We start from the raw sequence: 144,179 nt of genomic DNA on the forward strand, positions 1-144,179 counted from the left end.
TGTCATGGCACATCTTTTACAGGGAGAACAAATGAACAGAATTTACATTAAAACCAGCCTTGATTCCTATCCTATCTACACGTGGTAATTAAACTTCTGAAAAAAAACAATTGACGGCGCCAAAACCAAGAGGATGAAACATCAGTATACATGCTTGAAAAGTCCACCCAAGAAGCATACCAGTAGGATAAAGAGTGAAATTCTAAAGTTTTTGAATGTCCATTGCCGAGACGAATTTCACTTTATTTATGATCATACTTATAATGTGTAAATAAACGCTATGAGTAATGAATATGCACCGATACAGAGGTGTTAGCCAAGTGGAAGGTCAATGATGAACATCAACATAACTGTGTTAGAACGAGTCTAACGGCCTCGAAACGGAAAATGAACGATTTCGCTGTATCGATCTGTCATTTAAGACAGTAATGTTACGTGACAGCCAATCCCTTACACATTTTACACATCCAAATTTTCCAATTTTTGCATCCATGTAAGCATCATTATGTAAACTGCTGCGAAATACCAGCAGCTTAACATCCAAGAGCATAAACGTACGAGAAAAGACTCATTTGTACTATCTTGACGCCTTCGACGATATAGAAATACACAAAAACCTTCACTTATGGTCTTGGACAGACAAGGGAGTGGAACACTTTGAAGGTCACTGAAGGGCCCAAGGAACGAAATATTTGGTCTGCAATATATTGTCTTTGCGTAAATCAAGCTTTGCCAACTTTCAAGTTAGTCACGTAAAGCAAATGTGAAATGCTGAATCACACAGGCATAAACTTATTAAAAAATGGACTCCTTCGTACTCCTCTAGTACTTCTTTCACAACATCATCATGTCACAAAAAGTAAGCGTTGGGTTTTCCAGTGAAGGGAAATCAATATCGTGACAAGTTTAAGGTGACCTAATGGCCTTCAGAGCCTCCGAAGGTCATGGTGTCCTTCCGCGAAACAATTAAGCATGATCACAAAAGGCTGGAAACTCTATGTGAGCATGGAAGAACCTAAACGTTAATTTCAACTGAACTTTTGGCGAACTTATTGTGTCAGATGCATGAATTAGAACCACTCAGTTGATGTGAACGCCATGGAAAGTCAACTTCAGAATCTTTTTTCATGTATACTCGAACTGTTTAAGTCGGATCTTTGATAGACAAAATGATATCATCGTTTGACTTGAACACACACAGGCTAGATAGCTCTATAGAATCACACTAGAAATATCAACAAAATTTATCAGTTACGCTGACGTGTGTACGGCGCTTATCTGACAAAACGTGCTTATCTGACAAAACTCTTTTTAGCAATACCCTGTCGATCAACAGCATAGTGTGAACCGTAAACTAACTGGCATGGCATGTGCATTGACTGCACATTATAAAAGCAAGTCGACATTGCAATATCAAACGGTCTACATCTTGTGAAAACAACGACATAGCATTGAAAGTTGTAATAGTCACCGGTAAAAACTCTTCACTGATGAAAGGATAATAGCTTCAAAACAAATGAAATTGCATATTTAGAGAAGGAAAACCAACGTCGCATCGGCATCGTGGCCTTGAGTGAGAATAACAATGGCGGATGTGCGGAGTGGGACTATTCTATTTAGGTAACGGGGGTACGGAGGGACACAGATTCATGGAGGTACGTATATACTGGCAAAACGTGCCATTTTCCTAACGATGCTGTCGCGGGAACTTCAACGTCTCATGTTGTAACACCTTTTTAATAGTTTTTCTGATTGCAAAAGTAATTTTACTAACTGTAATGATCTATTATACGCTCATCACCTTTCTGTATAGGGGGTATAGTATAGGGTAGGCATGTAAAGTAAAGTGAAGTAAGCCTTTATTGAAATCCTATCCCAATACTAGGGATCTTGATCATAAAGTGCAATACAGGTTTTGCAAAATCAACAACAAAAGAGTATATATAGATGAGGATGTAACATGTTCATCAATATTTTACTCTTTTTCATTTTTATTTTGGTCTGAGTTCAAACAATTTTCCCAAATCACATAATGATGATTTGACTGTTCTTGAAAAATGTTTATAAGGTCTAGTGTGTCTCTGAATGTGTTTTTACAAATGTTTAGTTTACTTAAAGATCATGTGATGTCTACTGTCTGTGTAGCCTTTGCATTGAAAGAAGAAATGTATAATCTCATGTATGTCATATATAATATATATATATATATATATATATATATATATATATATATATATGTGTTGTGTGTGTGTGTGTGTGTGTGTGTGTGTGTGTGTGTGTGTGTGTGTGTGTGTGTATGCATTTATGAATGTATCACATCAAAAACTTGAAGACTGAAGCATGTTTCTACCAGCATTTAGTATGTGTGGCTGATGAAAGTTGCGTGTGGCTAATAAAATTAGGACCAAATTAGCTACACTGAGTAAGTGTGGCTACTAACTTGAAAATCCTACCGCTAACCCTGTATTGGATATAATTATGTACTCTAATGGCAAAATTAGCGATCGAGGAAGGTGATGAAAAAACAAAAACAAAAGTACTCTGCTTGCCGTTGCCGCATTGTGATGTGGGTGGTTTTGATACTCCCGCCACCGTGAGAGCGCACGACCTCATGTGACCTCGTGCCCTCTCCTCTACCCCTTAAGACAGCCTCTATGTGTTGATCGATGTATCCACAGTGATTAATTGAGGTGCTCGGCGATTTTACGCAATCAATGAAATTTACTGTATTTTTAAACTATTTTATGGCTATTTTGTGATGTTTGTGATTTTAGACTTCTGTAATTAAAATTTCATTCGTGTGTTTTAACAGACGAAGTATTGTGTGAGGGATTACTTTCCTCAAATGAGTAAGGCTGCATGCAAGCAGTAATTATTTATTTTTGTCAGATAAGCATGTTTTGTCAGATAAGCGCCGTACAGACGTGCATGCCACTAAATTCAATGAATGAACGCTTTGTTCCCGCAGCAGAAATAAATTCATCCACAATTGATCTACGGTAGTGAAGAGCTCACAAAATATGAAGAATGGTGTTCTAGCGGTGCAATGGTCAAAATGGTAGCATGCAAGTGTAGATTTACTTGAGTGAGTTAATAAGAATGAAAGACATTGGGGCTGGTTCACCTTAGTCTGATAGTGGTTGTACAGCTGCCGTTCAATATTTCAAGCAGAAAATGCGTCACAGATTACCCACTCAATGCCAGATTGTTGGTTCATCGGTGGGTCATCAGTCTGAATATGGGGCAAAGACCTTTGGAAAGAGAAGTGTAGCGTCGTCAAATTATGTAAACTTTAATCAGATAGGTGCAATATGAGGTGTGAAATTAACAAGTAGTCCATTTAGACAAAATAGTAAATCAATTCCCTGTTAACTAAAAAGAGCACGTTGGTGTGATCTTTTTTGCTCTTTGAATTTGCATAAGATAGTGACAAGTCTATGAAACAGACAGTGTGTGCGAAATGTGACCTCATACGTAATCTGAGAAATCATGAATGAAAACGAAAATGAGGAAATATACTACAGTTTTAAAAAGTTAAGTTTACCAGGCTAAAGGGGCTCATATACAATATATAGAGGTATATATTCCTACCCCACCACACACAAACATGCACTTTCACACATTCACACACATTATGTTAAAAACATCAATAACTACAATCTTAATCGCAAACACACCACAGAGGGCGCTGAACTGCATTCAAAATATGGGACAGTACATGACTGGCACAGAAAAATATCAAACCGAAAGTTACGTGCCACGGCAATATAAAAAGAAGAATATGTCGATAATTTCTGAAGATCGTTATTTGAATATTGTCACTCTCGTCGGTTGTTGACATATATTCTAATCTAGTTGTATATATAAACGTTGGCTGCATGGTATGTAAACTTGGCAAGAATACAGCTTGCGTACGTTAAAACGATTACGGTAGCTTGAAACCCGATAAATCATTTCAACAGCTGACATGACCCCTCGTAAGGTCATCTACTTGTAAGGTCGTTTGTACGCCTCCTACATAACAACAGTACATCGATGCATTCCAGGGGTTTCATTAAGAGCCGGCAGCCGGCGAAATTGACTGGTTACTCTCACGATTTCGCCCGCTACTTTTTTGGAAAATTGGGACTCTTTCATCGCTAAAATAGTTCAAACAAGTATCACAAGCTGCGTAATCAAACTATTAAACCGGTTTTATGTGAAACGAAGTTCAGTAGACGAGCGACTACGATTGCCGTATAGCATGTCGGAATTGCAGGGGCCGATTCTATATGCTACTGCAATTGCTGACTCCTATGTGGTGACCTTTATATCCGCCAATGAAAACATGCGTACTACACATCTGTCGGCCCTAATAAGCTCAATTCAAAATGACCGATATAAAGCAAGGGAAGAAATGAGCGCAACGTCAAGTTTCGCTGTACGATCTTGGGTTTTTAAAGCGCACTAAGGAACAAGAGAAGGATAATTACGTGCATTTCAACTGTTTTTGGAGGCATTGGCCTAATCTATTTCACACGAAAAAACTTAAAGAACTAAAAATTTATTAGTTCGAATTTTAGTAGGCCGACGTGCCTTGCACTGCCCAATGCATGGAGCACTGCCATAGGCGTCAATGTGTACGTCTATATAACCAATCGGAGGTATTATACGCACTGCTTTTCGGTCTATTCATGTCAACAGAGGGGAATCCTCCATCCCCCTGGCTCGATAAAACACTGAATAATATCGTCTACAATACCAAATTTATATAATTAATAATAATGAATTATTATAGTTTATCTCCTAAAAGCATAGAGGATCTGAACAAACCGATTTTCATATTGTACATTAAGGTTCTTACTTTGCTGAGCAATATTGTCAAATTATTTCTAGATTTTACTTTTCTTTGTTTAAAATATAGTCAAAATTACCACATTTTATCATTTTAATATGAATTGTCATATGTAATCTACGAAGAAAATTCCTTATATGATATATGAACACAAATTGTCCTTGAACACGGCTGACAATACTCCTGAAAATACTAGAATTTCAAGTGACTTTGAGCTGTAAAAAGTAAATTTTTTGGCCTAATTTTCCAGGGTTACTGGCCTTCGGCCATGAGGGGGACCCCCTTCCGGAACCTCCCCCCGCTCCGATGCCCACCTCGCGGTCGTGGCAGCTGCAAGCCGCTTACTTTATTAATTTGGCCCCCTACTTCATAACTTAGTGAAACCCCTGTTTGTTAGTGGAATAAGAACCCGCATTTCATAGACTTGGCATGATTGAAATACCGGACAATAAACGGGCCACCCAATGAGAGGGGCATAATTATGACCATATCTACATACGTTAATCCCCTTAATGGTTGAAGTAGGTGAACATTGACTTTAAAATATGGTAACCATGAGAATATATTATGGATATCTTTAAATAGCATATTTAAACGTGACTTCTCCATCTAAACCGATCATCACCAGCACACGGCCGTATTCCATCGCTCTAAATTTTGGTATGTTATTGATACAAAAAGCAGATCTGCTGTGTGCGGCTACTACCTTTTTGCGATTTCTGTTCACATGTGGAGTACACGCCCTACTTGTAATTCCATGCTAGTAGCCTATTTCAAAGGAAACATTGTATCGCACAACATAATTCTTTTAATTGAATTCTATATAGGATGATTAACAATATGGATTGGGGTTTATTGAATTGACAAAACATTCTATCGGCACTCTTGTCTGCCACATTTTCAGCTACTAATTGGAAGTTACCTCACTATAAGAATCTCCAGCGTTTGCCATCTCTGGCAAGGCCTATATTGTATATGTCAGCACAAACCAGGACACCGCTTCAAATTTATTTAAGCTTTAAGCTGTACTTTTCGATGATTTTTTAACTACTTTTGTTTTAATATCAAGTACAACTTCATGTTCTGTTCCTATAAGAAAAGTTGAAATACACAGTATTCAGCTTTCATTCTGCACATGCGTAAACTGCATCGTTATTGTTGACAAGTTAATTGTCGTCCGGACCATAAGCAAAATGTAAATATTCATTATGTATGATGCATGAATCATGCACAAATTCAATTATTTTGAATTATACCTCTGTGCATGACCTTTTACTTTAAAACAAGTGATGCCATTTTTATTTACCATTGTGTCAGTACAAATCAATCATATTAAAAAAATTCAACAATAAATCAGTAACTTCTTTGCATGTTGAATTTTCGTTGATAGCAATACAAACTTCATTTATGCTAAATGGCGACTTCCGGATAACCAATTATATTGATACTTTGGGGTCAATATCGTGTTTCATTCCATAACCTTTGCAAAAACGCATGTTTCGTAAAACTATCGGAATTTTGTATTAATCCACAGTTACTGCTTAAATCAACATGTATAAAGTACCGACTGAGTCCTGGTCTATAATATGTAATGTATAAGCACAGTCTCTTGTGGATATAGGTTAACGGCGAAGGTCCCTTTAACAGCCATTTTCATTACAGGGTCCTCGCCGTGTACAAATCCACAAACGACTGTGTGTCTGTAGGAGCATGGGACATGGCAACCTCAGAACAATTAGCTTTGAAGAACGAAGTACGGTTTGCAGAGCAATGTACCATCTAAGACCACATTATTCTGTTATTTATCGCATTTTTTTCTGAATTATCAACAGGAACACCACTTTCCGCTGAGAGGATGTCGTCACTAGGCTGCTTTTTTTAAACACAAGATCTTGGTACACTAAGGCGGCTCATATCTGACCCTACTCGCCAGCACAGAGGTACCGGGTAGAAAACGATACTGGGCCGTTGACATTCAAGCAGCATAACAATAACGGGTTATATTTAGGCTTGCAAAGATTTAAAATAGAATAGATATGTGAAAGGTAATATCCGTATTGTATCTCATGACGTTTTGCTACGAGAAAAGGCTCCAACAACACAACAAAACATCCCGTGTAGATTTGAGCGCATGTGTTGGGATACTAGTATTGTTATCCAAAAATGTCCAGTTTGAATCTATCTAGAATGAAGAAGAGTGTCAACACTGTAGCCGTCAAATTGTGCGGTAGCGCCACACATACTGGGGGCCGAATGTAAAAAAGTAAAAAAAATATAATTTACACATTCACGCATAGTTTAGAGTTAGAACAGATGGAAAACATATACACAAATATACATATATGAGGGCCCTGAGGAAGATAAGCATCTTTACTGAAGCTTACCAGGCTACCCTCGTTAAACAAGGTTTAATAAAGGTTTAATATATATATATATATATATATATATATATATATATATATATATATATATATATATAATATATATATATATATAATATAATATATATATATATACTGAGAATCTAGGAACTTGTAGTTTTCACTCTACAGGCTGTTTCATGCGCTAAGCAATCATCAGGAGTGAGGGTTTGGCGGGAATTGAACTGTTTATATTGTGTTGCAGGTGGGCATGCATATTCAAATAAGCGGTTGTGGCCAATGGCAAGTCAGTTATTAATGAGGAGGAATTTGCTGCGGTGTCTGCATTCTGAGAGGAATTCTGCTCGTTTGTTGAGGGTTGATTTGCTATCTGAATAAATAATATGGAGATTTTCTGTTATGCAAAGGTTGCAGCGTTTGGTTTATTTGAATAGGGGGGAGCTCTGTCGATAATTGACCATTTGATGTCGTAGTTTATGTTGTTGCCTTTGAGTTCCATATGAATTTTGAGAGCTCTGTGCTATTTCTGTGCTTGGGAGTTTTGAAAGTGTACTTGTGATACGTGTATCTTTGTTTGAAGGTTGAGTCCGTGAGTCCAATGTAGTGTTTCTGATCGTTGCTTGTGGTACAGTGGCTTTGTATATTACTGAAGAGGTGAGGCAGTTTCCTGAAAGTGGACAATCGTCTTTTTTTGTGGCAGTTGCACCACTTCTCTTGCTCCCTGTCTTTATGTAGTATTTGGTTGTTGTGGGGCTTTGATTATACTTCCCATGTTTCTGGAGCAACTGTAGCTTACTTTTACGTTGTTTTTGTTGAAGAGCTTGTGTAGACGGTGGCCTTCTGGAAAGTGGGTCTTAATCAAGTTCAGGAATGTTCTGCCGATGTTGGTTTTAACTGCCTTGTTGAACGGGGGATTGTACCAAATGATTCGTCTGCTTCGTTTTCTTTTGTTTTCGTTGCTTGGTGACGGGGGCTCGTACTTCATTTTGTATGTGTATCCACTTTGTTTCAGCGCCTTTTCGAAGTCGGGGGCTGCTTTCTTGAATGTTGTTTCACAATCTGAGAATTCTGCTGTTGACTGAGGTAGGTATTTGTTCCAGGATTGGCGGGGGTGGTTGGATCGCCTGTCGACGTAGAGAAGCTGGTTGTTTGGTTTGCTGTATGGTTGGTAAGAAGCATTTTCCTCAAAAAAACACAAGACACCGAAGAGAGGAGGGAAACATTCGGCTTCAAAACCAGTAAGTACCCACCCCAAAACGACGAGATGAAGGCTTTTGAAGATGTCCAGAAAATGGTATAAACTGTAGAATTCCGTGATGTCAAGTGCGAATTCCAAAAGCGACTCAAACAAGACCTGAAAATGATAAGAAATGTTGATAAACTTATCATCCCGGCCGACAAAACCACAAATTTCTACAAAACATCCAAGGAACATTACGATAAACTCCTACACGACAACATCACTAAATCATACAAAAAAGTGAACGATGATAGCATCTACGAAATCAACAAGGCGGCCAAATCCATCACCGAAAAGCTACACATTGAAGACAGGGTTGAAACAATAGCAAAGAAAGAAGCCTTCATCACCCTAAAAGACCACAAGGACAATTTCATAAACAAGCCAACCTGCAGACTCATCAATCCATCCAAAACAGAAATCGGCACCATAAGCAAGACAATTCTTGACCGCATAAACCAAGATGTACTCTCCAAAACCAATCTAAATCAATGGAAAAACACGTCAAATGTCATAAACTGGTTCAAAAGCATCCAACGGAAAGCAAGCAAAAGTTTCATCGCCTTTGACATTATAGAATTCTACCCGTCAATCACAAAGAAATCGCAAACAGAAGCTATCCATCACGCACGGAAATACACCGACATCTCCGACGAAGAAGAAGAAATCATAATGCACTCAAGAAAATCCGTACTGTTCAACAATGATTCCGTATGGACCAAGAGAAACTCAGAAGACATGTTTGACATAACCATGGGAAGTTTTGACGGAGCTGAGATATGTGAGCTCGTCGGATCGTACATCCTCTCCCACCTCAGCAAGAAACTCGGCAAAGAAAACACCGGCCTTTACCGAGACGACGGGCTCGCCATCACAAGCAGTAAATCAGCAAGGCAATGCGAAAAACTGAAAAAGGAACTCACCTCCATTTTCCACGCATTTGATCTCCGCATAACTATCCAAGCGAATATCAAGACCACTAACTTCCTTGACGTAACATTCAACCTGGAAAATGCTTCTTACCAACCATACAGCAAACCAAACAACCAGCTTCTCTACGTCGACAGGAGATCCAACCACCCCACCAATCCTGGAACAAATACCTACCTCAGTCAACAGCAGAATATCAAACATCTCAGATTGTGAAACAACATTCAAAAGCAGACCCCGACTTCGAAAAGGCGCTGAAACAAAGTGGATACCATACAAAATGAAGTACGAGCCCCCGTCACCAAGCAACGAAAACAAAAGAAACCGAAGCAGACGAATCATTTGGTACAATCCCCCGTTGAACCATAGACCCTCGAGAAAAACGGGACAGGCAACTGCGATAGAGAACAAAGGGTCTATGGGATTAGCAGCTTGCGATCTATCTTTGAATAATTAAGAGGTGTTAATGGGTCGGGGACTGCACAAGGTCCGGTTCATAGACACGTGCATGCGGGTATACGGTAATAATGTTTTCGGATTACAAGTTATTTCGGATTACCCGCAAGTCCATTTTTAGAAATAAAAGTGTTACAACTACTTTGAGAAGGATTCGTCAAAATGGTTTTAAAGTACTTTTTACATATTGGTAGCGAGATTCGACGCAACTAGAAGTCTGCAGGGAGTCAGTATGTTGCTGTAAAGTGACAAAGTTTCGAATAGAAATCCGAAACACATACCGCTGCAGTTCCAGACTTGACAGCAGTTGACATCACAGAGTTGTTTACATTCCGCAATCGTCCGTGTATCTTCGAATTTTCCCTCGTTTTTGCAGTTTTTTAACCATCGGAATATTTTCTGTGCGAGGAGTGCTCCATGATTCGGTAAAGTATGTATGTTAACTACTGAAATGTTGTTGTTTGAAAACTGTGAACGGCCAAATTTACGAGGACAGCGTTCAGCTTTGTGTAAATGCATGTCTACCTTACTGCTTCTGAATCCATCAACCGATGGATAGTCCCGATTTATCACGAAGTTTCTCCTGACAGCGAAAGTCAGTGTTACAAATGTATTTTCTAGTACTTTGCGGATGTAAACACGTGTAGCTTATCCGAACTTTGGTGTTTCTTTAGGCTAAAACAGTACCAAAATGTTAGAGGTCGTGTATTTGAGCTCCGATGGAGTAGTCATTTTTTGTGTTCCTGATTTTCGTCAAATGTTGCGTGACAGATGAAATAAAGGTCAGATTTTCGTTTCGCAGGACTGGGGAAGTGTAAACCTGTCTAACTTGTAAATGTTTCTTGTTATCGGTGATTTTTATGGTAGGGAATGTAAACTTATATTGTAGATATCTAGCAAGAGTTTTCTGTAGCGTCTATGGCTAAATGTACACAGTTTTTATCGTCTAGTTTTTTCCCGCGTTGGCTTCGGCTTGAATCCAAAATGTGATCTTCATCGTTACAAGAACATTCACCATGACTAGTATCAAAAAACCCTCAAAATTCTCTGTGTCATTACTCGGAACGTGCCATGCAAGAGCAAACTGTACATATTCAGAACGTCAGTTTGATCGTTAATGAGATTCAGTGTTAAGTACGAAGTATTGTTGTCAGGGACCGCTCTTGGCAAATAAACTTTAATGTATTCAAAGATAGATCGCACAAAGAAACCTCAGCAGTTGCCTGTCCCGTTTTTCTCGAGGTTTTTCTCGAGGGTCTATGGTTCAACAAGGCAGTTAAAACCAACATCGGCAGAACATCCTGAACTTGATTAAGACCCACTTTCCAGAAGGCCACCGTCTACACAAGCTCTTCAACAAAAACAACGTAAAAGTAAGCTACAGTTGCTCCAGGAACATGGGAAGTATAATCAAAGCCCACAACAACCAAATACTACATAAAGACAGGGAGCAAGAGAAGTGGTGCAACTGCCACAAAAAAGACGATTGTCCACTTTCAGGAAACTGCCTCACCTCTTCAGTAATATACAAAGCCACTGTCTCCACAAGCAATGATCAGAAACACTACATTGGACTCACGGACTCAACCTTCAAACAAAGATACACGTATCACAAGTACACTTTCAGAACTCCCAAGCACAGAAATAGCACAAAGCTCTCAAAATTCATATGGAAACTCAAAGGCAACAACATAAACTACGACATCAAATGGTCAATTATCGACAGAGCTCCCCCTATTCAAATAAAACCAAACGCTGCAACCTTTGCATAACAGAAAAACTCCATATTATTTATTCAGATAGCAAATCAACCCTCAACAAACGAGCAGAATTCCTCTCAAAATGCAGACACCGCATCAAATTCCTCCTCATTAATAACTGACTCGCCAATGGCCACAACCGCTTATTTGAATATGCATGCCCACCTGCAACACAATATAAACAGTTCAATTCCCGCCAAACCTTCACTCCTGATGATTGCTTAGCGCATGAAACACCCTGTAGAGTGAAAACTACAAGTTCCTAGATTCTCAGTATTACCGCCCTGCAGAAATGCATTGAGCACTATACTTTGCCTGCATTGACAAGCAACCATTTTCGTATATATATATATATCGAGCATTTGTCTTTACAGACATTTTCTATATTTTTGAAATAAGCATGAATGTGTAAATTAATTTTCTTACCTTCGGCCCCTCGTGCACACTGTCGCTTTAAATATGATGCATGGCGAAGGCCCCTGTTAGCATAGATAGGGGGCCCCTTCTCTTTACCTAAAATACAGAGACTTTCGCCGTGTATCAGACTACAATGAAGGGACTGTTGATAGCACAATTGGAGCGAAGAAGTCATCGATGAAAGAGTATTGACATTGCGTGCCAACAAAACCAGAAGCGTATACTTGTGCACATTGGCGTCTGTCTCAGATTATGTTACATAACGTTACGTTGTTCATTATCGGTATTTGTTTTGGGGCAGGATAGAAAGCGACTGTCTGTGCGGTACTTTGTTTAGTCACGGGAGCCAGGAGAGACAGGGGATGGATTTCGATACAATTCTAGCCTCTTTTGGAGACTTCGGACCGTATCAGAGGAAACTGTTCGTGTTTAATGCGGCTTTTTTTGGTGACAGTACCGTTCATAGTATTTGCGCAAGTCTTCATAAGCGACGATGTCGACTTCGTGTGCCTGGCTGGGATTCAAAATGGGTCGTCCACGAAGGCGACGTCCTTCAGAGCAACTCGGATCGCAGAAACGAAAGGCGGGTGTGGTATTCTTGAGAACTCAATCACCGGAAACTGGTCTACGATATACTCGAGTAATGACCACTTATTCGGACAAGCAGATAACAGCACCTCGTCCTATAGCACGGACATTGAAGGGCAAATATGCGCAAAATGGGGTTACGACTCATCGCAGCATCAATCCACCATAGTCACTGAGGTAATGTTTGTGATACACTACTACGCATTGCTTCGTTTCGGTCTGAACTATAGACTGAAATTTTAAAAATTGCGTTTACTGTAACATGTCTCTGTAGATTATATGGGTCTATGGAGACTTGTCCTGTTTTTTTACTCTCTGCTAAGAAGCAGAATTGGGCATATTCATTATTGTTAAAATGCGCAAAAATAGTTCTAAAGTGTACAATAGGCATTGTTGCGAAATGTTTGCAGTTGTTGGTAGTGGATCTTGCATTCATATTTTAGGATCATGCATGAATATGCGTGAAGATAAGGTATTTTACGGAGTGGGGGACCATTTGATCTCGGAGATAGCTGGGGGAAACGGATGTGACTGTGACAACTATTTTATCACCTGTCCTGGCAGTAATATTTTTTTTACGAAAGTTACCTTGAAATCATTTTTTGTCGAGTAGCGAGATTAAAAGCAATTTTTAACAAAGCCATAAAAATTCAAACATGTTGGCTGCAAAATAAAATGTCCTTATAGTGACAGTAGTTGTAACTATTGTTGATTTTTTTATTATTTAAATCCTCAGTGTATCAGGTAATATTTCTTATTCTCCTCTCCAGTTCGGACTAAGTGCTAAATAACAATGCATTGTATACATGTATAATGGCTAACATTCTTGGTATATCACCATGGAGAGTAAAGCAACAAACTGAAGTAAAACCGAACAAAATTCTGAAAAAATAGGAAAGGTTACAGGTTCCTTGCCCTTAACATTTTATTATGTAATTATGTTAAAATATGTATACCTTTGCACATGCACATCAGTGACTTTATTTCAAAGCTACACAACCTTCAGATCTGAATGCAGAGATACATTTAGTTAAGTCAATATCCCTGCTTGATGTGCAGCACATTGCTTTCAAAATATGCAGTAGGGGATGACTGGTCTTTACAATGCTGCAAGCCATTGCCTTCTCTTGTATTTTCCTTAAGTCCAACATTGCATACTATGGTAAAGCGACGCTAAATTTAGCAATACCAGGACAGGTGTTTAGTTTGTGGGTGCATCATGCGGGCCTTCCAAAAACTGACATTTCATAATTATTTGATATTTAACATACACAAATCATGGAGAATGTAACTTCTATCTATCTGCAATGTCCTATAATTTTGTCTTTATTTTAATTGGTGGTCATAAAATCTTCCCAGAAACTGTTTATGTAGTTCTTTTGAAAATCACTTCGCTTGTAGCAACAAATGTTTACATTAACATACTTAAACTTGTGACAAAATTAGCTCCGTTAAGCTTTTCAGAATATCAAAACGATATTTTGGAGTAAATGCTTTTCTGATTGCTTGAAGTTTGAACTTTGGTTTTCAGATACCAATCATTCCCAGAAAATTGGCGTTTTATAAAACGTTATAGAAAATTGTTAACGGACGTTTTTAAAGGGGCAAAGTCCTCCTTGTTTTACCTTATGTGGAGTGATACATAGGTAAACAACTTGCAAATAAACAGAATACTAGTATACATCCATGTAAACTTAGGTGTTTGCTTTTTCATGGCATACACTCTGTGCAGCAGAATAATTAGTATATTAGTTATAAACCAATCTATGAAAGCTTGGCCATAAATAGCCGCCGTAGGCGGCAGCTTGGAGACTACTGAAGACACAGTCTACTGTCTCAGGGTAACTGGAAACAGTTTTTTGTACAGCTTTGAAGAATTTTTCCATGCTTACGAGGCAGAAATTATTTCCTAATAAATGGCCAGCATTGATTTTCATTTCGGAAATCCTCCAGCCCTCTCCCACAATCAAATGATTCACCCCGCATGTCAGTGATCGATTCAAGGCTACGTGCTATGATTTCGACAACGAAACATGTCTACTTTCGAAAGATAAACAATGCAGCGGTGACACGTCAGTTAACGTGTTGCACTAGGGCTACTGTCATACCGATGTCTGTCTCTCTGTTTGTCTTTCTGTGTGAAATTAATATCTCAAAAAAGCTGTCGGGATTGACCAGAAAGACCATTCTCAAAAATGGCTGCACCGAAGTTGATTAAATTTATCAGTGACATTGACAATATCAAGACCAGAGCATACTGAAAGACGTCTTGAACTATATGTCACCTAGTTACCAACTGCAAAGTCATTGGCATCGCAATCTTAAGGTTTATTAGCTTGTCATTCATTCCAAAAGGACTGCTCTGCAGTCTATCTGATCTGCAGACAAAACCAGCGTCACCAGAGGGATTAATAAATACGCAAGTATACAGTACATACTCATTGATACTGTTTTCTTTGCAGTGGAACCTAGTATGTGAAAGAAAATGGTTGAGGGAACTCGCCCAGTCTGCAGTCTACGCTGGAATGACGGTCGGATCGGGCATCTTCGGAACAATTTCGGATAGGTGACTATGATCCACCATCGTTAGAAGCGTGGCCTTTCTAGGAAATTATCTGATATTTATCGATGACAACAAATCGGCCTCCTGAGCCTTGTATTTATAGTTTCGCAGCACTATGATTGTTGTACGTTGTCTATTTTTATTGATGACAGTTTCACGTGGTGACCCACAATCCATTATAACAATCGCACATGACTGCCTCTTTAAAAGTCGTTTTGGAGGCTGTCTGTTCAGTTATGATAGATTAATATGATCGCCTATGTTCATAGATGACAATTTTCTCGTCATGTATCGTAGTTGCGTATGCTATATACTACCCAGACTTTATTTATAGCAATTAAACAACTGTTCATTCATAGAAGCAGGTTAAATAAACAGTAACTCCTATTCATTTCTGATCGTCGTACATAGGAAACCCTATTCATCGGTGGTAGTTCCTATAATAGCTAATGTTCATTTGAATCAGTGGTAACACTGTACATGATATATATTGACGGTGGTTGCACGTGCTGATTTTTTGTTCATATACATTTATATCAGAAACGTTCCTTTCTTGAGAGATTTTATTCGCGTTTTCATTAAACCTCAGCATCTCTCAATTTTAGATAACACAAAATGTTCCCAAATGCTCTATGATTCATTCTACTTTCTAGGTATGGGAGATTGCGGTCGATTTCCTCGGCCTTGCTTATACAAAGTATCTTTTGCTTCCTGTCAGCGGCATCGCCACATCTCGCCATCTTCATTTTCTGTCAGTTCATCGTTGGGTGCACATACCCAGGTGTACTGGTGGCATCGTTTACATACGGTATGTTGAGTATAGAATCTGAACACAGCCCCGTATTTTTATTGCAAAGTAACAATATAGCGCTTTTTGTAGCAAATCTACGCCTGTATATTTGTGTGCTATGATATTCTGTTTACTATTTACATTTGTTGCAGTTTCCAAATAATTCCAGTATTCGGTACAAATGCGTCACCTTTTCATGCGTTTTTGTAATTTTTAGTAATATCTTCGACAAATTATGTCCGTGACCTAGCTATAATTGTTTCCAATTTATCAATCGACCAGCAAAACCGATGGGTGAAAGAACTTATCATGGAAAGGCAAAATGTTATAGTAGTAGTAGTAGTAGTAATTTATTATAGTGACTAGTGATAAACACCAAGCCACAACGGGCTTATTAGTCACTTTAAAATAAAGTTAAATACATGTGAGGAAAGCTGTTCCTAGAAAATCTAATACAAACAATTACATTTTCACAGTACAAATCAGGTAAGTCATTTGAAAACCAAGATCAACGGCTGAAAATTAACGCGTTATATATGTTAGCGATTGTCGTCTTTTGTAAGCTTTACAAATGAATTTGATTGTACGCCCACTGGCGTTATTAATTAAAAATCGAATTTCTGAACATCTGAGTAATCTTCAAAGTAATTCCTGCTTACGCCTCAGAATCTCAATTTTCTGTTCAAGCGTTTCCATAGCAAATTTAACAAGCCCAGGGGAGCTTGGGCGTCGGGAACGCAGACGGGCTACTTTTACAACTTGAACCTGTGGTAGATCACTCAACTTACTCAATATATCATCAACTACGTGCATTAAATTTTCATCCGTTCCTTCCGGAATATTCGATGCAATAATGCAGAGGTCATTATTATTCAGCGGGTTTACCTCGGCCGCACCTCCGTTGTTCCTCAGCTCTTGTTGTCTCGTTACCATTGCTTCCAGACCCGTCAATTTTGAGTCTATTCTTGCAATATCTAACACAAACTCCTCTCTCAACTTATCCATTTGAGTATTAACGATTTCATAATTTCATTTCGGAGTTTATCTACTTTTCCCTCCAGACCTTTCTGACCAGCTTCCAACTTACGTAATATTGTCATCATCTCATTGTTTCCAGCCTCCACGTTGTCGGTTTTACCTGACGTGTGTCGTGGACGTTTTCCTGTTTTCTCACCACTTATTGACGATGCCATAGTGTATACTTTGTCCACTAGGTGGTTGCAATATCCTTAACCTTCACGTGTCAGCTACGAAATGACGAAAGTTTGTCGGTAAAAATCGCAAAAATCACCGTTTTTCAGGAGTCGAAGTGCAGCGAGTGTTACTCGGGGGAACAGCGCCCTCAGGACAATATCAATATCATTTCAATTCATTAACTTTTCCTGAAGAATGATCGGAGGAGCGGATTTTATGGCTGAGCTTTAAAATGTTGAACGATTTGGGCCAACGCATGTTACCTAATGATAAAAAGTCATAATTATTGCATCTACAATTAAATTGGAGCTCAGTAAAGGTAATGTTCAAATTCAGATGATGTTCATTGGACGTAATATACTGTGCATAAACGAACTTACTTTAGGAACTTATTAACCACTTGATGAAGTGTTGCATAAGTTTAAAGTATATGGAAGAATTAGCATTAATAAATTTAACCATAGAATGTTAAAGATGAGATGCAATCCAAGCAAGCCATATATAAAGCATGGATTTAATATATTTTTTAGAAATTGTACTTTTTTGATTCATTTCACCCTCTCACAATTAACACACAGTTATCGAATGGACCGGACCTTCAAAGCGAGCTATCATCGGAAATATGCTGGCGTTGATGTTTCCAGCGGGTCACATGATCTTTGCTGTCCTTTCTTATTTCCTGCGGCACTGGAGGCTTCTACAAATTGTTGTGGGAATACCTCAGTTGGCGCTGCTATTCGTCTTCTTATTCAGGTGCGAGTGTCTCGAACGGTTACTTTTCAGAGGGGACCTTAGCCGTCTGCTGTCTTCATACCACAATCCAACTGTACTCTCGCTACCTTAAATAACTTTTGCCTTGCGAGGGGGGAGGGTTAAACTACATGATATTGAAATGATGTGTGTGTAAAATGTCGGTTTCTCACGACAGCAAGAGTCTTGGAGAGGGATAAAAACTTTATTTACACAAATGCAATCGCTACCACGGTAATAAGTTCTATTTGATCGTGAAAGTAGCTAAACTCATTCATCTTTCCATCTCTTTAGGCGTTTCTGGCATCAAATTCATGTATAACCTAAACTTTCAATTTGCTTCTGCAATCTTATATGTTTTACCATACCGGTAGAAATCGGCCATATTGACAATATGGTCGACTGCCTGAGATTTTCATGACTCACTTAGGTGGCAAAAGCGTACTTAAGGTAGCGAGTATTATATGGTATGGTTGTGCACAAATGGTGAAATCATTTGAACCTCGCCATCTGTATGAGCCCATGACCCCGGGTGACCTTGCTTCCGCCCAATGCCTTTAAAGTTAGAAGTAATGCGACTTTTCAACCATTAATGGATGCAAACTTATCTCTCAATTCAGTGAACACTTTTAATCGTACGATTTGCGATGAAGGTCAATGACTCAACAATTTCAAAAAGCATCAGAATGTAAAGCCTAAACTCAGGTGACGAATAAAAGTAAAAGTGCCCCCGTTCTACTCATAATGATGACGTCACAAGTTTTTGATCTGACGCAGTTTTAACAAGCGCTCTTAACAGGACACAACTCGTGCCAAGTACAAGTGACTATGTGAAATATAGATTGAAATTGCAATATTTTCGTATTTTTTTATATCGAAGACTTATTCCAGAATCGCCAAGATGGCTGCTTTCACTCGGGCACGTGAACGAGGCTGATATTATCATACGAGAAGCGGTGCGGACCAATCAAAAGACACTGCCAAGTTCCTATTTTACGTATACTAGATTATCATCACACGTAAGAAAATAAGAGCAAAATATTTGTGTGTTTTTTTTCTTTTTATATCTTTCACCATCGGATATGAAATAAGTGTGTTAACTTATTACAGGCTGAGAGGGCTAAGTGCAAGCGTATTTATCAAAAACTCGCGAGGTTATATTTGGGTGCTGTGTTCGAGATCCGTATCCCATGTGGTTAAGTTGCTGGTGGAATGTTTGTGTACAAGTATTTATTTTTCATAAATACCAGAATATCCGTCGCATGAGTGCTCTCCCTACCTAGCGTCCTCTTTTTGCCCTGCTTCGAGCGACCGATTTTCCAATCTGGTAACCTTGTGTGTTTTTTGACGATTTCCGAGATATGACATCGAGTATATAGACCCATCATCAATGGGCTGGACTTTTCATTTATCAGGTATCTCGCGCGCTTTTTATAAATTAAATCAACGAGAGAGAGAGAGAGAGAGAGAGAGAGAGAGAGAGAGAGAGAGAGAGAGAGAGAGAGAGAGAAACAAACAAACTAATAACACCAGTTTGTAAATGTACACTGTCCCTCCATCATGTGATCAAGGGATTCTTGTCTGCATATAATTGCATCTGCAGACTGAACTTTCTAATGAAATCGTAGAAGTGACATAAGTATGCATGCGTCATCCAAAAAGTCGTCGCGGTCAGACGTCACTTCTGAACAGCACTGAATACTTGTTGGGTTTTCATTTATCTATCAACTTAGGGTCCAAATAAGGTAAAGACGTACAAGCAGGAGACAAGTTCGAAGTCAACTACAAGGACAACGAAATCCTACAACTTCACAGATCTGTTCAAAACTCCGAAACTTCGACAAACCACACTAATCATTTGTGCAACTGGTGAGTTATTAATATTCACCTATTTCGTGACTATTTAAATTCATAACGGCATGCATATCAGCATATCAGCAATAATTATTCTCGAATATTGGCCATTTTTAAAGTCATTGAATGTCTGTACATCCAATCAGAAACTGTCCGGAGAGGCGGAACGAGGCTATGACACATTGAATATTTTTACAAATGTACATAATCCTAGGATGCCCCGCTCTTTCATAAAGCTATGGGGCCGGAAGGCCTTCTCGGAAAGTCCCATTTTTTAAAAATGAATATTGGGCCCTAGATGCGCCGAATGCCCCAAATACATAAATACAAGAGAGAAAGAACCAATACAAGAGAAACTACTGTTTAAAAGGCGTAGGATGGCTTCCATAAAATATTAAACGCAGGGGTCATCCAGTCTGCAACTGCGCGACTTTCTCCTTGAAAACTGTCTCTTCCTAGAAATTGACGATGAATGTCGAGCAACTGAGAAGCAAATTTAGAATTTGATGCCTGATACGTTAATAGTTCACTACTTTCTTAGCTTTCAAGTCACCTTACGACTTTTGCCAAAAAAATTTCTTTTATGCGTCCCTTCGTCTGCATGAAGCTGCTTCGGCCGCGGTCACCTGTTAAGGTATAGCCGCCACTTTAATTATGCAGAAAGATCATGTTGAGATATGTTGTGCGTGACAACATACCCGTCTTATGGGTCCATACGCACAGCCGTAGACAGGGCGATCACCTTCCCTTTAAAGGCACATCGATAGAAAATTTTGAATTGAATCTCAGACTGCCTACCTACACCTGTTCGGGAAATCCCCTTCAACCCGCGCTCTGCACACGGAACATCTATATGCCGCATAATTAGTACAATCATTATATTGCCATCTTCTTCCCTTGAACTTGAAAGCCAGGTCGTTGGTATGTTCCATTCACACAACTTACAGATTTATTTCTATCCGTTTATGTCGTAAGCCAACATATGTTAAGACATATTGCTCTGACGACTGGTGGCATTCGAACTTTTTGGGCCATTGCGTCGGTTCTTTTTCAGGCCACAGTTTTGCATATGCCTTTTTACAAAAGTGGGCCGGCTTTGTATATTTTTTCATGGATGTAGCATTCTTGTATGGACATGTATACTCTTTTATAATTATCATGATAACTATTTGTATGATCATCGATTGCATATTCTCCTAATTAAACAACATCTTAAACAATAGAAGAAAATATCGTATGTAACATTAATATTCATGAAAGCAAAATATTGCAACATATCCGATACGTATTTATATTTCATTCAGGTTTTCAGTTGTTTTGCCATATTTTGGATTATCGATGTTTTCGACGTCACTTGCCGGCAACAGATATGTCAATTTCTTCCTGTCTGGGTTTGCTGAAGTAATCGCCATATTCCTTTCGTCGTTCACAATAAACCGCTGGGGGCGCCCTAGGCCAATCGCAGTGTTCTGTCTCATCAGCGGTGTATTCTGTTTCCTCAGTCCTTTTCCAAAGAACGGTGAGTGCAGCTCCATTTGGCTTTGAATGTTGATCAATTTAGCATCACTATCAACCGGTGACAAAGAGTTAAATTTGTAAAGAATACAATTAACAAAAAATACAAATGACCACACCAGAAAAAGACATAATTGTCACATTACCGGAGCAAGTCTCCTTTTTTCGTAGACATTCGCTCAGTGCGAAATCTTGAAATATCCCTCACCGTGCGGAAAAGCGTTCAACTCACTATCGACGATTTATTTTTCAATTGACTAGATTTCGTATGATATGGCAATAAAACTTACGGGTCCAAAATTTATGGCACAAACTCAATTTCCTCCTTAAATTGGTCCTCCTTAAAGTGGCATGGGAAGTTGAGTGTTCTTTCGCTTCTACGTAGTTTCCAGTTTCGATCGTCAATTGAAGTGCTTCTCCCTGTAATCAACTCAGGTAAAAACGCTCGACAGTTTAACCTATGTAGGAATTTCTAGTGACAATTTGAAAATTCTAATGAATTTTGTATTTCACAGGTTTTCAATACCTTAGCATTGCCTTCGCACTTATAGCCAAAGTCGGGGCTGCGGCTGCCTTCTGGTCTGGTTTCGTATACGTGGCCGAACTCTACCCCACAGTGGTCGGGTAAGTGTCTTTGCTTATGTGCCGAAACACAACACACATGTGGGCATCGACGCTGCATGTCGCTTCTTTTCTCAAATAAAATAAGCCAGGTATATACGTTTCAAGGATTCATTGATACTTTCAAGTACGTATACCTGTACAGTCTGAGTAACTGTAAGTGTTGATTTCTACAGTTTATTGGTTCCTAATATGTCTCTGCAACACGGACATTACTGGGCATTTTCACGTAACGAGTTCAGCACCAAGCGTTTCGACATGCTATTAGCAGAACGACGAAGACATTGTTTTTTCACAAACCGGGGCTATTAAGATATTTGTCATACGTTACGGCTAACACAGCTTCAAACATAAGCTTACGTGATTCGAATATTTCTCGGCCAAGATTCAAAAGGAAGAACTAACAAAAATAAGTGTAATACGCAGATTTCATCTGCATCTGGCTCAGACCTGATAAAATGTCTATCTCTTATTACTTGTGTTTCAGGAATAGTGGTTTTAGCCTTTGTATACTGGCAAGCCGTATATCCACGATCATTATGCCCTTCATGCGATTGCTATCCGATGTATGGCAGCCTCTTCCGTACGTCATCATGGGATCCATGACGGCGTCATCGGGAACGTTGGTGTTATTGGTACCGGAAACGAAAAACCGTCCTGTACCAGCGACGATTGAAGAATTTGAAATGCTACACAAGTGAGTGTGTGTTAGCTTTAATATCGTTTGCTTTTGTCCGTAATTTTGTTCAGTCTTATGAGTTGACGTGTTTGTAGTTTCGTAATGGTGACACTGTTTTTTGCTTTGTACTGACGACAGTGTATCGGTCTATGGCATGGAGGGAAAACTCTGTACAGCACTGTGAAATCAATCACATTGTATAAACGGCATAACCATTGTTCTTGTCTGGAATGAATTTCCGAAATGTCACGGCGAGTAAATGTAGAAGCATGTTTGACACTCTTAGCAAAAATACTGATAAATTGTACATAGGCATGAAAACATAAGCCATAACGATATTGCCATACGTTTCGACCAGCTTTTCCAGTGGTGCAATTTTGTCGCACGTGTCGATTTAAATACATATATAGCATACGTTTTTTGTCATTTGTGTCAACAGTAAACGAAGAAGGCGAAGGGAAAGGGCGACAATGCCGTGGTATCCGGCAAGACAGACCACACGTTCTGTGAATCTGGCATGAACTCTGATGTATGAGACCTTGTCTCTGATTCTCGAATCAATAAGCTGACTTGCTAATGGTCCTTTCAGTTCAGAGGAGATCGGAAAAAATCTCCTGATTTTCGCAAAATGCAATGTTTGATGAAAGGGAAAAAACTGTTGACAAATTGCAATCTCCATCTCAATCTCCAACGTTTGGGACTCAATACTTCCATGTCTTTGAGCTTGTGCTGTATTTTCCTGCTGCCATTAAGATAACGTTATCGAAGGCGGCCTATATTGTCTAGGAACCGAGTTTTTATATACCTATCTGGACCAAGAAAGGTTGGACTAACGTTTTCTCCAGGGAGATAAATGAATATGTAGGAAACGTTATTGTAAGCGTTCATAGTGGAATACACTTGAAAATGTCGTATTTTCTAAGAAGTACGAATGTTTTCTTTTGTTTTTTTCTTGTCTTCCTTTTATGTCGAAAGGATGATTTGTGAAAATTATGTGAGCGAAAAAGGGGAAAAGGTTGGAAAGTATTAATGATCAGAAGTATGATTTACTATCAAGGCTGTTTTTAAAAAAAAACTGGAAAGATTTGCCTTATGCAGAGCCCCTCGAGACAAACAAAGCAATCTTGATTCAGATGATAGAAAAGCAAAATACAATTTTAAATTAAAGTTAAACAGTTTAAATGCACAGAGTCAGTATTGCGACTGACAATTCAGGAACTATATTTCGTTGACAGTGAATAGTAGGACTATGTGTAATGCATGTAAACGAGTTTGATGACCTTGGAAATGATATTTATTGAATCCTGTAGAAATTATCTTAAGTAAACAAGGTCAAGGAGACTACAATGTGTTGACGTATTTCGAACGTTGTCTATTCGATTCAACTCAATTCAGATACTTGATTGTCTGTCCATAAAACACAAATTTATCTTTCGGCTCATCAAATTTAAATTAATAATGTGGAACAGCGACATAAATGACACCAAAAAGACAAATAGTTCATACGCCGCAATCCTGTGATAGGATACGGTTACGTCAGAAAAGAGGGTAGGGTTATTTTGAAAGCGGGAAAGTTACAATTCAAACTTTGAAGACCTTTGAGTGTAAATATTTACTTATCAATAAAATCAGGTATGAAACTACAATTTAATGTATACCTTGTCTTATTCGGAAGAGTTCAAGATGCTTGCTTAACACAGCTCAAGATGATTGGTTTACATAGAGGCAAAACATTAAATTGAGTGAAACTTATTTGAATACTAACCGCAAAAAAAACACTTGTACGAAGAAAATGACATCAGTGAAATGGACAGATAAATATATATTTGCATAACGAGAATATCAGTTATGTACATCACATGATTGAAGTATGTGAAATTAATAATCTTACACCAAGTGATGTGTTGATTTTTAGAATTATTGATGGAATACTCTAATTACGATATCTAAATATATGAAATTGGTATATGGTAACATCTCAAGGAGAACACACTATATTTTGGGTTGGCTGAGTGATATGACTCGTAAAACAGAGCAAGATTTCGCTCAAACAGGTAACGAAAGCATTCACCTCCCGTTCGCAACCATGCAGGTATCTGAAAAACGTACAGAACATTTTTACCACAATACCCATACTTGCCATTGTTTTAAAGAATAACTACTGATTTCTTCGTCCACTTGACCATACATTAAATTAATGTGTATGTTGTACGCCAAGGGAGAAACAAATGAAAGGTAGCTCAGTTCGTCACATTATCATTCGTACTGCCCATGACGTCATGTAGATATCAGGATGGAGACGAAGGGACATTTGCCACACAGATGTCTCCTATCCACCAATTTAGGCTAGGGTTAGGGCGCCGTCATTATTTACGGCCTGGGTGTCGGAGGAATTTCATCGGAAACTCCGAAATTTCGAGTGACCCATCACCCGCCAACCATGGTGAATTTGAGTAACCCCTATCTAACACAGAAATTTTGACTGACCCCCACTTATAAAAGTTAAATATCAATATAATTGTAAAATTTACAAAAAATAAACAAAAGTAACGACCTTTCAAATCCTGGTGTAGTCCTATCCCGCTATATTATCATCGATTATCTCACGACAATTGAAAAAAGGTGAAACCAACAAAGTGACAACAAAAGTATAGATATAAAAGCTCACGTTATAACCAGTATCCAACCATATAGCATTGTTTAATTTTGATCGTTATCATGATAGGGTTTTCAGTAGTATATCTGACTGCGCAGAATTTGAACGTACAGGGGGAGAAAACGCGAGAGGCTGTGTCAGAGGGGTGTCCCTATCTTGCGTGGAAAATTTTCAGAAATTAATATGTGAAAGTATAGCCTGGTGAAATCTAAGAGGTTGTTTTTTATTTTTATTTTTTTATTTTTTTAAATAAGTAAAACTGTTACAATATCCCAAGGGGGAAGAGCATGAGAGGGAGTACCCCCTCTCGCGTCGAACATTTTGAAAAATTGATGTGTGTAATCATGGTGCATTCTGAGAGGTGTTTCAATTTATTTTGCACTCGGTAAAACTGTTTGAAAATGACATTGAACACTGATATATTTATTACATTTTTGCATGATCATGTTTGAGCCACAGTATTCAACAACCAAACAACGACAATACATTTTATAAAAAAACAACAGTTCTATTTGCCGGAGAAGACCAAAGAATATGCAGGAATGGAAAATCTGCAACCTTCTTGTGTCATTTGTAAAAACTTACATTTCTGTAAACGATGGTAGAGGGCCATCTGTCAGAGTCAGTATTTTTTAAACCATTCATTATTTGTTTGCAACCTCGCCAGTCGTGCAATGTCTCCAGCTGCCAGCTTCTAATGTAAAGCCTAAATACGGTATCAATGGTGAAATGTCGAAATGGTTATTGAACTGAAGTCAATTAAAATATATGTTTCCGTGATAATAGGCCTAAAGGATGAATTCACAACAGTTCAGTTTTGTCCTAGATCCCGTGAAAAATTTGAGAAATTGATCTGTACAATGGTGCATTCTGGTGCAATCTGAGACATATATTCAATTTGTTGTTTTACTAGTAAAAGTGTTAGAACATCCCAAGGGGGAGAGCACGAGAGGGGGTGTACCCTCCTCTCGCATCGAAAAATTTGAGAAATTGATGTGTGTAAAGGTGCAATCTGAGAGGTTTTTCAATTTGTTTCGCACCAAAAATTAAGTATCCCCACATTCTGCAGCCACATTTTGAGCAACCCCCCTGTAGCTTTCAATTTTTTGAATGAACCCGCATCCTATTCTTCCGAATTTTATTTCCCCCTTTGGAGATAACACTGAGATGGCGTATAGACGTAGGAAACCCTTTTTGGATGGCGCTGAATATTTTCTCCACGACTATAGATTCGAATTTATCTTTCATAACAAGAGCTCCGTTTATACATATAACACAAGCCAATATCGAACGCTCCGACCATATCGAGCAGCAGAAAATTTACAGACGTTCATTACCTTTACGAATTGCACCCGTTTATCCCGGAACGTTGATCTACCAAAAGACTGGATGTAACATCAATGTTGCAATGTGTTACATATCTCGTAAACCCCTCAACTCCATTAACTCCGTAAAACTCCGTGAAATCGGTAACTCCGTAAAAATTGATGAATTACCTAGGCCGTGACCAAATGTCCGCAGTGGAAAACGATTATATATTAAGGAGGCATCATGGGCCAGTGGCTAGGGCAGTGGACTCACGATCATATGGCCATGGTGTTGTGTCCTTTATTTCTCATTGCTCCTCCCCACCCAGGAGTGATGGTTACCTGGTAGGACAGTGATTGTAATGTGTGTGTTTAGCTCTGCTGCGCTTATTGGCTGCACATGTAGGGAGTTGAGTGGTATCATATTAGGTCCAGTGACCATGGGTAATAATAATTGTAAAGCGCCTTGAGCACATGTACTTGTGGATATGTGCGCTATATAAGAACCCAAAATTATTATTATATTATTACATGTGACTTATAATTGTCAATGTAAGCCATATCTGTGTTTTGAGATTTTAATTATTGAGCCCTTTCAGCGCTATAGTTGAACGGAACAATTATGATTTTTTAAAGTTTACAAGGAAGTGATTTCCAAAGATTACCAAAGTATCCTTGAATTGAAGTTCACAAGGTTTGGCTCTGCATAAGAGGGTATTTCATTCCTAATGTGAACATACTAAATGCTATTTTTATTCTGATCCGTGTTTGGAAAAGAAAAATTTCTCCTCATAGGTTTGTCAAGTGAAAACCTGATACTGGTCTATATTTTTACTTACCTGTGATTATAACCTTCAAACCAATAATATGCCAAGACTCGGAAGCAAAACCGGCTCCCTAAACTGAGCAAAAATAACCATTATGTCAAATTTTGGGTTAAGTTAGGGACCCCGAGGCCAGTAGATACGAGGAGGATATTAAAAGCTTATCCGTAAAATTTGGCCTAAAGTTAGGTGTACAAGTTTGGAACAAGATAGTTTGCCCAAGCTTCAACAAATGTATGCAAGGATAAGCTTCAGCGAATCTTCTGTGTACCAGTCTTAAATTAAGATCGGCACGGTCACCATTGGACTGAGCTTCGGCGCCAAGCTTCGTATAACCTTTGACTAAGCTTTGACCAAGGTACTGCACAATCGCGTGTGTAGTATATGGTGAAGAACGTATGTAGTCAATTCTGGCGATCGAGCGGCGAGAGAAACGATCAATTACCAAGGGTAAAGCTAATTTGCTGAATGATATTTATCTTGAATACTGCCTGAATCGAAAGAGACATAAAGTACTCATATTCTTAAAGTTCCATTAGCTGTATCTTCTGGCGATTTTTCCGTTAGTTTTGATTGAAATGATCACTGGCTCATGTTGAATAGCCTGTCAAATAACAGAGAATCGCATATTATTCGGAAACATTACGTGCCCTACAACTAAATAACATGTGATTTTACAACGAAAATTTCAATTTTTGTCCGGACAGAAATACAAACTCTGTTGACACGTGGATTGCAACGTAGGCATTCTTCTGCACCTGCGCGAGCCATTTACAGCAATTTCAAAATAAATATTCATTACTTATGCCCGGTACTTACGTCGTAGTCCATTGTCCGAGCACGTTGCGTAGCCTGATGTCTGGCAATCCACGACGCAATGTTGTTTTGATCCCACGATAAACGCAAACTTGTACATCTGGCGTGATCGCGGCGTCACCATATCTGCGTTCTCCCCAGCACGCTGAGCATGCCAGACGTCAACAAACGAGCTCGGAAGGGCAACACGTTTGAACAAAAATTAGCAGTTTTATGTGGCTATAACATCACTAATCATGTTTGTTTCTTCGTAAAACAACATTTTGCAACAAATATGAGCCTCCAACATGGAATTTTCCGAGGTAAAAAATGGTCAAAAGTTACAAATAATGGCCCTTTAACGTTCAATACGAGGTTGAAAAAATGTTGGACTTCTTTCCAGTTTCTAATTTGCTTCATGCAGTACTTACCTTTTGAAAAATCTGCATTACCTGTTATAGAATTTATTACAGATGTAATGATGTTATCTGTAATAATTTCTATATCAGGTAAGTGTAACATTATATTACCATGCCCTGGCTGTCGCATTTTGATTGGTCAAGCTGAACCACGTGACTGACCACAAATACACAGTATGGTCTGTTACATGCCCGTGAATATGAAAAATCAACTCAACATATCGTAACTTTACAGCTCAAACGTAAATCATAATCAAAATAACAAATGGAGCACTTGTGGGCCAAGTTGAGATACTTTGTTCTGAAAATATCTCCGGATTTGCCAATTTTGTACATCGCGTGTGACATTTTGTCGCGTATTGCTCAGTTCTGGGGTCCAGTTGTCGTTCGCTCCGGAAATTTCGCAAATTTTGACGGTTTTCTTCGGTTCCTTGATAATATAATAGAAATGACAGACTCCGCTCTGACCATTAACTATAGGTAAGCGGACGAGTAGGAGGCGGTTTACGGAATTTAACGGTACAGTTTGCCAGTAAAACTCCGAGGCCCGCAGGGCCGAGGAGTTTTATGGCAAACTGTACCGTTAAATTCCGTAAACCGCCGACTACGAGTTCGCTTACCGTGTTATACCACGAATTTGCCGAGTTTTTGAGCCTTGTTTGCACGCCGAAAGTTTTTATTTGTAACTTTAGTGCAGTGCACGTTGAAACTTTGGCAGGAAAACATTGACGCGTTTTGACACCTTGTTGAACGAAAGTATAAAAAAACAACCCATGATTGGATAAAACAAAGTTGACATGTGTTGCTATTGTAGTGCGATGACGTGGTTGAGCACCTGGTTTTATTTGAATTGTATGAATTTGCTTGATTGGTTGGTTGAATGAAGTGAAAAGGTGTTTGCAGATCGACGTTAGAGTCACGCTTTGCTCATTTGGGTCGAAAACTTTGAGCAGCATACATGCAATTGCCGAGTCGCTCTACGTAGTTTGATATGGCGGGTGAAGTACAAATGAAAGCTGTATCCGGTGCACTTCAACTACCAAAGCCAAAGATGGAAAAGAAAAGTCCCCTGTCACGCCAGTGCTAACGGCCACAATCGGAAGACCAAGCTACACATCCACGTCAGAGAAAGGCGCAACAGAAACAGCAAGTACAAAAAAAATGTGTCTAGATCCACAATGACTGTGGTACTGCGTGTTTGCTTGTAGCTAGATTTAACTTTACCAAAGGTGACTGAAATCTCCACATTCAGTGTTTGACAACTGACTTTGAAGTCTTAAATTTCAGCTTCGAATGATCGTGATAACAATAACCCTAACATAGAAGTGATATTTGCAATCAATACCGTTATTTCACGGTGACCTGTAATTGATTTTGAGATGTACAGTCGTGCAAAATTAATTCAGTCCGGTGATTCTTTTAAAGTGTCTTTACTCTGTACTTGATGGTGAAATAAATTCCCTTCTGGTTAATGTCTCGCATGTTTTTTTTACTCGTCGCCACGCGATTTTCTTTTGTTTAAAAAGTGTCCATCTTACAAGTTCTTTTGTTTAAAAGTGTCCGATTTCTAGTAAATCGGACAGTTTTTAACAAAAGAACTGTCCGATTTACTAGTAAATCGGACACTTTTAACAAAAGAACTTGTAAATCGGACACTTTTTAAACAAAAGAAAGCCAGGTGGTAATAATAAAATATTCGGTTATGGAAATTAGAAAGCATGGTTAGAACAATGGGCACGAGGCGGAGAGTGGTATAACGTTTATTTATGGCGCGGGTTCGAGGAAAGTCCAAATTAACGGGCTCGGCAAGCCTCGCCCGTTAATATTGGCTTTCCTCTCGCCCTTGCCCATAAATAAACGTTAATGTCAGCGCGTCGCCCGTTATTTCTATGATAAATTCTACATCAGAACACTAGTGGTGACTTTACACACAAAAAAACTATCAAACTTGATAAAATGCTTAATAAATTTAGCTCCTAAAGTGCATAGAAAAGCATCTGGAAAGCCACCAAATAGCTGTAAAAAACCATAAAATCTCAAAATTTTCTAAGGGGAGACCCCCTTTAACCTCCTTCGAGAGGGGACCACATCCTCCCTCTCCAGCTCTCCCCCCTGCCGACGACCTTAGGTCATCAGCCGCAGCGGCCTTGAGCTTATGCCGGTATTACGGTAAACGACTGCCCATGCAGGTGTGCAATATTTGCATTATGACACACTTATAGACGCTCCCACCAGTCTGACGAAATCTAAGCTTACAGGTCGACCTCCGTGTACTCGTTGATTGACCTATGATGGACTAGCTTCTATATAGTTCAAAAATATCATTCTTTTCAATTCACGTATCCGCAAAACCATGTCGCACTCAAATAAATAGTTTCAGCACTGTTCTTTATCAATTTGCTTTTTCTAACTTTATTTGGCTATAGTTTTACATTTAAGAAAATAGCATAGGCACTTATATATTCGTTACCACTGTGACGACAACACGTTTAAGGTGCCCCGTATATTATGTTTGATGTGAACTTGCGAAGAATATTATTGATGTCTCTTGCTTCGAATTACCTTAGTAACGTAACAAAAATACAATACTTTCTATCAAATTGAACTGAATGTTAGTATAAAAATATTGGACTTGGTGCAATTTATGTATTATACCATACAATATCAACGTTAACTATATAAAGTCCGAAAATACTTACACAGAAAGTTAAAGATATATTTCATATATTTCCATTTAACTCCCGTCCTAGATATTTACAAATACTAAAACAATACATGGAATGTCCTTGTTAGTGTGAGCAAAGGCTGCATATCACAGAACAGCATGACACACATAAGGTCTGGAATTGCTGCCATGACAAAACGTGGATAGCGTACATGGAAGAGAGTGATAATGTAGATGGAAAGAGAGACTTACGGCAGATAGAAGCTGCATTACGCAGGTGTTATTAGATAGGTAGAAATATGAGAGAGAGAGAGAGAGAGAGAGAGAGAGAGAGAGAGAGAGAGAGAGAGAGAGAGAGAGAGAGGATTATTTATTGCACCGAAACTTCTTATATGGCTTTTCTTTACTGACTACAACACATTCGTATTTTATTGAGTTAAATTTCAATTGTAAAATTGTTCACAGTGTAAATCGCCGTTTGTCTTCTCGTTGGCTACAGCGAACAGAAAACTTCATGACTGACTTGTCATTTGTTGAATTCAATCGTAGTAGCCGTAGTTACTGTATCGTTGGTTCGCCACCTGTGATAAACAGACAAGTAGAGAGAACAGATTTATTAAAATTTCACTTTCAGGATATTTTTCCATTTTGAAGCTGACATGTTCCATTTTCTTCATAGAATGAGAATTGCAAACATAGACTCTTTATTTGACTATCAGCAAAAAAAGCGTCTCACCTCTTGTCCGGTTGCAACATATGGAGTTGTAAAGTTTCCTTTCGTGACCTCATAGTCGATGGGTGGCATATGGCTAGGTCGAAGGTCAATCTGACGAATTGTTTCAGTGTATTTCTTCTGATGAAACAAAAAGCGTAAATATACACTTGTTAACTTTTGTTATATATTAGGGAACAATGTAAAAGATGTTCGTTATAATTTTGCCAATTAAACGGGCACTCTGATCGCTGTTTCTGACAAAAAGCGAAGTCTGTAAGTACTGAGATGAAGGGAAATACGGATGAAGAATAAAAAATGACAAGAGCACAATGCGGCTTATACACAGCAAGAAAACTACAGGCAGATTTCAGTACATGCCTGTAACAGGGTCTGACCAGTACCTGTAACAATCCTTAATAAATAACCTCTGTCACAGGATCTGTAAAAGTGGTCAGATATCAGGGGTGTATGAACAGGTCCGTATCAGGCCTGGTATTAAAGGAATATATACAGTGATGAAATTTCTACGCGTACCCAGCGCTGTGCACATGACTGAAATACAGGGTCTGAAAATTAGTCAGATTTCAGGGGTGTACATTTTCAGAAATATGGGCAAATTTTGATGACAGAAATGAATACAGGCATAATTGTGTGCACATTAAAAAATGAGGCTGTACACAGGAAATCTTTTACACGTCTTTTACAAAGGCCTGTTACAGGCCTGTATACACATTGTTGTGTACAGTTCTGTAAATAATGTGATAGGACAGGCAGAAATTTTAGGTCCTGTCACATCACTGTTATGTTATCACAACACTGGCCACAGACCAGTACATCAGCCCCTGTCACAGCAATGTGACGTCTTTGCTGACACAGAGCTGTACCACCAGGTTGTGTCAGGGTCTGTACAGGGATTGTCACAGGGGCAATTTTTTTGCTGTGTAACTTAATCACTCCTGGCAATTAAAAAATACACAAATCAAAACATATAAATCCTTTGCAACATCGGAGAAAATGATCTCATCTTAATATATCAGGGAACCGTGATAAATAAAGTTCTAAGGTTAACAGGAAATAAAGCATCGTCTATCTGATGCAAACTCATTGCCATATCAATACAACTTGAACTAGCCGTCCATCCATCTATCTGTCCCTAAACCCATTTTGCCCCATGTGCGTATCAACACAATACCGTGTACATGTATGCATATTTTGTGTACATATTACTAATCCGCATAAATACATGTTATACTTACCTCTATCACGAACGGTTTTGCCAGCATCGTTGTCTTTCTGTACTCCTGCATACGATTATCAAACCCGGTCGGTAGGGCGACGACCCGATCGTTGTTGAATCTGTCCAAGAACTTTGTCTTCGAGTCTTCGGACGCCTGGGATTCTTCGTCTGCAAATCGCTCTCGCTTCTTTCCTGGTATAAACGTGCCCCTAGGGAATCGTTTGACAGGGCGGGGCCTCTTCCTGTTGCACGTCACGTAAGAGATCGCGAGAATTATGACGAGAAGCGCCAAAGCTCCACCTAGGGCAGCGGCCGATATTATGACTATCTTTTCGGAAACTGCATGGGGGAAAAACAAATGATTTGCGTAAGTCAGAAACTTGTTATTAACGGCAGCATTTAGCGTACATTGATGTTCACTATGTTTTTGCTCTGCATGTTATGAGGCTTACGCATACTTTACTTGTAATATCAACTGAGTCTTATAAACTGTCGTCATTTAAGATTACAGACGCACAGACGATAGTACTTTCCCGCCATACAATTTCACAAAATGCTGCACAATAACAGAACTTAGATGTTTCCAAAATGTTCAATGGTCAAACTGTGTAAATGTGTTGTTACCACTCAGAACGTATAAATAAATGTCAATTTATTGGCCACATCTGCTTTGTTACGAAAAAGTCTAAATATTGTAAGGGACAAAGATTTGATAGAAAATGCCTCACCTCCGCCATTTTCGTTTCCGTTTTCAGTTGGTATGGCTGTCGTCGGGACTAAAACGTTGTGACATACAAGAGAATGGAATGTTAATACTCTGTACATTGTTTGCAGGTTCACAGTATCGAAAAAAAATCTTCTTTCCTCCTTCAACGATTGTGATTTGAATATTGTTATTAATTTGAATATTTCATTTACTGTGCACAGACAAACTGTTTTCTTGACAATCAAAATTGACCATTTACGGCACAGCAGATAAAATGCACTAGCCTGTGTTTACATTACCGTAGTATGATCCGAAAACTAAGAAAGTTGATATTCTTCGCCAATGTCTTTAATTGAAATGTTTTCTCAGTGGCATTTTGAACGTAACGTGACTGTTTGCTTTGAATATTGAAAATGAGATTTTTTCACTCAATCGTCGACATGTGTCGTGATACGAAAGTTCTCATTCTACACCTCGCCGAATTTGCCCTAACCTTGGAGAGATACCCTTTATCACTGGCTTTGAACCTACCGACTCGAACAAACTCGACGACATCTGTGTTCACGACCATCTCTTTAAAAGTTTCCGTTTTGTTCATTCCTTCCATGAACGCTACGGCGACGTCTCCTTCTACCACTTCGGCCGTCTCCTCGACAACAACGTCGTATGTGACATGGACACTGCCTCTCCTACGAAAAGTAATGTTTTTCAATCACATTGTTGTAGCGGTTTTAATAAGCAATAGAGATGAATGTTAATTGCTTTGAAAGAAGTTTAACTCAGGCATGCCACGGCAGAGTTTTATTTCAATTAATAAGACGAATATACAAGATTGGAATTAATAAGGGATAATAGGATCTTTTAAATGTTCAAATTTATCAAAAGTGTTTGGAGCCCCTATAGCTAAAAGTTGCCATATTACAAGTTGCACATAATATGAAATTAATATCCTAAAAAGTCGTAGATAAATCGTACATTTGCTGATTAAACCAACATTACTACAATATCCTATTCTTCTAAACTAGCTCATATTGTTTAAAGAATGATTTCTTGTCAGAGTTTCTGCCCGTTTGCGACAGTTTGTTACAAAAGTGTCTCCAGTGAAACAAAACCACATAAGATGCGTACGGCCGAGTGTCATATGCCTCAAACACTAATATTTTCTCTGCGATGTATGCGATATATCATTAGAATAATATTTTCCCATCCATACAGAAACGTTTTTTCCACGTGAAGTACACTTGTAAAAGGTAATTCAGCAGCAACTTACGTGAAAGAGTCGACATTGATGCAGTTGAAATTATCCGACAATGCTGATGCATTGAACAATTCAGCCAGCTACAAAATACAAATTTGATTTGTTAGTACAGTCTTGTGTTTAACTTTTAAAGCCTAATCATTTGTAGTGTGATTGTTTGTCTGTCTGTCTGTCTGTTTGTCTGTCTGTCTGTCTGTCTGTGTTTATAACAAACTAGTTGACTGTTCAAAGAAATAAAAGGCAGGGCAATAGTTTGCCATGATGAGAACTTGAGTGATTTTGACACGATAACACTCTGATTTTGATATCATAATGGCGTATGTTGTATCTTTTGGTTGAATAGAAAAGCCTAATAGTATTAAGTATGAAAAGTCCAATGTCACATTTATTTTCCCTCCGTATTGGAATAAACATAAGGACAGCAGGAATTCATATTAATTTCTGGACTGAAAGGTTGTGTCACAGTGGTCCGTGTAGGCGAAATATTAGTGTATTTAAAACTCAATACAGTATATAGAGTACACTAATCAGACCATGATAAATATAAATGCATTTAGTCTTCGTTTAGAACATACAGTATATACATGTTATACTGAATAGAATCATACCATAGATGACAACTGTGCAGCCGTTTCTCCATATTCGCAAGTTCTGGGATTAACCAGTGCATCTTTCCACTCGATTCCAACCTCGATAATCAACGTGGATCGATACGATTGGCCAGAAATTGTGCCCTGGCAAGAGCCCCTAGTGATAGTGGGTGGACAGGTCGGTCTGAAAGTTGTTTCTGCGAGAATTTCACTCGACGTGGTAGGGCCTTCAGTGGTCTCAGCAACTGTTGTGGGCATGTTTGTAGATTTAGCAAGGGTTGTATGCTTAGTGGTGAAAAGGCTTGTTGTACGTTGGGTTGTAGCATGGAGGTACCTCCATGGTTGTAGCAAGCGTGGATAAATCAGCTTGCGTCGTTTCTGCCGGTTTTGTCGTTGAGGGCGTTGTCTGTGATACTGTTGTTTTTACCGTTGTTTTCCCCATTGTTGAGGCTTCACCTGTCGTTACAGCCACTGTCGTTGGCGGTAGCGATGTGACTTCGGTCGTCTTTGGAACTGTTGTCACGTCTTTTGGTGTCGTATTCGGTGTTGTCGGCTGACTTGTCGTTCGCACTGTCGTCGGCGGCAGAGACGTGGCCTTGGTCGTATCGAACGTGGTCGTCATGTCACGAGGCGTGGTATTGTGGGTTGACTTGAATGTCGTGAGCGAAACTTCTGTGGTTGCCGGCCGAGAGGTTTCTGACATGGTCGACATTGGCTGAGTAGATTTATGAGTGGTGAGTAAAGTCGTTGGGTTATCAACTGTGGTCAACTTGCTTGTCGCAGATTTTGTCGTCTGTTGCATCGTCGTTGATTTAGTGGTGATCGGTAATGTTGTGAACACAGTTGAAGCAACCGATGTTGTTTTGTCTAGATTTGTGGTCAATGGCGCTTCTGTTTCCATCGACGTCGTCCCTTCTTCTTCAGCGGAGGATGTTGAAATCAAATCTTCTTGCATCGTTGTGAATATTGTAGTTTCAGGTTGCTTTGTCGTTGGGACTGAAATAAAACGCCGATGCTAATATAAGCAAAAACCTTCGTGAATGTTATCACACAACAGAGTTCAAAACAATGTTGAGTGAGATATAAACCATGAGAAAATGCCAAGAGAGTTTGACCGGTTGACCTCGCTGTTAATTTATGCAGGAAATTACAATAACAATGCTTGGTCGAATGACGCAGTGCCTTGAGGGTGGGATCACCGGTGGTATATGGGGAGGAGTACCTTCCCGATGGTGATAAGTGGTGCAGATTACCGTCGCCTAGGTGACTGGCGTATACGCGTGCCAAAAGACACCTATGGTTGATTTCCTGTTGACCAGTCGGATGGCAGAGTTGCAAATACCTGGACTGAACCATTTGGTTTTTTGTGGGTGTCGGTGGTACTTTGACAATATAAGTAAAGATGCACATATATTGAGTTTATTGTCTTGTTTATGAGCGGCCAGTATTTCCAACAGCATAAATTATGTGCATTTGCCCTTGAAGGAATAAATAATTTTCGAATAAAACATCGCGAATGTAACTACATTCCTTAAGCTCGACGTACACTTAAGTGCCCCAAAGAACCATGAAATCGCCCGACTTTCGATTGAAGAGATGAGTTTTGCCAAACCGCGTATACAGAAAAAGTGGCAGATGACTTTATTTTTAGAATCATAGACAGTATAGCGAGATGTAAAAAATGTGAAACAGGCTCCCCACCTAACTATCCTAAATGTTTTTGTGTCGAGTTTGTGTTTGATTCGTTTCGAAAATGTGTTCCTACATTCTTATCCGATTGTTTGTGTTAATGAAATGTTTGTTTCGCTTTGGATATTTGTAGAGAAGTTTGGATTAGTGTGTACGGTATAATGTTTGTTTGTGTGGGGAAAGCTTATGGCGAGACGCAGCCGGACCTATGTTGTTACAAAAGTTGATAGAGTCGCCCTTTGACGCTTGCGTTTCGAAACCCGAGTGTGGTTTCTCATCAGTCGCAGTGTAGATTCTTTCCTTAGTTTGTGTTTGTGAAAATTTATTTTAATGCATTTTAGTGGTCTTGCTTTCCGATTAGCGAGGCAAGTATATTAATTTTGGTCACGTTGTGAGTCCGTTTGGTGGTTCGGTTTGTTTGTTCTATATTTCTTTACTTCGGTAAATTTTGTTTTGACTGGTGTGTCTTTTAGATTTTTGCGGAGTTTGTGAATTTTTAGGCAATAAGTACCACTGCGGGGTAAGGATTTTATGTTTATTGGATCAAGATACTTACAAGTATCCTGGTTGATGTACTTGTTCTCGTACATTTTAATTAATAGTTCGTTTACTTTGTTTACTGTTTGTTCTGGCTTGTTGTGTATAATACTGAGTGTTACGTAATTGCCTTTCGCATTCGAGTACGTAATCGTTTGTGCACAGGGAACAGATGAAAGGACCCTGGGGTGGGGAGGAGGTTTTTTTGTGCAACGGTTTACCTTATTTGATTTTATTAATTTTGACTGTGATATTTCAAATAAAGAGTTCAACTCCACACCGTCTGACTGCTTTATATATTACCGACAAGTCCTTATCTCCTCTCCAACTTGTGTATACACCACTGTAATTGCTCCGAAAACATTGCCAACTTGCTAATCCGCTGTCCGTATCAGCGGATTAAGTGATTGAGTCAACACCACAGCCGTCACACACTTATTTTAATGCGTGTGGGACGGCTGTGGTGTTGACTCAATCACTTAATCCGCTGATACGGACAGCGGATTAGCAAGTTGGCAATGTTTTCGGAGCAATTACAGTGGTGTATACACAAGTTGGAGAGGAGATAAGGACTTGTCGGTAATATATAAAGCAGTCAGACGGTGTGGAGTTGAACTCTTTATTTGAAATATCACAGTCAAAATTAATAAAATTAAATAAGGTAAACCGTTGCACAAAAACCCCTCCCTCCCCACCCCAGGGGACTGATTTCTTTCCCCTATGGTTTGTGTTGACAATAACGAAAAACCGACCCTTGTCGAAGGGTTATTTTCCCAAAATTTGTTCAATGTTTGCAAGCTGGTTTATCGCGATTCTTTTGGCACGCGACATGTTTTGTTTCCTTGTTTGAAAGGGTATCTCTAGAAGTGCGAGTTTAGAAGCTTCAGATAGCTTTCAAGTTTTTGTTTTTTTGTTGTTCGTGGAGTCCAATTTGACTTTTCTTTGAATTGGTGTTGTTGCGATTGTTTGTGTCTCACGATGTAGCGTAGTCACATTATACGACTTTATTTGTTGAAATCCTGAGGTGGTTTTATTCTGTTTGGTTTTGTTGGTGTCCGAATGAATTTTAAGGCTTTTGCCTAGTACTATTTTTCGGAGTTTCATAGTTTGAGCGATGATAGTTGTTGTTGAATTTCATGTTGTTGTCGGCTTTTCTTGGAAATAGCTGATTTATTTCCACGGCCATGTTTTCTGTTACGTTACTGTGATTGTTTATTTTGTATTTAATGTTGTGTTTCAGTTGTTTGTTATGTGTACGATTTTTGTTATTTCTTTTAAGTGTTTGTGTGTTCTATGTCATTTTATCGTATTTTTTGGTAGTTCCCTTTTTGGAGTATTTGGTGGCCCTGAAAAGGGCCGCTTGGTATGGGTTTTTGTTAGCGCTTGGCGCGTTTTGTTGGCGATGAGCCTAGCTTTTTTATGCTTCTTTTCGCCGATTCGATGTGCTTGGTGAGTAGGTGTTTGCCGCCTTCTTGTCACTGTGTGTGCGTACATGGACAGTCTGCATAGCCTTGAATGTGGTCTCGATTTTGATCAAACTTACAATTTAGGAGTATATATCAAAACTGATAAATGATTTATGTGATTACTGTAGCTATAGATAGGCTACATTCAGGACGGGCAGCGACGGGCAGTAATTAGTAGGCAAAACAGGTGGTTTTCACCGTGGGCAGAACTCGGTGCAATGATACTGAACATTAATAGTAAGCCTGTCACCTTGAAGGTAATGCTGTAGGTGAAACAAGGACACACGATGGTACAAACACCCGGTACAAACAACACCACAAGTGAAACGTACACACAGAAATACACGCGTTTCTACGTTGTGCCCACCCGGGCCACGCGATTAAAATATGACTGATACTGCTGGATAGTGTTAATTGGGTCGGTAAACAGTCAATTAATAGTTTAATTGACTACCTGGGTGATTGGCAGGTCGTGTCCAACGACGCATATGCAAAGCAGGCCAAAAGACAAAAGCCCCCAAAGTTATTGACAGCTGGCCAGGGGTCACCATGAATACGTAATGAAGCTTCACTACGCAGAAACTGCGTAGTCAAGCCCTTCTTAACCGGTCAAACTCTCTTGGCATTTTCCGGCATGTAAACATGAAAAGACTGAAACGTACGAGATAACCCAAAAATACGGTCTATATTTTCTTTGAATGGAATATAACCATTGCAATTTTCTTCTAAAATATGTATGCAGGGAAGAAAAGAAAGCGTGAATATTTTCAGGTTGTTTTGATAAATTTTCATCTTGCTCATGTTAACGTTCCTATGATCACAATATAGTTTCAATTTTCTTCGATTACGTGTCAAAGGTCAACCCTATTCAAATGTCTACAAGCACTGGATAATGGTTATACCTTAATGTGAATAAATAAATAAATAACGATAGACTACTCATGCACTGTACAGACAGCTAGAATGTATAGATATCGGTTTTGGGAAAATTAATCATTTTTTTCGTTTCAAGCAACTAGGAAACTTTAAAAGACGTTCAGAATGCAGTACCAAGCGTAACGGATAGCTAGGGTGGGGTGGGTTGGGATGGGGGTGGGGAGGTGGGGGTTAAGTGATTCAATAATTCTATCCATCATATAATGCAATGATGAGTCTAAGACTAATACGCTGTGTTTATTTCATAGGTGGCACACACCAAGCAATGTTATAATGCATCTGAAATCTTTATCATCAGTCATCTTTTTATACTTTATGACGCAAAAATAAATCACCTTATTTGAAAATCATTTAATCGTTGATGACATTAACTAGTTACTCCCCGCATGTTACTTTCGTTCGTTTTACCTCTTTCGTATGTTTGTTCAAGGATATTCCCAAAAGGCAAAAAGTTTTGATGTAATATTCACACGTGAAAGATTTCTTATTCGTTGATGGTTTTGTAAATTTTCATCTACCATTCCTTCCAGTGACATAAAATAAGAATTTGCGATACTTTTTGAATTTGTACAAATAATATCGTATATATCTCTTTGTATCGCATACATTGCAAATAGTAGTATTTCAGACCGGCATCTTCGACAAAAGGAACATGGTTGTTATCCAGTAGTCAACGATATTAACAACAAATATAGCTGCTCGCGAAATATTAGCCGAAATGACATGTAGAAAATGGCCAAATTGTGATAAGTAAAAATACAACATCAATCAAATTGCATTGAGGTAGTACACACCTCGAAAGTTAAAGACTTAAACTTTCGCTCAAATTTTCCTCCAGGAATCTTTCAACTATTCATTTTCAAAATCAAGAATAAAAATCGTGGGTCACCGTGCAAATGTTGGTACTAGAGATACAACTTTCCAAAGATTTTCCGAGCTCCCTGTGTTAACTCCATGAAGAATTAAAATTTTTCGATTTTTAAAGAAAGACGGTGAAAGCTTTTCATACCCGAAGTTCTTCAAAATGAATCCCCTCAGGTGATAGATCAGAAAATTGAAAAGAAATAAAATAAAATGGAAGGGAGCATATGCATGTGATTATACTCACTGACAACAACGAACTCAATCGCTTCAGCGTCAATTTTCAGTTCTTCAAAGACAGCCGTGTTGTTCAATCCTTCTGACATGGCGACTTTGACGTCAGCCTCAGTCACGTTAGCGTCTTCTTCAAAAACGACATTGTAGTTGACTTCTACACTTCCCTGACTGAAGGTTAATAATAAAGTCGTGCTAAACTGATTCTAAGATGATATGCATCGTTTTTGTCAAATACGAAATCGAGGCGGCATAGTCCTAGAATTGATTAAATGCACTATATTTCCCCACCTAAACACAACGCACTTAGGTTCTTTTAAGTAGATGACGTTTCGCCTAGCTAACTATAAATCATTAAGTATACAATTGACACAAAAGTAATGTGTCTATTCTGAGCAGGAATGAGATCTTTAGTTTGGTTTACAAATAATAAAGAATGATCTTGCTTGAAAAACACGATTTGAACTAATTTGGGATAATTGGATGGTGAAGTAATGTCGATTTAATCTACAAATGTTATCTCATCTGCTTTTCTTTTTATATTACACACTTGTTTTTTATGAGTAATTTGCGATATTGCAACATTCAGCTATATGGCACCTAACACTGTTGAGAAATTTGCACAACATGAAAAGCCAATTATCCCAAATTAGTTCCAATCGTGTTAAAAGTGTTTTCATGTATTTAACCTATAAAGACAAAAATTAAAGTACAATTTGGAAACAATTCTGAGTGAAATTTTAAATTTAAAAACTTAGTTGATCTCACTGTGCTACCAAACCCCAAGTATACAGAGTGAAATTTAAGAAATGCTGGGCTTTCGTCCACATTCAAGTCATTGCCACAGATCGGCAAATATTGTGATTTTATTGTTCACTTTTGTTCGTTCTACTGTATAATCACAAGCGGAGAACGTGTGTCAGTAATATTAAGCATTATATTACCATGCCCCGTCCGTTGCACTTTAATTGGTCGACCTGAACCATGTGACCGACCACAAATATGCAATACTGGTTCGTTTTTGTGCCCGTTAATATGAATAATATCGTAAACATCGTAACCTTTCAGCTAAAACGTAAATTGTAATTTGTACAAAGATCATGATCAAACGCAAAATAAAATGGAACACTTGTGGGCCAAGTTTAGACACTTTTTAAAAAAAATCTCCAGATTTGAAAATTTTTTACAGTGTGCGCACTACTCACTGACAAGTTCTGGGGCCCCGTTGTCGTTCGCGTGGGAAATTTTCGTAAATTTTGACGGATTCTGGGGTTCGTTGATAATATAATGGAAATAAAAGACTCCGCGCTGACCATTAACATTTATTTATGGGCTCGGGCTCGAGGAAAGCCAAAATTAACGGGCTCGGCAAGCCTCGCCCGTTAATTTTTGGCTTTCCTCTCGCCCTTGCCCATAAATAAACGTTAATGGCCAGCGCGTCGCCTGTTATTTCTATAATCATAGAAACGAAGGAATGCGTAATATTGTTGCAATAGACCAAAGAGCTTACCTATCTCGTCAGCGTCTACGCATGGTGTATGGTAAATTTAATGGTATAACATGAGCGTTTAAAATGTGAGATCTAATATAGAAAGCTGTGAGTTTTACCTGAATGAGTCAATCTGTATACAGTTAAACTCATCTGTCAAGGAACTTGCATTGAATACCTGGGCCAACTGTATAATTCAGAAAAGAAGAGGTCGGAATGAGTTAGATGTCGACGACGTCAACTGTGCTGTCAATACATTTGTATTAACTTAACAAGGCGCATGTGCATCACAGAAATTGCAATCGGTCAAGAAATAACTCCTCTTTATCACTCTTCTGTTTGTTCTTAAATATGCATTGTTGATATTTGCATAATAAATGTCATCATTTGGACCTTTTGAAAGTTACCATTCGAAAATCTGAGCGAACTTTTTCTTATGAGTTAAATTTGCAAGGGAAGTCGTTCCAGCATATAGAATGAACTCTCTCCACACGCTGTAATGTCTCTAGCTGCGTTGAACGAATTGAATACCCGTCCGTTACAATTTTTTTCAGTTGATGTCACTTGGTACGGCAGTGATAAATAAGAAACCACCATACCTTATATCCGAGATTTGAAGACATGGAATAATATGCACATGAACCTGCGTTGACTAGCTCGTCATCCCATTCGAGACCCTCTTCGATGACTAGCGTTGAACTGAAGGCTGAGCCAGACGTGCGTTCCTCACAAGACCCCTCCGTTGTCTCCACTGGAGGGCATGTTGGTGATACAGATGTTGCTCCCGTCGTTTTGGTTGAAACTGGCTCATCACGTGGTATATTCCGTCTTGAGGGGGCATGGTCTTTTCTGCTGTCACCTTGGCTTGTCTGTCATTATATCTATCCGATAAAATTCAAATTTATAAATGTCTTTAAACTGTTTTATTTTCTCTGACATTCAATAGATTATATGTCCAATAAATTGCAATCGTTTGGAATTTTACTGTAATGATAAACATAAGTTGACTGTATACAATGACTGATATACGTGATTACATTCAATTACGTTGACACAGACAACTGCTTTGAAGATAGGACATACAGTTTATACTTGCAACCAAAATGTTTTCAGTCTTTTCTTTTGATCCATTACAAATCTTACCATTTGACGTATCGAACAAAATGCGATCAGTATATATCAAAACATACTGACCTTGACATACACGAAATATGCCATTCCACTGCCCATCATGACACTTGACTACTCCCATGCCATCGAGAAACATTCCGATGTCGCATTCAAAGAAAATGAGCGTTCCATCCGGAACTCACCAGGACCGAACCTTGAAACTTCCGGTTGGTAAAGGAAGTGTCCCTTAGCTGGTGGACGAGGGTTTCCCGAGTGTGCTTCATGGTCATTAGACTCATGTGGATTGTGTATAGGACGGCTGGGGTATCGTCCTTTCTCTGTTGGTTGTTGTTTGTCAGATTGTGGTGGATTTTCAGGGCTCTGGATGCCTGGTCTGTGTTGATCACCGTTTTGAATGGTGTTGTTTTGTCTCTCTGGTGGCACGGGATTTTGGCCAGCAGATTTCACATAGCCACCATTTTCAGACCCGGGACGTTGAATGAATTTATGTTCAGTAATAGTGGTTTTAGCCTTTGTATACTGACAAGCCGTATATCCACGATCATTATGCCCTTCATGCGATTGCTGTCCGATGTATGGCAGCCTCTTCCCTACGTCATCATGGGATCCATGACGGCGTCATCGGGAACGTTGGTGTTATTGGTACCGGAAACGAAAAACCGTCCTATACCAGCGACGATTGAAGAATTTGAAATGCTACACAAGTGAGTGTGCTTGTTTCGATATCGTTTGCTTTCATCCGTAATCTTGTTCAGTCTATGATTGGACGTGTTTGTAGTTTCGTCATGACATTCACTGTTTTATGTTTTGTACTGACGACAGTGTATCGCTCTATGGCATGGAGGTAGAACGGTCTGTACAGCGCTGAGGAATCAATAAGATTTTTATAAACGGTACTAATAATTATGGGTCAAAGTTCAGGGCCACAGTAAGTCAACATATATTTTAAGCCACCAGGTAGACAGCGGTTATTACTAAACCCCATGATGACGGTTTATTCCAAACATTTGAATTTGGCAATTATTACTCTGAGGCGCTTCTATAATAATTACAGTGATTTGGAAAGTCGTTAGAATTTTTTTCAAATTCATCAACTCATGGTAAGGGTAGATTGTGGTGTCATTTGTACAGTAAGTGGCATAACTTCTTTTGTGTTTTTCTGAGATGTATAATTTGAGTGTGGGAAAACGAGAAAGTGTAATCAGTTGGTGGCGGGAGGAACCAGTTACGGTAAAATACTACATTTGTCAGCCAGTAAAACCCTTTAGGCTAAGGGGCAGAGTTTCTACAGAACTGGGAATTAGTGAGCATATTTGCATGTGATGGTATTTGACACAGTGTATTGGTTTTTGTCTTTGAAAATGAAATGTTCGAAAAAAGACATTCCACACACATGCCTGTGCTTCCACACACATGCCTTGTCTATGTGTCGTTTGTCATTGGCTTGGCTTATGATAAAAGGAGTAACCACAGCGATTGACTGATTTAACGACTCCGTCGCATGTTAATGATCCACCCCCGTGACTGCCCGTGTGCCGGCCGTTGTTACCATGCGAAGGCGCGTGCCATGGTCTAATATATACTTTGGGCAGTGAAAAAAAAGACTTATTCAACCTGTCTAAATAGTACTAGTGTAATAAGCCATACAACAGTAGGCGCCTTCAAACCAACGCTTCACTTGTTTCCATTGAAAAGCACTCGACCGGAACCACTTTCACTTCCGACTTTGTACTCCCATGAATGACCAGCCCGATCCATTCCTAACTTTCCACGGGCCTTCGCGGAAATTTGAATTGTTCCGAAGAAAGGTAGAAGGAAAAGAAAAAAATAATCCACTCCCGTAAGCAGGTGCTGCTTTAAGGAATTTTAAGACGTTAGTGTGACTGGTCACGTGGTACTTGAATCAAACGTAACGAAGTATGTATAAACAAGTTGGCGGGAAGTTTGAAAAATAACGAACTTAAAGTGTTTGTGTGTTCTACATTCAATTATCTCAATGTGGTTACTTAAGAAACATTTCCTACCTGTAAATTCCTCCATTTTACGATTTCATTGGATCTCTCACGTCACAACCAACCAATATCGTCATTAATGTAAAGCATTCCACGGCAAAGTACTGAATCTTGAAAACAGAAATTTTGGTCACTTCTTACCGAAGCGAAGAAAGAGAGAGAGAGAGAGAGAGAGAGAGAGAGAGAGAGAGAGAGAGAGAGAGAGAGAGAGAGAGAGAGAGAGAGAGAGAGAGAGAGAGAGAGAGAGAGAGAGAGAGAGAGAGAGAGAGAGAGAGAGAGAGACAGACAGACAGACAGACAGACAGACAGACAGACAGACAGACAGACAGACAGACAGACAGACAGACAGACAGACAGACAGACAGACGGACGGACGGGAGTACAAAAGCTGTTGCAGGGAATACATTTTACAAATGTCACGTTTTACGAAACGTTACGGAACGAAACGTTACCATCTCAAAAAAGACAGTTTCAAGTCCCTTTGATGTTTTCGAAACGTGATCGACATCAATATAATCTGGACACAGTACATTTTTGTTTTCAGCTCGTAAATAAAACTTTTGGTGATCGCTGTACTCCAGTCAGTAAATCTGTTAAATAGCCATTTATTCTGTTACTAGATACCATTTCGGAGCAGAAACCGAGCAAAAAAAAGAGGAGAAAAAATAAGTCACAGAATGAGAGATCTCCAAATCAAACCAACAGCCTCTACACAAACCCAACTTGTAGATAATCCTTAGCTCTTGGCATTGTGTGTAGGTGGTGGTATTACAAATGACGCAATATATTACACATTCATAGACACAGTGGAGAGACTATGACAGAATATCTTTAGAACAACGAGGATTTCACGATTGTTAACGGCAAATGCCACCTGAGAGTGGCCAACCATTGATGATTCCTGTCAACGCTGATTATGTCACCGTCTCACTTTCTTCAAATTTAAACTATGCACGACGTTCACTTTGGCCATCTCTTCTACCACTTTATGCACATTCCTCTACCTTGATTCAGTGGCGTGATACCTCGATACCTCGATACCTCGATTTTTCTCGTCCTTGTCTACACTATTTCATGGTTTCAACTGACCATCTGGCCATGGACAGCGTAGAAAGTGTGTTTTTAATTAATTATATACCATATTTCCTGTTGTACTGTTCCCACTACAACTTCAGGCGACACAAATACAGTACAATGGTTTTCAACGATTGTAGCTGCAATTTGTACAACGATTGTCCAAGATATTCAACCTGTCCGAAACAAGTTACCCACATACTCTGTTATGATTCCCAAGCGGCAGAGTATCGGAATGTGGTGTCTTTGAAAGCGATCCTGATTATACGGTGACGTCGTGTCCTACTTTTGAGATCCACTGAGAACATAACGGATGAATAGGCTGTGTGCAGGTCCATTGTGATATGCTATACTGGAGTACGCAATCCCTTCAATAGCTCCTGTTATTTTGAATGGTTTAACCACATTGTTGAGAACAATGCGGACCCCACGCGGTTTCCGGTGGTCGGATGAAAAGCGGGGCACCGTCAAGAGTTCAACGATATACTGGTAAACGAAACAAAACTATAACGGTTCAACAGTGATGTGATCGATGCTATTAATTCGTCGCAATCTTGAGCGAAATCTCAACCAGGCCTATGTAATTCAAAAATGGCGAATTTTAATCGACTCACACATTCTCAGACTGTTCAATATGTTCCACTTCCGCACAAGGATAACGTCGACATTTTCCGCCGTCCAAAAACTTTGTATAATAACGATTATTCTACCTTTGGATAGTGTAACTGTGGTATCATCTTCGCACCGCATGGCAGGCATTGGTTGGATCAGCCACTGTCGGTGAACCCCATGCACGTGTAGAACAGTACGGAGCCCGCATTCTTCAAGTTTCGTCGCTTTGTATATCCTAACGCAGACCTCTCATAGGGTCCGTACGTCGATTGTGTTTCCACGAAACGACAAAATACCGATATATATTCATAGACATGAAATTCAAATATATTTATTGTAATACCACCTGCAGATCGTAATACAAGCATTAAAGCCGTTCATAATCATAAAAGTGATATACAACAATCTTCTCACAATCATTATCTTAAAATTGGACAGTGTTTATAACGAAATTCTTCAACGTGCATAAAATTATATGGAACGTTTCGCAGCGATAGAATGAAAAGTTGCATCGGTTGTGAACTAATTATAGCGTAGCGTGTTAAAACAAAAAGCCTTAAACTTAAGAAAGTAGAAGAAAGGGGATTCATCGAGTTCCAATTTATCCTGAATTCCTAAAGCTTTTCAAAGTTCTAATACGCCATTAATTACACAGAGATGTTGTTCATGTTGGCATCATTAGCTGAGATAATCGTATACATCCGATCCGATTCCGACGAATACCGGACATTTTAACGGACGGTGTGTTTGAATGGGATTGTTCTCCAATCAACGACCTTCTTCTGGCGAAAGGTCGCGCACGAACGACCATGTGGCAATTTAAGAAAGGCACGGCGGGGAAAATTTAAAAAAAAATATTGATAGATATAAGTGTGATTAAAGACTTTAGATAGTGTGTTTGACTTCATGCTTTAGCGTCGTACTTTAGGAAATTCGTGTAATTAAAAAAAAGTTTCTTCGCTGTTTAAAAACCATTATAAAACACCTATCTTGTAAGTTTTGTTTGATCATACTGACATTATGCATTAACCTTGAGTGAATAGTCACAAGGTATAGTAACTGTATTCACTTTAAACTTCTTTTTGTTATCTAAACGATATACATGTATGCATAGTGTTCGTGATAGAATAAGACTTTAGAGGTAGGTATGGGTCGAAAAATCTGCAGAGCTGTCCCACTTGGAAATAAGTCAGAGGTCACATAATACGATCAATTAGCATAAATAAGTTTCTATCGAATGATATGCGACCAGTGTGGGAGCGCTTCTGTTGACCGGCATTTTTAACTGTTATGTTTTTGCATCTGAATAACAAGTTTGGAATGGTTTTACTCAATGTGGGAGAAATTATGAAATGTATAAATTGGCGTTTGTGATTATGTCTACCTTCCTATTTTACTTTATACCCGAATATGTTCTACATCGAATTCAAAGAAGGAATGGATGAATTTCAATTTTGCTCTGTTTTATTTTGGATGCTTTGAGCACAAAAATTAAAAGGATTCCCTGCCGAGCTATACTCTTTTTGAAACACAATACTTAGTTTTTTTACATGGATTTTGACCCTCTTTTTAGATATTTCAAAGTGTCTTAATTTGATTCAACCTTGTCGGTAAATTGGTTGAGACATAGCTTGTTACCACGTGTAACAAATTTGAATTCGAGGATGACGTCACCTTATGACTCACAATCTCGTCATCAGTGGAGGAGGGATTAACAACAATAGCTGAGGAGGGGTCAACCTCAATAGCGGGGAGGTGCCAATAGCAAACACCACCACGTGTGTTCATATCACGCTGTAGGTTGTAGTGCCTTGCGGTTTGGAGATGAGTATTGCACGGCAAAAAGGTCAGTTATGCAAAGAGAAGGCAACCGCTTCTAACGTAGATTTTTTAGCAGATCATGAGTTTTCATTAGCAATTGAAAGAACAGAAAGAATTACCAGGACGAGCGCGAAGAAAAAATACAAAGCTACCAGAAAAAAACTTTTCGAACCAAAGCACGTGATCAAAAGTCAAATGTTAAGCCTAAAGAATGGGTTGTTTCCATTTTTCGCTGCGAAACAAATTTTCTTTCATCATAATTATTCTTGATTTTTCCTCAACAATTTGCTTGTTGTTTTATTAACCTGTGCATTTTTATCACATAACGGAACGTGATTTTTTAAATAGATTAACGACAGGACAAACAATATAGAATAGGGTACACCTCTGGTTAATTCATCGTTAATTTGCATAATGCGCGATTCGTGCGACGCGGGTATTTTTATGAATGAAAACTGTGCGTGGCCGGAATTTTTATCACCCAATAAAAATCGGATGACAGAGGAAGTTCGTCGCTGTGTCGACCTAAATCATTTGAAGGACTCTAAGTAGCATAGGCTGCTGACATCCGAACCAATACAAATATTTCTACGTTGAGTGATATCACGTTGCCAAGTACAACTCAGGGAGCCAGATGAAGTCTCGTTCCAGGGTCTACGTCCCCACATTTTGATTTTTTGCTCAAAAGTTCTGAATGTTTCTCAAATGCTCACAACAATAGAAAGAAAATGCTCATCGCCTCTACCAAAGCTAATGAAACACGTCAGAACTAGTTTGGACGACCTTTAACCCAATGAAAAGTGCAAAAGATGGACAATTGTCCGACTTCGATTGTATTGCTAGGACGCTGAAATGTTTACGGCTGGCGAGTTAGAAATCTTGTTTTTTAAATATTATAATAAGTTTTGATATATTTTAAAGTATAGGCTCTGGTAGAGAAAGTTTCACAGACTACCTTTTTTACTTGACCGATTTCTTTACGTCGGATAATTTACGGCAGTGGCACGTGCTTCTCTCCTCAACGGTCATAAACGACAGAACTAAAAAGACCATCAAACAATGAATGAAAAGTAGAAATGTGTTCTTTATCTTTCAAGTACGAGGACATTTCAAGACTGACTAGCATAAATTTTATCACTCTCAAATTACAATAACTCCCTTATCCCGACCGGAACCTTTTGAAGGGGTTGATACACTCTGATCTTTATTTTTAAATGGTACGACTTAATAATCATACTTGTAGATTGGATTGCTTTCTCAGTCGCTGGTCAGATCTATTCAACATAAATCATCTGTTACTACAGGGTAAATGTGAATCACACGCACAAATGTCCCCTCTCTCTGTCTGTCTTTATTCCTGATTGTCTGCCTGTCTGTACGCCTATCTGTCTCCTTCTCTGTCTCTCTGTATCTGTCTCTGTCTGTCTGTCTCTCATTCTCTGTCTCTTTCTCTCACACACACCACCAAGTCGGGGACCGTACAATGGTTCGTCCCAAACCTTTAAATGAGAGAAAAGACATAAGCAAACGTTAGATCTGTCAGAAGGTTACAAGATTCATGAGACTTAAGTTGTAGATAAAGACAGATAATATTTGGAGTAAGTTTTGTTGTTATTGCTGCCCTGTTTTAAAACTGTCTACTGATTACTGATACACGCCATTTCTGTGGAAATTTACGTTATTTTAACACCCTGAGAGCGAAAAAGGAAGCATGTTTTAAGTCGCCGATTGAAATAGAGCGCATGCTCTGTGCATTGGTAATGCGCGCTCGCTAAGTTCGTCATGGAAACAGTCCATAGCGTCATTAATTTGACCTCCTTTATTCGTCCGCTCGGGTGACTCATTGCGTCAATCTAGAAGTAAGTTTGATTCAATTCCATGAAGTGTCAACTGCGTATTTTTGACTCTTCGTATGATACCCTCTTAAATCACTTCTCAGAACCAAACAGGTCAATTAAACAGAACGCCGATGAGTTTTTTGGAAATTTCACCTGCAATTGCGGGCTTCATCCCAAATGTTTACTGTATGCCTGCAAACCAAGTGCTAAAATAGAAAAATAATAACAGAAATGAAACCATTTTGGCGAAGTCTTAGACTTTGTTCCCTGTGCCGTAAGCATGAAGAAAGATTTAAAAAATGATAAATATATGCTATTTTCGTACAAATTTTGAGTCGGAGTTTTCAAGAGAAGTGTTAATACGTGCATATTTCTTTTGTTGAAATGTAGAAGTCAATGTTGGTGTTTGTATCGAAGTCGTACTCGTATCTGTTGTCTTTACGCAGCAGAGTATCGCAGAGAGAATATAATGAAAGTTCCGTTCAATGACCAACTTTATTTATATCTGAGCATTTAAACAAGTCTATCCATACGCAGGTAAATGTTCTGGGCAATAATGCTCAACATTATCCCTCCGTCTTGACTTGCGTTTACCGGTGAACAAGGACGATATTTGAAGTATCCGCGTACTGCCACTACTCACCTATGAGTAATGCAAGGTTTGACATGGACCATTTGTCCGTGGCGAGCATTTTTTAAACATTGGCCTGGTCACTTCCGGTCAAACTGAAGTCGTAGGGTCCGGGAAAAAAGTTTTCTGTACAGCTCTGTCCAGCGCTTTATCCGCGACGAAGCTCAGTGACTCACATTATAAACTCGATATTAACACATATTTTGGCAACGAGGTTCACGGTTACGCTATGCGCGTGCTCAAGCCGAGTCTGACGTTTTCCTTGTTTCTCTTCGACCGCGTAACTGATCATTGAAAACTCGGCTTTTAACCAAGACAACCTGATAAGACTCGCGGAGAAGAAACGAACAATTTAGGAAACACGATAAAAGACATTAATTATTCTGCTGGCCTCTAACTCTCGAAAATTTATTTTTTTCCAGTTTTCATCATAGGTAAATATGAATGATGTACGCTTTTGTGGAGGCCTACAAGGAAACTCCAAAGCAGTTCTCAACGCCGGTATTTTCTCTACTGACAGCTGTTTGCAAAGTCATTCAACGACAAAGTGTCATCGAGTGAGCCGATGGATCATAATGACGTCAGTAACGTGAACGTGGGTGTAAAGTGGAATGTCATATTATTCCCGGGGATCAAAGAAAAAACTTGAATAAACCTAGAACTATGGATTCACTTCGTACTGCGGAACAAATCAATCATTGTGCCGGAGAACGGACGCAGCGATGCGTGGACGTGGTGGGCGTTCATTGGAATGAACGTTGCCTGCCAGCACGCCCACCGACCACGCATCGTGGTACACGAATAAAAACCCTGACTAGGAACAAGAGAGTGGCATCCCATAAAAACCGCACATAAATCCCTTTGAAATCTTGAAAAATAAAACGATTTATTTAATTGATTGCTCGGAGCAAATTCCTATGAACATATGTAACTTGAATGTGCAGATGGCGCTCTTTGTAACCCGAACTGGGTCAAATTAGCGTGCAATCTGTGTGCGGAGTTTTTTTGCGATGCTTTTCCACAATCTCCCATTACTGTCGCATGGGGGCGCAAGACATAATTTGCTACTCGGGAGAGGAAACTACTTGTACGTAAATATCAGTTCAATGTGACACATTTCATTACAGAAACACACTGTCAGTCAATTTTTGAAAGCTTTTTCACATAGAGAAGAATCTCTAATTCAAATTTGCAAAAACAACAATTGTTATAAAGTTAGACTAGTCCCCAGTCGCCTGGCTTTTCTCGACAGCTGAGTTACTAGCTGGCCAAGGCGTTCACTCTATGATCTACGCAACAGCCTACCATTAGCGCGTCGGTCTGCTGATGTTTAGTCCTTCAATTTATTATATGTTTTGATACTTATATGCCCACAGACTTGGAGAAAGTCTGTTACAAAGTAAGTGGAACAAGCTACGTTCAAAGGTGTGGCCTTGTATCTTAGATTAGTTCTGTGTGTCCATATGTCGTTCTTGGCCTGACCTGAAGTCCTAGACCTTTGAAGCTGAAAATATCGCTCTTAGATTTATACAAATGCGCAAGTATACATGTTAAGTACGATAATAAGGTTTCAATTGCTCACATTGCTTTGTCTTTGTGTTCAAAACCAGGCCCATCGTTTATTTTTGGCATATTATCTTTCGCCTTCCTTTTTGACTACTTTGCATGTTTTAACCGTACAAGTAGCCGTATTTGAACGGTGCGGCTGTGCGCATGCGTTCGTTACCGTCCAACCACCTGTTGATTCTCGTCATTGGAGGATAGAATCGTTGACTGGTGATGCTGGTGGATTGTTCGGATTATCGGATTTTGTATTAATATAAATGTTTTCTTTAGTTTGTATGATCAAGATGTGGACAAACCAGACTGTAGAACAATAATAATATATTTGGACGGATTAAATGTCTCCAGTCGGCGGTTGTTCTTGGATACGGATAGGTGGCAAGGCATGCTGGACGCTTTTGGTAGGATTTAGCGCCGAAACCTTGTCAAACTACAGTAACGAGTGATGGACGGCCACATTTCAAAAATATGCAAAAGAAAACCTTCAACTTTGGACTTTATCAACAAAAGATAGGCAAAACGAAAACCTGTTGCGTTCTTTCTAAGCTAAAATATTACCGTGCAAATCCAAATGTCTAACGTAAATTGCACAACGCGTGATAATTATAAAGTTATGACTTTCTTGAAAAAATGACTATGATTCAAATTGTGAATATATTTCCGAGATGTAACAAATCCTGTTTCTCTGTCTTCAAACCCCGTCTTTCTTCAAAATCTTCGGAGATTGTTGGCTTTATGACACTATGTTGCTATAGTCGCCGAGGGGTTGCGATATCGACCTGTTTACCTATCAAAGGTCGGAATTGTTCCAGAAATATCGGAAAACACGGAATAAACAGTCTCTGTAATCTATTCAAACACGCTGTTCCGTAATCTGTTAATTCTCCAAAACACAGGATTTTCGACGCTAATCTATTTATCAATGTCTGTCGCATCTCTCAAAGCCGGCGACTTATTACTTGACGTAAAGGGTGGGGACTCGATCCCAGGGATCAAGTTTCTTCTAGTCTGCAAGAGCATTATGGAGGTATCACAATAGCCTTTTTTCCCACTGAAATTGTAATCTTGTGGGCAAATTCCCTGGCAAGACAATCTCAATGTCTGACACAAGCCTATAGGTTATAGGTGTGAATAGATTCCACTTTGTTTACACGTATTGTTATTATTGATAACACTTTTTGAATTTTTACGGCAAGCGTTATACTTATGAGCTGTTGTAGATTTTCAATGCCCACTATGTGTAAGAGTTGAGAACTGACAAACATGTCACATCATCCTGGAACATTATACAGTGTTGGAACATGGTTAACATAAGGTATTCCAACTTGTCATTGAGGTTCATCAGAAAGAAAGCATTATTCATTGTTAAATACCTACAGTTGATGACATACATACTAATATCTGCATAAATTGGAAAGCTCTTCGATCTTACTGTACTCTTGAAATAACTATTTTTTTTATCTTGATCAAGTTATCGTATTTTTCCATTAGATTATTCAAATTAGTTACAGTGTCCAGGTACTCAGTGATTGAAGACGAGGATGATATCATTATTCTTATCGTTATATAATTAGGGAGTACATAGTCTTGACCTTGATACATAATTTGATTAAAATAAATCATGTATCCATAAGAATCATTAGGTATGAAGTGTGCTCTATAATTGGCGTCTTGGAATTCTAGGCATTTGGATTTATCTGACCGGGTAGGTATTTGTGAATCAGTCTTTGATCACGAGGTCACGATAAATAACGCGCGAAATTACAGAGACCGCGCCATCTTCTGATCGATCTTGTTATCTCCTCTATGTACACATATTTGTTGTTCACTTTAAAATTACCGCGAAATAAGCCTTTGAGTCGGCATTTACTTGATGTAGACAAACAATGCAGATGGCGGGAAATATTCTAAAACATAGCCGTAGAGGAACTTTCCGACAGCCGACAAATTGCATCTTGTACTGATCAACTATGATATCCCGCGTTTGACTTCGTTCATTCGCACTGTACAAATACATTGGGTTTGTCAACGGAGTCAAATTCAACCTCTTGACACGCGCGACAAAGTTTATGTGGTTCCTATCGACTCTTCCATATCTGTTTCATTTCTATGAATATCTGGGTGAGTGCAATTCGAATTATCCACGGAAGTGTAAAATTTACACAAATTTACACGAATTTGCCCAAAGTGTTTTATTGTGTCATGTATGAAAAATACTGGGACCACATCAGTACATGGACTATAAGGAGTCACTCAGCGCAGAAGTTTTTATAGGATATTACGCAGACTCTTTGCACGGACCACCTTCCAGCATAGCCCTTTGAGGGTCAATGGTTGCAGTCACGTGATGGAGATACTGTGTTCCAGGTAACCGAAAACTCCGGATTAAGACTAATTAACAGATAATAGCGTCTTAATTAAAGGCGGAGCCTCCCTTTAAAAGGGCGCCAACCTATGGCGGCGTTCATTGTGTAAGTGGACACCAAACAGGCAACATGAGGGCACACGCTCCAGAAAATGCCACTTTTTAGTTTTTTCCGACCGCAAAAATGCTGACAGACTGCCAAGCGGTCAGCACGAAGCTGCTGCCGATCGAACTCTGTGGTTATATTCAAATTCTAACGTGACTGGAAGACGTTTTTTAAGGAAATTCGAGTGTGGTGCTGGGGAATAAATGACCGTTGGCAATTTGAACCGACCGTCAATCAAACGGTTATATAAGCTCTATTTGCAGGATTAGCAAAAGGTGACAAAAGATTGAAATCAGTTTGTGTAATTAATGTAATAGAAGTCAAACATCGTACTGGCCATGTGTTTGACTGGGAGGAGAACTCCACTAATGCGAAAACCTGGGATTGAAAAGTGCGGCTTTAAAACAAAAATACGTCCTTTGGTAACATGGTTGTTAGATTGCTGCCCGGTAACGACAGTTCTCTTCGTTTGTTGTTGACCGGCAACGGGTACTGCGAACGGGAGATGGTGGCGTTAATACCGACAATCGCAGCAGTATTTTAAGAAGTCGGCAAACTGTCTCGGCGATTCTTTATGATTTGCAGACGCACTGGAGCCCTGTCACAAAGACATCGCATTTTCTAACAGCATATAATAACTCTCTAAGAATATCATAGCTAGAATTTACAAACTATATGAGGTGTCTTCTTGGTGATCTTATTATAGCAGTGTTCAAAAATACTGTTATTCAGTGAATTTTACATCCTGGGAGAGCTAAATATTATATCATTTTAAGAAGAAAAGAAGAAAACGCGGATATCTTAAACTTTACATCGTTGAAACTGTGGCAATGTGCAACCTTTTACAGCAACATGATATGATATAGAATTTTTCAATAAACTTGATCCAAGTATGAAACGCATTAATTAAAATCATGGCTTCAATCACGAATACTGTATATCTAGGGATAAACTCCACTATAGACGTTTTTGCAGGATATCAATTTATAGGCTGTGAAACATTGCACCTAACAAGTACACTATCATCGTGTCATTATGTATGTCATTGGATACTGTCATTGGATACCATACTACCGTATACAGACGATACACGGTTCCTATTCCCACGACATTGTACGCTGTTGGCATGGACAGATAGTTGATCCATCGAGTTTCATCATCGACCTGTTTACAGTATCAGGGAGGCAGATTACACCTGGTAGAATTAAACTGTCTTTGTGGTCTTTTCAAAACAGACCCTAATTTGCCATCGAATTTTTCCTATCTCATTATGATTATGTATCGATTTGTCGACAGCTTATCTTCTCAGCAAGATCACACCTGAACAACTGTACTTTCAGCGGCAATTAACTCGAAGCTCGCGTTATCTTTGCTGAGGAGGGCACACTCGTCTGTCGGTGCGCAATTTTGTCACAGACTATCTCACAGTTTGCGTAATGATTGGCATTAGTTTGAAGAAACTTCGAGTGTTTCGGTGGTGGAATTAAAACCAAAAGTCTTTCTGTCGTTCACCGAATTCAAGCGCTGCAAGTCGATGACATTATCTTCGTCCGGAGAAGTCAAAGAGTCGGCACACTTTCTGTCTGTGAAAATCAAAAGGTTATTGATCGGTAACAGACACAGGGGTCTAATAAACCACCCGCGTAATTATCCACCCATATTATTGTTATTCAGAATAAACGCTTTAACATCGAAATAGTGTTCTCTTTACGTTTGTTCAGAACATTCTGACATTAAGACATTAAAAGACGATAAACGTATCCACATATTTCGTAAAGATACATTCATATACATGTTGCTTTACACGGACAGAGGTCTACTTGAGAAAACCGTTTCATGTCTCTCGTATTACAGAGGTTTTCTTCATGCGTTGTGATCGCAAGAACGCCATAGGTTACAAGCTGAACATGGAGAATAATCGGTTACAAATAGCTAGTACGACCCTCACTTGTGGAGAGAGACAGACATTATTTTAATCGCTTCTTCAAGCTACCGGCTTCGTGACACTTTCTCTCGAAAGAAAATCTAAGATGTGTAATCAAATCTATTTCGTCTTGTTAAAGTATTTTGTCCCTTTCACATTCCCTCCAACAATTACAAACTCTGAGTTCATTGACCTCCGTGGTTTTCGTCACCAATTATCATCTCTACCGCTAATTGTACAGAACGTTGTACCGATGCTCAAGGAATTTAGTTTTTGACATAAACAAGGCACATGGTTATGAATCTGCTGTAAGGTTGATCAATGACCGCCGAGAGAATAAAGTTTATGTCGTCTATCTATTTAAATGATGAGTGACGATAGTCACGACTCATAAAAACCAAAATTTCCCACCGACGTTATGTTTTTTCTGTGATGACGAAAGCGAAACCGACACTGGAAGGTGATACAAATATTTACATGGTTATTAACACCAAATGGGCATTGCATCGATACCAAATAATGAAAAGTCGTTCACTTTCTGTTAAAGTTTCTTCATTCGGAGGACCTCTCGGTTTAATTGAAGGTTACTTACTCCTGGTTTTTCTGAAAGCCTTGTCCGCCAATCTTACCGCCCTCAACGGTCACTTCTTCAAATGATCCATTACAAAGACATCCCCGACACACGGAGGCGTCTGACTTGTGTTGGCCATCATTGACTTCAATCGTAAATTGTATTCAAACAGCTTGACAGATTCCTGATGTACAACAAGGACAGTAGCAACTGTCGATGATACGTAGGGTCAAATTCCTAATAATTGCTCAAAAATGTATCTCGATAAACAGTCGTTAGCGGGCTATGTACAAACTCAGACGATGACATTTGGTAGTCGTCTGACGTTTAGATGAAAGCTTTATAATTTTATACAGTATTGTGATGTAAATATGCTGCAAGTCTTCTATAACAACATTTCTAGGTCCTGCAGTTGTCAACTTGATGCTTTTTTGTTTTGTATAAGTAACTTATTGATTGGAGACTGGCCAATGTTTTGTTTGAGTGCGGAAAGTCGAAGTAGTCTACATTGCTAAAATAGTCTTCTTTGGTCGATAAAAGTAAAAAGTCAGTCCTAGAATCTCACGAAAAGATAACATACTTTTAACACATCATGGCAATTGGTTTGTTTCAATCTAACTTTATCACCAGTTCAGAAGACAGCTTTTTGTTGTCATGGAAAAATGACTTTACGTAACAGTTCTTTGGTCGTCGATGGAGAATTACTTTCACACTGAACTTTTTGTGGACAGGTATTTCCACTCTTTCACGGAGTGAGCCAATGCGAAATTTCCTTTCAAACGTTGCTTTGACTAAGATGGGTATCTGCAACATCAGATTATTCATCGATAACTTATTGACTTGTAGGCAAGCAAGTCGAGATAACCGTCATCTTTCAAACGGTTGGGTCACATTATCAATATCAAAACAGAGTATATTGAAGCTTGGAGGTAGCGTAGCACACAGGTCTGCATCATACAATGATACCTCCACAATATACTCGAGCAGGTTGTCGCGTAGATCGTGCCATGGCCGGCAGTCTCTGAAACTGCCGCACACGCCCGAGAAAAGAGAAAGGACTAGGACCAGTCAGACCCAAATGCTGTAACGATTTCTCCGCGCGTTTGGAGCAGTAATGTTTTGTACAATCTACCACACGTGCCTTGTTTGGAAATGCGAGCCGCGGGAAACACCTTGGGGTCGTGCCGATCGACACGCTTGCGATACAATGCATGATTGTCTGCAGTTGAAGCTACTGTAAGCACCACTACAGGTGGTACACATCAGAATATTCCAAACATAAAAGGGAAATACTACAAACAAAATGTGGAAAATTGAAAAGAAAAGATCGTTCACAAGAAAGCAGCAATGAGAAGTAGTTTTGCCGGAGGGTTGGACCAAGCAGGACATGAAGAAAAAGACCGATGCAATTGTCATGCAAATCAAGATGCATGCATACTTAATCTCATGTCATAATATTTTCATTTTTCGAGGGAGGCTGAAGCGCGCTCGTCATTTGATTATTGTTTGTTGGAAAAATTAGGTGTTAAGCGCCAAAGTCCACATCCGGGCGTGTCTGCACTTAAGTAAATATGCTCAGCTTGGATTGATAGAGTAATTAAAAGCATAAAAGAAAGTTTTACAAAACCAATAAACTTCGTATTTTCCCTATGCTGTTGATTGTATTCTATAGGACTTAATTTTCATCAAACTGCTTGTGTTTGATTAAATCATATTGATGTGCTTAGCCGACTGTAGGCATAGGAGAATTCTATGAGAAGAATATTTGCCTTATGTCACGTGATAAACACCCCTGAGGCACGTAGCTTCCTGCGTATCAATTTGTATTTACTCGGTGAAATCAGAAAGACACCGATGGCATAATATTTTCCCCGTTGCTTTTACAAATGTTGGAAACACAGCTACCACTGTTTGTAAAACGGTAGACCCTGGCGTTGCGGGGTCTCTGTAGAGCCAAACTCTTATGAATAGTTTTGTGAAGAACAAAACGTTTTCAATTTAAGTAACAATAGCGCAAAAAAAAAACAACCGAACAACACCATTGAACAGACACATTCAAGGGGGAAATGGAAACATTGGGAGAGAACCAACCAAATTAAGCAGAACAAAAACGAGCAAACTTTCGAACTTTTGTTGATCAGAAATGTCGCGGATGTCAAAAGTAAGTTTGTAAGTTTGGCAAACTGTATCCATTTCTTGAAAACAAGAGAAATTATAACATATGTACACGTGCACGTGACTTACACCTGCCGAGATGGCGTCGTCGACATAGACTCTAAGAAGTTAATATCTCCTTATCATTCCTCCTTATCAAAGATACCCTTAAATAAAATGTACTTGTCTAGAAATTAATTTACTTTTGAAATATGATCAAAGAAATTTGAGTAAAATCAGTAAAGATATGCCATTCAACTCTCTTGGATCTGCTTTCTGTCACAAACGATATGTATATCGAAATTTGACACTCATAGAATCGTTTTAACGAGGCGTCAATGTTGTGTTTGACACGACCTTTCAAAATTATATTGAAAGAGTGGGTGCTAAGCGATTCTACGTTTTCAATCCGTGGTTCTCGCAATTGTATCTCAGCCCCCACGACAGCTTGTCTATTCATGTAAAGGGGTCGATCATTACCTCATCTATTTCTAATTAACAATGAATTTTAATTAATCTAGAACTTATTTTACAAGAACGATGGTTTTTTACCGATAGCGAAGTTCAACACGTAAAACAATATGTCTAACATCGATGTAAATAAATAAAGGTGTTATTATTATTGGTTGGCATCAGCGGATGGTCTTTGTGGAATATAGTTTATCTTGGAAACGAATGTTCCGATAAGCAGAATAAAAAAAAATCACTTCAAAAAGGTGTCATTTTGCTAGCCTATTCATAGAGGTAGACTCTTCCTACCTCCATGGTTAAACCGATACAACAGTTTGACGGCGTTCCGCTGGTATCCTTTTTGTAACGCGAGTATGTCGGTATTTTGTAAGGAATTAGCGCCCACAGCGGCAGGTCTTACAGCTAGAGTCTGATGATACTGACAAAAGATTTTTTGGTTTGCACATAGACAGCGGAGGTAGTTCCCCCTCTACTGACCATGGTTTGCGCTTCTACATGTACAGATTACGAGTTCATCACGGCAGTCCAGGGTCCATGTTTATCGGATTAGTTTCTGATCCGCCTAATCAAACACGCGTCAGTATCAGTGTTACATTGCGTCCTCGCTGAATTGAATACTTTTACTATTATAAGAATTTAAATTGCATTAAACGTCAGCGTGCGCCATTGTTTCAAGTCGGTATATAGATAGGGCAGGAGACAACATATTAATCGGCCACAAGAGGCGGTCATTGACCCCAGAAAAAGAAAGGCATTTTTGTTGATTTACCGCAGCGATACCACACAGTGTTTACAATTTTACGCCGTTGTATCAAGTACTTCCCAGACTCTACGGAAATGTTTATTGGCAACCAGGTGTAATCGTATAATAATTCAAGGTCAACACGCGATTATCGCCACAAAGTAGATTAGTAAACTTGTCCAAGTGATTATGGTCCAAAGACGTAATCGGCTTTGCACGGCACATTTGACGAGCTATTGCTAAAACGGGTTACTCCACGTGGTTAGCTGTTTCCGAGTTGGTAGCATTTCGAAATGCCAAAATTTTTACTTCGCTTTTTCAAAAGAATGAAACCCCGGTTAACAGATTTAGTTTTTCCTGATGCAAGGATATCACAAAAGCAGTTTCTATCAAACCACGCGTATTATACAATACCAAAATGCGTCGCGAATGGCTGCACTTTGCCAACAAGTGATTAACCTTCGCAAGTCGGCGCCCGATATTTCAACAATATGTAGTTACCAAAATTATCGATATTTGGCCATCCGCTTTTAGACAAATAATGCTTTTAAGCTCGTTCAGTTTTGATTACATCGCGTGCACGTCAGTCAGTTCTATACTGTATTGCACACACCGCGAAAACTCCCAGTCGTTTTATTCCTTGAGACCGTTTTGAAATTAACGTATTCAAGTGCAAATTTCAGATTGACACTTGTTTTGTGAAAGTTATTACAAAAGTGGGTGCAAAGTCTTTTCAATTTTCACCTTTTGGTTTGACTTGTATTGTCACCTGGCCCTCAATACACTGTACTAACTCCGTAGAATAAGCAGAAGCTACGAGATCATCATGTTCTGCTGTCCATGGTTCTAATTAGCATGTTATTATAATTAGCCTTTCAAGTTCATTCATCACGACCATATCTACGGCAATGTAGGTTCGTTCGTGTTGGATGTAAAAAGAGGGGTGTGTAGGGGGATTTTCTCATGAACTAGCTCTTCGTCTTCGGTTTCCACCCAGAAAATTAAACGGTTTGCATTAACTACAATGCACAAGCTTGAGTAATCCTTGAATTGCAAGTTCACGTAATCTTTTCGCTACAACGCGTATGTAATGAACAAGTAAAGATAATTGTAATTGCTGAATTGTCACCGTATCAAATCTTGTCAAGGCTCCGTGTCATTTAGTTTCATTTTCGGATTAGCAACAAAGGAAAGAATGCACACAATTACATGACTGTTTGTTACACAAACCACTCGTCTGACTTTTGATGAATGCCCTTTTTGTTTTCGTTTTGATTTCTGCGTGAGAGAGCGATGCTTTGGAAACTATGGTGGCAAGTCAGATTTTTGTTTGTTTGTTCTTTTGACCGGTGTTTGGTTGTAAGGTTACCGACTTTCCCATGCTCAGTAAAACTTGGCATACCGGGTTGAGAAACAATATATGTCAGCAAGCAATTGAACAAACGATAAAGACACTGCCAATGTAACGAGCAAATTGATTATGTGATGCGCAGTTGTTATACAGTGATGGGTATTTGTTATATGGTGATGAGCATTTGTTATATGGTGATAGCAATCCTTTATATTGTGACGTGCATTTGTTATATGGAGATGCACATTTGTTATAACGTGATGTGCGTTTGTTAAATGGTGATGTGCATTTTTTATATAGTGATGCACATTTGTTATATGGTGATGCTCATTTGTTGTATAGTGATGTGCATGTGTTATATGGTGATGCACATTTGTTATATAGTGATGCACATTTGTTATATGGTGATGCACATTTGTTATATGGTGATGCTCATTTGTTATATAGTGATGCACATTTGTTATATGGTGATGCACATTTGTTATATGGTGATGCACATTTGTTATATAGTGATGCACATTTGTTATATGGTGATGCTCATTTGTTGTATGGTGATGTGCATTTGTTATATGGTGATGCACATTTGTTATATGGTGCTGTGTGTTTGTTATATAGTGATGCACGTTTGTTATATGGTGATGCTGATTTGTTATATGGTGCTGTGTGTTTGTTATATAGTGATGCACGTTTGTTATATGGTGATGCTGATTTGTTATATGGTGCTGTGCGTTTGTTATATAGTGATGCACGTTTGTTATATGGTGATGCTGATTTGTTGTATGGTAATGTGCATGTGTTAGGGACTGGTCAGTTTCTTCAGCCTGGGGGGGGGGGGCGGTGGATTATTTTTTGCCGACGTCAAAAAGTGGCTGACCCCCCCCATTCCAAATTTTGAAAACAGGGTGACCCCCCCCCCGGCGCGCGACATAGGTAAAACAAAAGGTGGACAATATATATATATATATATATATATATATATATATATATATATATATATATATATATATATAATATATAATATATATATATATATATATATATATATATATATATATATATATATATATATAATTATATATAATCCCATGGTATTTTTCTCTGTTTGACGTCATCGTATACGAGTGTTTTTCGCGGAGCCGTACAACTTCGAGCCGAAGGCGAGAAGTTGTGCGGCTCCGCGAAAAACACTCGTATACGATGCGGCTCCGCGAAAACACCGAGTATACGATGACGTCAAACAGAGAAAAATACCATGGGATTATATATTTATCACATGAACAGTCTTCTTATTTTTCTTTTGACGTAGATGGATCAAAATTATCGTAACAAATTGCATGACTTTCGTCGCGATTTGTGTTTTACTTACGCGGATTACTTTCATTTAAAGAGTAAAGCGGCCCGTCACCCAGGAGATACTTTCATTCATAAATCCCATCAAGCTGAAATTTGCTTCATGAAATAGTATCTCCACCAACCAGACATACGGATTCGGTCACGTGAACCTGTCAATCATTGTCTCGCGCTGTACCGATTCCAAGGCAAGTCGGCCATCGGTACGGTCGACATAACTTTCATCGTGCTAGCGACGGATACCACAGTATTCAGAGTTATTCAGAATATTTACAAATAGATTATGAAGTAAATGCAACGACACGATCGAAACAGTAATTATCATTCTCAGAGATTCCGTGGCTTTTCAAATATCACACAAGTTTACGACCGTGGCGAGCGCGAAAGATTCCGTTCGATGACACACAGAGTGTACCTAATTGCATGTTTACGCCCACAACGCTGCCGTCACCAGTCTCTGCCATGCCGGTGTCAACTCGTTAATCCCGATCTCGGTCGTCAATGTTTTCGTCTTAAGGATTTTGATGTTTGCAGTGACATATATCTCACCCGTAGATACATCCTAATTTTACTTGACGGAAACTCTGTTTTGAGTGTTGTCTGAGTCAACTTTCGAAGTACATCGGATTCAACAGCGCTGCATGCATTAGCTTATAGCCTACAGCTCAACAGTTGATGTCTTCGCATATAGCGCTACAACCTTACGCCGCTACAGGTTTGATTCCGAGCAAGAATTTACGGAATTTTTTGTATGATGAAGGAAATTTATCGTTGTTAGTCGAATGACTTTATGCTTGTGCCTGTATGTCGCTTTCCCGAAGATTATACTGTACTCCTCTTCAGTTGAACTTCCGTTGAGGTGAAGATTTTAGGTTTATCGCCAACCGGGATCGCCAGGTACGACGTCCACATTGAGCCTTACGAGGCGACTCGACTGGATCGGCGGTATCCCCATTCGATTCTCGGGAACAGTTATAGTTTTAGCGACTCGAAATTTCGCTGGACATGCCTTCTATTTATGTTTATCCATGTGTGAATTTATCGGGTCACCTTTTTTGAAAAAGTGTCTTGAGAGCATGGCACATGGCATCGATCACGACAAATCGGTCTATGTTCACGTCGCGACCCGCATGAAGGGTACCATGCAAGAAAAAAGTCCGGTTGATGACGTACAACAGGGGTAATTCTGATTTCTTATCCGTCCTGTTTACGTCACACAGGTGGGAATTCGTGTGATAAATACATATATATTATATTTTACATTTTACATATATATTTATATTGTAAATAGTCATTCTATGTTTTTTAATGAAATTGTTAACATGTCAGTTGTAAGATAGGAATTTCAAAGTGTCAATCTTAAAGTTTGAATACAGTATATTTTGAATGAGCTGTATTGTGAATGAGCTGTGAATGTATTTCACACTTTCTATGCTTAACCAGATGTCCTGAACTGTTGTACAGAAATGGATGTCAATCATTAATATCAAAGAGGAAAAAGCAGTGAATCAAAAACTTTGATGGGTGTTAAGACTTGCTAACCATCCAATTAAATCTCCTGAGGAGCCATAGAGAGCTTTTTTAGCCAAATCTGATGTGTGCAGTGTCTGAGAGGACCTTTTCTTGTAACATTGAAACCATAAAAGCACAGCTAATAATGACAAAAACTGCCTTTTTTAACTGTCATTTTGTTCATAAAAAAGCATCTTTCTACAGAAACCTGTGACACAAAGGAAAATATTGCATCAATGAGAAGGAAAGATATCTTGTCATTTTTCTATCCATAAAATAAGTCACTGTATCAAATGTATATTGTGAAATATTTGTGCATGTTGCTTTCTCATACTGAATTCTCATAGAGAGAACAGAAAAGTATCAGGAATTTGTCCTCCTTTTCATATGAAATGCAGATTTTATAATGTACACTTTCACTTTGCAAACATCAAGATATCTCTGATTTATTAAAATATGGCGCCCGAAGGCGCGCCGAAAATATGAAACATCCTGATATCTCTGATATATATGCCTTGTATATTAAAATCATGCACCTGAAGGGCATGCTGAAAATGTCTGATATGTTAAAGTAATTAGCTTGAAGAGCACGCTGAAAAAAATTGAACATACAAATATCTCTGATGTATGTATGTTTGATATGTTAAAGTTGGGCATGCTGTAAAATATGACTTATCATTAAAGTTACGCGCCCGAAGGGCGCGCCGAAAAATACAACTGAATGAAGAAATTTGTGGCTGACACTAGCATTTTCGGCAACGATGAGCCTGTGTCAAAATTCAAAAACACACTGACCCCCCTATTGGGTATTTCAAAAACATGGTGACCCCCCCTATCACCAAAGTCAAAAACAGGGTGACCCCCCCCCCCCATGAATCCACCGCCCCCCCAGGCTGAAGAAGCTGACCAGTCCCTTATATGGTGATGCACGTTTGATATATGGTGCTGTGCGTTTGTTATATAGTGATGCACGTGTTATATAGTGATGCACGTTTGTTATATGGTGCTGTGCGTTTGTTATATGGTGATGCCCGTTTGTTATATGGTGATGCACGTTTGTTATATGGTGATGCGCGTTTGTTATATGGTGATGCACGTTTGTTATATGGTGCTGTGCGTTTGTTATATGGTGATGCGCGTTTGTTATATGGTGATGCACATTTGTTATATGGTGCTGTGCGTTTGTAATATGGTGATGCTTGTTTGTTATATGGTGATGGCATTTGTCATATAGTGATGCTGATTTTTTGTATGGTGATGTGCGTTTGTTATATCTTGATGCATATTTGTTATGCGGTGATGCGCATTTGTTATATGGTGATGTGGATTTCTTATGTTGTAATGGTGATTTATTATATAGTGATGTGGACTCTCCATGAAGTGATGAGGACCATACAACCCCTATTAATCGGATGCAAATAAGTGTTTGTATTTTAATGAGAAGTCTAACATCTTGAAATTTAGTTTTTAAACGTTAACTATACATGTGATACGATGTAATGAAATCAAGAATAAGTGGTCTTATTACACTTTGTGAGTTTATTGATAAAAAAGAGTTGGTCTCTAAATAAACGCCTGTAGGCATAATATGAATTTTCCTGTAGGCATGGGCCAACAGATTGAGCATGCGCATAATGCTTTCACTGCTCATGGGGAGCAAATGCGTGCACCCTTTTGAGCCTTCCTTTGCCCTGCTGCCTGCCATGCACACAGCTTCTTACACTTAAAATATGGAGAACATTCTGACAAGACTAGGTCTGTCGACCTTGTGGTCTGTTTTCAACGAAAATGGCATCACCCCACGAATGGTCGACAGAATGTCCGATGATCAACTCAGACGATTCGGTGTGACCAGGTTCGGAGATCTCTTCAGTCTCCGTGAAATGTGTGATGAATATAATATGGCTTCTACGTCGGGTTCTTCTGAAAGTGCAGCAGCAAGAGTCAGAAGAGAGGCTAACATGTTGTTTAGCCCGGCAAACAGACAGGGTGGTGATAGGTGGAAGGGGCGAGGGCGAGGCAGCCGGGCTAGAGCAAAGAGAGCAAAGAACGTGGACTCTGCGAGTCATGTGCTTGTCTGACAGACTAGCGAAGACAATACAACGAGTTTGGAGCGGCAGGTACTGTTCAAAGCTGGACTGGGCGAGAAGAAAGTAATTTTTTATGAGAATGATGAGGAACAGGAGGTGATGGACAAATCGTGTCTGCTTATCCGCAGTTGAGGGACTGCGGGGGCTTCGAAATATTACATTGCATCTTGAACTGCCGGGAGTTGCACGAGTTGAAGTGCCGCTGGAGCGTGCCGGAGTTGAAAGGGCATCTTGGCGCGCAAGCAAAAGTATACGTAAGACCGATCCAGAAAAACTTGAGCACCAAAGCTATCGATGTTGATAGTGCCGCTACTTCAAGTACCTTAAAGGAAACCTGCAGAGGGTGTAGCTCAGAGTTCCCTTTGCACGACCTTCGTAAACATGTTGAGACCTGTACTATGCTCGGAAGTTCTGATTCCGAGGATGAGCTCCCGCCAGCACCACTTGCACTGCCAGGAGATGTACAAGAAGTACCGGAAGCTGGACATGCTAGCGGTACACGAGAGCAAACCGTCGCTGAAACGCGCGAAGATGAACCCAACGTGATAGAACCCGGTAGTATTGAAGGAACCGTCGATCTGACTGAAAGTGAAGTTGGTGACGTAAGTAGCTTACAATTCGTACAGATACAACAAATTGATACATTTGCAACAAAATGAGTCTTTGATATACAGCGCGCGCGGCGAACGTTTCCCATACACTGTCTAGTCTACAATCATGACAGTCGTTTCAGCATGCCACTCATGCACAACAAGCTTGACGCCACACTATAGCTGTAGTACATCATCAAAGTTTTCTTTCAGCTAATTTTGTGTACTTTGATTTGGGAAATACAACTCAGATAAAACTCATTGGCATATTTTTCTCGAACAATCCTCAACATCAACCGGACTGACGCTGGGCGTGTATGATGTCGTCCGGGAAATTAAGTGCCAAAATACAGTGAATTATTTCAGAAACACTGGGTGTGTTATTCAATGGCGCAAAATGTACCGTGTTGATTGAATTGCACTTGCATGTGCAAAATCAACACTTTTCTTCAAGTCTATTTTGTAGCTCAGAGAAGTGTCAATTGAGAAAATTTCATTTAGCTGAGACAAAAGAGAAAGCGGGATTAAAGTTTCATGCAGGAGTGTTTAGCATTTTCTGCTTGACAATATATCAGTGTTGTATCGTGTCAAACTTGTTGATAGAGTAGACTGCACTGGCAATGCTACAGACTGCATGCTGAAGGAACTGTTGTCGTGATTGCTGACATCGAGAGGAGAAGAACATTTTTTTTCAAAGAATTTACTTGTTTCTTCATAATTTTCTTCCCAATTCAAAAGTAAACACCTAAAAGAAAACTGGTAATGTGCATAGTGCAGTGTTAAGCTTGTTGTGAGTGACATGCTGAAACGACTGCAGTGATCGTGACGAGACAGTGTATGGGAAACGTTTGCCGCGCGCTGTAATCTAACACCAACCAAAGACGAAGACTGAATTTGTTGCAAATGTTTACTTTTCTAATGATAAGCAACATGTGGACTTGTCGAGCTCTGCAAGGCAAAACGGACACTCGATCAAATTCCACTGTAATACGTGTAATTCTATCATGACTATCAGCGTTTCCGTTAACGCAAAATCCTGCGTATTTTACGCAAAATTGTTCTGAAATACGCAAAAAAAATCATGACTGCGTAAACTAATACGCATTGAGAAATGCCGCTTGGCCTGTACTGGATGCATTGCCTGAACGTGGTTCAATGCACGACAAAAATAGAACATATACACCTGCTTGCAAGTGACATTTATCATGATATTGCAACATTTTAGACTTTAGCGGACCGCAACTGTATTTCATCACCACAAAGCATCATGTCAATCAGTTACGTTATATGTACAGACAATGACGCTACAGTTGCAAAGAATTCAAGAATCCATCGAGTCTACGTTGTTGGTAACACAATACAGTTAATGGTCATTACGTCGCATGTTATTTGGAAAGTGTTTACGGGTGACTCTGTAGGGTTGCATCTTGAGAGGTCCCGCTGGACTTTGATCGGTATCTGCTTTTTGTTGGCCCTTTGAAAACACTAATTTCATTGTCAGAAAGTATTTTCTTTGAACATGAAGTCATTAGGCTGCTCAACCATCATATACGAGACATGCATCACGGCAATGCAAGCGTACAGCTACTATACCTTGAATCCCCCCAGGTTATTGTTTTTTGTTAATAGAGCATGCGCATTAAAGGAAACCCAAGTTCGACAGAAAAGACTGCCCAACTCACCGATTCCCACCGACACCGTAGGCGCTGTTGATACATTTTACGCAAATAAAACCAAGTTGCGTAAAATCATACGCAAGTTTTGAAATTGTAACGGAAACGCTGGACTATCAAATGAAGTCAATTATATACTGTGAGGTGGGGTGTATGTGAACACAACGACCTGTGTACTTGAAGTAGGTTTTCATTGGGGGGGGGGGGGGGGAGGATAGCAATGATAGTAAACCGACTTCATTTGATAGTCATGATAATGCAACATCTCGCTGTTATAAAATAGATTCATTGATTTAAAGTCAACTAAGCTTCTACTTTTCCTTTTCCATACAAGCAAATCTCATAACTATTCGCACATTACTGATTTTTGGTGATTGTCCTCAGTTTATTTCAATGTGGCCGTGAAAAATCATGAATCAGTCAGACTTTTGTTCTGCAATGTGGATGTAATCTATTTACTATTCAACAGTGAGTGGATTAGGTACTGGAAGCTATAGTATTTTGCTGGAAATCAAAATTTTGTAATACACTAAAATAAAATGCCTTTACTATATGCTAATAAATTTTAGATCAGGCCTGGTAATCTGTTTCTGCAGGAAAGCACTTCATTGATGAGTTTAATCTCTAAATTTTCAGAGACATCTATTGATTGTTTTATCCAAGTTCCACTATTTCAGTCTCTTGTGTCATGTTTTTATTATGTTCATGGGCATTGCAGTCATGATTACTTTCTGATTTTATTATGCTCCAGCAAAGTTTATCAAACTGCACACAGCCAGTATACTATTAAACATGCACTGTATAAAGTTTCATGAAGGGAAATAGTTTTGTGAGTCCTGTCTTACTTTAAATACCTAAATTTATGACTTTTGCAATCTTTTTTTCTTGTTTCAAAAATACTAATGTGTCCATCAAACTGCCGCAGTATGCTGAAATACCAATCATATCTTTCAGTGTTTCATGCTGCCAGTCTTTACAAATCCTAGGTTTGTGCAGGATTTTTTGTTGATGCTTTCTTTGGATAAAAATAAATAAATATTGCACATTGGCTCAAACTTTGATGTAAGATGTTGACATTTATGAGCTACATAGATATATGCAATTCAATTATTATTGATGGACAATTATATTGTACATGCAATGTCTTATGTATAAATTATGTAGATTCACAAATTAATGGTAACGTTTTATTAATTCATCTTTAACAGCCCACATCTGATGATGAAGAAACAGTTGACACAATTGTCAACCAAACCATCAAGTACTGTCATGAACACAATATTTCAAACCCAATAGAAGTATTAAGATATTTTCAGAGAGTTATGGTGACCGGCAGAGCTTTAGAAGTGGAATCTGAAAGTCAGACAGATAAGGTGAAACCAACTTTATCATGGTGGACAGGAGAAAACTTATGGAAACTGCATTCGAAGAATTAGTTCTATTGAAGACTTGCGTACAACCCTTGAGGTTCAGTTTTATGAGGAGGTGAGAACATGCTGTGCTTCATTTTAGTGCATAAGGGCATTTAACGAAAATTCTTTGTTTGCCTTCCTTGGATTTTGCCAGCAAGGGAAAAAATGACACAAAAACAAAAGTGTATTAACATAAGGTCAATTATTAGTTGATTTCTTTTGGAAAAATAATATTATTATTTGTATAGGATTAATATTGTGTTTGTTTTCTTAATTTTCTTTTAAAACCTACCAGCATGTGGACAGCAAACAAAGAATTTTATTTAAAGGGCCTAACTGACATCCTATATCCAAACATGAGACTATGTGCCCCAGGGTATGTGACCATTTTCCTGATGTCAGGAGGGGAAGTAGTCACATGCCTCAATGGCACATAGTCCCTGGTTTGGACTATAATGTATGAAAATCCGGTCACGACATGCCACATGCAACCTGTGACTTCAAAACTGCGACCTGCGTCCTGCGTGTTTGTCAAACTGCGACCTGCATAGGGTTAGTGTTAGGGTTAGGGTTAGGGGTTAGGGTTATGGTAGCGTTAGGTTTAGGGAAGTCGCACCCCCAACCAGAAGACAAGTTTTGAGCCTTGCCTCTCCCCATGCCGCCGGCCAGGGAAACGTGTAGCTAGGGTACCGGGTTAGGTCGCAGATCACAGTTTAAAGACGCAGGCCGGGGACGCACGTACCGGTCACGACATGCGACCTGCGTCCCCGGCCTGAGTCTTCAAACTGTGATCTGCAACCTAACCCTAGCTACACGTTGCCCTGGCCGGCAGGGTTAGGGAGAGGCAAGGCTAAAAAAAACCTGTCTTCTTGTCGGGGGTCCAACTTCAGGGTATGGTTGCAGTGGGCTCTCAGCCGCAGAGATGCGTCGGCTCTTGGCGGCCCAACGTTGCTCTGGCCGGCAGCGTTGGGGAGAGGCAAGGCTCAATACAAAACTTGTCTTCTGGTTGGGGGTCCGACCTCCGTAACCCTAACTTAAACCCTAAACCTAACCCTAACCCTCAGACCCTAACCCTAACCCTAACCCCTAACCTCTAACACTAACCCTACGCAGGACGCAGGTCGCAGTTTTGAAGTCGCATGTCGCATGTCGTGACCGGATTTCAATAATGTTTTAGATAGCTCACTTAAATGTAAATATCTCGAAGTGAGAGCTCACACAGTGGTGTGTCTGACTGTATGTATGTAGGCAAGTATCTATGTAGGCATGTACGTATCATGTTGTTCGATGTGTGTTCGAGTCGGTCAAGTTGGTATGTCGTCTGTCTGTATGTATGTATGTATGTATGTATGTATGTATGTATGTATGTATGTATGTATGTATGTATGTATGTATGTATGTATGTATGTATGTATGTCTGTCTGTAAGTATGTGTGCCTGTCTGTATGTATATATGTATGCCTGTATGTGTGTATTATGAATGTACGCATGTATGTATGTCTTTATGTATCAATATCTGTCTGTATAATATATATATGATTGGCAGAATAGGGAAATATTGTTTGTAATTAGAGATCTATATTCTGAATGACTGCACTAAATCTAATGACACTTGTTGCAGATGTCGATCATACAAAGATTAACAGTCAAGAAAGGCGTTTTGATATTAGCAGTATCAATAGCTAATTATAGGCAGACTCTTCTGTACTGAACATGAGGATATTTTTGGTTCACATATGGCATTCTGACTTTTTTATGTCAACAGCCATTACTCAGACATGCTGGACCAGTTTCTTGCATATAATTTGAATTTTGACATTAAATAGCATACCTACTTCTGTCCAACTTGGTAAAAGGACATACAAAATTCTGTCCAACTTGTTAAAAGGACATAACCCTATGCCACTACTTGTTTACAATCCAATCCAATATGGGTATCAGTCACAGACAAGGCTTTGGTACCCACATTCCTTGTTTCATGCGCATCATATCAACTTCAATTTTTTGTCACTGCTAGTGACAAATTCCTAATTACATGGGAGACTATGTCATTGTCAATGACTTGTTCTTGTGTGTAGCAGGTTTAATGTGTACATGCTGGTACATTCAGGAGTAGAGATGAGAGTTTGTTCAAATGAGCATGTTTGTGTAAAAAGTATGCAAATGAGGCAAAAAAGGCAAAATCTTGCAAATGAAATTGATACTTAAATTTTGGAACCACAGGCCAGATTAGGGTGAAACTCCTTAGGGTTGCCATAGACATTCAAGTTTAGGTGAAGTTTTCATACTTGTAGTTTTGAGACCTCTGTTAGGTTTCTCCAAACTGGTCAAATTTTAATGTTTTTACTTTTTGAGCAATTTTTTCTGTTTTCAGTAAAAAAATCAATTCTCTGAAACTTGGTGTCTGTTACTTTTCTTGTAATGTATTTGTAAAGTAAAATATGCATTTTTGCAACCAACAGCGAGCTCGTGATTATGGTGGCCCAAGAAAGGAGTTTTTTGTTTTGATCCTAAGAGCAATCAAAGAGCATTATTTTGATGAAGGGCTCAAAGTTCATCTTCAGAAGAGATTACCATACAGTTGGAATAGTTATAGGTATGTTGTATAAGTTTCTTAATTTTTGAGCACAAAAGAAATAACTATCAAAGAAATAACTATTAATTATGGTACTAGTGCTTAATGCAACATGGGAACCACTGAGACAGATGCTTATATCGTCAAAGCCCATCATTACTGAAAGACAAAGTGATGTTCTTTTATGAAATGAACATTCATACCCATTACTTGAAAAGCTCAAGCCACATGTTACATACACAATACATTAGTGATATGGTACAGTAATCATTTATTGATAGCATGTAGCTGTTTTGAGTTTGCACCGAAATTGTACACAATTTCTCACAGCTCTCCGGTAATGTGTTATACATTTTTTCAGGTAATTATTGCATTGTTATTTATGTTGATAGGTCTAAGTATTCTACAAAATGGAAAACTTCCCCAGTTTATGAACAGCAACACTGTTGAAGAGTTATTCCATAGCAGTGATCCATCTCCATGTATTCTTAATTTGCGTAATGGTCTTGCCAAATTAGGAATCTATCAGGTACTTATATTCTCCATTATTTACTTCACATACAGAGTGATACCAAAGTTTGGAACAGAATATGATATGCAACCATTCTCATTTGAGCAAACACCATAGAACCATTCATAGTTTTGACATATTTCAATAGTGTTTGGGAGAGGAGATGGTGGCTAAAATATCAATGCATGTTAAAAGTGGCTAGACTAATTCACAGATTTTTAACATTTTTTCTGAAACTCATCAGAAGGACAGATTGATGCCTGTAGTTTTGATTGATGAGTGGATTGATGACATGAATGAGATTATATTCTGCTCACAGTCACTATTGTCACGATTTGATTTCACGTTTCTTCTTTACACTAACATTTGCTGTGAACAATAACCTAATTTTTCATAATTAATGTGCTTTTTTCCGGTTATCTGTGCTAAGTACTTCAAATGGCAACATAGTTTATATTTTGTGAATTTCTTTCTATCAGTGAGTATGTCAGTTGCTGTAGCCAAATGTTACAGTTTCGCATATGTCATTGACAATTCCTGTGTTATTAATGGTAGGTCAATAAAATAATTTCAAAAAATGTCTCTTCTTCATAGATTTGTGTTGGGATTCCAACCTTCATTCATCTTTTTCAACCAAACCCTTCAAGTGCTTTAACAGTCAAAAAGGTGGTCACACTATTGACCCCACTCTTCAGTGAAGAGGGTTCCAACAAAAGAACATTTGAAAGTAAAGTATATTCACTGTTCTTAAAGTATCTCAGGGAAGTTGCAAGTAAGTTGTACACTATACATATGTAACAATAGTCATTCAAGACATGTACTCATATTTAAATTCTGCTGTCTATGCTGTCAATATTGAATTTCATCATATCCATCATCTGCCAAGCAGTTTGGTACAAATTATGTAATGTTTCTGATGTATCATTTGATAAGGTTAACACAGTCACAAAATTCATCTGAAAGCTAACTATATAGAATTGCTATGAATGTTAGTGTGCAACAGTTCTGTTATGCCACAATCCTTATTTTGGTAGCTTGCAAAACACTGGAACCCCAAGTTGCTATTTTGACCATGTGCATGCCTTTTTGTCTGACCATTTGTCTGTTGGTCCAGTGTGCATTAACAGACTTTTTCCAGCGAGAACTTGAGAAACTTCACATTTGTCCAATGTCATATAATGTGGTGTATTAGAAACGTGTAGAACTGATTAAAATTTATGGGCTTCACATGCAAATGTGTGTGTTTTATGAACTCCTTTAAATTACACCATATCTCATAATTTGCCTAAACTTAGTTTATGTTATATATTGCATATGTATTCATTTGTTCATTTGAATTGGTGGTCTGAGTGACAGCGCAAATCATTTTTATTTCGACATTTTGGCATGACCTTTGAATATTAGCATCCATAATAGATACTGATATCAAATTATTGATACGATGAACAGACTGCTGTACTGTTGATGTACATATAAATTTTATTGTACTGATCTATAGTACACATTCACGTTTGCCCAGTGTTTTCAGATCCTTCTGAGATAAGTCTGATAAAATATAAGGATGTGACATTTCAATGAGTTATATGAGATATCCCAAGTCACATGCAACAATCAATAAGCACAACTACTCCAAAATATATTTAAAACATGTTATGTTGTGAACAGGTGAAAAGTGAACAATGGACAAAGTTAACCACTAGAAGTGAAAAGTTGAATAACAATAAATTAACTTGTGGTGCGAACATGTACTTTTGAGAAAAAGATGTAAAAATTATTAAACAAAAAAGTAGGTGAGAGCATTAGTGCTTATGGGATTATCCTAATATTGTATACTGGAGACAACTATGAGTTAGTATAAGGATTGCATGAGCTAACACTCAAATTTTATGTTGACATTCTGATTTGGTGCAGGGACAATATAGTGGGATGTACAGAATCATATCAATTTGTTTCATGATACAATTAAACATTAAGTCTGCCAGTTGGCCATTTTGTTTTTTTCATGTCAAAAATTCCTCAGACATGACTGATTCAATCATGATTTCCTACAAAGTTGTCTAATATGTTCATCAAATGGTGACTTTGTCATTGCTTATGTCTTACTCTTAAATATTTTGAATTGTTCTAGGTGGCAGAAGAAATCGAGTGTCACTTTCAAGTGTTATACAGTTCACAACAGGGGCTGACGAAGAACCTGCCCTTGGATTTGTCATCAACCCAACAATTTTGTTTGTTGAATTCACAATCTCATTTGTACCAACAGCTAATACCTGCATCAACTGTTTGAAGTTACCTAGGCCATCTCTTAGTTGTCCACTTCCATCCAGTGCAAGATTATTTCACTTGTATGATTATGCATTCACCAATGCTTTCTTTGGTAATGTGTGAGGTCATGTGTCATAGTCATAATTGCTTAGATAAGTGAAATACCGGTACTTATCATAGGGAAAAAGTCAGTTTTGTTCTGATTACATGCATGTTCACATGATGTGATCAGCAGGAACATGAATTTTCAGATCTTTTGACAAAAGTTATGAAAGGCTACTGCCATAGCTTTCCATGTGCATTTATGTTGTGTGCAATTTGCAGAAGAACCGGCAGATATCTCAAAACATTTTCGTTGAGGATTTTCTCAAAATGTATCTTTCAAATTTGATGCAGAATCACTTATTTGTGTTTCTCTTGCTTTAGTGGTGTTGGAATTTTTTCAAATTTGATTTGTATTTGATCATAGCATTGTTACTTTAAAGAATTTCATTGTCAGTGTATCAGACAAGAATTGCCTGATGTCAGGGGAATTGCCAAGTGGAAGGCAAGGTTTAGTATTGTGTGATAAAAAAGTACAATTTCATTATTTTTTAGTACCCATTTACTTTATGTGTTCACACAAGTGAAAGCTTATATTGCAAATATACTGAAACAAAGAAGCATTTTCAGGTCATATCTGATCATTGTGTGGTTGTCTAATTCTTGACAACCACACAATTGGTGATTGGGTCCCTATTAGCCATGGATCCCAAAGTTATCAGTAATTTTGGCCAAATTTAGGGATAACCATATTTCTCCAAATAATGGTGTGGTTCTGAGGTTTATAACTTCATTACAGCATTTTTGTCCTAGATTTGACATAAGACCTCTAAGAACTTTGTGGCTCTTGACCTCAAATGTTCTTGAAATAATAATAAGCACAGTTAAGCAAGTTTGAACCAGTTACATAACCATGTTTATATGTAGGCACATATAAACAAACATACAGAAAGCTCTTTATTGTATGCACCCAAATGCAGATGTTGAATTTTAAGGTGATTTTATGTGCCCCTCAACCTCAACATTAATGATTATTGTTGAAGGGGTGCGTTCGGTGATTTCTTCCACAATTTTTCCTTTTTTTGCCTCCTTTTTCCTATATTGCTGTCTGTTGTACTTAATTGTGTCATTATTTTGCAACCAGGACAAGATTTGAGTAGTTCTTACAAAAAATTATGTTTGATAAGTATTTGATAAGTATTTGATTGAACATTTTGATGTGTAGATTTGTTACCTGTAGAAATTTGTATTGCTGAATCAGATGCCCTTTTACATGATTTGTAGCATGAAGATGAAAACACTGTTTGAGTACCAGACATTGAGCTTTAGTAGTAGAGGTAGATTTATGCCTTAAAGTTAACTATTAACAGTTCTAGATCTAATATATCGTCGTGGCCAAACAGCATGCGATAAAATGTTAGGCAGAAGCAATCTTGTCTCCTGAAGTATTGTAGTTTTATTCCTTTATTTCTATATTCATTGTGTTGTAAGGGACCACCATGCATGTGTCCTAGTGTAGTTCAAGAAGTATCAGAACAGCTTTTCAGTCCCCATGGACACCGTTCGGGTGGACGTATAGGTTTGGTCATGTCTGTCCGTCCGTGCGTCCGTCCGTTCATGCAGATATCTTAGAGATGCCTGGAGTGATTTCATTCAAACTTGGTACAAGGATTACTTCATATGTCATACATATGCATCTTGATCTGTTCTGTGATACAATCCAATATGGCCGCCATGCGGCCATTTTATTATGATTTTTTTCATGTACAGAGCCATAACTCAGACATGTTTCAACCGATTTTATTGAAAGTTAGTACAAGGACATTGACCTATGTCATACATATGCCAATTGATTTGTTTTATGATATGATCCAATATGGCTGCCGTGCGGCCATTTTGTTATGATTTTTTAATGTGCTGAGCCATAACTCAGGCACATCTCAACACATTTTATTCAAAGTTAGTACATGGACATTGACTTATGTCATATGCATGTTGATTTTTTAGACAGATTAAATATGGCTGTATGGCGGCCATTTTGTTACTTTTTATGTACTGAGCCATAACTCAGACATATTTCTACCAGTATCATTCAAAGTTTGTACAAAAACATTGACCTATTTCATACATATGCACATCAATTTGTTTCACGGCATGTAGCAGTATTATGTCAATTACGTATGTTTTGCAATGGGCTTATATGTCAAGAAATACTGCATCAAATTTCATGAAACTTGGTACAGATTTTAAGCTCACATTGCTTTAACAGTGAAAAAGACATTTATCAGTGTCATGTTAATAAATTTGTAATTGCTTATGTAATGAACTTTCCTAATTAGAGTCATATATCCACAAATACTGCGTCAAATTTGATGAAACTTGGTACAGATATTGATCTCACAGTGTTGTAAATACTGCATCAAACTATGAAATATGGTACTGTTGATAATCTGTCATTGTTGGGTTAGTATGCAACAATGTTTGACAACATCCTGTCAATTAATTACTAATTGACTCATTAAATGACCTGTTGTAATAGGATGGCTGCCTACATTGGTTTTATGTTTTTACCACCATGGAACTCATTCTTGGCCATTGAGCGCCATCGTATTGCAGTATTTTTATCACAGACCTAATTAATGAAGAGGACTCTATCCTCTCTGAGGACTTGTACTTAAAGTACCCATAAACAAGTGGGGACTGTGTCATCAACGATGATTTGTTGCTAGAAATATCTAACCCGCGAGAGTTTGTTTTTGCGTAATTGTAAGTATGTTTGGCCAGAAGTAAGTGGTCTAAAACTTAAAAAAGCACTGTTCGATGTTTTGTAGTGAGGACATTTAAGGTTACATTTTCACAGAGTTGTTGACAGTAATATTTTTATTGGAAAAAACAGAATTTAATAAGTTTTCGTAAAGAAATAATGTTGTAGCAGATTATTTTCAATTGCACTTGTATACTGTAATCTGATTTGTAACAGACTACTTTGTGACCATGTATCAACCTGTTTCTATTTTCACAAAATTAACAAAGACTTGACACATTCCTACGGTGTTACCAAGAGCTCTTAGTTAAATAAACAAAATATCTAATAATGACCTCTGTGTTTACTCTTATTGCTGGTACCGATTGTTTAAAGTTCCATAAGCTGTATCTTTTGGCTATTTTCAGAGCTTTTGTTTTGAGGTTTCCCCACACTTTCTGCATTGAATCGCTAAACTGTAATTTAATAAATAATAATAATAATAATATAATAATATTGGGTTCTTATATAGCGCACATATCCACAAGTACATGTGATCAAGGCGCTTTTTACAATTATTATGACCCCTGGTCACTGGACCTAATATGATACCACTCAACTCCCTGGGGAGCAAACAACAGCTCACATGTGCAGCCAATAAGCGCAGCAGAGCTAAACACACACATTACAACCACTGTCCTACCAGGTACCCATCACTCCTGGGTGGGGAGAAACAATGAGGAATAAAGTGCCTTGCCCAAGGACACAACACCACAGCCATGCCAGGGCTCGAACTCGCCATCCTTTGATCGTGAGTCCACTGCCCTAGCCACTGGCCCATGATGCCTCCAATGCCAAGTATTTAGCATATCAACACAACCTATATGAGTATGATCTCCATTGTTATAGTTGAAAATTGTATTCAAGTCCGAACTAGAATTTATTTGTAAAAAATAAACAATGATCACTACCCACATACAGCTGTGTTGACAAAAAGAATACTCGAAATTTCAGCATGACAAACGGATTGGGGTCAGACACGGTAGTTATTATACAGAAGCAGAATACGGAAAGTCATGTAAGTCATGCTGGCTGTTGATGATGTATCATAATGAGTTCATTTTTATGTTAATGACATTCGATAGTTAGGCTATGAGCAAAACTTAGTGGAGTTGATTTGGTCAGACTTCCAAAATTCATTTGATATACTTTGCTGATCTGAAACTTTAAATGAGCATGACATGTTTATATCATACATTTTGTCATGCTGGAAGTTTGATAAGTGTGACATATCATAATTAGTTGATTTGCATAAGTTTAGTTGACAAGCCGAATACTTGCCAGTTGCAGGCCAGCACAATATGTAGTTAGTAGAGACCAAAATACTGGAAAAGAAAGAACAACGCATCAAGGATTTCTTCAGAGTATAATCTACAGTGGCTGTAATTGTTTCAAAATGACACATGATGTTCAAGTTATGATGTCAAAAAATCTTTTATTTTTAACAATATAATTATACTCACATCACAGTAATACTTTTTCAGTTTACACACGTGTGTACTATTTGTTGAGAACATGGGATTGAAGACTGTGTAAACATCAAATGTGATGGCTATGCACACGTACAAGTACTACTGTTTGGGTAGTGGTCAATTATGAAATTTCACGGAACTACTTGAAAATTAAACGTAAGACAATGTTCAGCCATATGTCTGTAAATGTGTACTGCATGAAAATGTTTGTGTTATAGATATAGTTTGAGAAGAAAACAGTTGTCGAAGCCCTACGATAGATTAAATGATATATCACTAGAACATACTATTCCATTGTTATGTGCATCTTGCTGTAATACACCAACTAGAGAATATTGAACACCCCATTTCACCACCATTTTTGATGAAGTACAAAATGTGTTGAGAATAGCTATTCAGTATTACTCCTGACATGTTCTGACACTATTGCTCCCAGAATCTACCCATGCCACCAAAATGGAGACAATAAAGAAACGGTCTTTACAAAATCCTAGTGCATTCAATCCTGCTAAATTATTTTTTGCAAGCCACATATCTTTGAAAATTACCGAAGAAATAAAATAAAGACATCCATAATTTCAATTGTAACCCAAATGTATGGAGTCATATAAACAGGTCTTGTCTTTGTAAAGAGTGCTGAAATCATTGTCTTCTTCCAATTTGCTGAGGAAAAATCCATCTGTGACAATATTTATGGTATTTTCTGAAACACCTGTAGGGTAACAACTATGGCGGAATAAAATGAAACAGTATTTTCATCAGAAATACGGACCCGGTAAATTGACACATGCTTTGCATTGACCACAATTTTTACAATTGTTTCCACCCTTTAAACTCTGTCGGAAAAGCAATGGTTCAAGTTGTTTTATTGCTTGGCAAATGTGTAAAAACCCTGAAATTGAAAGCTTACCTATATATGGTGATAATTTTAATGCATTTTACTTCATTGCAATCTAATGTTTTATAATCATTGAACCAGAAAATTATTTTCCGAGATTGCATGACAATTTTTCAGGAGACATGAATCTATATCCCCTGAGAATGATTACTTATTATTTCAACTGCTGTATTAAAAACATCAATGCCATAATTGTCGGATGTCCAGTTCGGTGGTATGTGCGCTGAGAGTGCCTCTTCACAATGCTGACTGAACTGAAATGCTATGGGGTCAACGATCGGTCTTGAATAGGCCTCTTGTTCTGAATCATCACCATGCACAACACCTTCGACACCATACGTTTCAAAGTAGTCACCTCTATTCCTACAGGATCTTGTAACTGTCCTGAGATCCACAGTCGAAGAGGGGACGACTTCGTTGTGCGCATTCTGTGGCGCGACCATGCCCTTCTCCACATTTCCAACTTTTCGTTGATCTTTGGCATAAATACGTAATGGAGTGCGGCTAAGTGCAATTCATTTAATGGATCTAAGATACCATTATCTTCCCATGAAGTAGAACAGCTGATAATAGAGACTTAATATGCCATCATACACATCTTTCCAAAGCCTTTCAATTCTTTGGTTATGAACACTTTTCCCAGTTATCATACTCCCTCTGTTAGGGCCTCTCTTTCTGACCATATACTCTGCTATTGCCTTGTTTTCTAATCCCAAATCCGATCTGACTCGACTTGGCAGTCCATACTTCTCAACACCAGCCATAAACAATTGCAACAGGGTAGTAGCCTGGTTGTTATTGATACATGATAAAATGGAAGGTAATCTACTAAAACCATCAATTCCTCCAAGATGATGAAATGCCACCTTACAAGCTTGTGATTAGTGTCTATGTGCCACAAATGGTTTGGTCCTTGCACATTATAAACGCGCCTCTGTAAGCGCCCTTTCTTCCTTGATTGGACACCGTTATTGTCAACACGATGGATGCTGTCTCTTAGCCTCATCCTTTGGACTTTTAAGCCCTTATCGTATAACATCTGCTTATCATGTTTTCACCACAATATGGGAATTCCGTGGTCAGCTGCCTGATGTTAGCGTCAAGTTCATCATCACATATATCAGAAAAATCCATTTTACTCAGATTATACTGCCTCATTCTGCGGTAAATGGTGCTCTCAGAAACTGACAACATTGACGCTACCTCTGCAATAGTAAAGCCTTCACCAAGAAGATGCTCTAATACACATTTTGGAATGGAAATAATGGTGCGCCACCATTGGGTCCTAAGGTTTTAGCTGGCGTTCTTCCTCCAAATGTGGTGCAAGCTACACGTAGTGCCATCATATCGGCCCTATTATGCAGTCCGAGTGTCTCCATGTCTACAGCTGATAGTTTACATACCATGTTGGGGGTTATTTTCTCAGAAGTAAATTTATCAACGAGGTGTCCCAAACCTACAGCATCCAAAATATTCTCCATACATGTAGTTGTCGCCATGATGTGTGGTAATCTCACGTGCTATAAGTAATATAAACTGAGCATGTGCATGGCGAGGCATTATGGGTATCATTTTGGTCAATAATTAACCTTTAAAATTCACTTTATTACCGTATAAAAATGCGCATCACAGTAGAACAAATGCCTGTTACTGTATAACAAAGGCCCAGTACTATATAACAAATGCGCATCGCCATATAACAAATATGCATCACCATATAACAAATATGCATCACCATATAACAAATGCGCATCATAACATAAAAGATTCCCATCACTGTATAACAAATGCCAATCACCATATAATAAATGCACATCACTATATAACAAATGCGCATCACCATATAACAAGTGTGCACCACCATATAACAAATGCGTATCACAATATAAAAGATTCTCATCACCGTATAACAAATGCCCATCACCATATAACAATTGTGCACCACCATATAACAAATGCACATCACTATATAACAAATGCGCATCACCATATAACAAGTGTGCACCACCATATAACAAATGCGTATCACAATATAAAAGATTTTAATCACTGTATGACAAATGCCCATCACCATATAACAATTGTGCACCACCATATAACAAATGCACATCACAATATAAAAGATTCCAATCACTGTATAACAAATGCCCATCACCATATAACAAGCGTGCATCACCATATAACAAATGCGCATCACCATATAACAAGCGTACATCACCATATAACAAATGCGCATCACAATATAAAATATTCCAATCACTGTATAACAAATGCGCATCACCATATAACAAGCGTGCATCACTATATAACAAATGCGCATCACCATATAACAAGCGTGCATCACCATATAACTAATGCCGATCACCGTATAACGAACGCGCATCAAATCATCATTTTACTTCACTTAAGACAGCTACGGCTTTCCATAGTTCTCACAGATATAATCATATCCAGTATAAAGGTTCAACTACGAGAATACAGATATGACTTTAAAAAATTATCGAAGTAAACTGTTACAACGGATAAAGTTGATATCGGAAGCGATTTTTAACTCTAAAAGTAAAGTACGAGACTTTTCGTCGCTTCGTAGGGACGGCTGAATCAAAGGACGTCTTTCACCCATAGTCTCGGTGAGAACAGCAGGGTGCAGCAGAGCTGTGATATTGTTCATGCTTAGCCTAGACATCAAAGGAGAGGAGAATATTTGACTTCTACTATGCAAACTTGGCATGATTCTTCAAAAATACACAAATACACTTGCTGTTTGATATCGAGATGTGATTTTGATCATTGAAAATGAAGATCGGTATATGTGGACCGAGTTTATCTGTTTTCCATTTTTTTGAAGATTCATTCTACTGTTTACGAAACTAACGATGCTTGTCATTGTCATGGAAGCTATTGTTCGGGTTTTCCTTAGTGATGCCGACGATCAGCGATGTTTCTATGGAAATAGTCACATGATAAGATATGGGCGAAGAAGGTGGGGGTTTTAAAATGTTTGGGAACGCCCTTGATGTGATGAAATGGTAAAGTTAGAAAGATAACATTGCCATACATATATTGATGTCCTTGGACAAGAATGAGAAATAGCGACGAGGTAAATTCCTTCCACAACAGAACAAGAGGAAGCACCTTTCCAAATTTTAGTTTACAACATGATTTCCAATGATCACACTACTTCCGCTTTGTACAATTTGAAAGATTGTTAAAGCACCATCATGCACTTCTTAATTCCTGTCTTTGTCCGACAGGAAGTGCACCACTCTGAACAGTGTTTGCTGTGAATGCATAGAGCATTCAAGTATAATCCGTCAAGACGATACACCATAGCTTTGTTTTCAAGCACCTCTGCAACTTTCTGCAAAGGTTGGAGCACAGGAGGGACTGTGTTTGAAATGGAGGTTGCAGGAAAGTTTTCTCAACTTCCATGAAAAGAGTGAGCAGCATTTTATTCTCGGGGTGACGGTCAGAAGTGACCACTTGTCACCGAAGGTGCGAACACAGGGGCCCATAAGTGGTTATTGAAGTCAATCTTACAGAGTTTTTCTTTCTTTTTAAATGTTACAAATAAACCACTGCAGCTGAAGAGCACAACATTTGTGTAGCTGTCTTTTGTGTAGCTTGTATTGGCATGTATAGTGCGCCCTCAATGGGGTGTGTGATCATATGTAAATACGACCTTTAGTTCCGTGACCCCTCTAGCCAATTCCTCTGGCCATGCCTACTGGCCATGCGTACAGACGTCGCTGTGTTTACTGTACTAATTAGTACAGTAAGCATAGCGAGGGCAGGGCAGGAAATAGGCATGGCTAGAGGTCACGGAACTAAAGGTCACATTTACTTTCTTTAATCACTTTATTGCATAACAACACACTTCGGAAAGTGCAGTATAGCAAGAACAAAACTAAACATTGCATAAAACATTGTTGTCTATGTCTTTACCTGCAGCTGCTGGGGGAAACATACGAGGACGCACTATACATGCCAATACAAGCTACACAAAAGACAGCTACACAAATGTTGTGCTCTTCAGCTGCAGTGGTTTATTTGTAACATTTAAAAAGAAAGAAAAACTCTGTAATATTGACTTCAATAACCACTTATGAGTCCCTGTGGTCCTACTTGTTACCGAGACAAAGGTAGACTCATCAATCCTATTCATGAAAAAAATCAAGTTTGTGACTTCCATTCAATGTTGAAGTGTATTTTGAAGATATGAAATTATGGAAAGAATTTGTTTTCTGTCTATTTATCTTGATGAATCTCATCCAGTGGTAGTCATCACACATACATTCAGTGACCTAGCGTCCCGAGCCCTCAATATGACGTTTAGCTTGACAAAAATGAAGGTACTCTCAGCAATGCTAACTTCATGTCAAAATAATGATAATATTTCGTATTTCGAATAACCATCAATATGTGCCTTCGAAGTTCATTTTGTCCTTTCAGACAGCCCTCCGAGACACGCCGCTTGACGCCCCGTATCGGATCAAGCTACACAAAGCTGTTAGGCTGTTTCCATCCACTTCTGGACGAAGCCAGCAGGGTGCAACACAAACTGTCGCATTGTTCTAATCTGTGTGTGAGTCATACACCCTCACAAAATAAACTATCACCTGATTGAAGAGCACCTTTATGATTCCGACGATTATGGTTTTGGAATAACACGACTTACACAAAGAACATCCGCCCGGAATCAATGAACAGTCGAAGCAGACGCCCATGATCTTCACCGTAACAGAAATCTTCCACTCTGTACAGAATAATTTTTTCTGATTTTGGAAATAGATATCTTACTGTTATAACACAAATTAGACCTAGCGATTCATTGAATTTCGATGAATTTTGGAGTATAATACATTTTCACTTTGCTAAGTCCCTCTGCGTATCTTAGCAAAATTACTTTTTGGTGCAGTACTATGAAGTAAAACAAATAAGAGTTTTACCATGCGGGTTTTCTGGCAAGAGAATGCCTCGGGTAGGGTACGGGAACGCAGTATCGTCTGCAAATTCGCGGTAATGTATTCTGAAACTGGTGTGCGGTAGAAGAGGGACATATTTACAGATAGAATGATCATGTCATTAAAACGAACCCTTTCATTAAGTTTTTTGATAACATTTTCAACGGTTCTGTGGAGGAATAACTTATCATATGAGGTGCTGATGGCAGCAATTAAACTCGACACGACATTTGTGAAGACGGTGTGTGAAGACGGTGACAACGATGAGACGGCAACAAAGCCTTCAGAAATATGCCACTAATGGCTAATTTCATTCATAATATGTTCGCCTATTAAACTGTTTAAAATGGGCTGGAGCTGCGAAATACTTTTTCACCTCCATTTAAACATTGCATTTAGAAAGTAGGTGATAAACGAGCCGATTTATCAGGTAGAATCATAGGCGGCCCATACATATTGATAAGCTTATTATTGAGTTTTTCTCAGTTTTCTCTGTCACTGTCAGCCCCTCTCCTTTTCTTCATGCTCTGACTGATCGTAGTAAATAAAATAAATGACTATATAGCCTAACCTATAGCCTCTTGACTCTTTATTCATTTTACACTCCATTACAAGGACGTATATCTCTCATACACACATGCTGTAATTGATTAGTCAACACAACTAATTATGCTAATCCGTGGACTTATCAGAGGTTGGTCAACATCGAAAAGATAGTGATGTTAATGAAATAGCCGTTTTAAAGGGGGTTTACACGTGTGAGTTAAGTCCGGAGTTGACACCGGAATAAATTTAAACCTGTGTCAGTTGGACGTGTGAACAGACAACACCGAACTAACAAAGAACTAAATTAATTCGGTGTCGGAGGGCTGGTCCAGGTTCGGTGCTCCGTACTAAACAATAGCCTATTTACACGTGTGACCAGAACACCGAACTAAACGCCGAACTATATCCTGTCTTCGGGCTTGCGGTCATTACCACAATGGACGGTGTTCAAGTAAGAAGTTTTCACGACATGCACGATCGCGGCTACTAATGTCAATCTGGGGAGACGAAAACGTCATCCGTATGATGGACGGCACGTCGAGGGATTGGCAAGTGTATGAAGTCGTCGCTGCCAAGGCCAGGGAGAAGGGACTCGAGAGGACAGCGGAACAATGCCACAACAAAATCAAACGGTTGCGAGCACAACAACAGTCATAGTGGCAGAGCTAGAAAAACGATGCCAGTTGTAGGTAGTAAAGGGAAAGCAACTGGTAGTAAAGGGAAAGCAACTCCACACATCGTTCATATTTGGGTTGTTTGCGTTTTGTGTATGATATTGTGTATAATATAAGTGTATATCATGTTTGGCTGTTTTACGTGAAATGTTGCTAGGCCATGGCGAGACGTACCGTAATCTACGTGTCTTGTGTTAATCCGCACTGAGCGGAGAGACTATGACACAGCGATCCTTTGGAGCTATGCTTCGAAAACAAAGTTTTCTCATCAGTCGCTTACAATTCATTTTTGATTGGTGAGACGTGTTGAATGGTTGATTGTTTTTATTTGGTAATATGTTGTTCCACTTACGTTTGGTAGGGAAGCTAGAATGTCTACTGTTTGATCTTGTTGTGTTTGTGTAGGTTCGTGTGAACCTGAGTTTGAGCTATTGTAGTTTTTGTGAAGTCTGGCGCTTATAAGTGTGTCGCCTATAGTTCTGTTCCTTCTATATGCGATTATTGGTTGGTTTTGGAACAGTTTTTTAGTGTTTCATCTTTTTCAAGTTCACTCCAGTTTTCTGTCAGAGCTTGCTTGATTTTTGTCGTTTCGATGTACGGGCTAAGCTTATACGTTGTTATGAAGACTACTGTATTGTTGGTGGCGTTATTTCTTTCGCTTGACCCGAACTAAATTTATACCTTGTGTATGACGTGTAAACGTGAGATCGCTTAGATCGCTGATAAGGAATATTTACAGAGCGACTAATCAGATTCCCTCAGGTTTAAAAAAATACACGTGTAAACCCACCTTAACCATTCCTATCTTTCGTGATGTTGACCAACCCATAAAATCCCTGATAAGTCCACGGATTAGCATAATTAGTTGTGTTGACTAATTAATTACAGCATGTGTGTATGAGAGATATACGTCCTTGTAATGGAGTGTAAAATAAATAAAGAGTCACAGAGGCTAGGTTATGTTATATAAACCATTTATTTTATTTATTCCGATCATTCAGAGCATGAAGAAAGAAGAGAAAATGATAGAGAAAACACTGAAAAACTCAGTAGTACTTATTGGGTCGCCTGTGGTAGAATAACCATTGTCAGCATAGTTCGCTTTATATAACTTTGAATTTCTAGCAGACACTGTGTCAATACTGTTGAAGAACTCTGTCCGTCTTCTTCAAATAGCATTTCGCCCCATATTAGTGAATGAAAGGGACAAATTATTAAGATTATCGGTATTTCCGTCATTCTTCATTTGCGTACTTCAGATCACAGGCCCTTTAGTTCCAGAGTATATTATCAAACAATAGCAAGGTAGACGGACGCCAGCGGGTGCACACTAGTACTGTGTATCACATAGAATTATGTCGCGGCAAACCTCTTTAAATTCTTGCCTTGAAAGGCAAACGGGCAGTTAGGTTATGACCTTGACTAAAAAACACGGTATTCTGACCAATTTGAACTCTGCAATATCTATACAAAACAATAGCACCACATGGAAATTGAGTTACTGTGATAACGAAAATGTGTTGCAAATATAATCCCTTTATTTGATTGCTTCTCGGCAATTTGAAATTCAGGTTTTGCTATTCAACATGCGTGTTAGCTTTCATTGCAAACTATAAGTATCTATCATAGACAGTCCTTGACTGTGACTGTATGTAGTTATACGGACGGGCTATCATGCGAGACCTCCTGCGTAGAAAAGCTACCTGACACCAGTGTGATGCACCATCACAAAACTGTTGGGCTATTTTTCCGATCATGTCTGGACGAAGTCAGCGGGGTGCAACACAAACTGTTGTCCCATACAGATTCAAGCACCCTAACAAAGTAAACCTAAACCTGCATTGGGTGTGTCTTTATGGTTCCATGGAGGTAGCTCCTACTACCTCCATGATGGTTCCGACAATTGCACGATCGACTTGATAATATACAACACACAGAGAACATACCGCGACATTGGCACTTTATCTAAGTTCTCTAAGTTAGAGTCTAATATTAGGAAGGTTGGGGAGTCGATGATGCCCGATATGCTGGTTTATCGGAAATTATCGGATAAAATCGATAATAACATCTAAGTTAGAGTCTAATGTTAGAAAAGTTACGAAGTCGCCGATGGCCGACATACTGTTTTAGCGGGTTATATAGGATACACTCGATACTATCGTTTACCTTCTAAGTTAAAAATCGTGGAAGTGGGTTAGTGGAAATGCCAAAACACTCTTTTATCGGATAATATCTATTAGTTATTCATGTTAGAGCACTCTGGTCTCATGCTGCTGGAACTCTCTAACTAAGACATCTTCGACGATATTATCGGATAATAAAAAGGTCTATGTCGCTCCTCCATGCGACCATGGAGGTAGCAGAGACTCCATGATGCGACATAATGTAATGCACAAGTACAGAGCATTATACAGGCAAATGACATTATTTCCCCCTTTCCTACCTATGTCACAAAGTTGGCATTACTGTTCCTAACGAGATTTTAGAAGCCATTTATAGGGAGCTCATTGGCAAATCATAACTCTACAAATATTTCGACATTAAGAAGATATCATGATTGTATTGTTCAATCCTATAGACATCGGCAAGTATACTCTCGACAGAAAGTGTTGATTTGCATCACCGCTCCCTCCCCCTCCCCATAGAGGGACTGTGTTTTGTTACTAATCTAGTGTTAGCCCGTCAGTCTTCGGGCGCTTTTCAAGGATTAGGATTTTGTGTTACCGGGGTATTGTACAATTGTACGTAGATTTATCAATTAGTGATTTTTCGCTAGAGGGCGCTATCGGGTTCGCTTTGCGTTAAAAGATAGGCAAACCACGGATGCTGGCAACCTCAAGCTTTAATTTATGCAATTAGTTTTCGAGTAACCGTGCTTTTATGTCATACGATATATGGTGCGTAATCCACGCAGGTTCGCTCAAGGTGTTAATATTGGCCTGGATTACGCGCCATAATACGATATTTGAAACATAGTTTGCGCCAAAATCCGAATAGCTTCGGCAAATTGGTTTATTTTGTCAGACTGGCGGTAGCCACTTACAACTCGTTTCTTGCAAAGACATGAAAGACGAGTTATCGAAACTCAGGGAATGACAAATAAGGCCGCAAACTAAGTCAAAACAAATAACGAAAGAGAAAATATTCATTGGATAATATAAAATTCCTCACGACTGTCACGGTTTAACATTTCCAATCCTGACTTGTCACACGTGAAATCCACTTATCAACGAAACCCATTAACATTTTCAACAAGCGCGGAATATAGCGCCCTCGGTAATTTTTTGATAGTTAGTAAAGGGAAAGCAACTCCACACATCGTTCATATTTGGGTTGTTTGCGTTTTATGTATGATATCGTGGATAATATAAGTGTATATCCTGTTTGGCTGTTTCATGTAAATTGTTGTTTTAGCCATGGCGAGACGTACCCGTAATCTACGTGTCTTGTGTTACTCCGGGTTGGGGCGGAGAGATTACTGTGACACTACGATCCTTTGGCGCTACGTTTCGAAAACAGAGTTTTCTTCATCAGTCGCTTAAAATTCAGTTTTGTTCGGTGAGACGTGTTGAATGGTTGATTGTTTTTTATTTTGTAATATGTTGTTCCATTTGAGTTTGTTGTTCATATAAGGAAGCTAAAATATCTACTGTTTGATCTCGTTGTGTTTGTATAGGTTCTTGTGAACCTGAGTTTGAGCTATTGTTGTTTTTGTGAAGTCTGGCGCTTATAAGTGTGTCGCCTATATTTCTGTTCCTTCTGTATGCGATTATTGGTTTGTTTTGGAACAGTTTTTTTAGTGTTTCGTCTTTTTCAAGTTCATGCCAGTTTTCTGTCAGGGCTTGCTTGATTTTTGTTGTTTCTATGTACGGGCTGTATGTTGTTATGAAGACTATTGTATTATTGGTGGCGTTATTTTTGTCTTTTTGTTGTTCAAGCAGTTGTTTTATTTTTTTTATGATTTGTCTCTCTGATAATGCGTTCTATTTCATTTTTCTTGTATTGTCGGTCCTGTAATTTTTCACTAAATTGTGTGACTTTCTGTGTAAAATCGGTTTCGTTGTTGCATGTTCTGATGTATCGTAATGTTTCACCTTTGATCAGACCATTGAATGTTGCTGCCGGATGGCATGAGTTTCTTTGTAAGAATTGGAATGTATCTGTTGGCTTTGTGTGTGTCTTGATGTCGAGAATATTCTCTTTGTTGTACCGATGACCTTTGTAGATAGTCAGGTCTAGGTATGTGATTTCTTGAGGGGAGCTTTCAAACGAAAATTTGAACGTGGGATGTATTTTGTTAATGTTTGATATGAATTCATTGAGTTCGTGTTGTGTTCCGATGAAAATCAGAAAGACATCATCCCTGAACCTCAGCCAGGTCGATATTTGTTGTTTGTGTTTATGTATTATTCTCATTTCTGTCTCGTGGAATGTGAGGTCAGCCAGCTCGGGCGACGTTGGCGAACCCATTGCCACCCCGTAAATCTGCCTGTAGAATTCATCATTGAATTCAAATGTGTTGTTTTTTAAGATTATTTCTAGCAGAGCTATCATGTATTTCGTTGGTGGTTGCTTGATTATGTAATTGTTTGATGATCTTTCCTGATTTAATGCTCTGCCGACTGATTCAATCGCCTCATCATGAGGTGTATTCGTGTACATGGAATTTACATCCAGTGTTACTAGTGTCGCATTGGTCGGAACTTTGATTGTCTCAATTTTCCGTATAAAGTCTGTTGTGTCTTTGATGTATGTTGGTTGTTTCTTTACGATTTGTTTGAGAAAATGGTCAATGAACTCTGATATGTGAAATGTTGGACTGGAGCATCCACTTATGATTGGCCGTCCTATGAATATAGCTCCTGGTGGCGGCACTTTGTGAATTTTTGGTAGAAGGTACCAAAGTGGTGTTCTTATTTTTCTATTGATTGGATTCAGATATTCATATGTGTGATGGTCAATGTGTTTTTCATTGTACATTTCTGTTATGAGATTGTGTATGACTTCTATTGTGTTTCGAGTGTCATCTGCTGCCAATTTTGTGTAGTATCGTTGGTCGTTAAGTTGACGTTGACATTCTTTTATGTAATCATTAGTGTTTAAATTGCTGTCCCCCGACCTTTATCAAATGGTTTGATGGTTATCTGTTTGTTTTTTTGATAGCGTTATTAACGCTATTTTTTCTGCACGTGTCATGTTGTTTTTTGTGTTTCGAAAAGGTGTGTTAACAATAGCCAATTTTGTCGCTTCCAAATAATTCTCTAGTTTTGTGTTCTCGGTTGTATGTGGGATCCATTTCGAGTTACTTTGAATGGGTGTTTTACAGTCTGTTTGTGTCTCATGATATATCGGAGTCTCATTTTCCGAATGTATTTTTTGATGTCCTCTAATAGGTGGATTCTGTTAGGACGATTTGGTGTGGGAATGAATTTTAAGCCTTTGCTAAGTACGTTGATTTCAATGTTGGTGAGTTTGTGTGTTGATAGGTTTTTTATGAATCTGAAATTTTTGTTTGTTACAGTGCTCAATTTTGTTCTATTGCGATGTTTCGTTATTTTTGTCATACTGTGATTCTTGTTTCTGTGTTTTCTTTTTTTAGCTTTGTTCTGTTTTTTGTAGTTTCTATTGTGTTTGGATTTGTGTTGTCTGTGTTCTTGGTGGTTCATTGTTTTTAACGGTAGTTCTCTTTTCATATGTGTTGGCCTTGAAAAAGGCCGTTTGTGGTTTGGTTTTGTTAGGCGAGAGCCGTCACCTATTGATGTTGGTAAGACGACTTGCTGTTTATGTTGTCTCTCGCCTTATTCCTAGCCGATTTGATAGTCGAGCTAAGAAGTTGGATAGCTTTCTCTCTCTCAGTCTTGGTTCGGATGGCCGCCGCTTCCCGACGAAGACTTCTATGAAGGCTTTTGTTCTGAGTTTTTGTTTATCTAGATGTACTGGAAGGTAGTTGTGGAGAAGGGTGACGAACTGTTTACCGCTGTGTCGTTCTAGTTGTTGCCACTTTTTGATAAAATCGTTGTCTGGCTTGGTTCCCGCGATAAATGCTTTCAGACGGACTTGGAGGCTGCGAGGTATTGTGGATGTTCTGAGGAAGCGTTTTAGTGTGGTCTGCTGTTTGATTATCTTTTCCTCGGTCTCGTATAGTGCCGTTAGTTCGTGTTTCGTCTTGCTAATTCTTTCTGTGATGTTGTTGTCGTCCTTTCTCTTAGATGTTGTGTGTTTTCTTACCTTGAATGTCAGATCGGGAGTGCTGCTGCGTTGTGGTTGGCTCGGCGGTATGTGGAGGTCTAAGTCGGAGAAAAGCAAAGCTGTCGTCTGTCTCCGTGCCAGATAGTTGTTCCCTGTCTTGATGACTTGGATCTTGTGTACTACTGCGTATCGGTTGAGCTGATGGTAGGCTCTGATCGTTATCAGAGAGACTAATGAAGCTCACGTCTCGTGTTGAGAGATTTAGGTAGTAAAGGGAAAGCAACTCCACACATCGTTCATATTTGGGTTGTTTGCGTTTTATGTATGATATCGTGTATAATATAAGTGTATATCCTGTTTGGCTGTTTCATGTAAATTGTTGTTTTAGCCATGGCGAGACGTACCCGTAATCTACGTGTCTTGTGTTACTCCGGGTTGGGGCGGAGAGATTACTGTGACACTACGATCCTTTGGCGCTACGTTTCGAAAACAGAGTTTTCTTCATCAGTCGCTTAAAATTCAGTTTTGTTCGGTGAGACGTGTTGAATGGTTGATTGTTTTTATTTTGTAATATGTTGTTCCATTTGAGTTTGTTGTTCATATAAGGAAGCTAAGTAAGTTCGTTTTTTGTCAACTTTTCACATAGATGAATCGCATCGAATTACACATGTAGTTTCAGATATTTTTATTGAATGTGAACCGACGTTAGATTGTCATGCTAGGATCAAATGTGAGATTAAAAGCTATTTTGTTTTAAATTTATACTTCTAGACTATTATATATATAATACGAATCTTCAAACTCATATGTTTTCATCGGAAACTCTTGCTCTGCCAATGACGTTTATAATTTATCGTGTCTTGGAAACCTATCAAAACCATGACTTAAAGCCACCTTGTTAGTCGCTTTTAATCAAAGTATTCCTTTTGAAATCGGGACTCGGATCCTGTCAATAATCTTGTGAATTACATCAAACGTAATTCTGTTGACGACGGTAATTACGTGGAACTTCAGGGAACTGTTTGCATCCCTTGTCAACATGCAAAGGGCTATGGTTTATGCACACACTTTGTAAGCACCGATTACGTATGGAGGCACATGTGTACAGAATTGGCCACTGTTCCTTCTTAGACTTCTAATTTTACAGTGTCTAAGTTGAAGTTTGTATTTCTCTGTTCAATGGTTGCAGTTCTGGGCGCTTGTTTGTGCGATTTGAGCGTTTAATATAATGCAAAATAGATCGCTGAATTGGTCTCCATTTTAAAATGCAAGCTAAGGAGGCAAGAGCAATTGAAGACGCTATTTATATTCATTTCAGTTGTTGGTGTTGCAGCTCAAAGTAAAGTGAAAACAAATCTAAAACATATATACTCACAAAGCCAGAACAACGGACTAATTGTTTTCGTTTCTTTACCATTCTTTCATGATAATAATAAGTCCAATTATTGTTTTTTAGAGGTAGAGTATGAATATTTTGTTCAGTTATTCAGTGTATTTTAAATTATTAACTCCACTTTTGTTTGTGTTAAATCAACAAATCTCGTTTTTGCCTCTGTGCACGTTTGAGTGCGATCTCAGCAATCGATGACATCTCCGACAGAGGACGCTATGCATAGAATCATCATAAGGACATGATTCGATGACTTAGTAAGATGGAAAAATTGAGACTACTAAGATTGAGACGATCTTCCAAAGAGCGATCTGTCCTTTAAAGGCAGGGCAATAATAGCTAATGTGCTAGCTTTATCGAAATTGCGGTACACGTACCTAAAGAAGTGATTAACGAAGCAAATAGGAAACTACGGAATTTTATTTTGAGAGGCAAACAAGAAGTTATAACAGGGCCATATTCATTAATAGATATGGCCATTGTGGCAAAAAAGCTGTCGAGATTAAGAAAAAAAATAATACACTCCTATTGAAGTGGATTACGAAATTACCGGAGAAAAATCTTGATAAGGAGACCCCTAAATGGGCCAGCTTATCACTACGAGAGGCGACAGCAAGAGAATACCGCGTAAGTATAGACGTCGCCGTACTCTACATCTGATTTTAATCAGATTGCTTATTTAAGTATTTCATTGCGAATTTTGACAACAAACTGAATAGTGATTATCAATATCTCCATCTCAATGTCAAAATCAACAACAACCGAATCTCAATGGTGTGTTGGGATATGTTTACTCTGTGAGCAGTGAATTGGAATAATCAAATTCGAATAATCAAACGAATTCGAATTGTATCAACATTGTCTTTAGTACTTCGTTGAGATTCCAGTCCTACCATGGATTATGTACAAATGCTCGTGAACACACGTAAAACTATAAATACAGACAAACATGCGTGTTAGCGTAATGCATATATAAACATATAGAGTCATCATTGGGACATTAAAGACAGACTAGCAAAGACAGACCTAGAGCGAAATACACAACAATAACAAGCACCATATAGGCACGGAAACATGTCAAAGAACCACAATTGGGTTTAGGTATATATCACCATTATTGCAAAAATGCGTTTAATTTACAGTAACTGCTTCGCTTCGGTCGTGGATAGCTTTGGACGTGTATTTGTCGCCCTGCTGACTATAATACATCGGCTTTGTACGCTACCAGAACGTATTGTGTTGCATCATTCTTTCCATCCCCGGTTGTTTCGTTGAGTATAGTCTCTAGATCTACATTGATCTGGATTACGTCTACGGGACTATTTGCTGTAATTTTCACCCCCAGTCTAACCCGTGTGGATCAGAACGTGTGATCGGGGTTTGTTGTGCTCCGAATCGCAACACGACTGAATATTTTCCACGACATTGGTTGGCAGCGGTCGGGTTTGAATTGGCTGTGATTTTGCGGCTTTTTGCAATTGTCAGGTTGGTTTTGCGAAATAATTTACGGTGTAATCGTTTGAACCGAGTCACCGTAAGTGATCAGTGTAATTGTATCTTGTTATTTTGTTATTTCGCTATCGTTGTATTTTAGCTAGGAATAATCGAATCGATTAGCCGAGGGCTATATCATTTCCTACCAAATATTCATCTCCGTTTGTTATAGTCACCTCGGCCGGTTCGATGGCTAGCAAAGAGGGATTTTTCGATAGCGAGATTGCTTTCAATATAGACTCGGGTATTGCATCTGCTCCACACATTAGTACACCGTTGTCTGTGGGTAAAAGTGAAAAGCATTTAGATGAGTGGGAAAAGGCTTTGCGTCATGAAGAACATAGACTTGACAAGGAACGTGCTGAATTGCAACGGGCGTGGAGTTCTTTTCGGTTAGCTGAATCTGCTTCAGTAAATAAGTCGCGGTCTAAAATTGATAGTGAACGAAAATCCTTGGGGTCAGAGGAATGGCGGGAAAAGTCACCTGAGCACGATCAAAAGATTGTTTGCGCGGCAAAGGGAGACGCCCGCCGAGGGAAATAATACAATGGTTGCTAAGGAGAAGTGTAGGGTTGGTATAGAAATAACCCCTGACTGGGAGGAGTGAGTTGCTTCTAGTCACGTAGACATGAGTCCGCGTTCGGACATGTCAATGAAAGTCAATGTGTCTGGATCACCAGTACAAATAGGGCATGAAGAAATTGATATATTGGCCTTGCGTAAATTCGCTGATGCCCCAGACGTTCAAAGTGAGGATGCTCGTGTTAGAACGAGAGCATGGGCAGAGGGGCAAAGCCATAATTCAGGCCGAAATGCTTTTCGTTCTAGACTCGTACGAGAGCGCTATTCTGGTAGCGTGTCATGGGACGTTTATAAAGTTCATTTTACCATCTATTGCCACATGCATCAATTAAATGAGAAGGAACGTAGGGAGCATTTGCTTGCATTGTTGACCAGACCGGCACTACAGCTGTTGAAGACATTAGACGTTTATAAACTGACATATGAACAACTTTGTCAGTGGCTTGCAGCATATTTTTGGTCAATTGGTAAATGGGATATATGCCATTTAAACCTAAACCAACAGCAACGTATTGGGGTGAATCTTTGCAGAGCTTGGCCCAAGACATAAGTGAACTTGTGGCGATTGCATATCCTGACACTAAGGGTGACATGTTTGAACAGGTTTTTATTGACGCATACTTCAAAGCAGTGGATACGCCCGAAATACGTAGAAAGGTTAATGAAACTGGGCGTATAGAGGGCTGTACCTTTGACGACGTAATCAGGGAAAGTATTCATGAAGAAAACTTTTTAATGTTAGCGGGATCTCTACCTGGGGTTAACACAAGGAAACGGGCTGGAATAAAAGTTCTTTGTGAAAATGAGGGCATACCCGATAAGGTATCTTATATTGCAAATACAAATGGTTGAATTGCAAAAGAACATGGCAGAATTAAGGACTGAGATTTCGTCTCTTAAGGCGAAGTCTGAAGATCAAAGGTCAACTGAGACAAGCAAGGGCAAAAGGAAGGAAAGGGTATGCTATTACTGTCAACATGATCATTTTGTAAGAAACTGCCCCTTGTTGAAGCAACGGGAAAATTTAAACTTGTGTTGACTTGGAGCAAGGGTCGACGTCGACTCCAGTCCAAGTAAACGTGGATACACTAAAAACGGCCCAAGGCGACAACAATGCGAGGGGCCATTTTGACAATAAAGGGAAGTTTGCGGGTTGTCGAGAATCTACTGAGTTATGTTAGTGTCGTAAAACTCGTCTTTATACTGATGTAAGGGGTAAAGGGTCGAATTCAAATTGACACTGGTGCCACTGATACGTTTTTGGCAGAACACTGGTTTCTGGAAATCCCAGAGAATGAAAGACCTTGTATTCAGGCACCTGTTTACATCGTTGATTTGGAACCCTGGGATACGGGTGTACTTGGTCTATCTATCTTAGGGCCTCTAAATTGTAAAATTGATGCACATGCAGGGTAAAATAGAAATGGATGGCAAAATTATCTCTTGTGTATGATGATAAACCAAATAGTGTCTCTAACCGGAAACCATACATGACGAGAATAAAGGTTGAAAGGGACACTATCATCCCTGCATGCGGTGAAACTATAATGGTGGGTAGAAAGGCCACTTCGCCAAAGGAAGGGCATGAAGGATTTCAGGAAAATATCCCCAAGTGGCCAGTGTTAAGAGATTAACCCCATGTGTGATGCCGCTTGAAAATGAGGAGCACCTCACTGCCATGGTCAGCCCACAAGGGCAACTCGGGCTTTCGAAGATGGGATTGGGGTATGTCATGCTATAGTTAACCCTTGGAAACCTAGAATTCCCTTGCGGGTACTTAATGTAAATGAAACTGATCGACTGGTGAGGGCTGGGTCTGTTTTGGGAATTATGAGGGTTGATGATGGGGAAGTCAAGTTGTTTGATTTGTCCCATTGCAGTAAGCTTACTGATACTGATGGGAATTTTGCAAATGATTGTAATGAAGGGAAAGATATCAACAATTTCTCTACTGTTAATCCATATGAGGTAACCAGCGCCTGTGAATCTAAGGTACCTACTCATTTACTCGATTTATACAGGAAAAATACTGAAAACATAGACCAAAACAGAGATAACAATTTACACAATTACTTGAAAAATCTGGTGATGTATTTAGTTGCAATGATAGATATATTGGTAGAACAGCAATGATTAGACACGACATAATTGTGGATGGTAATCCTGTCAGATAGAGGCCATACCGCACCCCCATTTGGAAACAGGAGGAGGTAGATAATCAGTTCAACGACCTTTTGGATAGAGGCTTAATTTAGGAGTCTACAAGTCCTTTGGCCTCCCCAGTGGTCTTAGTGAGCAAAAAGGACGGCTCACAGCGTTCTTTCGACAGGTTAAAAACATCATTGACGGAAGCCCCTGTTCTGGCTTTTCCATCTTCAGGTGACACCTTCATATTGGACACTGATGCTAGTGGCACAGGGATTGGTGCGGTTTTGTCCAAGTGCAAGGTGGTGTCGAAAGACCTATAAGCTATGCAGGTAGAGTTTTGTCAGCTACAGAGCACAAGTATTGTGTGACAAGGAGGGAATTACTGGCTGTCATAAATTATGTCAAATACTACAGCCACTATTTGTTGGGTCAACAGTTTATCTTGAGAACTGACCATGCATCCTTAGTGTGGTTGATGAATTTCAAGAATCCAGAGGGACAATTTGCCCGTTGGATCAAATCACTACAACAGTTTGATTTTACTATTGTTCATCGGCCTGGTTTGCGGCATTCTAATGCAGACGCACTAAGTCGTGCACCTGCATATAAATGCAAACAATGTGGGCAAATGCATGCTAGCACTGATATTTCCGAATGTCGGCAGAAGGTAGATAAATCTAGTGGAAATTACTCTGGTTGTAATTCACCGACCGAGGAACATAAACCAGTGGAGGACACCAATATGGTGCTTGAGGTCGGGAATGATGCCCGATTTGCCGATGGCAGTGCTGGGTCTGAAGTGAAATCTATTGGTATGGAAGGTCAAGGCTCGATCAGCAAGGACGAGGTTGAGAACAATTGTGGAATGAAAAAGCCATCCAATGTTGGTACAGTGGTATCGGAACCAATTTGGACCAACCAGGAGCTTCGTGATAAACAACATCAGGTCGCTGGCATGGAATTGCTGATTTCTGCTGTGGAATGTAAGGCAAAAAGGCCTACATGGGAGGATGTTTCCGTTTTTCTCATGAGGTGAAGGCTTGCTGGGCCTCTTTTGATCATTTGCGTGTTGTAAATGGGGTATTATATAGGTTATTTGAAACGGCTGATGGTTTACGTGTGAGATGGCAGATGTTCCTTCCTCCTTGTTGCAGAGAGCACGTAATGCAGGAGCAGCATGCTACAAAAGTAGGGGGCACCTTGGCATGGAGAAGACAGTGTCTAAGCTGCGCATGCGATATTTCTGGTATGGTATGACTTCAGATGTAAGAGCCTTTATAAGGGCTTGTGATGTATGTGCATGCGGTCAGACAGTAGGCAGGCGCAGGAAGGCACCCCTACAGACGTACATTGTGGGATGTCCTATGGAAAGGACAGCAATAGATATCTTGGGGCCATTTCCCGAAAGTTATCAAGGTAATAAGAAGGTATTGGTCTTTGCAGACTATTTCACAAGATGGATGGAGTGTGTACCAATAAAAGATGAGAAAGCATCAACATGGCAAGTGCACTGGTGGACAGCATTTTCTGTCGTTTCGGGATGCCTGCCGAGATACACTCTGATAGGGGAAGAGACTTTATCTCATCTGTTTTTCGTGAGGTATGTTCCTTGTTGGGATCTTCGAAGACATACACCACCCCTCGTCACCCTTAAGGTGATGGTTTGGTTGAGAGACACATGAAAAGGATTGTGGGATCTCTCAAACTTATCTAGAGCCAAAGGCCCACCAGCGTGACTGGAATACATACTTGCCATACATTGGCATGGCCTACAGATCTGTTGTACATAACTGCACTGGAGAAAGTCCAAACATGATGATGCTTGGTCGTGAAGTGACTTTACAGGTCGACTTAATGTTTGAGGGTAGTGGTGATCTTCACAAAAAGGAGTCTGACTACGTTTCTACACTCAGGTCAAGATTGCAAGATGCACATGCTTGGGCTAGAGAGAAGCTTAAAGCAAGTGCACGTACCCAGAAAAAACACTATGATAGGTATATGGATAAACACGGGTTCAAAGTCGGGGACTTTGTAGTGCTAAAGAATGAGAGGAGGAGGAAGGGGCACGCTCCGATATTGCAATTTAATTTTGAGGGTCCCTACCTAGTGATTGACAAAATCTCTGATTTTGTTTACCGCATACAACAAAGTGCCCGTAGTAAGTTCAAAGATGTACATTATGAAAAGTTGAAAAAATATAAGGGAAAACATATTGCTTTATGGTTGGAGCATATTTCCCTGCCAACGTTGGAACAAACGTATCCAGCATGGTATGCCTGAGAAGTCTGAACAAGAATTATGTACTAGTACTATGCTGCGTGATGATGAATCGACTGTGTTGCCGGAGGCAGATAATACGACTTATGATCACACCGCTGTTGCCAGCAATGACTGTGTTTGATGTCAATGACTTGTTCCCTGACCATCATGAACCACTACAAATATCGGAACTAGAGCATGACACTGAGGACGAGGATGTCGCAGTCGCAGAATATACAACTGATGCCAAAACTAGAGGGACGTCATTGCAGGATGAGGACAATATGGCTACAATGCGGTATCCACGACGAGAGCGAAAACCTGTGACATTCTATGGGTATGGACATTTAACCTTATTAGCAGTGACACGGGCATATGCTATGTACTCTGTGAACATGAGTGAAATGGTTGACAGTGTGTTGACCATTTGCTTTCTACCAATGGCGATGATGGTGATGACGATTATAGCAATGTTTACATGGACTTTGGTATTCATGTCATGGGACATAGAACTATTTTAGAATTGTTGACTTTAGTGACAAAATATAAATGTATTATTGTTTACTTTTTGACGATAGACATTGATCTCTCTTTCAGGTTAGGTAAGTATGTAATTAGGAAATTTGCCTTTTTTTATAAGGCTCCCGTATTGGTTTTGCTGTGTTTTGCATGCCTTTTTCTTACATATTTCAATTCTACAGGGTTACAGGACAGTTATTGTTCGGGAAGTCGTACTGCTCCATAAACGTTTCTTTTACGTTTGGATGATCACCTCTATCTTTCGACGCAAACATACGTGTGGTAGTTTGGTCTAGAAGGGGGAATGTAATGGAATTTGTCCATTGAGACATTCACATATATTACCATTACTTATTACACTTATATGTTACAGTTATGTATTAAACTTTCTAAGCGTTATTTAGTGATGTAAACCTGGTACATGCCCTTTTGAACTTATAGCCAATCAAAACAGAGTTCTGCGTCACCTGATCGGTTGAGTGACGTCACACGCACGCATGTGCCATGGATTTTTCAGAAGCAGCTCTGTACCTTGTTGACGGTGGACGTATATTTGTCGCCCTCCTGAATATAATTCATCGACGTTGTACGCTACTAGAACGTATTGTGTTGCATCATTTTTCATTCCCGGTTGGTTTCGTTGAGTAGTCTATGTATCAAGGTTGACTGGACTACCTTTACAGGACTGTTTGCTGTAATTTTCACCCCAGTCTAATCCACGTGGATCTAAATGTGTGACCGGGGTATGTTGTGCTCCGAGTCGCTACACTACTGAATATTTCTCACGACAGTATGATAGTATGCAGATGAATAAAGTTTAACTTCAAAATCATGAAATGCTTGGATTAGCAGAACGATTTTCCTGTAAATGCGTGTATGTACCGTCCAACCAATTTATTGAAAATTGAACATTGACATCACCTTCAAAATGCAATTTTCATTATGATATGATATAACAACCAATTTTTTAATATTCCTTTTTGCAGACAAATTTTTATTTACCGATTTTTTGGTACGGTTTTCACGGCCAATCAATTCTCAAAAATATTCAGCCTTTTGGCATAGAAAGCAACATTTGAAATGTTTCAAATCGAAAATTATTTTCGTTTTCATCTTCATTGAAAAACCCCCGATTGACGGCCCGTTTAAATAAAGCTTCTGCTATTTCATTATTAATGAAACATAATTCTGTTTTGCCTTCTTTAATTTTGAATCCGAAAAACAATTTTCAGTAAACATGAATTAAGGTTTAATCAGTTAATTGGTTTCATTCATTAGATTTAAAAACAAAAGTTCGGTTTACTTTTATTGAACGTTCCTTGTTTTCATATTTTGATTTTAATTATGTTATAAAAATGATGTTGTCATTCTCAACAAAGAATAAAAATAATTTAAAGTCTTTATTCTATCTACACATAACAAAATGGTATTTCTTCCGATTTTTGTAAAATATAAAATATAGGATATTTTGACATTTGAAGGAGAACAAAAATGATGAGATCGAAACGCGTTAATACTAAATCATGTACAACTAATTTAAAATGAATTCGCTGTTCATTTTGTTCCTGGCGAAAATTGAAAATTGAAAATGGTAAGTTTCAACCTTTTCATTTTTTTGAAAATGGTTGGAAAATGACTTACATTTTATTTCAATTTCTTTGCTGTCACCGGCCCTCTACCGGCCAGTGGGCGAGCATAATGCGTGTACGTAGCGTGCAATCAATTTTTGATAATTGAAAATTGAAATCACCTTCAAAATGCTATTTTCATTTTAATGAAATAACAACCAATTTTTAATATTCGTTTTTTTCTGACAAAATTTTTATTTTACTGATTTTTTGGCACGGTTTTCGCGGCCAATCATTTCTCAAAAATATTAAAATGCATTTTAGCACAAAGAGCGTTATTTATATGATTGAAATAGAATTTTATTTTTCATATTCATCTTGATTGAAAATACCAATTGACATACCAATTTTATAAAGCTTCTATTATTTCGTTATTAATGAAAGATAACTCTGTTTCGCCTTGTTCATATTTTAAATCCGAAACAAAATAAAATTTAATCTATTAATTCTGTTTTATTTCTTAATTTCAAAATCACGTGTTCTGGATTATTTTTTAGGAAAGTTGCTTGTTTTCATATTATAATTTGTATCCTAAAATGATGTTTTCATTTTCAACAAAACAAAAAAATCATTACCAGTATCAAAATATTACCTAATCTTAAAATAAAAGAAAACAGTAGTATTTTCAAGATTCGTAAATTTATTACGGGACATTGTACGTATTGGATGAAGAACAAAATGAAGAGAAAGGAAACTCTTTGAAATAAAATCATGTCTTACCGATTTAAGAGGAATTTGCAATTTTACTTTGGTGCGTGCGAAAATTAGAAATTGAAAATTGAAAATTGTAAGTTTCAACCTTTTTCATTTTTTTGAAAATGGTCGAAAGACGACTCATTTGAATTGCTGTTCCCGGCCCTCTACCGGCCAGTGGGTGAGCAGCATCAATGCGTACGAGACTTCCGGTTTCCGCAACGCATACTTGTTCCCGCGCTTACTGCATGTGCTGCGGAAGACTGGCCACCGAAGACGATATAAAGGAAATTGAGGGCAACTCCACACATTAGCCCTACGAGTATGGCGAGAGTGTCCGGCTTTGGCTACGCCGCCTCCCACGGCGTAGCCAAAGCCGGACACTCTCGCCATACTCGTAGGACTACTCCACACATCGGCTGTACCAAGATTGTTTAGTATTACGATGTGGTGAATAAAAGGATCATTGCATTTATTTTGTGTGGAATACATAGCGAGACACCGGTGAATCGATAGTGCTTTGACCCTAGTCATGTGATCTGGGTCCCCGGTAAACCGGTTTGTTGAGTGAGTGATTCGTCTTAACGGTGTTTCGGAACCAAAAATGGGGTTCCTTCATCAGTCGCTCTCTTGTTTTGTATCCCCTCCACTTGGTTGTGTGATGAAGTCATCTTCGTCCTTGAGGGGAGAAGCCAGATTCGTTATTGAGAGAGTTCAGAGAGTTAGCCACTCTATTGACTGACTATAGTGAGCGATCCGCTGTGTGGTGTCATATTACACAGTCCCTCGTGGGCTATTCAGCTCTGGAACTATTCGCCCATAGACGAGTTTATATAAGCGAGAAACAACCCGCTTATATACACTCGTCTATGGGACGAATAGTCCCAGAGCTGAATAGCCCACGAGGGACTGTGCATATTATAATTAACATGACCCAGCATCGACCGGAGTTTCTAGACGCTTATAAGAATTTTTGTTTTAGGGCATATTTTGAGCGTTGCTAGTGCTCGTTATGTTAACAGTAAATGTTGTACTAATCATTGGTCATTGTTCGGCGTGTGGCGTCGCTTAATTTCATGTATTTCACAAAATCTGCGCACTGATCTCTCGCTTAATCCTGACAGATTATGATCAGGAAACAAGTCTTTCAAAGTACATGCTATCTCGGGGTATGTTTTACCTTCAAAAACAACCATTTGCCGCATAAACTCTTCAGAGACTGAGGAAGACAACTCCATTTTAAATTTACCGCAATTCTTGCGTTGACGAAAGCCAGAAATCTCGCACGCATCGCTGCTCGCCCACTGGCCGGTAGAGGGCCAGGAACAGCAAAGAAATTGAAATAACATGTGTCGTTTTCGACCATTTTCAAAAAAATGAAAAAGGTTGAAACTAACCATTTTCAATTTTCAATTTTCGCCAGTAAGAAAATGAACAGCGAATTCATTTTAAATTAGTTGTGCATGATTTAGAATTAACGAGTTTCGATTCTCATCATTTTTTTCTCCTTCAAATGTCAAAATTATCCTATATTTTATATTTTACAAAAATCGGAAGAAATACTATTTTTGTTATGTTAAGATAAAATAAAGTTGAAGACTTGAAATTATTTTTATCCTTTGTTGAGAATGCCAACATAATTTTAAAAAATGAAATAAAATCAAAATATGAAACAAGGAACATTCAATAAAAGTAACGCGAACTTGTGTCTTCAAATCTTATGAATGAAACAGAATTATGTTTCATTTATAATGAAATAGCAGAAGCTTTGTTTAAAACGGGCCGTCAATCGTTTTTTTTTTCAACGAAGATAAAAATGAGAGATTATTTTCGATTTGAAACATTTCAATGTTGCTTTCTATGCAAAAAGGCTGTTTGATATTTTTGGGAATTGATTGGCCGCGGAAACCGTACCAAAAAATCGGTAACATAAAAATTTTGTCTGCAAAAACGATTATTAAAAATTGTGTTGTTTTTCATTCAAATGAAAATAGCATTTTGAAGGTGATTTCAATTTTCAATTTTCAATAAATTGGTTGGACGGTACATACAGGCATTGAGCAGCGATGCGTCCGAGATTTCCGGCTTCCGTCAACGCAAGAATTGCGGTAAATTTAAAATGGAGTTGTTCTTCCTTAGTCTCTGAAGAGTTTAAGCGGCAAATGGTGTTTTTGAAGGTAAAACCAACCGCGAGATGGCATGTACTTTGAAAGACTTGTTTCCTGACCAAAATCTGAGAGATCATGCGCAAATTTGTGAAATACATGAAATTTAAGCGACGCCACACGCTGAACAATGACCAATGATTAGTACAACATTTACTGTTAACATAACGAGCACTAGCAACGCTCAAAATATGCCCTAAAACAAAAATCCTTATAAGCGTCCAGAAACTCCGGTCGATGCTAGGTCATGTTAATTATAATATGACACCATACACCGGATCGCTCACTGTAGAGTCAGTCAATAATGGCTAACTCTCTCAATCACGAATCTCTCGAATACGTTAATGCAGGGGCGGCGCTTTGCGATATGAATTATCATGAGCATATATTAATTATTCATGAGCTACGAACAGTAGGTTATGAATATTAATTTATCACTTGACCTCTGTACCTTGTACGTACGTAATGTCAACAGTGCACACGCCAGCGTACTGGAGAACTACACAACTTGAGTGCTTTTCCTAGAAAAACACCAATTACCCAGTTATTTTGTCTTATCAAGATGCCTGATACAACGAAGAAGAAGGCACTTGCTTTCGAGGTAAGTTTAGTATTAAGTTCTCTGTAATCTTGTTCCGGGTAGTCGCATGCTCTCTCTCTGGATCAATCTAACCAATTTATCCGTCATCGGATAGCCCCCTTCTGAGCCTGTTGGTGAAAGATTTGACTCATGAATATATTCATACACGTATCCATGGTCTGCATGCGGCAAGAAGCGCCCGATTGCTGAAAGCAGCGACGTTTGCGCAAAGCAAAGCTTGCCAAAGTATCGTTTGCAGTGTATGGCAAAGTACCGTACTTGTGACCGAGCTCTAGCCCTCATCGATGGCGGTATGAGCTCCTGTACCCCCCTCCACAGAGACACACACACACACATCTATTAATTCTGCCTATAGAGGTGCTTTGATGAGTAGGCTCAACCATGATCCATCCATTAGTTTCCCACCTTTTGTCCTTTTCTTCATAATTCTGTATGCAGTGTGTGTCATCATTAGCAAAATCCACACAGGACAATCATAACAATGTGAAGTTCAATATTGTACACCCAAACCATGATAGCTGACAAGAGACAACTTCAGACAGTCATCAAAGCACATGTTACATTTTGCCAGCATATTCTTCTAATATTGCTGAGTGGTGATTTGTGATTGTGTGTGTGTGTGTGTGTGTGTGTGTGTGTGTGTGTGTGTGTGATGGTCCAAAGCCTTTGAAAAAGTGTTTTGCTCAAGTAATAACAAGTGTACTCAGCTCGATTTTCAATACAATTTCTCTTACTTTTTATTTGATGTTTTCTTCAGAAAGTGTTCTCTCAGGAGCTTAAGAAATACGAATGTACAACTCATGATCAACATGTCACTATGACTAAGATAAAGAGGTATGTGTACATAATATCAATTTATTATTTAGTTCAATCAATGAGAGTCATATTCAATCATACCATTTTCCATGAGATTTACATATATCAAACACAAAGATGTTTCATGTATGTCTTGCCACTGAATTGACTTGTCTCGGAAGTAAATTTATATTACAAGGAGGAAGGGAAGGTATTATTATTATACAGTGAAATAATCAAAAGTATTTAATTCAATTCTGGTTTGAAACCAACTGGCAGCCTGAAAAATTCCCACTCTTAGATATCTTAAGTGTGATAATACTTAAGATATAATACAAAGAAATAGTATAGACAATGATAAGAAATATGTACATTCCTTAGTAATTACTATTACAAATAGCTTAGTTCAGATCTATGGACTGGGACCAGGTCAGGCCTCAGTGACAACATTCAACATTCAACAGCACAGCCCTGCAGCCAGACAAACACAAGGTGTCAATCCTCTGACCTATCCTAACAAAATTAAAATTCAAGGCTGTCTGTCATAATTTTTCATATAAAACAAGTGATTTACCAGTACCTGAGTTATGATAATGAGGCCTGCCACAAAATCTTATGAAGGATGATCAACTGATAAAAAGACTGACACTTGTTTATGCAAATGCATGTATAAGTGATCACCCATTGACAACTGGCAGAGTCTACCCTCCCCTACCCTGATTTCACATTGGCACACAACTTGTTTTTAACTCGTGTGAATAACTCATGTCACACTAGATTAATTTGAGTCAGCTCAGAGCTGACACTGGTGTTTACTACAGAACACACACCATAAATTATGACAATTACAATACTATATGCTACCAGTAGCATACAAAGCCCTATTCACATGGTAAGCATTTCGTTTGTTAATTCTGATCAATATTTAATTTCCCAACGCTGAAGAAATTTTGTTGCAATTTCCCTGTTCTGGTGTATGTCATATATTTCTTTATTTTGTTTGTAGTTATCAATACTTGGTAGCTGTCCATTGTGATCTACACAAAACTGGCGCTCCCATTGTGTAATTTTCTTAGAAGCTTCTCTGTGATATTTGAGTAATTTAGTACCAATGACTGCTTTAGCTGTTTTGTATTCCTCCTTATACATTTGATCATTGCAAGTATCAACTTTGTTTCTACACCTGGTAAAGTGTTCAACCTCTGTGATGTTTCCCAGTATAGACTGAAGATATTCAACAGTTTTACTTGTTTTGCTCACTGTTTCTTGCCTTTTGTTTTCAGGCAATACTGACGATAGATGTGTTGCATCAGCTGTTCTTGCATTCAAAGTGCTGTGTGCTGTTGATGTGCCTGGAGGTGACAGCTCATCATCACAAGTACCATCATCACCATCATCATCAATTGGTCCAATGGTATCTTCTGTAGTAATCTACATGTAAGGTAAGTGTTTTTCTTTTGGTTATTGTTAAGCTATTCTTTAAGTAATGGGTGTAAATTCTGATACCTTTTCAGTAGTATTGTTCAATAAGATTGTTCTTGAAATTGACAAAAAATCAGAATTACTTTTCAACATTGTGTATGTGTAGCTGACATTGTTATCATTGCTAAAGGGACTGCAGTTCTTGAAATGACTTCAATTTATAATAATAAAACTGTGAGTGATACTTGCATGTAAGTATGTACATTCTCTTGACATTATACTGATCTTTTATGTTTTACACAGTAAATATAAAAGTTGAAAACTCAAGTGAAATTATCCGTATGTATATTACAGCTTCACAAGTGTAAGGCACTACCACAGTAATACATTTTCTGGAGACACAAAGAATTGTACGGGACAAACGTATAAGTGAAAATGCACATTAAAGCTCAAATATCTGAATATTGTTCAGTATTAGCCCTGTTTCTTGTTGGCTCCTAAAGCAGTATTAAATGTAGTAACCTTCAAGTATAGCCCAAGTGCTCAAAATTAACATTTTTATTGCTCAAAGCATTGTAATTGTATTCAAGTAAGGGTTTGAATTCATTTGTGAATAGCAATGGTCAGTAAACATACATATGTGTTGTTAACATGCATAAAACTTGAATTATACTTCTAGGATTTTGTAGATAGAACTACAGGAACTGTAGTTTATGTACAAAAAACTCTGAAACATCCAAGTTACAGATAGTGGCCCTTTAACTCCCCCCCTTTTTTGGGGGGGTCGGCTATTTGTATGACATATGCATCACTCAGGCTAGTGTATATAGCCAAAAGGTCAATGTAATTTGATAGTAAAGTAATATACAAAGAATGATATACCAGTACTGTGTTCAGTTGTTATGAGTATGGAGCAAAATAATAATGGACATTGTGAAGAAATTTACCTCTGTCATTATAACATGCGGCTCATTGTCACTATTAATTGTTCTGTAACTTTCTTCTGATGCATCATCTGTTGATACAGGAAGTTCATCCTGTTCTTCATGGCATTCTAGAAGTATGTCAAAATTTAAAATTATACACTCAATATTTTAATCCTGTGTAGAGAATTATGATGAATAGTTTTAATGGACAAAATCTAATGGGAATATCTCTGGCATTCTTCAATTTTATATCATGCTTGAACCATTTTTGTTAAACTTTACACAAGTTCATGTCCCTTGGTATTTTTCTTGTTCAGAGTTATAAGTCAGACAAACAATTGTTTTATAGTCCATGGAGGTCAGAGGCAGAGTGTGTGGGAATGCAAGGCCAATTTAAATTAGCATAGTTTTGTGCTTGTATAACCAATTCATCAACAGTATTACACAGTACTGACAAAATATTGTTCTATTTTTTCATAATTTTGAGTGATAACTTAGACAATACACAATATATCAGAGTATATAAAAGTATATTGTAGATTACTTACCACCATGTACATGTGTGAGGTCAAGAGTTTCAACCAGTCTGTCATTAGAATATATCCTGACACGTCTAAGTGGTATGGTTATTTGCCCTTTCTTAACCTTATCTGTGATTTCATTCCAGGTCAGCTTCACAGAGGTCATGACATCACTGAGAGTAAATGACCTGAAGTGTTTGATTATTGGACCCCCTGCAAATTATTGTGGATGAATGCAGTATTACTTAACCAGGTAAGTATATTTGTGATGTTTGTCAATTATTTTCAATACCATTGAATCTGAGATGTTTCATTGTAATGATTTTTATCATGATTTCTTTACCGTTTTGTGCTGAACAACTGTTTTCTAATTATTTTGCTTTTCAAATGTTCATGACACATTAAAAGACTGATCATTACATCTTTCCGAATGCCATTTAATTTCCAAATTTCTGATAAACAGATCAAATTTCTCCAGCAGTTAATTGATTTTTGATACTCACTGGTTTACTGTCTTGTTCGTTAGTCCCATCAAAGAATTCAACTCCATCATCTCTCTCTTGGTCCACCAAATGTCTGCTCCTCTAATGATGTAGTCACTAATTCTCTCCATGTGAGCTTGTATCAGGTATGCCTTCTCATCAAGTTTAATGGAAAGACTGTATTTCCACCAAAGGAAGAGACTTGCCCCGTTTTGAAATTTCAGAATCAAGTGTGGGAGATGGAAGTCTTGCTTCTTCTCCTGCATGTAATCTGATGAAGACATTTCAAATAATTTCTCCAGGCCGTTTGAAGACGTTGATTTGGTAATCCTGCGGATGGCATTGAAAACCCTTTCCTGGCTTTCAGTGTTGGAGGAATAAAGGGAAATGATCCTGTACTGCTCTGATAAGTGAACAACCACATTGTGATAATATCTTCCATAGAATTTTCTCTGTCTCATGGTCTTTGGTTTACTTATTAATTTGATGCACAGAAGTCCATGTAAGAATGTGATATTGTACAGGCGCAGGACAAGTTTTGGGCATCTGTACACGTCATGCAGGTAGGAGATGTGACTTATTTCAGCCAGAGTTTTCATTAAGGTTGATATATCTTCACTTACTTTGCCTCTTACTTGTTTGTCTTCTATAAACTTGGTAACTAGAATAACTCCTTTTCTTATGTCAGATCCCCGTACTTCATCTGCATTGCCTAGTGCTGCCTGATGAACTTCTCCAACTCATCTCTTTCCACTTTACTCACAAGATGTGGTAATTCATCAAGGATGTTCTTGGCATGACCTTTGATTTCGTGTAGTGGTCGGCCTTTAGAGTCTCATAGTTTTTGCAATTTATTTTGCTTAAGTCCTCATCTTCATTCTTGTAGAGAAGTGAATGAACTCTCTACATACTATGAAGTATCTTGTCCAGGCTTTCTTTGAGCTCATCTTTCAGTGCTGTCTCTTCGTACTCCTGACCCCTGCTTGAGAGTTCTTTTCTCAGTGAATCAACCTTCAGGTTTTGGTATGGCATTACTTTTCCTGGATTTTTTGTCTTCCAGGTGTACCCACTGGTGACCAGTTCATTTTTTTCTAACATTGAGAGGGGTTGAATTCCAAATGCAAGCACAAGATCATTATTCCGACGTACATCGATACCACACACACATTGATAATGGCCACCTTCTGTTGGCCCTCTCAAACTCTTGTGCTGGACCATCTCCATGGAAACCTGTTGATGTCATCAAATTTCACAGGAATTTCATTAATGGACACTGGTGTTGTTGAAGCTTTCAAGTCCTCTATACGGGTGTCAATGTATCCAAGTTGTTCTTCATCTGTTGGACCTGATCTTCCCATGATATAAAGGTGGGATTTTCAACAATGGCTTCAACATCTACATCTGTACCATGGATCTGCTTATATTCTGCACGGGTGTAGAATGTGGCTGGGTCATACAGCCGGGTGACCATGAATATAATGTGTGAGTGGTTTGCTATGCTACTATGATCATGCCACATCTTGAAATGACGCCTCCGTTGCAACATTTTAGCTTTTCTTTCATTTGGGTTATATTAAAACTTTTGTCATATTCATTTATATCCAAAAGCCGCTGTTTCAGTTCCTCATCCTCCAGATGGTCAAAATAATCATCAGTATTTGCCCGCAACACACCAAGTTTCTCCTGCCTCTTCAATTCTGTTGTTTGTATTTTCCTTAATGGTATTTTCCTTGCAAATACTGTGAAGGTTTCTTCCTTCAGGTGGCCATCTTTATCAATTGTTTCTTTTAGAAATGTTTTTGGTGCCACCAGTTCACCTATTTCAACCTCACCATTGAGGATTTTCATTTTCAGGGTTTCCTGCAGTGTTTTAGCACTCCTTGGTTGGGGTACGGTCACCTCTCCCCCTGGTCCCTTCAACTTTTTTCTTCTTACTCTCCTTTCATATTCTCTTCCTTGGACTTCCTTTGTTGTGTTAAATTTGTTTACATCAATACCATGTGACTCTTCAGATGCCTTTAAGATTTGACCAGCATTATGAGCAATTTTAGTTGGATTACCAAGACAGGTCACATTGTATTTTCGTCCCAGGGCTGATCAGTTGACATCCGCTCCCTCTTTATTTCAGACATTTCTTTCATGAATAATGCTTTATCCCATTCTCTTTTTTCCAGATGCGCAACCGCATTGCGAAGAAACTTCTTTCCCAGTTTTTCCAGCTGAATTGCATTAAATACTCTATCAGTAGCATCATCGAGACACTCATAATGGTTGGCAAGACGAGTACGGTCATAACTGGAAAATGACTGACCAGATGCAAGAACATTTTGCAGATCTTTATCATTTTCAGTTAGTTTGTCTTCTATTTCTTGTTTGTACAGTCTCTTTCTTTTTCTGTTGAGCTTCTTTTATCTGATTTGGTGTTTTTCTCATTTGAAGTTGTGCTGAGTTTACCTTTGTTAAAGCCTTATTAAACTCAATATTGTAATTTTGCGGAAATGCACTGTTCAGTTTGTCATAATATAAATATCCTGCTGACCTAGCTACTTCTTTCTGCATAACTTTTGGTGATTTTTCATTCGTTTTGGGTGATGTCACAGTGGTTGATGATAAGGCAGCAGTGGCTTCACTTATCACTGGAACTACTTTTTTCCAAGTACCCTGTTAAGTCTGTAAACATCAGCCTCTGTTGTCTTACAAGCAGTGCAATCCAAAGCAGTGTGTCTTCGCCTCCTGTAATCTGGCAAGCCTTGCCATGCACTCAATGAAAAATGTGTCAGAAAACGTTGTTTCTCTCCATTTGCATTGCACTTTTCCCAATTGCCTTTTACTGACAGCATTTTTTCGAAAGTTGGAATTTGCCGCCGAAATTTGTCCCTACTAACTAACATACTGTAATGAATATGCATTGTCTTACAATACCGCCCATACCTTTCCTGCATGTTGATATTTTAGAAGGTTGATACACCATAGACTTCTTACTTGTCATGACTTCCTTTGTACTTCGTGCAGCAATAACAATAAGGAATCCACAACACACCATTATGACCAGAATATCTATAAATTTACATCAAAATGCCAATCGGAAATCCTCTGTAGCAGACAGCTTTTTATGAGCAGCAGACAACTTTTTGAAAAAGTCCGCCAAAATTGTAGCAAATCTCGTACTTTATGCAAATTATATGCAAAATAGAATGCGAAATAGCCATACGCTTGCATTGTGATATCGTGCATTGACCGGAAATTTTGACGAAAATCGTGTATTTTGAGTTTTTCATGACGATTTATTTTGAGTTTGAAAATAACCATCACAACAGCACCCATGGTACGTGTAAATGACCAGTTATTTTATTGCAGATTTAAAAAATGAGCGAGAACATTGCTAAATATACTATACCTATTTCGTAGTTTTTGTTAATTTGCAAAGAATTCCACTGAAACCAGCCGCTACGCAAAAACATTGCCCGTAAGGTTATCGAAAGGGAAATCAGTGGGCGCAGCCATATTTGTTTTGGCTTGCTTAGATACAGAGCATGCGTACTGTGTAGCCCTGATACAAAGGATTTCGGTCGTACGATCGCTGAAATATCAAGGTCAAAAGTCTACACATTTTCATGAATTCCAACCACTAAACAATATTTTTGAGGATTCATATTTCCCATTTAGGTTACTGGAGGAATCTTTTAAGCAAATATGTACTGGCAATGTGAGGAACGCATTATTGTTGTTTTGAAATCAACCCGTTAAAATGGCGATACCGCGTGAATACTTCTAATCGTAAGGAAAAAAGCTGCATTTGAGAGGTATTAATCATTAATGCTCAAGTGCCATAAAAAAATTCATTTGTCTGTATTCAAAAAATCAACTTTAATGGAATATATTTCATTTCACGGTTGGAATTTGAGGTATACTGGCGTTCACAAAATGTCGCTTTTTCGGGGGTAATTTGAAGTCACGTGACAACATAACGATGACATGCCATCAAATCAATCGTCAAAGTAACTAATATCCTACATGCACGGGAAATTTGGTGAAGATTGGCCCACTGAATTGTGAAAAATCCACACTTTTGTACGTGGCTGTATTTGTACAGTGTCCGTTGCCATCGTTCAGCGCCCATCCCATGCATTAACGTACTCGAGCTGTCTTCTCCTCCTTGAGGACGAAGATGACTTCATCACACAATCAAGTGGAGGGGATACAAAACAAGAGAGCGACCGATGAAGGAACCCCATTTTTTTGGTCCGAAAAACCCTGTAGACCAGTACGCGCGACTCGGAGTATGTCATGTGGTTGCAGCCTGTCACACGAGTACCAGTAGGACGTTCGCCCTCTATGGTCACCTCTCTCGTCCGAACATGTTGTGCAGAGTTGCATTGAACTTACAAGTTTTACTGGTAAGACGGCGTGTGTTTTGCCTGAAAAATTTCAATAATTTTTCTGTTTTGGTAGAGCAATTGGGTGTGAATTTATTAGAATCTTTTTTTTCTCTGATGGTGAAACAAGACAGGAACAACAGTGACACAGGATCATGTTTTACTTTCCAAGATTTTATTCATTTCAACAATTCAAGATTACAACAAGTAACAACACAATTTTACAATAATCAAACTTTCTAAGGTTAACAAAGGATGACGAGTGAATAAAAATTAACGTTTTCCTGTGGTAAAAATCTTACTTAGGGAGTTGTAATTATTTACGACCTTGGGGGGGGGGGAAGTCTGGGGAATTTCATAGTATTCTGAAATTTCGAGTAAACCCCATGCCAACCCAAATGCATTTGAGTAACCCAGTCTCTAACACAGAAATTTTGACTGATCCCTCCCCCCCCCCCCCACTTAGACCAGTTAAATACCAAGACATGAATTTGTAACATTTACAAAACTACAGCAATAGTACAGAGCTTTCATATCCTGCTGGAATATCATCGGTTACCTCATGACAGTTGAAAAAGATGTGACCGGCAAAAGAAAATTCAAAGTCACAATAAAATGTAGATACAAAAGCTCATGCTGTAACCACTATCCAACCATATAGTATTGTTTACCATACAGTATTGTTTATTTGGATGGGTATCATGACAAGGTTTCCACTAAGATATCTGACAGGGCAGAATTTGAAAGTACAGGAGAACAGTCAGGAGGCTGGGGGTGGGGTAGTGTCAGAGGAGTTGTACCCTCTCGTGTTGAAAATTTGAGAGATTGATGTGTGCAATAATGCAGTCTGGTGCAATATGAGAGATGTTATCAATTTGTGTAAAACTGTTAGAACACCCAACAGGGGAAAAGTGTGAGAGGCGTGTCCCCTCTGCCACGTCGGAAATTTTGAGAAATTAATGAGTTCAATGATGCAGTCTGGTGCAATATTAGGTGTTTTCTATTTGTTTTTACTAAGTAAAACTGTCAGAACACCCCAGGGGGAGAGGAAGTGACAGGGGGTCGCATTAAGAATTTGGGAAATTGATGAAATGGTGCAATCTGAGAGGTATTTCAATTCATTTTGTACCAAAAATTGAGCAACCCCCTTCTTTCTTTCCAATTTTGAACAACCTCCTTGTAGCTTTCAATTTTTTGAGTGACTACCCTCACATTCCTCTGACCCCCCCCCCAGGCCCTTATGTTAAATTACTCTAAAAGACCCATAAAAATATTCTTGATGGCCTTAATTTGTGAACAACATGTACAGTAAAAGTGGTCAACTTTGATGCAGTCTTGCTGATGCATTTTATGAGTCTTGAACTCACAATATCTACATTACTAATTCGTACTAGCTTAGCAGTCATTAAAACCCCTACAAATAGGCGTTTCAACTAGCAGCGGCCTGGTATCTCATGTAGCTGTACTGTGATAATGTTCAAGAGAATCCATAGGATAGCTAGGTGTGTGCCTCAATCAGGCAAAACAACAGTTAGCAATAATAACAACAGTAATAAATATCAATTTCTGCAAGTCATTTAAAAATATACCACCAAGGGCACAGTATTGCTCCTATCTGACAAACAAAAAGAGGTATTCCTATTTCCACTTATTCACTCAAAATACTATTGTGTTTGCAAAGAGTTTGAACTTTCAATTTTCATGGGCAGAATTCCGTTTTAACAGCCACTTTTCAATTTTGTAGATCAACAATAAAAATTTGATGGTCCTTGCTTGAAATGTTAAGATTTACTCAGAGTTAAGTTATACACAAGTTTGTTTGTGTAAGTAAGTTTGTGTGGTGAAGTTACCTGATATTATCATTCATCACTCATCTATTCAATCTACACATGATTTCACTTGGCTGCCTTCATCTTTGTGAAGATTTACTTAATTAAGTGATACCATGACAGGTTTTTTTGTTTATGTAACATAATGATTGGAACTGATACAAATAAACTGGAGTCTGTTTATTGGTATGGTGCATCTTGCCATATGCCTTCTTGTGGATTGAAATCCCTCATCAGTGTATGGGGTTTCCTCCATGAAATATTTGCTAAAGTTGATCCACTACATAAAACATAAGCTCACAACTTTTTTCTAGATCATATTTCACTACAAATTGGCATCAAATAAAACTACATTATTTTCAGTGTCTTCAAAATTGATTTACAAGGTATTCCGGGTTGGAATAGGTCATTCAAGCTTGCGGACTAATATATTGGCTCCAAAAACAAAAAAATCATTGGTTCCCCCAGTTTGAAAAATGATTTGGCTTAGGTAGTCTCCAGGGATTTTTATAAGAAAATGCAAAGCTATCAGATAAACACCAATGAGACAAAAGCACTTTTTGACCGAAATTGACAAAATTGCTCCAAAAATACAAAATTTTGCATTTTCTCACTGTATAAAAATATCTGACTTAAGTCATCCTAAGGACCTGTATACTGAATATCAAAAAGTCTGACAAGGAGTTTTGAAGAAAAAAATAGATCTACAATGACAAAAATAATCTCAAAAATACAAAGTTGCATATCTTGGCACGATTTTACAAAATCTTATTGCTGCCATCCTAAGGGACATGTATAATCAATATTAATGTGTCTGACCAGAACTTTTGAATGATATTTTTGGTTAAATATGACAATAATTGCCTTAAAATTTAAGTTTTAAAATATTTCATAACAATATGAACAAATGTCAATAAGGTTATCCCTGCAGAACAGTATCTTTAGATTTCTGTGGCAATACTAGAGTTTATTTGCTTCTTCAAGCATAACCATTCTTTTCCTTGACATAAGGTAAACTTCAGCCTCCTCCAACAACACAATTGTGATGTAGTCTACAACAAACCTGAGTGAGAAAAATAGAAATATAGAATGATATACTATTAATACATTTTTGTATATTTCAAATGCTATGCTGACAAGCTAAATATTGATTTTTTAGCAATCTTTTTGTAGTAAAATAACAACTTACAGTGGACAAATATAAATAATGAAAATAATATCAAAAGTAAGCATTACAGGCCCTCTAAATTTTTGAGAGTTGTAATATAATAACTTACACAATTATCCCAAAACCATTCACAGGATACAGCTCAAGTTGTAACTACAAAATGGTACACCAATGTGAGTAGCAACATATGAACATAATACCCTACTTACATTGACGTTTCTTTCACATTCCTCTTCCATCTGTTGTTAAGGCAGTGTCATATCATTCAAAGATACTGTCAAAACAAACAGAAATCCATTATTACATCAGAATGAATAAACACTGTTAACAGACGTTTCATATTAAAAAGTATTCTTTTTTAATACTCTCTGTTTTCAACAGACATGCCATAAACCTTCAAAAGACACAGTTTATGTTTTACTTTGCATAAAAATGATATTAGTCTTGCAATGGTTATGTATAAGTGGAGCTGACAACAGTTGCCCCAAATGGGCAGTGACACATATGATTTGAATAAAATATCACTTTAACATGGTCGTCATTTCCTTCTTTTGGCAGGTTACATCTGAACATATTTTACAGTACATGATCCTCATACAAATTAAAATGCCTCTTATTCAAAATGTAAGAACTTTATTGCCAATCAAAAAAAGTCTTGTTTAACAACATTTAAAGAAAATAATGTGAAAATTTAAGAAAGTTTGACCAAGTCAGTATGGAGTTAAAGTGTTTGGAAATCTTGAAATTGGAAGAATAGTGAAGCCAGGAAATTGGGTGATTTGCAAACATTTGCAAAAATAACACTTCTTTATCAAGCAACCTACGACTGCTTGACAGCCTTGAAGATGAACCCAAATAATAATATTTTAATCTTTGGTTAACAATTCATTAAATTAAATGAATGTCTACAAAAAAGTGATTTTGGTGCAAAATACCCTGTGTTGGGTGCAGCGCCCCTAAATTAGCAAGTTTTATACCACTGCAAAGTCTCTGTGCAACCAGGTGACACATTCTGACTCAGCATGATCTAACAGCAGATTCCTGCATAAAATTTGATTTGAAAACTTGAATCACTTTTTAATAGCATGAAAAGAGCAAAACATAGGAGAAACTTAGATGACAAAGCCTTATAAGGGAAAGAGAGATGTACCACATGACTCCGTGCAACCAGGTGACACATTGTGACTCAGCATACTCCTAAAGCAGACGACTGCATAAAATTTTGATTTTGAATCATTTTGTAATAGTATAAAAAGAGCAAAACCAATGAGAAAAATTAGCATTCACAGCCTTAGCACAGTAAGAGAGATGCACCAGAGTGTCCGTGCAACCAGGTGACACATGGTGACTAGCATACTCCAAATGCAGATTCTGCAAAAATATTTGTTTAGACAACCTCAATCAGTTGGCAATAGCATAGAAAGATGAAAACCAATGGCAAAACTTAGAAGTCACAGCCATAGCACACTAAGAGAGATGCACCAGAGTGTCCGTGCAACCAGGTGACACATGGTGACTAGCATACTCCAAATGCAGATTCTGCAAAAAAATTTGATTAGACAACTTAAATCAGTTGGCGATAGCATAGAAAGATGAAAACCAATGAGAAAACTTAGCATTCACAGCCTTAGCACACTAAGAGAGATGCGCCAGAGTGTCCATGCAACCAGGTTACACATTGTGACTCAGCATACTAAAATGCAGATTCTGCAAAAATATTTGTTTAGACAACCTTAATCAGTTGGCAATAGCATAGAAAGATGAAAACCAATGAGAAAACTTAGAAGTCACAGCCTTAGCACAGTAAGAGAGATGCACCAGAGTGTCCGTGCAACCAGGTGACACATGGTGACTCAGCATACTAAAAATGCAGTTCCTGCAAATAATTTAGATTAGACAACTTAAATCAGTTGGCGATAGCATAGAAAGATGAAAACAATGAGTAAACTTAGAAGTCACAGCCTTAGCACAGTAAGAGAGATGCACCAGAGTGTCCGTGCAACCAGGTGACACATGGTGACTCAGCATACTAAAAATGCAGTTCTCGCAAAATATTTAGATTAGACAACTTAAATCAGTTGGCGATAGCATAGAAAGATGAAAACCAATGAGTAAACTTAGAAGTCACAGCCTTAGCACAGTAAGAGAGATGCACCAGAGTGTCCGTGCAACCAGGTGACACATGGTGACTCAGCATACTAAAAATGCAGTTCTCGCAAAATATTTAGATTAGACAACTTAAATCAGTTGGCAATAGCATAGAAAGATGAAAACCAATGAGAAAACTTAGAAGTCACAGCCTTAGCACAGTAAGAGAGATGCACCAGAGTGTCCGTGCAACCAGGTGACACATGGTGACTAGCATACTCCAAATGCAGATTCTGCAAAAATATTTGTTTAGACAACCTTAATCAGTTGGCAATAGCATAGAAAGATGAAAACCAATGGCAAAACTTAGAAGTCACAGCCATAGCACACTAAGAGAGATGCACCAGAGTGTCCGTGCAACCAGGTGACACATGGTGACTAGCATACTCCAAATGCAGATTCTGCAAAAAAATTTGATTAGACAACTTAAATCAGTTGGCGATAGCATAGAAAGATGAAAACCAATGAGAAAACTTAGCATCCACAGCCTTAGCACACTAAGAGAGATGCGCCAGAGTGTCCATGCAACCAGGTTACACATTGTGACTCAGCATACTCAAAATGCAGATTCTGCAAAAATATTTGTTTAGACAACCTTAATCAGTTGGCAATAGCATAGAAAGATGAAAACCAATGAGAAAACTTAGAAGTCACAGCCTTAGCACAGTAAGAGAGATGCACCAGAGTGTCCGTGCAACCAGGTGACACATGGTGACTAGCATACTCCAAATGCAGATTCTGCAAAAATATTTGATTAGACAACTTAAATTAGTTGGCGATAGCATAGAAAGATGATAAACCACTGGGAAAACTTAGAAGTCACAGCCATAGCACACTAAGAGAGATGCGCCGGAGTGTCCATGCAACCAGGTTTATAATGCTTTGAGCATTTTCGACCGTTGTTACTGAAGCAGTGCCATGAATACAAAAGCAAGCACAGTAGCTTTGTACGGCTTTGGACCATAACGATCAAACACTAAAGTGCTGAATCTGTCGAGGTCGATCATGATGACTGATGTATGTAGACATAGTTAGAGGGGAACTGTCATGTAGACCTGGTTTCGTCTGACCTCTGAATTTTAAAGACCCCTGAATTTTAAAACCGCCTGCATGCTAACACCAGAGATATATGAGAAATCGTATCCTTGTGTTACAAGCCTACGATCAAGAATCGAACAGACTACTATACTTGTACTCACTTGCTTCGAAATGGCACAAATGAAAACGTGCTTTGACAACCAGAGCTAGCACAAGGTATCAAGAATGCAAGGAATTACCCATGCTTGGACTTTCAACTCTGATCTTTGACATCGAAACATAACCAAATATGGGTGTGTCACAGCCAACAACCACATGACATATTTACAACCAGATGACAGGACTCCCAAACGCGCGTACTCCCTCTATCGAAATAACCGTTAAGACGAATCACTCAATCAACAAACCGGTTTACCGGGTACCCAGATCACATGACTAGGGTCAAAGCACTAAAAATATCGCCGTTGTCTCGCCATGTATTCCACACAAAATAAATGCAATGATCCTTTTATTCACCATATCGTAATACTGAACAATCTTGGTAGAACCGATGTGTGGAGTTGCCCTCAATTTCCTTTATATCGTATTCGGTGGCCAGTCTTCGCAGTACATGCAGTAAGCGTGGGAACAAGTATACGTGCGGAAACCGGAGGTCTCGGACACATTGATGCTGCTCGCTCACTGGCCGGTAGAGGGCCGGGAACAGCAAAGAAATTCAAATGAGTCGTCTTTCAACCATTTTCAAAAATGAAACAGGTTGAAACTTACAATTTTCAATTTTCAATTTTTAATTTTCGCACGCACCAAAGTAAAATTGCAAATTCCTCTTAAATCGGTAAGATATGATTTTATTTCAAGGAGTTTCCGTTCTCTTCATTTTGTTCTTCATCAAATACATTCAATGTCCCGTAATAAATTTTACGAATCTTGAAAAGGGTACTATTTTTTATTTAAGATTAGGTAAAATTTTGATACTGGTAATGATTTTTTTGTTTTGTTGAAAATGAAAACATCATTTTAGGATACAAATTATAATATGAAAACAAGCAACTTTCCTTAAAAATAATCCAGAACACGTGATTTTGAAATTTAAGAAATAAAATAGAATTAATAGATTAAATTTTATTTTGTTTCGCTGATAATTGCATTTCGGATTCAAAATATTGACAAGGCGAAACAGATATGTTTCATTAATAACCAAATAATAGAAGCTTTATTAAAATTGGTCTGTCAATTGGTATTTTCAATTAAGATGAATATGAAAAATAAAATTCTATTTCAATCATTTAAATAACGCTTTTTGTGCTAAAATGCATTTTACTATTTTTGAGAATTGATTGGCCGCGAAAAGCCGTACCAAAAAATCGGTAAAATAAAAAGTTTGTCTGAAAAAATGTGTTGTTATTTCATTAAAATAAAAATTGTATTTTGAAGGTGATTTCAATTTTCACTTTTGAATAAATTGGTTGGACGCTACATACACGCATTCCTGTAGATCACCGAACAACATTCACATGATTTCGAGTGCACAGTGGGCAGGAGGTTTTGATTTATTGTCTCAGCTTTGGGACCTCTCTGTTAGGGTCAGTACAACAACCCACTGTAAACATGATAACGATAAGGTAAAGTTACACATGCTTCTGTTTCCAGAGCCAAAGTCCATGAAGCCATGACAGTCGGATATAACATCCGGGACATTAGACGACATACGCAGCAGCATACCTGAGGTAGGTGAGCTTTATCGTTGTTAAAATGAACGGCTTGTACCAGCCATTCTATGTCTCTCATTATTTATATGCCTGATACTGTGTTTAAGAGAAAATTTTGCATTCTCCTGAAAAATAGTGAGTAAAACACACAGTATAACACACTTTTGAAAACTCAGCAACTACTACTCTGCGGACAGGTTATGTTATGATCAGTTTAAGTAAAAAACTTTTACCTCCATGTTGTGTTAAATTGATTATTTCATGCAGTGTTTGACATATAGTGTCATTATTAAAATAACGTTTCGCCGCCGTGCTGTGTTCACAACGTAGAAGTAAACGTAGACGACGTCCTGCTGGGTTAGCAGTGCACTGCAGTCTTATACTGAGCACAGTCGTCCATTATGTGGTGCTGACTCAACGACCTTCATGACCTTTTTAACATTGTTTTTACCTGCCATAACAGAAAGCAGGAAATGACACATAACGAGTGTCACTGTAGATATGAAGAGAAAAGTAGGTGGAATCAAAAAATGAAAAGATTTGGCTTCTCCTCAGTACCGCTAATTTCGAATTTCCCTTTTATTAAGAGCCGCAAAGCAGTGGCAAATACTTCACTGCCACTGCTGTTTATATTGTTCAATCAGTGGAAATATACTAAACCTGATTTGAGAGCCGTAATACTCATCGCGGCCTCGGAAAGAATAGAAACGCATATTCTAAAATTTTGAGTAGCTCCCTCCTCAGGCGCGAGTGTTTAATTACCCTGGCTTGCCGATTCGAAATTTATACATGACTCACCTCTGCCATAAAATATGTGTGCATGTATGCATGTCTCTTTTTTACTTGATGTGTGGTTGCACTGTTTATTTACTCTTTATCGTTTTGAGACGTGTGTGTAGTGCATTTCAAACAAATGGTCGTCAATAATGATATTAGATCTGACATTGATGAACATTATCTTGGCACTTTGTGTAAATATTAAACCTAAATTTGCATCAGATTTTTGTTGCGTAATGTCAAAATTATAATATGAATAACTTATATATTTGTCTTTCATATTCAACGAATGCTATGAGAAATCAGGAGATTTTATTCAAGATTTCATTCAAAAGTGTATGAGAACAGCCTTAAAAAGTATTTATTAAAGATTGATAAGTGTGGTCGTACTCGGATAATACGCGTTCATCTTCAAAGTCATGATAATCTTCGATTAGCCAAGATGATGGCTAATAGACCACCAAGCAACATTCTCATATGATTTCGCGTGCACAGTTATTTGAGTTGGAAGGTTTAGATTATATTGTCTACGCTTTGTGACCTCATCGTTATGGTCAGCAAAACAGCCTACGCCATGCATGATAATGGTAAAGTATGTTTACACATGCTTCTGTTTCCAGTGTCAAAGTCTATAAATAGTTACAGCCGCCTCTAACATCCGGGACATTATACGACCCACGCAGTAGCAAACGTTAGGTAGGTGAGCTTTAATAGTCGCGCCAGCGCCTTACTGACTACACATGCGCAGCTTCATAATATACTATGCGAGTAACCGGAAGTGTACCCAACTTTCTTGGCGCCGCCATGTTTTTTTGAGTACTCGTAAATAAACAAATACGAAACATGCAAATTATTATTTTATAACATGCCATTTATAAAATATATCTCTTTTGTTAGCCAGTAAGTGTTATTATCCACCTTGTCGCTGATACAAAATATCGTTAATATCACGCATAAAAACTGGAAAAAGGGAGAAAACTGTCGTGAATATGAACGGGGGCATACGCAAAGAATGCTGGGATTGAATTTTAGAAAAGCGCCCCCTGTGTCAATATCTAGATTCGGAAATTGCCAGTTTTTTGGGGAACGCTATAGTTTTCAGCTTGCAAGTGGAAGGTGGGCAGTGCGGTTACCATTGCAATGATAATGATGGCATAATACGTCCCTTGTTTAACACAATAGGCTGTTATCATGGTAAAAATTGCCAATTTTTGTCCAACATTTTTACACATTACAGAAAGTCTATACCTGCACTGCTGCAGGGTTTGACGTCGTGTACGTACGTGAACTGCTTTCATCAGAGGGAAACTGGGCATAGTTGTCATACAAACGTATATGAAGTAACAATTAATTCTATTTTATCATGAATCAATACAAATAACATTGCCAATCTTAACCCCTAGCGCGACACCAAGGGCTGAGCCCTATATAATATTACAGAGGCATGGTTAATTACTTACGAGTATTAGGTTTTTTGAGCTTCTCATTAATTATCTACCTGATCATTGTACGTTTTGGGATAATTGGTCGGTAAACTCTGCAGCTGAGTACTGTACTGTACTGAGTATTGTCAAGGTTTGGAAACTCACCGACTGGGACTCAGAGCGCAAAGGTTATTGAAATGAACGTAGTAAATTGTGCAGTATATGCCATAATGTGTCACAATAAAAAGTTGACTCATCTCCTAGATGTATTTGAATTTAATGCCGTGTACAAAAGGGCCGAGTTTGTTGCTTAGTGTAACGTTGTAGTTTCTTAGAGTCCGTCCATGGAAGTAGTAATGGTACTGAGCGAAGTTGTCCCTTCCGGTGATGATTGTGAGCTGATTTCAGAGAACGACCTTATGATGACCTCTTCTGCATTGTTTTCGGCAACTAGAACAGAAAGGAGTCAATAACACACGACCAGTGTTTAATTTCCATATGGGTAGGCTAGAGTGGAGGCAGTAGGTGAAATGTGAAAGTATACACTGTAGAAAGATACACTGCGCAATCTTTCTCTACCCTCTTAATCTTCATTTAAACAGGTTTTCAAAACAGTGGAGTTATGGAAATTATTAGATAAAATCAGTAACAATTATTAATTCAGTTTTCAATGTTGCAATTCTATTCTTCTATGTCAATTAGTAACGAAGTATCAAAGTAGCAATGTGTTGATGAATGAGCCCTCCGATGATTTTCTTTAAAGATTTATACCGGGTACAACGTTTTCAATCACCATTGCAGAATTCGAATTTGTTTTATCGCGAAGGGTGTCCGCGCCTCAAGATTTCAAAACTTTTTTCAAACTTTTCTCAGGCAAACATTCAACCGTTCTATTTCAAAATCAACGATACAAATTTTGGTGCGACATAAATAAATTACCTAACATTTACCGATGCTTGAAGTGACTGCCATGCCTGTATTAACTCTGCAGTAAAAACATAATTTTCGGTTTTCACAACAATAAGCCGTAGAAAACTGTATTTACTTCATGAGCTTCAAAATGACCCCACATATTTAAGACAAAAAGTACAGTGTGTCGTAAACCTTTAAAAGCCTGAATATCTGTCCCTAAGATGCATTCTACCCTAATCAGTGCAACAGTTTTGTTTTTTCGTGAAATAGTGAAAACTACGTTTGAACGATATTTAAGGAGGCGCTGCACCCAACACAGCATATTTTGCTCAAAAATCGATTTTTTGCAAATATTTATTCAATTTTAATTAATTTGTTGACCAAAGATTAAAATATTGGTTTGTTTTACCTTGTAGCTTGTTAAGACAGCTTGAGCGGAGATACCCCTATTTGCATATTTAAATTAGAATTTCGTTCAAATGGAAGCGATAAGGGCGCTGTTCTACTTGACCGTTAGTGTGATTTTTCCTGTTTGGGGGGGGGGGGGGAATTTCAGCCCATTTTTTTCCAACAAACGATGTCAGAGACGTTTCTATGGTCATATAAAGCAGGTAAGTTCGTGCCTATGAATTTTTATCGACTTCTACGGCTTACTTTTGGTGCTATGTGTGTATTGTCGATCTATGGCTCGCTAAACATAGGCCTACCATTTTGGCTGCCGCAACTACAGGCCCAGCTGATTATTGTGAATATTTTTACATAGTTAGACAGTCTTATCATATTAAGCCCCTAACTTAGTTTATTTTTGTTCATGCCCTGCAAATCACTGCTTTGGCCCCGTAGGTCGTACACCGTCCCGCCATCAGAAGACAAGATGGCCGCTTAACCACAGAGTAACATCATAGACAGAGTGGCAACACCTATTGTTTAAGGCGTGAAGCGGTTACGTAAGCAATCCATGTTTGCCTCGCCTCACGAAGCTCTTGGCTCTCTTTTCCGAAGAGTGCCGACCATGCACCCTTCGGTAATTTTCGGATTTTCACCAATTGTTAAGCGAAAGTATGTTTGACAAAGTTTGTGTTGTTGTTGTCGTGTGGTGCTGATCGGAATTGATGTGCTGGCAAAAACGGGAGTGTTTTTTAGCTTCAGGAAAGTGGGTTTTACCGTTTTAAAAATTCCTCTCATATTTTTATGAATATATAATGAGTGTGTTTGAACCAAATTTGAAAGTCTTTTATCGATACTGTCTGGTTTTACTCAATGGTTTACGGTCAGTCATACCGTCTTTTACACGTGCGTTTATGAAACTGCTGGCGTGTTATGTTTTGATTGGCGTGAAGCAGTGTTTCTGGCCTGAGAGCTCACAAAGTAACTATGGTTGCTACGCGACTGGCAGTACGATGCCATCTCGTCGTATGTTTTGCATAATCTCGTGTAATTATCAAAGCCTCCAAAAAGTTTAACACCTTTGAAGCTCATTTTAATATGAAAAGCCAATAGTCTACCGAGACGACCATGGAACAAAAGGCATGCAAGTGTTGCCACTCTGTCTATCTTACTCTGTGCTCAGAGTAAGGAACGTGTTGCACTCCGCTGACGCCTTGCTCACGTTTACAAATTGTTTAGGCCCAAAGATTGCAACAGTATCACATATTTTACTGTTGTCAATCCAACTTATGTTATATTTATATTTGATACTTGGGTTACTATTTCGTGGTAGTCCTCGTAGGCATTGGCTACCGATATTCCATTAGGTAACCGGAGAAGTCGGCCAGTTGCGAGCTCGGCCAGCGCCGGTGCCGACCAACTCGGCCAGTGGGAGAAGTCGGCCAGGAGAAGTCGGCCATTCGCAACAAAGCAATATGATTGCATACGCATTCTCTTCACAGTTGAATATGCCAAACAATTTTACCTTTTTACTACCATAGTTTTTGTTATTTTGTCGGTTTAATACTACTACGAACTTTCAGAAAACAACTCGAAGTCGAAGAGTTCCAAAACATGTACGGTCTGCCTCAGTGTTTCTGCAGATAGCGCGTACTGTATTAAAGTTCAGTCAAACATTATGCCATTTCTTCAGTAAAATTCATGGCTTGATGACTCTTAACTAATTTGCTTTACCATCTCCTATGACTTTTGAACGAACGTCAAGTGTAACTATGACGAAGGCTGCAAAACTAGCTACCACGATAGCGATACACCGCCATCTTTAATTTTACCCAATGTGTGTATATCATACGTGCGTTGAACTGTGATCTTTGAAGTTTGCAAACATTACGCTCATCTTATGAATGACATTTAGATCGCTTTCGTATATAACTTAAGTGAGACTTCAAAAAAAAGAAACTCTATTATGGAGCATATTCTAATTGGGTGCATACTGTACTGGCCGACTTCTCTTGTATTCGGTCATTGTCAACTGTCAGTGTCTGTCTGTTTGGAGTCGATGCAGGATGTGGTGGTCGGACATTCCCACGTCTGATTTTACTAACCCCTCAGCCTTTCAAGATAATAATATCGTTGTAAGAGTGGATTTGAGTGACCGTGATTTGTCACAGTTTTCCTTTTCACTGGTAACGGGTAGTATATCACTGTTCAGTTACCATGTTTCAACTCGTCAATGTTGACTGAAGTCCGATAGCGTAAAGGCGAGTTTCGCCGTATTAACTCAGTGCCATAGCGTTGTACGCTGTATACGCGTACACTGGGCTGTACGATCGGCCTTGAACGGTAACAGCGCATACATGGCATTGTGAAATCATGTCGCAAATATAGGCACACAGTCAGAAATTCACGAAACTTGTCACAAGCGTTGTTCAATAGCAAGTGGTTTGACACAACAAGTATTATTTTTGTTCAAGACCTGTATTAGTGTGTTTCGGGTCACAGTCTAAAAATAGCACACAGCTGAGAGGTATAAACCATCATGGCAACGTACGAATTCAGTTGTCAATTATCATTAGTATTTATTTCTATCATGCCTAGATACGATGAAATTACTCTCAAAAGTGTACATTACCTCATAGCTTGTTCAATTTCGCATTAAATAATCATCTTTGTGAGCTTTCAAGCCCATTTTCACGATTCCGCCATATTGCTTGTTTACATTCAGAAGGAGGCTCTGCAGCCTATTGAATTATGCAAATTTCTATACGTCCGCTCAAGCTGAAGAAGTCGAATATTGTGTAATAAAGAAGTATTAATTTATGTAAATGTATGCAAATCACCCGATTTCATGGCTTCTTTTTCCTCCCAGTTTTGAAATTTCCAAACAATTTAACTCCATTCTGGCTGAATCAAATTTTCTGAAACTTTCACATTATGTTCTTTCATGCTATTTAACAAAACGACTATTTTTTGGCAATGAATTCTTTCATCTTGAATAAGAGGCATTTTAATTTTGCTTATCATAATTTTAATCGAATGTTTTGAGTGTCAGTCTTTAAAAACCCTTGCAATTTTAGAATGAGGAAAGATAATGCAAAATAAAATAGTCGTATTTTTCTAAATATACTCTTCTTTCAAGTGGAATATTACATTTCAGAAAATAAGGTCAAGTTTTTGACTTAAATTAATTTTTATCGTTAATACAATAATTTAGTTTTTTTGCCCAAAATATACACCCACTTCATCCTTTGAATAAACTACTGCTACAATACTAAACTTTAGAGTCTCTGCTTTTTGAAAATATATAATGCCTGGTTTTATCCTACGACATAGGTTACCCTCTAAATTTACAGCAATTTGGCAACCAATATCATCACGTGATCGAGGAGTTCATCGGATATCGTCAACTTAGGCCGAACTGAGGACCTTCCTTTTCTACGTCGTATTTGTTTTTGTAAAAAAGTGTTCACACCTGGAGTCCAAACCGGATCTACAGATTTAGCGCTTAGCACAGCAAACATAGACAAGTCCTATAGGCCAGTTGAATTGGGCCATCGAAGTCGTTGATTGTTTCACCAAACAGGTCTAAATTTACAGACATCTGCGAAAAAGACATGGCTGTGCGGTTTTGAGGGTCAAAGTTCAATTTCTTGTCTATCAAACAACGTTTCAAAAGTCTGTGCAATCTGATTAAGTGAATATTTATTTTCAACATGTTGGGCCAAGAAAAATACAAAGTTAGGCCAAGAAAAATACAAAGTTTGTTTCTCATCCTAGACATATTGCAAAAATAATGCGACGATACGTTTTTTTTTCTTCTCAATTTGTTTATTCTGCAACCAACAAGAACGCTCAAAACCATGAAAGCGACAAAGGAATGCACGCAGAGATAAATGCACAGCAGTGTTGCTTTAGTATTTTTGTATAGCAACAGTTCTGTGGTTGGTTTGACTTTTACTTTGATAGCTTAATATAACAGTGACACATCTGTACAAGTCTGAATGGAATGTTAAGAGTCAGTTATTTTATTCATAGTTCTGTTTTATACAGCACTGTGTTATGTTCTATCGTCGCGTATTTTTGCGTTTTTTTCATAATAAAAAGGTTGACGCGGAGGGTCTGAATTGACGCGCGCGAGGATGAGAAACAAACTTTTTATTTTTCTGGCCTTACAGAGCCCTTTCACAAATACTCCTCCATAAAAACATCATACTTTCTAAGACAAAATGCTCATCGCAATGTGAAACACTAACCCGCATGTCTCTAAACTAGCTTGTAAGTAGAAAAGTGCAACAAGTTCGGTTATTTATGTAGCGTCTTGTTCCGATATCATTCACAATACTTTAGCGTAACGAAATCTTCCGAGACTAAAGCGTTTCCTCTCGAACCATTAGATTTTGTTTCTTAAAAACTAGTCGCATTAAAGTGGATGGCGCAACATATTATAATCAGCTAAGGATTATTTAAATCTTTCTTAGTCGAACATTTTCTTGAACGATGAGTTTACGTATACAAACAGCCCTACAAAACAGAAACAAGAACAAAACATCTGAATTAAAATATTCAAATTCATATTTTCTGTTGATCTATGGATGCGTAGGAGTAAAGTATGCTCCTATCAGCCAAATATAATATCATTCCTGTTGATTTTGTATCAAGTTCGATTGTCTTTTTAGAAAAAGTTTAATGCATCTGATCAAGAAACTGAAAACGTATCCATATATCGATTGTAAATGAATTGTTGTAGCTTATCAGGTACTCAATAATATCCTATGTACACTGGTTCACGCCTGCTACCATTTAAAGTTATCATGATTAACCACGCTTGTTGCTATCGGGGAAAAATAACATTATAACATATCGTGAAAACGGTTGATAGAAAGTGAATTTCAATAATTGCTTCCATTTTCCAGCATTTGTAACACCACACGTAACCATGGCGACACGGGTATACCGGAGGGCTGAATTGTGGGAGAAACTGATGGAGAAACTTGACAGAGAAATAAAACCAGGTATGCTTCATCATATTTATACCAGTAATTTGTTTCTCATGCACATAAATAAAAATACAATATGCACGGCAGTTGCCAGAAGTTAAACGCTACGGAGTACCAGTTAAACTTAAATAGCTTATGTACTGAGTCGAGGATGGTTTCTAGTAGGGTGGCCAAGCAATTTTTTCCTCTTGTTTATACATACAGTTTAAATGGATTTTTAGCAAGAATGGGGTAAAAGAACAAAAATAAAAAAAAAAATATGCAAATAGCTGTATCCAATCAAAAGTTATGAATTTTTAAAGCAATAAAAATGCCTTTTTTTCGCGGACAATTTTCGGCAAATTTTAAAATTATTTCAATGAATGCCGATTCCTTCAAGTTTGGCAACCCATAATTTTTTATTTACTTCAAATGGAATCATTAAACTAAGTGTCTTGTGCACAAATTTACCCAATATTACGGAAAAATCAAGATTTGACTGATGCACAGTCTTGGATTTTGAAACTGTGAGTGTTGAAAATTGAAAATATTTTGTCTGACTTAGTCAAAATTTCGGCGGCACCGTACCATCGAAAAATGGATGGATTTTTATGTTTTTATGAATTTTGAATTCCAATAACTTAAAAACTAGAGCTCACAATACAATGAAATTTTGTCACAATGTTATTTAATAGCACTCAATTCTAACAAATCAATTTAAACTGCAAATTGTCTTTTAATGCAGTTCATTTTCAGCCATGAAATTGTAAGAAATAGCTGTCCCTAACTTCAGCCTCAGGCAGGCTGTCAATGGTGTGTCAGTGTGACTGCCTTCCGCCGCCATCTTGAGTCACACTGTACTGAGGTTTTTGAATGAACACGATTTTGTTTTTATGATTCGTACTTGTGCTCGTGGACAGATTTTCGTAATATTTCACAAAATGTTGGAATGATGTTTAAAAAGAGCATGCTACAAGTTTTATGGCAAAAATATGTATCTAAATGGGAAAAATCTACACCGAATTTACCGTACTCACTTTTACCTCGTGTTTGCTGGCTAAAATTCCCAGAATGTAACAAAAACTCACCACTACATGTAAATGTGATGGTCTGCCACTTCCTGGCCAAGTTTCACAGTTCTATGACAGCGTGCACAGGGCCCGAAAGCAGTTCCGTTGCGAAATAGGTATTGACTGGATTCAGAAGTGCGTGCCATGAGCGGCGACCGCTCGAGCGCTGGGGCCGTTCAGTACAAAGTGGCATTTTTGGAGAGGAAAAACACTATTTTTCTATCGTTTTGTCTTCAGTTTTTTAATGAAACCTGCCTCATACATCGATTTTAATTGGAAATATCCTTTTTTTCAGTAACTGAGTTACTTATTTTTAGAAAAAATGGCGTTTAAAATTTCACGAAAATCAAATTTCACTTTCAGTGTGCGCGAGTTGCGTATAATGTCGCAACATTTTAGCTTAACTTTGGCCACCCTATTTCTAGTGTTGGAAAAAACGCCTGGTCAGAAACAACTGTGCAGCAAAAAGTGGTCATATAATGTTGCTAGATCTATTAATTCACCATAAAACTTGGTTGTAAGGCTGCGATTGCCAACTTCAGATCAGGGCAGGGGCCTAGTAAAATTTTTTTTGGGAGTTCGAAGTTTATATCTCACCGTTGTCTCATCATTTCATGACATCAAATGATTGATTTTGATTTAACTACACGATAAAAGTACCCTTTCCCCGCTTTGCATAGGGTCACAATGAAAGATACAACTACAGGATAAGCTATCCTATTACTCAATGATTTTAATGTGTTGACAAGCTCAGGGTTAAAGTCCTATATTCCATTGTTCATGATCGTAATCGAAGGATTGATTTCTCCGCCCCAGTTGAAACAGTCAACAATATTAGAACTGGAACCCGTGCAGGAGATATTAGGCCTAAACACTTTGTACACTTAGCCATGAATGATTTCTTGTAAAATTGTTACCGCATTAACTGTGAGGTATATTGAATTACTTAAACGTATTTCAGGTGTAGCCCGTCAGCCTCACACAGAGAAGTCGTGTATTTATTGTTGGACTATTATATAAATTCCGTCATCTAGAAGCAGCATATCATTCCTGCCATGGATGAAATCAGTCATAGTGATCATACTTTGTACGATAAAAAATTCCCCGTTCAAAAGTGCATCTACGGACATCTCGACTCTCTTCGGTTGAATATTTCTGATACCATTATTTCTATCATCGATATTAATCAGAAATCTGAATGCAAATACAGTATTCAAGATGCCAACGCTATGATACTAATTGCAGTCAAGCGTGTACCAGATATTCGTCGGGGAATATGAACACGAAAACAGGCAGCAGAGTCTTGAAAACCGTATAATTGGTTTTTATTCGATCTGTAAACAGTAACATTAAACGTATACAACCAGTAAGTTTCTGTTTGAACAGACAACTAAGCACAACATAGGCCTAAACTTGAGTGGCCGTACAAAACGCTCTCATAAACATCAGTAAACTGATCCGCGTTTAGTGTTCGGTAAATCTCTCAAATCTAAAGTCTAAATTCACTGATATAGCAGAGTTTCTCTCAACATTCACACGGCTATTGTCCGTTTTCCGCGTTGTATGCTGAATTGCATAACACATGTACATTGGCGGTAACTCACTAAACTGTTCGTCACATGGTTTTGGCAAGTATGCATCAAAACGTCAAATTACTGACTGAAAATATATAAACGGCTTAATAACAGGGCACTATTTTACAAGTGGTATAGCCACAAACTGATGAGTCAAAATCGCCGTAAACAAAACACAGACGCCCCGTAAATGCGGCACTGACTAACTAATAAGGTTAAAATAATATAAATTTGCACTTTCTTCAAATCACTGTCACAATTTCCGACTGCTTAGTTTTTGTATCGGGTGAAGTACAGTGGGGGCCGGGAATTGGGGTTAGCTGGCCAAATTGTCGGAACGGAGCGAGCGAAGCGAGCGGAGTTCCGACAATTTGATCAGCTAACCCCAATTTCTGGCTCCCACTGTGCTTCATCGGACACAAAATCAAGAAAATGAAGACCATCATAGACTTTTTAGGGTTAGGGCTAGTTAGTTCATGTGATCGTGGCAATAATTTCGTCTCATTCCGGGTACAATATGTCCCCTCTCACGTTTTATTCATCAAATTTGTTGTCATCTACAAACTAACCCAGACGGAAATAGCCATATTGACCCCTTTTCAATATAGCCGTCGCCAAAGTCGGCACACAGTTACATAACAGAATTCAGAGTTCATTTAAATGCAAATAATAATCAATATGACGGTCAAAAAATCTTTGTATGTTTTCATTTGCATTACTTCTTCTACAGACTGAAAATCATACCTGTACATTAGTTCAAAATCTGTTATTGATTTGCTTAATTTATTGTCCACAATTTTTTTCCCTTTATCTTTGCGATCTTGCCTCCCAAAAGATTTTTAGCCAGGCTGTATTATGGAAATTTATGAATACACGGATGTAAAAAACAACAACTCTATAATGAATTCAAGTTCCGGAAGTCCAAATACAGCTTGAGTCGACACAGTGACAGACATTTGGTGATTGGAGTCATTGGTCGCGATATTTGTGCTTGCTTTTTAATTTCCGTTGACCGGCGTACGTAATGCCAATACTTTATCGAATTGTTCCTCCAGGTTACAATATTATTCTAATAGGTGACAGGGGCCTTATTCTTCGTTGTCCAAGTCTCCTCAGTTCTCTCATTTCACGCTAATCATTGCCTTCATTTTGTGGATCGTAAAACCTTCGCGTACACCAACACCTTTGAAGGCATGTGGATGCATGTCATGCAGAAGGAAAATGCGTAAAAGACTTTCAAATCATTACAAGTGAACTTTATAAATTAATCAGTTCCTGCTTAGCATTATCATCCGAACGTTTATATCAAACATTGCATCCCTCCTGGCAACTTGTTCTCGTGGAGTACAGGTTATAGGTAGTGCTTCACATGCTGGAGGTGCTGGGTTCGACCCCCGGCAGCGGTAATAGTTGTTGTGTAAAAAAAACGTAACTAAAAACTAACACTTCTCCCCCTTGTCATTAATCAACCGTTGCTTCCACCTAGGTATCAGGCTGGCTGAAGAAGACGTTTATAGAGTAATAGGAGACTACAAAAAGAGGGAAAGGAGTGCAGATAGTAAAAAATTGGGACCCTTCTTTTTCAATCATTTCCCCCCTAAGTTTCCAAGCCCCCATTTCTAACTCTTACCCCAAAAATAATTTATCGCCCCTTTTAGAACGTAACCTTTGACCTCATTTCCATAAGTACGCAGATCTTTGACGTCATCAGTTTGTGGCTATACCACTTGTAAAATGGTGCCAATAACAGTATAAATAAAGGAGTTCTTAATTCTTTGCAAGACTCTACTGAAAACCTTTGAACAGTTATTTAACAAACAGACAGGAAATCGGCTGATTTCACTGTAACAGCGTCCGTACAGTGTGCAGTGCAGTGTTACAACTGTAAACAGAAATGGCGGCAAAGCCAATATTAGTAAACAAAATAATTATACTGTCTGAGCGTTAGGGCGGGCTTCATGTCCCTACATGTCTATTTCTCAGCGTACCCACTATTGACTACCATAAAAGGATAGAATTTCTTCTCATTCATTTCTAACACTCCATGTGACGTACACATTTTTATTACATCGTATTCATAGATGAGCTTTTAAAAATGAAGACATTGAGCAGCGTTAAGAAAATTGTTACAGAAGCAAAGAGAGATTTAGGTCGCATTAGATCAACATCCATTCTCTTAGAGACAATGGAACGTCAGAATGCTATATCTGAATGGCGTGTAGATACCCTGATTGAAATTCTAGAAGACATCGGAAGAACTGATTTAACTCTCGACGTCATAAAATACCAAGGTATGATTTTTTTAGTATTTGTATTAAATTTTTGTATTACGTTGGAAAAATACTCTTCAACACACTGCCAGTAAATTTCACGCAATTGCAAGATACGTCTTCGAATTTGTGTAAAAATTCACCAAACACCGTGGTCACATTTATAGCTGGCGATGAAGACATTAATGTAAATGCTCTTATCTATTTTCAAAGTGTGTGAGTAGACATGTAACAAATGCAAGAAATTATTAATAAATCTTCTATTGAATGGCAATTGTGACATTGCACCGATAACTCGATCAATAATTACTGATCGATGAAGTCGTATTTGACATACAGTGGCTGATTATGTACCAAATGCATTCGCCCCTGTCTCAGTGAATAACGATTTCAAATCGCATTATCAGCAGGTCAGATAAAAAAATGTAGGAGAATTTGTTCAAAAGTACTTTATTTATTATAGTTTCCAGCATCCCACCTCAAGCCTGTCTATGTATTACTAGTACTAGAAATTCACTGCTTTAAAACTAAAACATCATACATTAGGTGCAATGTGTGTCGACAAAAACCATGATTCAAATTGAAGTATTGACAAAGGCGACTATTGCTACTGATCAATCAATACGTTGTAATAAGTTTTATCGTGACTCTAGAGTTTTATTGTTGTTATGATTATCATGAATATGTTCAATCTTTAACTATTTGTAAATCGTACACAGGTAAGGAAAGCCACACTCTGACCTTACAGTTTTGTCTTTCTCTGTCTCCTTCCTTCATTCCTATGTGCCTTTCTCTCTGTATCTTCCTTGTCTTCTGCATCTCTATTCCTGTTACAGACGAGGTAAGAAGCTTGGTATTTTGTGAATCATTGAAAGCAAAACCTTATTTTCTGGCCTTCGTAGTTATTTATTCAGAACCAAACATGCAAAAACCCCCGTTCAGATACCGAGTTCATTGCGAAATGGGAAAAGCACAAGTTACCAGTGTTCCCTCTAAGGTTTTGAGAGGGTGAGGAACTTGTTGCACGAAGGGCATGGCGGCCGCCTTGGCAGCCGCGGGGGGGGGGGGTGGTCCGGAAGGGGTTTCCCCGTGCTTTGATTTAAACACTGTTTAGTTGCTTTAAGAGAAAGGAAAGGACACTTCACAACCTTTTCCTAATTACTAATTCAACACAGCCAAACTTAATTTAATGGACTTATATTTAGTTGCCTACAACAATATTAACAATGCACTTGACAGTGATTGACTCCTATTCAAACTGAATATTAAGTGTTTGAACATGCTTGAGAAGAAACTGTGGTTGATACACAGATTAGAAACAATTAAAGAATTATCAGAAGTTACAGCTACTGTCCCTTTAATATCATTTTATTTTCAATTTCAAAATGCTACGGATGCAGACAAACACCCTAACAGTAGCAGCAACATGTGTATCTTTCCTATTATGTCGTTGGAGGTAAACTCCTTCTCCAATCCTTTGTCTGCAGCATTTTTCCAACGGTAAAATCATCTTTGGCACTGGATCCTCTACCCAGTTCTACAATTGAACAGATAAATCACAAATAATATTGGCACAAAAAGATGGAGTGATTACAAAAGTAACACAAACAGTGCTGAAACAGTCACTCAAACCCTAGTTACTCTATGCAACAACAAAACAAAATCTGTGGGTACGAAAATTGATATTCTGCATGCGACAGAAATTTAGTTTTACAACTACTTGTTCGTTCATCACATACTAGTGGCCCCAAGCTGGTGGGCTATGCCTAACTGACAGTCACGTAGATCACAACGTTGTAGGTATGTCCGATCCTACTACAACTGCTTGACTGAATTCTAGCAGATGATGTGCCACTTTTTTGTTGCTAAAGGTGCAAATCAACTACTACTAAATGATCTCAAACATATATATTTGGCAAGAATAAAGAACGACGTATCTCACAAATGTTTTGAATATAAGTGAATATATCGGTACTCACTCGCAAGTTACTGTGTTGCTGAGTTCGTCATAAGTGAAATTTTCCAACTGTCGTCTGCCATGAAGTCAGAAAACGTCCCCTACCATGCCAGCTCTTCGTTTAGCAGTGGATGCGGGATCACTTTCTGTTGCGACACTTTGAACTTCATCTTGGTCGATTGCCTTACAGGGTCTGTTCATGTGTATGCTAATTGAGGTACGTAGTCACAACGTACAATGAATGTTGGTGGCAACTGCGCCGCCAAGGGGCGCTAAACTCGAAACGCGAAGTAAAATCCGCGCTTAGATCGCACATTTCGCCCTGAGTTATCGTTTCCAAAACTAATACCGATCGAAATGACTGTGACTAAAGTTGCGCAAAACATCAAATTTCACCGCGAGAGCATGTCGGAGTCACTACGCAACTAGCGCGCAAATAAGCCTTAGCGAGAACACTAGGCACAACAAAGAACCCAAAGCAACTGAAGGACACAAAAACCGAGAAAAATTAGTCTGTCGACGAAATGCAAGCGAACTAATGTTTTGATGTCGCAATCGCCAAGCATTGATTTTCGTACACCATGGTTACTGGAAACACATGTTACTGTCCTATAAGGGACGGACCATTAGATCTTGGGAGGGGGTGGTAAAAAGAGAAAAAACATTTTAGAGCAGAAAGTTAGGAAAAAAAATCTTCAAAAGTCTTTAAAATCTTGATTTTTTTTTAGATTTTACCGACAGGAAGCAACTTTCTGTATTTTTAGTAGATCCTCCAGGCACATTTTTAATTTTAATTTATACATTTAGAATGATTGTATCCCTTATACTGGAAGTTGTGATTATCTTATATTTTCAGGACTTTTGTATTCTGATCACTGTAAAATTATAAAATTATAGAGCCTGTTTTCTACTTGTTTCCTGCCTACAAACCAAGCATGTGCACTAGGTAAAATACTGAAACTATGGTATGGCTGTCAAGACGGAAAGTTTGCCTTTTAAGATCAAGGTGAACAGATGCAGGCCACATCAGGTTCATTTTTTTCACAGCATTTTTTTTTGCAATGATGAATGCAAGAATGGGTGAACAGGTAGAAACACGTCAATAATAATAAAACAACATATTAAATCATTATGTATTATTTTGCTTTTAAAAAGGCATTTCAATTCTTTTTTTCTCAAAAAAAGCCTTAAAAACAACAGCAATACATTTTTTAACATTCAACAATACACTACGTAGAATGCCATCTATCCAATATGACATCAAATCCAAACACAAAAACACACAAAAGGGTTGAACTTTGAAGGTTTCTCTATAGCAAATACTGAATAAATCTGAATGAATAACCGTTTGTATGTAGCAAATGCTGAATGACAATTATCTGAAGAATTTTTCCACCACAAAAAAGAGCATGATTTAAAAAAATCTTAAGGGACTTAATATGTAGCAAATTTCAAAGAAATTCGACAAGCCCTTTCAGAGAATACAGATTTTTTGACCATAAATGGCATAAATTGCCCTAAAAAGACAAATATTGAAATGTTATCACAACTATACACATCCAATCAATTTGGACATGCTGCTACGGAGAAATAGATGTTTTGATCAAAAAAGGGCAAAAATTGCCCTAAAAACACAAGTATGCAAATTTCACTATATTTTGCAAACAGCTTCTAAGCTTGTCAAAATCAATGCTTGATTTTCTACAAACGTACGATGAAAAGTCACTGTTATTTGATATATAAAACCATTGATTTTGAAAAAATGAACAGCAAAAAATGATGTTCTATTATATTGACAATTTACTCATTGTAAAATGACAAAAAAGTAGCCATATGGGAATATAAGTAAACTGTACCATTACATTCAAGGAGACGCACTCTTTTTGAGTACAATAGTCAACATTTTTTATGAAAAGTGATTGTCCCGTTTAGCTATTGTCTATTGAGAACTGTCAAGTCTCCTTGTCTTCCATTTGTTGCTCTCTAGCCTGATCTTGTTTACTTGTATGTTTCACTGTCATGAGTGTCATCGAGACCCAAACTCTTCTTCAACTACAGCAGAGTAATGCTATCTCTGTCACTGCCATTGCTGGTATGCAGTGACAGTGACACTTCCCGTACGCAGAAGCATGGCTGTAGCTGACACTATTTTTGTTCCGTTTATACAACCACGTTCTTGTTCTACTCCCTACAGCATGTTGAACTATCCAGTATTAAGCTTACCAACATTGCCTGTGTATTTTTACTGTACATTTGTGTCATTGACAAATGATTTTCCTCCACGAATCTGATTCAATAATGATCAATAGTGTTTAATATAATATGAAAGCCCGTAAGGGACATTTTTGTGAGGAAAAAAAAATATTATCTCGTGCGCACGAGATACTATCTGGTGCGCACGTGAAAGTATCTGGTGCGCACCTGATAGTATCTCGTGCGCACCAGATACTTTCTCGTGGCCACGAGATAGTTTCTCGTGCGCACCTGATACTATCTGGTGCGCACGTGAAAGTATCTCGTAGCCACGAGATAGTATCTGATGCGCACGCGATACTATCTGGTGCGCACCAGATACTATCTCGTGGGCACGAGATACTATCACGTGCGCACCAGATACTATCACGTGCGCACGAGAAACTATCTCGTGGCCACGAGAAAGTATCTGGTGCGCACGAGATACTATCTGGTGCGCACCAGATACTTTCACGTGCGCACAAGATAGTATCTCGTGCGCACTAGATACTAACACGTGCGAGGCTGGCTGAGCTCAGCATCTGTGCACTCGATATCTCAATAGAACAATGAAGTAACTTGTTCTTCATCTCATGTGTATGAATAGTTTTCAAAGACATTATTCTTTTTGTCCACTAGTCCGTACTGGACATTGCGCGGAGATGTTGGATTCGTTTGGAAACGTAGTATCTACAGTGCAAAAATAGATCCTCTGTGTATGCTGATATAAAAACTTCCAAGCTCTCGTTTCCATCAATGCTGCGTAGACGACTGTAGTCTTTCTATGGAATATTGGTACGCGTGAAGTTGAAAGACCTTGTGTGGCAATCAAATTCATTACAGGAAAAAGGGTACTACATGTACATCCTTTTAAGAACAACAACTTCTTCTTATCACATATTACCCGAGCACAAACAATAAGTCTTCCAATCGATTCTGACACCTTTTAAAGTAGTTAAACGATGTTTCAAGCACTTTACTCTGATACTTAATTTGTCTCATTATAAAGTAATAATATATGATAAGCCTGTTGAGCCGATGCTCGGCTGATAAGCCGAGTGTGTCAAAGGAAAGAAGGATGTAATGATGTACATTCTATTGTAACTTTGACCTTCTTGCCGCCACAAGATAGTAAAATTTGTATACAACGAACTTTCTTGAAAGCGCAAGGTGTTAGATGAACAGGATTAAACTATTCAGAAGGCAAAAGAAACCATCATAAGATTATGTTCACACACGTATGATAGCAACATGCTGGCACTTATTCATTTCTCTTAATATTTTGTGGTGCTAGATACTATCTGGTGCGCACCAGATATTATCAAGTGCACACGAGTTACTATCTGGTGCGCACGTGATAGTATCTGGTGCACACCAGATAGTATCTGGTGCGCACGTGATAATATCTGGTGCGCACGTGATAGTATCTGGTGCGCACCTGATACTTTCTGGTTCGCACCAAATAGTAGCTCATACGTGTCAGTCTGTATCGGCCACCATTGTGGTTCCTACATCAGTACAGAAACTGTCACTGTAGCTTTCACAGCCCTTTCCTTTCCATGTAATATCTGAATTTGATTGACAGGCATGCTTTTTAACTAATCTTAAAATTGCCTTTTGAACTTTGAGATCATGTTGCTGGGCAATTTTGATAAAACCAGTGAGAAAACATTTATTAGAGCCAGAAAACTATGCCTATGAAGTAGTCAAGTCTACTGATTATTCCTCAGACTGACATTTTCTTATCAACAGATTCAAAAGCTCATAAATTTGCACATCTTTTATACGGCATAATATTGGTCGAAAGGTACGTTTTTCT

The 144,179-nt window shown here is 38.4% G+C and overlaps 4 protein-coding genes and 1 long non-coding RNA gene across 5 annotated transcripts; 3 read left to right on the plus strand and 2 right to left on the minus strand.

The window, feature by feature from the left end:
- The first annotated feature begins 10,847 nt into the window (after positions 1–10,847).
- LOC139136263 (organic cation transporter-like protein) lies at positions 10,848–20,257 on the plus strand. The gene is made up of 7 exons (XM_070703991.1): positions 10,848–12,783; positions 15,069–15,172; positions 15,823–15,977; positions 17,732–17,906; positions 18,784–18,922; positions 19,637–19,772; positions 20,217–20,257. The coding sequence occupies exons 1-7, from the start codon at positions 12,451–12,453 to the stop codon at positions 20,255–20,257; spliced, it is 1,083 nt and encodes a 360-aa protein (XP_070560092.1). The 5' UTR covers positions 10,848–12,450.
- Positions 20,258–21,056: 799 nt separating this feature from the next.
- Positions 21,057–24,022, plus strand: LOC139136127 (organic cation transporter protein-like). The gene is made up of 4 exons (XM_070703893.1): positions 21,057–21,276; positions 21,788–21,896; positions 22,381–22,590; positions 23,012–24,022. The coding sequence occupies exons 1-4, from the start codon at positions 21,096–21,098 to the stop codon at positions 23,091–23,093; spliced, it is 582 nt and encodes a 193-aa protein (XP_070559994.1). The 5' UTR covers positions 21,057–21,095; the 3' UTR covers positions 23,094–24,022.
- Positions 24,023–31,777: 7,755 nt separating this feature from the next.
- Positions 31,778–61,523, minus strand: LOC139136264 (mucin-22-like). Its single transcript, XM_070703992.1, has 13 exons — positions 61,518–61,523; positions 44,270–44,500; positions 43,556–43,825; positions 43,076–43,143; positions 41,481–41,638; positions 36,116–36,740; positions 35,763–36,078; positions 35,167–35,234; positions 34,428–34,585; positions 33,919–33,966; positions 33,210–33,529; positions 31,975–32,091; positions 31,778–31,819 (listed from the first exon to the last, which is right to left on the minus strand). The coding sequence occupies exons 1-13, from the start codon at positions 61,521–61,523 to the stop codon at positions 31,778–31,780; spliced, it is 2,427 nt and encodes an 808-aa protein (XP_070560093.1).
- A 12,964-nt stretch (positions 61,524–74,487) lies between these two features.
- Positions 74,488–77,469, plus strand: LOC139136265 (uncharacterized). The gene is made up of 4 exons (XM_070703993.1): positions 74,488–74,545; positions 74,917–75,053; positions 75,630–75,807; positions 77,164–77,469. Exons 1-4 carry the CDS (start codon positions 74,488–74,490, stop codon positions 77,421–77,423), a joined length of 633 nt encoding a protein of 210 aa, XP_070560094.1. The 3' UTR covers positions 77,424–77,469.
- A 39,573-nt stretch (positions 77,470–117,042) lies between these two features.
- LOC139136814 (uncharacterized) lies at positions 117,043–123,423 on the minus strand. The gene is made up of 3 exons (XR_011553254.1): positions 123,234–123,423; positions 120,096–120,160; positions 117,043–119,781 (listed from the first exon to the last, which is right to left on the minus strand). It is a non-coding gene; the product is annotated as an uncharacterized lncRNA (long non-coding RNA).
- Between the last annotated feature and the right edge of the window lie 20,756 nt (positions 123,424–144,179).

Source organism: Ptychodera flava, chromosome 7 (genome assembly GCF_041260155.1).
Source record: "Ptychodera flava strain L36383 chromosome 7, AS_Pfla_20210202, whole genome shotgun sequence".
NCBI classification, from domain to species: Eukaryota; Metazoa; Hemichordata; class Enteropneusta; family Ptychoderidae; genus Ptychodera; species Ptychodera flava.

Coding starts and splice junctions, on each gene's coding strand:
- LOC139136263 (XM_070703991.1), top strand. CDS start 12,451: ATGCGGCTTTTTTTGGTGACAGTACCGTTCATAGTATTTGCGCAAGTC. Junction 15,978..17,731: donor GGTGGCATCGTTTACATACG/GTATGTTGAGTA, acceptor ATTAACACACAG/TTATCGAATGGACCGGACCT. Junction 18,923..19,636: donor ATACTAGATTATCATCACAC/GTAAGAAAATAA, acceptor CTATCAACTTAG/GGTCCAAATAAGGTAAAGAC.
- LOC139136127 (XM_070703893.1), top strand. CDS start 21,096: ATGTTTTCGACGTCACTTGCCGGCAACAGATATGTCAATTTCTTCCTG. Junction 21,277..21,787: donor CAGTCCTTTTCCAAAGAACG/GTGAGTGCAGCT, acceptor TGTATTTCACAG/GTTTTCAATACCTTAGCATT. Junction 22,591..23,011: donor GAATTTGAAATGCTACACAA/GTGAGTGTGTGT, acceptor TTGTGTCAACAG/TAAACGAAGAAGGCGAAGGG.
- LOC139136264 (XM_070703992.1), bottom strand. Junction 34,586..35,166: donor ATCAATGTCGACTCTTTCAC/GTAAGTTGCTGC, acceptor TACTTTTCGTAG/GAGAGGCAGTGTCCATGTCA. Junction 33,967..34,427: donor CGTCGAGTTTGTTCGAGTCG/GTAGGTTCAAAG, acceptor ACAACGTTTTAG/TCCCGACGACAGCCATACCA.
- LOC139136265 (XM_070703993.1), top strand. CDS start 74,488: ATGAAGGGCTCAAAGTTCATCTTCAGAAGAGATTACCATACAGTTGGA. Junction 74,546..74,916: donor TACAGTTGGAATAGTTATAG/GTATGTTGTATA, acceptor TTATGTTGATAG/GTCTAAGTATTCTACAAAAT. Junction 75,054..75,629: donor CCAAATTAGGAATCTATCAG/GTACTTATATTC, acceptor TCTTCTTCATAG/ATTTGTGTTGGGATTCCAAC.